The following is a 115,681-nucleotide window of genomic DNA, read 5'->3' as shown; positions in this document are numbered from 1 at the left end:
CTGAAAGAGGTAATGTTGCTGAAAACACAGAAGATTGGAAGATAACATCCTGCCTGACAGAAAAACAAAGGGACAGAAAAACTTCAAAAAGAACAAAGCAAAGCAATAAAGATCCTTGATAAACAGTGATAACTAGCATCAAACAAGTCTGATAATTATCAATCAAAGTAAGTCACCTTGTTTGATTAAAACAGCATCTGAAAGCTGCCTCATTGGGAAAAGGTGGAGGGAACTGGGTGCACCCCTAACCTGGGCTCCTTCCCAGTGCACCCACTCCTAGCTCAGACTGTGTGCAGAAAGTTGGGATTCTCTGGCTCTGCTGCTTTCTCCAGGGCCTATCCTGGGACAAACTTCCAATCTCTGCAGAATCTGAGCCAGTCAGCCTTGCCCAGGATTACCAGCAGTTTCCATGAGGCACAGAGCTGTGGTTTGTGGCTCTGTACAGTTGTTTCACAGGAAACAGTTGACATGTGCTGTGGGGTTCCCTCTTCTCTTAGATATTTCTCAAATTCATGAAGTTCAGCCCACGAGTGGGGCCAGTTTGGCATTCATCAAAGTCCTTTCCACAAGTGCTTTGTCCCCAGCCTGGCAGACTTGCAGGAAGGCAGCCAGGCACACTGCATTGGTGCCTGGATTTCTTTCAGACACAGAGTGAGAAAAAGAATAAGAATTGTATCTCATCTTATTTAGAACAGTAGCACATTATCACTAAGGACAGGAATGAACAAAGCCTGGGAGGGAAAAAGGATTTTCTTTGCTGCAATGTACATTTCTCACATCATAGAGGCCCTATGCCACATGAAAGCTCAACCCTGCACATCTGTAATGTGTGAATGACCTTACATCTCCAAAGAGGCTTTTTAGGCGACTTGAATCAATTAAGATATGGAATTGCACAATAACTAATGAAATTCCTCCCGCTCTACTGAAGGCAAACTTCGCCGCTAGGGAGCACCAATAGACAAAGGTTTTTAGAGCTTTTCTGTGTTGAAATCAAACCATGACTATAAACTACAAAATGCATTTAACAACGTTACAATAAATATTTTAAATTGCAATTTTTTATAACTACCCACTGAGAAACTAGATGAATCAGAATTAATGGGGCAAGAGATTTTAGTTTATTTGATCACTAGGCAAGTCCTGTAAATGGACACCTACTAAGAGCTCTGCTGATTCATTTCTGCAATTCATGGATAATTTTTTTGAAGTTTCAGTATGATTGGTAACTTTATCATCATAAAAACCCCACAAATACCAGGCAATGAAAGAATCTTTCTCTACCAGAGATGAACTTTCTAGGTCAAATCCAAAGTACATTACAGAGCCAAGAGAACAAACAGCTTGTTTTTTTCTGTGGCAAATCAAGATCAGAGGTGCCTGTCAGTGTTTGGCAGTGACTCAGAGACGGATAAAGAAAATTCAGAGCTGTAGCTCAAATCCCAGTTCACACAGCAGAACTGCCTGACCAGAGATATTTGCTAACAGCTCACCCTGTACACCTTCAGTTCCTCTTCCTCTTCCTGGCACCACAAGCCCTCCTTATCCTCTCCGTCTCTGAGTTGGACACAAAACATCAGCGTTGCTGTAAGCACCTGTGCAGAGTGGGGAGGCATTAAGGCTGTGTCAGACTGTGCTCTGGCTGCTCTGCCTTTATCTGTATGCTCCATCAGCCAGGTGGCACCAGGGTGTTCAGGGGCCTCATGACAATGAAATGAAGACAAGGGCTCAAGTCAACAGAACTTTTTCTACTAAATGGCTTTGTGGATAGAGATCAAAGCATAAAATAAATCAATCATTAAGGTAATATTTCAAATCTTATCTTCTGTTTCTGACACTAGAAGATGGGACTAGGCTTGATCATTCAGGGATTCAGGAACCACTCAAGTTGCCAGTCTTCCTAGTCTTCATTCTCCCAACAACCAGGATGTGTGCCATTTGAGACACAGCCTTGGCATACCTCAGACCAATTCCCACAAAACAGAGGAGGTTCAAATGGAGGCTATTCTATGGCCACTGCTCAAAGGGGAACCCCTCTGTGTTTGAAGGCACGGCTGCAAGGACATCCTCCAAACAAACATGCTTGTGCCACAGCTGTCAAAAGATGGGTGATGCAAAGCTCTACAGGCCTGATGCAGTGATGATGGCACTCTGAGCACTCTTGTGTAAGCTGTAGTGGTTATTTCATGGAAACTAGCCTGCATTCATCAAGCCTGCCAGGATAGCCCATCTTCAGTTGGATTAAGGCTCTCACCTTCATCAGTGGCATGTTATTTCTTACCTTGTCCTTCCCAACAGTCACATCACTGTAGTAAATGTGCTCTAAATATCACAAGAAGGCATAATTGAATTCAGTAGAAAAGCTCCTGCTCACTTATATATTGCAATGACCCTTAAGGTGACATTCATGATCACATATAGAGGGACAGCTTCTATGCTGTGGTGCTGCTGGGCTGGCCAGGGGTGCCTACTTGTCGGGTCCCTTAGTCCACCCGAGCACTGTGGGTTTGAGGCAAATGGGACTGGAAGAAGTGGGGCAGCTGAGGGAAAATTAAACTGAGAACAGTAGTTGCATACCTGAATTATGCTTGATACACTCTCCAAAGCTGGATAGGAGAAACCATACAGAGGGTGAAAGTCTTGAGGGTTTCTGGGCATTGTATGGACTACAGAAAGCAGAAATGAAACAATGCCCTATGTTGGAAGATGATGCTTCCCTTTTAATGCAAGAACTACTAATTCCTGTTTTAGGATCCTGATTTCTCACCTACCTTTATAGCCATAGCACCCATGTAAAGGTCTGCTCCCCAAAGCTCTTGTGAGCCATACTCTCAGTGGAACAAACAGACAAAATCTGGCATCAGGCAAGAGTGCATGAAAGGAGCCCTGAGCTGTGAGGGGTCCCAAGGTCTCTGTTGCAACTCTGCTGTGATTTGACCAGTGGTATGTCTGAGCAGACCTAAAAATCAAACCATGGCTCTTGTCAGCTGAGGTGCAAATGCTTATCAGGCCTCATGAACACTCTTCTGGGAAGATGCTCCTCTGGCTGGTACATATATGACCCAGTCTATAGATTGCAGGGCACTGCCAACTGCTAGAGAGCTGAGGATCAGCCTCAGCTTTGCACAGAGCCTGTGTCTGACAGGACTGCCTGCCCTGCAAGGTCCCAGAGACAGCAAACAAACAGAGGGTGAACTGCCAGGTGCACATGCAGGCTGCTGACCTCTGCTCATTTGCACTCATGTGCTGAAATCGCCCTGCATGCACCAACACACCCTGTGTGCAGGGCTGCTGCCCATCAGCTACAGCATCTGCTCACAGTTAGCCTTCTTCAAACAAAGCATTGTACGGATCCTACTGCATTTTTCCAAGGACATGGACTCCCCTTTACTGCAACCACCCCCAGGGGAAGAAAGGAAATGGACTAAACTCTCTGCCAAAGCTTTCAGTTCTCCTGGACAACTCCAAGCCCCCATCCCAGCAGCAGGATCTGGTCCTGGAGACAGGCTGTGTTTCCAGACATCAGCTGCTGCAGGACAGTGCTGTTTGCCCAAGCTCCAGCCCTGCTGAACCTGCATTTTGAGAAAGGCCCAGCTGAACAGGAGGCAGCCCTGACCTGGTGCTAATGAACCCAGTCACAACTGCTTCACTATAAAACTGTTTCAACACCATTCAGCTCAGATGAGATATTTTCATTTCATGCTGGTGCAAGTGGGAAATGTTGAACTCTAATGTGCCTGCAGTGATTGACAGGCTCACAAGGGGATCCAAAGATATCTCACTATCTGTCTGAGACAGCTTTTAAAATCAAGCTTACAGTAGTCAATCCCTCTTTAGAGACTTAATGAGTTTAACAATCATCCCAATAAACCAACACTCACTTTACAAAAATAAACCCAGAGGGCAGGGAGTGAATTCAGGTAGGTTTCAGCCCCCTAAGCAAGCCCCACTGAAGATGAAAGATGGTTTATGGTACCTGTTCTGCAGATAAGCAGATGACTTGAGATAATTCTATAATTACATGTGTGCCCTTCTCTGGAAGCTGTGGCTATTTTCATACCTCAGCCCAATAAAGGAAATGTGAGAGGCATCTGTGCTGTGTTTATAGCTCCATTAGCCTTTCTTGAACTGTAAATTACTTGGCAGTGGCTGAGACAAAAGGGAAAGGCAGGACTGGATTGCAAAGGAAAAGTTTGAAGTTCAGAGCTAATTAAAGTCTTTCATATTTTACTGCCTAAAGTTATAGTTCCTTTGAAAATTTACTCCATAATTACAAAGCTCATTAGAAGAAATCAGCACATTTAGTATATGTTTTGTTGTAAAACAGACTACTGTAAAACACACTTTTGCATATATTTTCTTTATAACCTTTCAACTATGATCATTTTCCATGGCAATCTTAACTCTTCTCTCTTTCTCACTCTTCATCAGTCAGTGAATAAACGAATGAGTTCAGGCTCTGCCTGGCACAGTTGAAATTTTCAGAGAGAAGGGAGTTAGGAGCAATAAATTGTACTCCCATTTTCAGCCCCCTGGTTTAACCACAATGACAACACTAGGAGAGCATAAAGGCACAGGCTGTGAGGACCAGTAGCAGGAGGCACAGTGCTGTAATGGCATCTGGAGCATTATCAGTAGCACAGTTGTGAGTAATTGCATTAATTGCCTTTAATTACACTCTGTGACCTGAAGCAGGCTGCTTCCAAGAAACATGACACACGATGGGTTTAGAAAGTAACTTGAATAAGGATGTGGTTAGCTCTTTGTAATGGAAACTGCAGCTGGAGCGACAGGCATCTGCATGCTGTACTTGTGTGCCTGTTCTACAGGTCACCATGAGAGAAGTAGAGGATGAAGCAGAAGATTTTTCTCCATAAAGTGAAACCTATACAAAGGGCAAATCTGGAAATGATGTTTGCTTTCCTTTTCTTAAATGTGACCTCTTTCTTCTGCCATTAGTGTCCCTACCCCTATGGAAAATCTTTAGAGGTGATGGGTTTTCTGCAGTTCCTGCTGGATAGTAACATCTTTGCCATGGGCACAATACAAGTGGCAAATGACCACAGCTTTCCACAAATCCTGAAAGGATTCTTTTTCTCAAATAAAGGATTCTTCTTCTTCAAGGATTCTTTATTTCCTCAAAGGATTCTTTTTCTCAGCTGTGTCCCCTTTTCAGTTGCAGTTTTGCAAAAGATGAATAAATGTTTACATGTATGAATTTTGGCATTGAGGCAAATCTGTTCAATGCTGAACAAAACTTCCTGATGAAAGACAAATGTCAGTGGAGGAATTGCATTAGAAAGGCATTCTCTAAGCTCTCCAGCCAAGTCTTGGGATGGCCCTAAACTGCCAGTCTGACACCCCAGCAGAGCTGGGATGTTTGCAGGTGCACACATGTGCCTCAGCAGGCTGTCGAGGTGTCTGCTGGTGGAGACAGCATCACTGTTTCTCTGTCACTCTCGTGTTCTACAGCAGGATGAAGGTGCTGATGTTGCCATGCCACCTTTATATCACTCACCTGCAATTACGGGAGCTGCACTCTTCTCCATGACTCAGAATGTTTTATTCATGATCCATTTATGGTAAGACAAAGCACAGGTAACTCTGATGATACTGGAACTCCTTTGCATGCTAATGGCAAGGGTTTCAGTTGTGAGTCCCTAATTCTCATGCCTTACACTGACATTGCATGTTTGAAGGAGAGTTGCTTTCTGAACTTTCTGCATGTGCATTTATCTGCTCATGACCTGCATGCAGAATGCAGCTGGCAGTGTGAATTTGGTGTGCATGCCTCAGTGTGCAAGGATAACTGAATGCATGACTGCTTGAACACATGTATGAAGATGGAGGAAAATATTATTCACTGTGTCTTATGGTTCAGGCAGTCACTTTCCCACTCTTCCCATCAAGCTCCTTCAGAGTGGTGGGACCCCCAGGCTGAGCCCCAGCTTGGCTCCCTTCTGAGCTCTGTCGTACAGCCTTCCATACCCAGGAAAACAAAGGAGGATCTAAATTATGCCTGCTCATGCTGCTTTTTCCTCTGCAGCAGGCATAGGTGGAAACCCATACAGTTATACTGATGAAGAGAGAAAACCAGCTTCTGCCTTGCCCCTCATTGTGAATATTCCTGCAGTCACAGGCTGTCCTTTCCCCTGCCCAAGGTGTAAGTAGATCCTTGGTGAGTCCTTTCTGAGTTTCTGATATTCAGCCTTACCTGTATTTTGAGGTGTTCATTTTGAGGTGCACATTTTGTTTTGAGGTGTACATTTTGAGGTACTCAAGACATGGATCCAGTAGGACACACTGTGATTTTGTTTAAGTCTACCCATCACATGATTCATAGTTTTACATTTATTTTTAGTTGTCTTAAAAATGTACTGCAGGTGGCATATGTATATATTTAGAAAGGAACTCGGTGGTTATATGCAAGTGCTAACAAACACAACAATCAACTGACAGCTTGACCAAGGTCCACATAATTCTTCTTAACTCCTACTTTGGAAGCAGGAGGCAAATAAAGGAACTTCAAATACCCAAAACCATCATTTACAAGTAACTGAAATCTTGACCTTTCTAATTGGTTTCAAAACCAAAAAAATCATTCCAGAAACCAGCAGCAAGTCTCTGACTCCCTCAACTGTCCCTGAAAACCCTAATCTAAGGCCTTACTCCTATTGTCATTGAAGTAATTAAATTAATGAAATTCAAGATAGGGCAGCAGAGGGAAGTGTAGTCCAGACAACCAAACACTGGGTTAGGAACTAGAAATTACAACACCCAGTCCCATACCTCCTTTTCTATGTATTATGCCAAGTCACTCACTTTTCTTGCCCTTTTCTTCATCTATTTTTAGACTTGGGGGTTTATTCACCTACTTTAAAAAAGATCTGTTCATCTCTGTGTCCCCTACATGATCTTCAAGTTATTAATTTTCTTGGATAAAGACATCACTGACAGCCGGGTCTGCCTCTCATCACGCATTTTGGAACAGCCTTGACTTCCCTTTTCACTGCCTGCACCTGCATGAACTCACACAAGAGACAAGAGAAGACAGTGCTGTGCAGGAAAGGGGAGTATACCATGAAGGCTTTTGTTCTGTGCTTTTAAACCTCAGGGACACAGGGTGCGAGAAATCTGCTGATGGAGGTAGCTGGTGAAGATTCAAGCCCACAGTGCCCTCCGGGATTTAACCCCACAGGAAGGAGGTTTCATGACTAACACGGCACACTCAGGCCCCTGGTGCACCATCATTGCTAACTGCAGGCATTTTGAGGCTTGCTTTCCCACCCACACCTCCTCCACTAAATCCACCTATTCCCAGTGTTTGGGCATGGACAGCCCTGCTCCCAGATCCTTTATACATTCGCAGTGCATAACCAGCACAGCTGTAGCACTCATCTTTCCTTGCCCAGAGGGTAACGCAGCAATGGCTGCTGCCACTGTCCTCCATGGGTCCCTTTCTCCCCAGCCCTCCATGCAGGCACTCAGTCCTCTCTGCACAGAGCCTTGGCACCACTCTGGGCTGCCCTGGCCATGGGTTCTCCTTCACAGGCTGCTCCACACTGCCATCGTGGCACCACAACTGCACGTGGGCCTCGTGGGGATGCCTGGAGAGGCTACCTAGAACAGAGGCTAGGCAGAGTTGCAAAATAAAGTAGGTATTTCTTGAAAGGCCTTCAAAGGATACACCTTGGGCAGTGAAGGAGCCTCGTAGAGGCTACAAGGACAACAGTCATCAGTTTTCTCAGACAGATAAAAGTTTGGTCTTCTTGCATATTGGGGGTTAATTGTCCAATTACAGCTTCAGGTAATTAGGTCATATTTCCCCAGTTTGCTCCCCACAATTCACTTTTGTTTGTACTTTTTGGGCCTGAGGCTGAGATGATGACCTTGATTCCCATCTGAGAGAGGATTGTTTTGTCTGACCAAACTGTGAAGAGAACTTACTAACACTGTATATGAAGTTCAGAGTTATACACTAATGCATTATAGGATCTGAAAAATATAAATGCCAAAACTTAAGGCATCAATGGTGCCTATGAGAGGGTATTCCAAGATGGTGGGTTTGGCTATACAGGTTTCCATTTCAACATTTGAAGTCAGTCTTGGTGAAAAACCTGGAAAAAGCTGAACACTTAATGCAGCATCAGCATATTGCAATTGCCAGCCACACAGAACATTACATGAACACTTGCTCAGCACCACCTTTGCCCCTTAAAGATAGTCATAATGAGAGGGTTCTCAGCACTGCTAATGATGGTGAAGAAAGCTGACTGCATCACTGCAGTAATTTAGCCCAAGGGAACCTGTAGAAACAAATGAGGCAACACAAATCACAGATTTGCTTCTTTTTTCTGCTATTCACCCTGGCCAACAAGGTCATGGAAAATATCTTTCATTTCATTACAGGCAATTTGAGTCATTAACATCAAGCTGACACTGTAGTGTTAATTCTGTTCTGCAGAGGTAAGAAAATGGCCAGTGACCTGAATTTTGCATAAACACAGTGAAATTGCAAGGCTGCAGTCAAGGTCAGTTCCATCTCTGGGTATAAACAGGCTGTTCTTTCCGACAAGGATTAGAAAGGTCATGCTGTATTGGGTCTGACTGAAGTAAAGTTCACAGCCCTTACAGTGCTGTGCTTTGTATTGGTAGCTGGGTGGGTGTTGACAAGAGATCAGGGTTTTGGGTACTGCTGAGCAGAGCTGTCCCTCTGACATCCCTTTCCCCACCAGAGGGGATGGGAGTGGGCAAGGTCCTGGGAGAGGACACAACCAGGCCAGCTGATCCAAACTAGCCAAAAGGATAGTCCTTACCATATGACATCAGCTCAGATGTTTAAGCTAAGGGAGAGAGGAGGACGGGGGGCATTAGTGAGTTTCCAGTGTTTGCCTTCTGGAGGAACTGTTACACGTGCTGAAGCCCTGATCAACGGGAAGTGTCCAAACATTGCTGCTGATGGGAAGTAGGGACTGATCTTCTTCCTCTTTAGCTCCTGCACATGCACATCATCTCCGCTTGTTTCTTTCTTTTTGCTGTAATAAAAATGCCTTACCTCACCCTGCTGGTTGTGCTCCATCTTACTCTCTCCCCTGTCCCAGTGAGAAAGGGAGAGACAGAGCAACTGAGTGGGCACCTGGCACCCAGCCAGGGTCAACCCGCTGCACAGGCTTACAAGAAAGGTCATAAAATGACATTGGGAAGAACAGTAAAGGAACTTTCCATTTTAAAATTATTTTGGAATTTTGTGAGAGTGCTGGCTGGATATTTTTAATTATTATGAAGAAAATAAGAGCAAATCAAATGAGAAGATTCTCTGTTTCTGTCAGACAGACTCAATGCGTGTAACAAAACACAACTATGAAGAGGAAAGATTAGTAAGAGCAAGTAGGAACTGGAAGTTTGGAGAAGCTTATGACAGCAAAGAGGACCACATTCTGTGTGACCAAGCTCATGAAGGAATTTTATTTATTTTTGAACAAGATACATAAATAAAAAGGTTTTGTATCACCACATTAATTCAGCTTCATTTTTCCTTGTGAATGAACTGGCTGACATTCAGCTTTCCTGAAAGGAATTTGGTTTTCCTGTTCTGACGACTGGTGGGAGAATTAGAACAGTTGAGGAAAGGAAGGAGCTATGGCCTACAAAAAAAAAAAAAAAATTACCCAAAATACAAGCTATCTATTTAAACATGAACCAGTTGATGTCTCATAGTAGCTGTGCATATAGACTGCCCTTTCTAGAACCCTCACAGTCTGACTAAAATGAAAGATGATGTAATACAGAAGGAGTTTTAGGACTACTAGATTAAATAAAGCAAGATATCACCAAAACTGTATATGTTGCATTTGTAAGACACATTCAGCACAGTGCTGTACAAGAGGGGTCTTGTGCTGGATATCCTCCCAAGAGGAATCACAACTTACTTGATACAAATATACCCTTGAGCATGCATGCATGTTTATTATAGCCAGGTTCACTGTTTTCTGCTTAACACAAGACAAGAATGCTGAACATGTGCTACTACAATATTGATTTAATTTCTCAAATGTCACTTGAAGTCTCACTGCACTATTCACTTAAGAATTTATAAATATGAGCAATAACCAATCTTTTTCAAGTTGTCCGGGATAGCCATGAAAGACAGGTCTGTAAGAAGTCACAGCAGAACCTTGTTATCTGCACTCAGGAGTGTGATTTGCAGACCCACCACCACTCCCTGATTCCCTAAGGGGAAGCAAACAATGCTATTTAGTGCCTTAGTGCTCAGTGCTAAGTCCAGGGCTAACATATGGTCAGACTGTATGGATCAGTGTAAGCATTCTTATGTTTTGTAGGACATGGCAATATCACTTTTAGGTCACAACACTCCTGAATCAAGCAGCAGCTTACAAAATAACTCATGCCACCCTTAACAGTGGGTGGCACTGGAAATAATGCAGTGAGAACTTGTAGAGCAAATTATGGACTACAGGACAAGACAAGCCTGTCTTGTGTTTGGGTCCTTAATGTAGGATTTTGAGCGTTGCTGACTGCTGTAAAGCAGAAACTCATCTTGATTTAAGTCTTGATTTGTTCAAAGTACCACACAAACAGGTTTCAATGTCTGGCTGGTGGCACTAAGGTAAATTGTGCCCACAGCCTCACAGCTGCTCACATCACACATTCTTTGTTTGTCAAAAGCCCCTTTTCACCTGATTTGATCCTTGAGCAACCCTGTGAAAGGAATTATCACAGACTGATGCAACCAAGATCCTCTAAATGCTATCAGAATTGAGTGTATTTTGGTTTCACAAGCACAGTTTTGGGTAGGGAGAGGACAGAGAAGGAGGGGACACTGTCCTGAAAGTAGATGTTTTCTTGTCCCTTCCTATGAAGAAAAAAGTCCATGCTAGTCTTTAGCAAAATAGGAGAAAATAGAAGAACCAGTAGAGATGTCTGAGGATGGCTCAGTTGACAATTAGTCACTGCAAAATTCCTGTAAAACTATCAATACCAGTGAAACAATCTTTTCATGGGAAATGCAGGTCAGTCTGACATGAAGTATTTTGAACAACTGATGATTCCCAAGGGGATGGATTCAGTTTGATTAAACATAAGTGAGACATAAACACAGATGAGACCCAGACAATAAGCTAATACATGTGCTGCTTCAGTAACAGCAGCAGGACCTCATGGATTTTATAATTACTATGAAGTGGGTCCTTAAAGGATGAGATTTGCACAAGCCCCAGCTTAGTCGGAAGAATGAGCTCATTACAGAGTCAGACATCTCTCCCGAATTTCCTGAAAATTCTTTCAGCGACACACAAATATGCCCAGAGTTGCACACTTCATCACCTTCAAAGCAACAGGATCAGTGTAGCATGGAGACAGTGTTTCAAAGGAAGTATTCTTTCTGCCATCTGAACACACAGCAGCAGCAGCACAGGGGCACCTGGATGTGCTGTGGAGCCACACTGATATCCTGACATGACTGGGAGCTATCAGGAAGGTGTTACCCAGACAGGAGAGCCAGCTGCTCCTTTGAAGACAAACTTTGAGGTACAGTGAAAAAATGCAAGAGCCATCTCCATCAAATATAAGCAATTAACAGGATCTCAGATAACACAGCTTAGAGACAACAGCAAATCAAGGAAAATGCTGCTTTTGAAAACAGCTCAAAGGCATAGAAACTGACAGTCATTTTGTACTTTAAAATGTACGTAGTATCCTTTGCAAAATGATGCAAAGCCTCTCCCAGCAGATGGGGAGGCTTCTTCTTTTCACTCTTGGGCAGCTGGGCATGTGAGGGACCACAAGCCTCCACCACTGCTGTCCCCAGCTGTTTGAAAATCCACAGAGAAGCTCCCACCCCCAGGCTTTATGCTTTTTCCAAGTGAATACAAAGTGTTTGCAAATTAAAACACCCATTATTATCTATGCACTTTGCAGAGGTATAAATGCCTATGAGGCAAGCTCCAAGACAAAAGAGGATAGCCAGGGCACAACCCTACACCAGAAATGCTGTAAGAGGCAAGCACAAGACAACTACCCACTAAAAAATTGCACATGACCCCAGACAGGGTATGCAAATACATATTAGAATCAGCATCTGCTTGCAGATGCTGTTTGGAAGGTCAGTGTGCTCTGAACCATCTGCCCCAGAGGTTTTTTACAGCAATTCAAGGAAAGATGTATGAGAAAAAAACAGTAGACCAACATGTTTTGTCCTCTCTAACTCTTTACTCATCTGAAGCTACCCATCCCCTTTGTAATCACAAAATAACAACATGAAAGTCCCCAAACCATTTTCTGCCATTGCAACTCGTCCAATTTTTAAGAGAGTATGGACTAGAATCTAGATATTCTATTTTCCACATCTATCAGTATTTAAGTGTTCCACACAACATAAAAGAGCCCCAGGAGGAGAGAATGGAAGAGCTTCAGACCAGCCGGCACACAGATCTGCTCATGGGGAGTTGCCTGGGGCTAAAGCCCAGTGATCTTGCATCACAAAAATATTTCTCTAACGTGAGACATGTTAGCAACTTTGTGTTGAAATAGCGTGTGCTTCTGGAAACAAACTTCAAAACAGAAAAAAAACCCCAAACCAACCCCAAATTAATACATAATCTTGTAAATTATAAAAACACAGGACAATTCCTTTTTGAATTAGGTCTTCTCTATCCTTTAAGTGTTCACACTTATGGATGCATGATACTTAATGGGGCACAATCACTGTTTCTTATTTTCTGAGACAATAAAATGCATTAAAAAATACATAGACTTGCTGAGAAATCTTTGTAAATATAATTTGGTTCAGCTCCTTAACATAGCTTTTCAAAAAAAATGAACCAAGTTCTTGCAACTCAGTAGGATAAATTCCAAATGCACCAAAATGGCATTCAGATCATTAATGATACAGTATTTATGACTTGCCTTTAGGTGAGAGAGAACTTCTATAAACCTGTGAATAAATGCCATTTCTATTTATTAATAAACAATTTCTGGACATGCACTGGGTCCCACCAGATAAAACAGAGTGAAAGTTAATGCTGATATTTTACCCCCATGGAATTCCATTGAAACACTTTCTTCCACTCATCTGATCTAAGCAATGCTAAAATGCCATAATAGGAGCTGCCACACATTGCCATGACACACCACTGGTTAACAGCATAAGGTTTTTGTCCTGTTTTTGTCCTGGTTTTGTCCATCAGGCCCAAGAAAGAAAAGAAAAGAGTGCCTTGCAGCAGTAGCAGGTCCATGCATTTTGTTTGATATGAAAAGTGAGACATTCCAATCCAATTCTCTATTATTCTACTCAGAGCTATGGAACTAAGAGTTATTACAAAAATTGTGAGCGTGATTCTCCAAGGTATTTATTTTATTTTTCTTGAAGGTCAAGAGATTTCTTCTGAACATCTGTAAAAAGGACCAATTAAAAAAAAAAGTAGCAGGGGGTACACTGAATAATTTAGTAAAGTGTATGCAAGTTCTCAATATCAATAACTTGGTTTTTCAAATTAAGCTTCTTTTTTTACTCTAAGAGTTGTATTTATTTAATCCAAAATCTTATCTTCATTGCACAAAGAGAACATCAGAGGAAAAGCTCCTCAGAGCTCTCCTTTGATAAACATTATGATTACAGGCAAATTAAAGTACTTTACACATACATATTTGCTAACTGCAGCCTTTGCACAACTGATGTTTTAAACGTACAGAAAGAACAGCCCTGAAAGCTGAAAAGCATCACAAATTGTTGATTTACATTTCTCTTTGTCACGTCCTTTTAGCCCTAATTGAGGACTCAAGGTTTAATTAAAACTAAAGCAGACAGAAAATGACAGGCATTTGAGAGCAGCAGCAGCAGCAGCCATGTTTCCCTCCTCACAAGCAAACAGCCCAGAAATGCAAATGCATTTGCATCCGCTTTATCTGCTTCTATTTCTGGTTTAAAATCACCAATTCCTCCTAATCAGGCTAAACTGCAGCCAAATTTTATAAAGTCAGAACCATTTAGCTGTACTCTTAGAAACTTGAGGTCCTACCTGCTGTGTGTTTGTTCCACTGGACAGAGTGGATGGGTAGCCCAGGGCACCAGCTCTTAGTAAATTATTGCAAATAAAAGCCAAAAGCCAAAATTCTTGTATCTTAAGTACTCTGTAATGGCTGGCTGGCATTTTCATGCTCCTCTTCTGCAGTGAATGTAACTAGCTTTAGTCCTTGCTGAAACATCAAGTGTACTTCAGCACTTGCTAGCAACATGTGGTATAACAGCCCCCATTAGCTTTCAGCAGCCCTGACATCCACAAGCTTGGCCTTGCTGCCTGCCAAAGAGGGGCAGTTAATGGCCCTACCCTGTACCTCCCACTCAGCTTTGAGCTTGCAGGCTCAAAATCACAATGTTCAAAATTATAATGTTCAAAATCACAATGTTCAGACTACGTGGTCAGTTCTTACGGTGGTACTGTCAGATTTTGCAAGAAGATTTTTGAAAAAGCTTCCTCCTGCCTTCCCCACTACACACAGACCAATTATGCAGATGTACAAAGAGTTCCAGCCAGGTTCAGCTTGCTCATTTAACTGTTGTAGTAAGGAGAATATAGATTATGTGATTTTCTTGCAGGCTGTGTTGTCTGCACAAACAGATGTACAGAGTAATAATCCTCATATTACCAAAAAAGCACCTGATCTGACCATATTAGAGCTTTAGTAGTGATGCAGGCAATAAAACTCATCTCCAAAATGTTTGATTAATTGCAGCAGTGCTATTTTGTGCAAGTCCATGAATTGTGGATATAATTACCTGTTTGCATAACTACATAGTTAATCACCCCAAAGCATTCCATGTGGAACCTTGCTTTTGATCCGGAAGAGGCTTTCATAGTCCTTGTTTCCTTGAACATGGAGCAGGAAGACACAATAGCTTGTTAGATTGGACTGTGGGACAAGGCATGGGGATGGGTTTGATACCAGGCCCTGTGACAAGCTGCAACTCCAGCTAATGAAGTGCTCCTGGCTCTCCACTCTGCTCTACATCATATGCACAAAATATTTATCCCACAAAACTATTGTCACTCAAATGTGGACTGGGGAAATATCCAGGCAGTCTTATGAAAATCAGCACATCAAATAGATGAATGAAGACACAACAAAATTTTTTCCTCCCAGGAAGTCTTTTTAGCACCTGATAATTCCATCTAGCCAAGGGTATTAGGAAGGATTAAATATGGAAATAAGTGAAGCTGAAGTATTCTGTGACCCTATGATAACAAATCAGAAGGGTGCTCAAGGGGGCACTATCCAAGCAGAGTTTATCTTCATATGCAAATAATATGAATTAACGTTTTTTCTATTCATCACTAAACAAGTGCTATCAGATTTTGATTTGTGTGAAAGATTACCTCATTTAGTATCAAAAGTAGTATTTGTTTCTTTCTGTTAGGAAAAAACTGCTTCTAAGCACCCCCCCCAGCACCAAACTATTCACAGCATAGGAATTTTGTGAGATTAATCCACTCTCTGTATTAGCAACCTTCAACAAATTTATTGTTCATGAATCTGCCTAATCTTTCTTTGGGCTGATGAAAACACTCAACACCCATCCCAGCATCCCATGGTAAGAAATGTTGTGGTGTAACTACCCAGTAGGTGAAATCTTCTCCTTATGTCACTCTGGACATGCCTCTGGAAAGATTCAGGCAATGTCTCACCCTATTGCTTATGGGACTGTGCCACTCATGGTTTGATAGCCAGCTATGATTCCTCCCCCTGCCAACCTCATCTCCAGTCCAAAGAGTCCTGACTTCATCTTTCCTGAGCTGGATCTTTGCTGTAACTTTGCTCATCCCTGTTGCCGTAACTGAATCTTTTTAGGCTGCCACGTGCTCCTTAATACTGGCTAACCAAACTGCACTGGTATTGCTGGTGCCTGGATGAACACATAATGATGTGCTCTACTTTGTTCCTATCTCTTTCCCCATGATCCCTATTGTGATTTGCTTTTTTGACTGCCAAAGCAAATGAATTTTATTGCTTCATTATTTAAATTTTGTTTCAGTGCTGATGGTAATAGTCAATAGAGGATTGAAAGGTAGACAGAGGGATGACAATTCCACATTTTTCAATAGCCTGGAATATAGACTGCAGATATTTACTGTTTGTATTCACTGTTAATTGCATATTTCATTTCAGTTAAAATATGAAGCCAGACACTTACTCTTGAAGCAATCCCAATGGGATTATTAAAATGTATTGGCCACTATGGGAGCATGCAGTGACTCTGTATGACCAACAAGGTCTAAAGAAGGTAAAAGTACACTCAGAATGTTTTTTTTCCAACAGCTTTCGCTCTTTCTATTTCTCAGTGCTTTAATTGGAGGAAAAGCAGAGATATATTTTATAGGGTTGTAGATGCACGACACAATGGAAAAGAAGTTTGTTCAGATTTTTGGGTCAAGTGTTTAATGAACATGGGCAAATCTTCCCATTACTGCAGGAAAATAATGTGGTGATTTTTTAAGAAACCAACCCTCTAAAACCTTTTACAAGACCTCTGATGACTTGTGTCAGATGACTGCCAGGTTAAAGACAGAGCACTAGAGAAAGGTGAAAGTGGCAAACCCTGACTGCTTGGCCACAGCAGGTCACATCTTCACTGGGGCAGGCGGGGCTTGGAAATTTGGGAACAAGGAATTCATTCAGGTATCACGCAGTAACATGACTCTCCCTCCTCCTGGATTTGAGTGCAAACTGAGAGACAGGTCCCACATTTCTGAGTTTCTAGAAAAGCAAAGCCAGAGGACTTAGACTTTTTTTTTTTATTATTTTTTGGTATTCCAAGTTAGGATCTATCCCGGCTGTTTCACCACTGTGGCACCTGACATATCCAAAACACACCACAGCTCACGCCCTCAAATTCTTCCTTGAAAACTTTACGAGCTTCAGAAATGGGATGGCTACTCAGGGAACAGAAGTGGCTTGTTCAGACAATAGTTTTGCTAATGAGGGTGGTGTTTGCAACCCTGGAAACCGTACAGGAACAAGGAAACAAAATGTATCTGCATAGATGTCATGACATTAATGAGAAAGGAGCATGTGTATCCTGTAAATCAAACAGGAGATTTTTAAAACTCACTTCCTTTTAATCAGAATTAATACCTCATTGCTGTGAGGGAACAATGGCTAGCAAGAAGCACTGCAAACTCCTACCTGCCTGAACATTACTGTTCAGTCTTTAAATTTCTTTATTTCCTTGGCTTCATCTGGCTCAAATATTTTTGTTTGAAGATGAAGGTGCTCAGGTAGGTCATTCAGGCCATACTTTCAGGTTGGGATGAATCTGTGTGATTGTGATAGAGACAAAAGAGGATTGGGTCTTCAAGTGCATCCTCCCCCTCTCCAATTAACCCCCTCTCCCTTTCCAAGGCCTCTGATGTTCAGTGTAGTTTGTCTAAGGTGGGAACACCAGGGTGGGTATTGCAGGAGGAATTGTCTGTGACTGCACAAGCAATATATTCCAGAGATGGGGGAGCTGAGATGCTTGCATTGACTTCAGTGCACATTGGCCTGCTGAAGGGCGATGCCTATGTAACTTAGATCAAATTTACAAGGTGCTTATATAGCTTGAGTTATAAGATATCAATATAACCTGATATACCTATATAACCTGATATCAGTACAACCTAAATAATGACTTTTTATATATCTATATAACCTGATACTTATATAACCTAAATCATAACTTTTTATACCTATATAAACTGAATCATAACTTTTATACCTACCTAACCTGATATAAATAACTTTTTACACAATGTAATGGCTAGTATAAGGTTAACTAGTTGCTTAATGCTGAATAGACAAAAAAAAAGAAAAAACTCACCAGATGGGTAGCTTTAGAGATAGAAAAGTGTGGTACTAATGAGAAATTGGCAAGTGCAAAGCCAATTAGCCACAAAACAAAGAATTTGGTTAGGACCAGACAGACCAAGGAACAATGTAACTGCACATGCTCTGAAGACAAAGTTGAAAAATTCAGATGTGAAGATGACCTTGGAAGCCTTCATCAAAGACCCCCCAACAACCTCCTAAGTGGGGAAGCACAAGTGCAGTGCAAAAGAACCATTTATAACCATGAGATCATACTATGTAAATTAGTTCTGGCACGTATGTGATGATGTTGTAGTGACATAGTGACACTGAGCAACACTTACTGTATAAACAAACCACAGCACTAGACAAAGGTGGTGAGTCAGGAGGAGAAATCACCCTCACCACCAGGGCTGCAATAAATGAATACCTGCTCTGTAGACATCGGTCTGTGAGGATTTATTTCCAGCCTCTTGGGCATCAAGGGTATGAAATGATGCTGGAGACTGGAACAACTGGGTCTTCCAAGATTGCAGGCAGCTTCTGTGAGCATATTCCTCTGCCAACCCCACCCCCACATCTCCCTGTCCCTTTCCAGCAGGGACGTCTGTAGAGTTGATCCAGACTGAATGCTTGCCATTGGATGTGTGAGAAAAGGCACTAAGAGCCATCATGCTAAAATCAACCCCATGCTTGATTCCCCTTCCAGGTGACCAGCTCCTGCTGCAATGTGTGCCATCCCACACATGCTCTAGTCCAGTAGCACTACACTGTCAAGTGCTGCAGATTTTTATCCCTCTGTGTGCACTTTGGCTACTTTTAAAAACCATATGAAAATTTGGTGTCACTTCCAACATTTTAAAGAAAACATAGAAGTTTTGTTGATTGATACTGATCCAAAGTAAAGGCTGTTTAGTGACCACTTTAGCAATGGTGAAAATTTAGTCTGTGTATTGACCAATTAATATGCACCCGTTGGTAAGACAGTACCTGTAGGGTAGAAAGAAGTAGGGAGACATTTTAAGCAGCAGGCAAATTTAATTCCTGGGTTTCTGCAGGGAGACACTGAGAGACTTGCTCATCTTTCATGGCCTCTTCTACTGCAACCCTGCAGCCTTCACCTGGGCCAAGTGAGAGGTCCCAAAGAGAAGGAGGGCACTGTACTGGGGCTGGATTTGCCTGCGACATGGTAGGAGAACTGAGCAATAGAAGTCTATCCTGAAAAACAAAATTTCTGGCCTTGTTAGGAAGAAAAAGTAACCCAAACCTTAAATTTCAAGCTTGCGCCATGCAGAAGGGCTTTAAGTTTAACATGCCACACCCAGGCTTGGCTGGAAGCTGAGCTGCTTGCTGCTCCTGTGTACAGAGCACTCTTGCTGGGAAGTTTTCTGTGCCCAGTTCTGAGGGGAGTCCCTGCATCCCGCAGGAGACACCAGGGAGAAGTTGGAGGGACTCCCCTCCTCACTGCTGTGTCCTGGAGCCAGACTTGGGACAGCAGTCAGTCTGCTCCACTGCTCCTGCAGGCAAGCTTTGGCTTGCTCGATGGTGGGCTGTGCTGGGCGGGGGCAGCGATGTGGGATGGCCCAGGGGACAGCGAGACAGGCTGGCAGTCCACAAGGGCGGTTCCCACGTTCCAGGCACCCCCAGGGGCATGAGCCTGCAGGCTGCACCGCCAGCTCTTGTGCTTTGCTGCCTGGGCACACTGGGGCTGGAGAGCCCCACTGGGGAAAATAGTAGCCAAGAGCCTGCTATGACCTTGGCAGCATGGACACAGCATGGACAGCATGGACACTCACAGCATGGACACTCACAGCATGGACACTCACAGCATGGACACAGCATGGACACTCACAGCATGGACACAGCATGGACAGCATGGACACTCACAGCATGGACACTCACAGCATGGACACTTACAGCATGGACACAGCATGGACACACCATGGACAGCATGGACACTTACAGCATGGACACACCATGGACAGCAAGGACACTCACAGCATGGATACAGCATGGACAGCATGGACAGCATGGACACACATGGACAGCACAGACACTCACAGCATGGACACACCATGGACAGCATGGACACACCGTGGACACAGCATGGACAGCAAGGACACTCACAGCATGGACACAGCATGGACAGCATGGACACTCACAGCATGGACACAGCATGGACACACCATGGACAGCATGGACACAGCATGGACAGCATGGACACACATGGACAGCACAGACACTCACAGCATGGACACACCATGGACAGCATGGACACTCATGGCATGGACACAGCATGGACAGCATGGACACTCATGGCATGGACACACCGTGGACACAGCATGGACAGCATGGACACTCACAGCATGGACACAGCATGGACAGCATGGACACAGCATGGACAGCATGGACACAGCATGGACAGCACAGACACTCACAGCATGGACACACCATGGACAGCATGGACACTCATGGCATGGACACAGCATGGACAGCATGGACACTCATGGCATGGACACACCGTGGACACAGCATGGACAGCATGGACACTCACATCATGGACACAGCATGGACAGCATGGACACTCACAGCATGGACACAGCATGGACAGCATGGACACAGCATGGACAGCATGGACAGCATGGACACACCATGGACACACCATGGACACTCACAGCATGGACACACCATGGACACTCATACCATCCTGTGGTATTGCAGGGTCCCTACAATAACCAAGTCAAAAGAACACTCCCAGTGCAATGGCCCCACGGGACAGTCCATGTACACCCCTAACATAACAGCACAGCCTGTGTCTAATATATGGCTCCACCCCAGAACCCCAAACTGTGCTTAAAAAGCCTCCCACATGAAAAGCCTTAAATGAAGCAATGAAGCCATAAAACAAGAATACAGGTACCAGAGCTTTATTAGATGTTTCACTGGATACAAAGAAACTGAATTTTATATTACTTTTTTTACTCTAAATACACATTCTTGTCATAAAAATTCACATTTGCTATACAGAACTGTAGGCATTTTTAACACAACATTTATTAAAGTACCATTAAACAGATCCTAAAACGAGAAGGTGCAGCTCTGTGAACCTTTGTGGGCACAACACACAGGGAGCTCCATGTTCTCAGTGTTACACAATCATCCTTCCCACCAAAAAGGAGACAAGTCATTCAAATGCATTAACGCTCACTGGGAATAATAAGGCTTCTGTACAGAGACCCTGAACAGTGTCAGGAGGCAGTGTGGCAATAACATGCTAAAAATCATCACCTAGATGATACTAAACTACTGATGACTGAGGCAGTCAAAAACTTAACTGTCCTGGCAAGCCCATATAATTTTTCTTTTTCTTTTTAAAATTGTGTTTTCAACCACGTATTTTTATTTTCAGTAATAGTAATTACAAATAACTCCAGGATTCTGCTTTAAGGATCCCCGCTTCACAGCAAAACTAATTGCAGCTACTTGAGGAATTTCTTCCAATCAAACTGACCTCTGTAGGACCAAAGACCGAAGGAGAGATTATTATATGCAATCTTGCTGCAGAAACCCCTAAGTGCACGTCCCTCTGAGGAGATACTCATTGGCAAAGGTGATGCCTCTTCAAGAGGATGTGTGTGCATAACTTGGAGTGTGGATAAACCATCCTGGGACATCAGATGAGGCCCACTTCCAGCTTTTAGCCCCACATACTTAACACCTTTTACAACCATGTGGACTGCTATGATGCACTGAGGCTGACAAATATCTAATATTCACAGCTGGCAGGTAAAGGGATGTTATGCACAAGTCCAGATAAGCAGCACTGAGCAGAGGCAAAGGAGAGAAGTGGGAAGATGCTGCATTTTAACTGGACAACTGAAGAGGCTCTGAAATCAGACTTGTGCCTTCCCTCAGTCACTGTTCAGGTGGATCTGACTGAAGCTGACCTCATACCAAAGGTGCTGCTGGAGGGCAGGCACCCTACTCCAACCAGCCAGGCACAAGGTGGGCGCTCCCGGTGCTTAGTTAGTACCTCTATTCTAATTACTCTTGGAATCAGGCATCTTAAATATAAACCATGAAGGGAAAAAGCCAGGTCTAGCTGTGGGAATAGTATAGGAGTCATAGCTGTAGGCAATGTAGAAATTCCTAAGTAGGTCCTGCAGGGACAGAGACTTATTAGAGGTTTTTAATTTAAAGCTGCCACAATTCCTGAAAGCAGAATGCTGTACATGGGCAGGCCAGGCCATGCTGATCAGCCTATGGCATTCACAATTTTTACATAAGGATTTTTTTGTTTTGTTTTGATAGGTCCCCTACACTGGAGCAAAGTTCAAAGCTCTTCCTGCAAATTTAAAGCTATGTTCCAACACAGGACATGAGCAATATTGCATAGCATCCAGGCACTTCCTTAAAGCCAGGATATCCCCATCCTCCTATCATGACTATGTTCCAGAAGATGAATTTGAGGCCACTCAATTACATGATCACAATTCCTGCTGGCATCAGCAGGGGCTGTGTGTGCGCAGAAGTGATTTGATCTGTAACACACTGGAAACCATGTCTTTGCCACCTTATACAGTCAAGGCAGTTGATCAGGCAAACACCTATTCTGTATTTACAAATCTGTAAGTGAGCTCCAAGTAACTTCAACTTTAACTCTTTCATGCCAGAAAGTGAGGGAGTCAGCTCTAGGGACAACCCTTGGTAACATCTGAAACAGAACCGATAATTATGAGATTTAACAATATTATCCTAATGCATTAAGGCAGGTCACATAACTGCCCTTTTCCTTTAGGATTAATTATTATTTCCTTGTACACTGTAGACAATCCATAATCCCATTTACACACATATCTACGAAACAGCAGCACAGTAAAAACTAAATAGACCACTGAACTCCAAATACTTGTAATCAATACATTACACATACTATACAGCATATTTTAACCTCATCATTGGGTAAACATATACAATTCAGAACAACATTGACTGTATGTAACACAGAAGCTACCACTGAGATATGGCAAATACATCATACACTATTAGCTTTTACTTCACTGGAAAGGAATTTAGAACTTTGAAATGGTGTTACCTGAACTCTTGAAATCACCAAATGGCCTAATCAGTTGCTAATAACTAGTGCTTCATATACTAAATTGAAGATAAACAGCACTGGAACTGTGTTTTCAGGGCACTCTGCTTTCTTTTTTTTTTGTGGAATTAAGCTCCACAATTTTAAATTTGATTTGCAACACAGCCTATAATTACTACACAGTGACTCTCTGCTCACTCTCATCTCAGGGTAAAGGCTTAGTAACTACTTTGAAGTTAGTAGAAACTGTCTAGATTTGTATCAGTATGACAGAAAGATTGAGCCCAGCATACAGGATCATACATTCCCTCTCAGCCATGCATGCATATATATTTTTATATATATATACATGCTTACATTTAAAATCATGTTTTGAAATAGCAGGACCTACAAAACCAGTAATGTATTCAACAGCAAAAGAATTCAAATAACCCATTAATTCTAAAACTACGCTCCTGTGGTCTGATTCCGATTCACCCCTCACCACACAAGGCAGGAAACACTCTCCAGGAACCACCTCCTGTTTGGACTGGATTTCTGCAGGTTAGATCAGTATGGAACAAAGATGTCTCAGCATGTGTAAACTGAAAAATGGAGCCAGGTGGGTTTACACAGCTGAGACATTCCATTTGTGCAGCACAGTTGCCATTTTCCAAGTATGGGTAAAAAGAAAGGATTAAGTAATCACATGAAACTGCCAGAAAACAACAGCACTTGATGTATACATGATGAACATAGGGAGGGGGAAAATAAGCAGAAGAAGGAAAAAATGTTTTGGCAGTGAATGACATGACAGTTTGAGTAAGTAGATGCTTATACAGAATAATGTAGACAGGTATTTTTCCTTGATGGGCTGATTACAGTCAACTAATTTCCCATGCAAGATTCCTCATAATACATATGAAGAAACCTTCCAAATTCATGGGATCAGAAAAACACATCTGACCCAACCCTGCAAGCACATTTCTGGTTGAAATCAAAGACAATTTTAGCTGCATATGGGTGGCAAAACTGGGCTCTTGAATGGTCCAGTTGTGCTGCATAGTACTTTCTGGCTTGTTCTTTTTTGGCAAGATCCCCAAACAACATCAACAGGGAGTCTATCAGGACTTACAGTTTTAGGCCCTCTCAGATGAAATCTTCAGAAGAGCATGGATAGTATATCCCCACATGCACTTTTTTCTTTTAGTGATTAAGGCAAGTTTGTTTACCTGTTCCTACCATAAAGTGCTGTGCTTCTCCAATAGAAAGATCGACAGCTAAATGAAAATATATTTTTTCTGACCAGAATTTAAGATTTTGCTAGCATTCTTCCCCATTAATGGACAAATGATAGAATTTGTCTATTATTGTTTCTTGTCAGAGGATTCTTTTTTGCTTTGCTTTTACTTTTTATTTATTTCCAAATGAGAATTAGAATAAAATTGACACTAAGCGAACATTTCATAACAATACTAACAAACTCTAGATAGCTCTATACTTATTCATATATACAGGCACACACACATACACTTTTTAAAATACAGCAAAGCATTTGCCTTGAGTACATCTCTGAGCAAGCGAAAAGCCTGGTGTGTCTGGTGTGTGTTTGAGCAGGGGTACCAGCAGAAACCTGGTGCTGATGCTCTCAGATGCAACAGGTTTTCAGCCAGAATCAAAAAAAAAAAAAAAAAAAGAAAAGAAAAAAAATGAAGAAAAAAAAAAAGGAATCTAATTTTCACACCACCCAATGATTTGGACCACTTCACTGTATTAAAATTATAGATCAACTCTTTTGGCTATATTTGAGCAGCTGAAGAGTCACAGGAGGAATCTGGAAACAACCAACTCCAGCCAAATGGAAAATAGAGCATTTTACACTATACTGCCAGTAAATAAGCAAACATTTTCATATTTTTATGTAGGACATCCACATAGGACTGGGTTCAAAATTTATTTTCACGTTTTATTTTATATATCTGTTACATAAATTTTACTGGGAGAGCCTGTGGAAACCAGAAACAAAGACTATCAAGCCACTCAACAGCTTGCTTAGTTGTGGATGAAAGCATTAAAGTCATACCCCTTGTTCAACAAAACCATGACTTATGACTCTAGTAAATTTTTGACATGGTCTGGATGAAGTTTAAATTCCATAAAAAGCCTAACTAGCTTAGATCACAGATTTCATTTGGGATGACTTGTACAGCCCTAACCTATACAGAAGAGAATGCTACTGAAAGAGCCATCATGACTTCACAACAGCTGCATGCATTTTTTTCAAACAAATTTATAGTAGTCCTGTCCATAACCCCAAAGACATTATGCAAGTGTACAAGGATGCATGTGTTATACATACACATTTAAATGTGTCATTATACTACACATACATAAAGAAATTATTCTACACTCACATGTGCATACACTTTTTCCAAGTACAAAACAGCAGGAAGTGTTCTTTTTATTTCACTCCCTAAACTAAAGCCAAGAAACCCCCTATAATGCTTGTTACCTATCTGTTCAATATGGCCATTTCTGAATTTCTAAACTCTGATGGGAGACAGTAGTCATCATCATCTGACAGAAAAGAGCAATGGACTGTATGATGCAATTCTCTTCTCACTCAACCAAAAGTTCTAGTAATATAAAGTGAAATGTGACCTTAATTCTATCCCATAAATCCTTGCAATATTTCAAACATTTCCTTGTGAGATGTTATAGCATCTATTGTTTTGTACAGATGAGATGTTTTATTTTCCAAAGTCGTGTACGTGTCTATTGATGTGTCCAGGAGATGAGACTACCTGTAGTTTATCCAGTTAGGTGTCATACAGTTGCAATGCTCTCATTTTATAAATTACTAAATTTTCCATTTACCTGTTATATATGTTTTTTTAAAGCTAGAATGATCAGTAATTTAGTTTCTGGAACAGTGCCATTCAGTAGATTTTCAATCTTGTGTTATGCAGTATTGTATCCCACAAACAATTTAAGGATTATAGAGTACTGCTATTAGCTAAAATTGAACTACTGAATTCTTTAGTACAGGAACTTTTCACTGATGAAACTGGCACTGATTTTTTGTAATCAGTGGAAAAGTGTTCTGCTCATAGCTGCCTTAAAGAGAAGCTTAGACCGCATCTATTTTTAAGTGCAGTTTCAGTCTTGCAGAAATCAGGTTTCCACCACGGGACAAAATACTGTACATGTTAGGAGTATGCACAACTCACCTTATGCTCAATCCATGCTAAACAAAGTCATTTCCATATTCAGGGCACTGGATCAGGCTCTTACATAAGATTAATCCTGGGAAGAAGTGGCACTCAAAGCTGGCCTGTGTTCCTGATGGAACCAGGGAAAATATGGACAAGCAGCTGTCCCTTGGAGGCTCATATTGTGACCAGTGTTTTTTAATATCTTCATTAATGATGTAGATGAGGAATCAAGTGCACCCTCAGCATATTTACAGGTAACACCAAGCTGAGTGGTGCTGTTGACACACCTTCAGGATGGGATACCATCCAGATGAATGTGGGCAAGCTCAAGAAGTGTGTCCATGGGAATTTCACATGGTTTAACAAAACTGAGTGCATGGGCAGCCCCTGGTACCAGCACAGGCTGGGCATGAACAGCCCCAGAGCAGCCCTGCCCAGAAGGGCTTGGGGGTGCTGTGGGTGAGAGGCTGCACATGGCCCAGCCATGGCACTCACAGCCCAGAGAGCCAAACGTGTCCTGGGCTGCATCCAGAGCCCCGTGGGCAGCAGGGCAGGGAGGGGATTCTGCCCCTCTGCTCTGCTCTGCTGAGACCCACCTGGAGCACTGCATCCAGAGCTGGGCTCCCAGCACAGGAGGGAGAGGGACCTGCTGGAGCCAGCCCAGAGGAGGCCATGAAGTTGATTAGAGGGATGGAACAACTCTCCTATGAGGAAAGGCTGAGAGAATTGGGATTGTTCCATCTGGAGAAGAGAAGGCTTTGGAGTGACCTAATTTTGGCCATCCAGTACCTGATGGGAGTCTACAAGAAAGGTGGAGAGAGACTTTTTACAAGAGCATGTAGTGACAGACAAGGGGGAGCGGCTACTGAGAGTGGGTTTAGATTAGATATTAGGAAAAATTCTTTGCTGTGAGGGTGATGAGGCACTAGAACATGTAGCCAAGAGAAGCTGTGGATGCCCCATGCCTGAAAATGTGTAAAGCAAGGCTTTGGATGGAGCACGGAGCAACCTGGTCTAGTGAAAAGTGTCCTGCCAATGGCCAGAGTGTCAGAACGAAATTATCTTTAAGGTTCCAACCCAGGCCTTTCTGTGATTACAGAGTTAGGCCAGTATCACATACTTGCTGGCTTGACCTGAGGCAGAGACATTGGAAAATCCCATTTTGAGAATGAAAAGCAAGCAGGATTCCATCTGTGCTTTGTGCAAGCTACACAGTACATGATGTTTACTGTCCACTGATTATGGTACATAGCACGTCACGTTTACTGTCCACTGATTATGCATGTGTTAGAAGCATGACTTTGGATTTACATTACAAAGGCATTTAAACCTGCAGCTCATTGATAAATATGATCAGTTAAACCACCTAACAGATGAAATGTAGCAGCTTAAAATTTTTGTACCAGATATACTGTCCTCAGTCTGCTGGTGCAATGCTCACACCGTTGGGAATCCTGCTGCAAGCAGGAAGAGGACAATATATACATCCCCTTGCTCTGAAAACAACAAATTTCTTGGCACTGTTCATAACCACAGAAGACACATGAATCACATTTGGTACCTCATGGAGAACCTGTAAATGGCCTTCTTTTATCAAACACTGTAAACATGTTTAGTTTTGCTCTTCACACTAAACACAAATATGAAAAATGATCATAAATGATGAAAACATTTCCCTTATGCCCACCCACTAAAGCCCTAAACATCTCAGTGTGTTACAAGAAGATGAGTGTTTTACAATAGAATCCTTCTAGAATACAATCTTTCTTTTTTTTCAAATTCTGAATAACGCAACAACACACATATCACAGTACTATCAAGTAGTGTCATCTTCACCTTCATCCAGAGAATAGTTGAGCTTTATGACTGTGCTGATAAAGTCACCAAGTTCTACAAAATCTGCAGTGATAATATTCACACCACTCTCTCCTGCCTTCTGACTTCGGACCCACTCCATCATTGCAGGAAGAGCCCTGAGGAGAAAAGAGGAACAATAATTACTCATAAATCAGTGAGACAAATGCATCAAGGCAGGATCTACTGACAGTGTCTCCCATTAATCTTACTTGGTTCCTAAGGGAAAGAAACCAAGTGAGACAGGACACAGGTGACTGCTCAAGCTTTTTAAAAATTCTTTTTAATCTTCATTCTCTGGGGAAATAGTATGTTGACTGCACTTCAACTTCTCAGTGGAAAAGAATGGAAGGAAGATAATGCAGGCTTAGAGTAATTATTGATTTTGCCTAGGCACAAGGCAAAATTGGACCATGGACCAGATACTTTTTGATATCATCAAAATATGACTCCAAGGGATTTGCTTATGGAAAAAACAGTAACAGAGAACTCAAGCCATCTGCAAAGCATGCTTGACACACACAAGGAAATGCTGAAAATAGTATTTTGAGGAACACAGAAACAACCATGATTCCTACAGTATAAGTACAGCATAAAAAAATCCTTTCTTCACCAGTGCTGATACCCAAGCCATGAATTAATTAGACTTAATCATAAACCAGTGGTTGGTAACTGAAACAGAAAGCACCACAGTCATATCAACTCTTTTCTAAGATGGCAGATTTTAATTATGTCAGATCCTTAGCACAGGAATACCAGGGTCTAAAGGATATCTGCCTAACTGTGCTTCTGAATATAAAGAAATTTTTCTGACATTTTTCCGTGCGAATACAAACTAACAATCACAAGAAACATCTGTGAGAAAAATAAAAGGCTCCTTAGTCCTGCTGAGGCTGTCAAGCAGCAAAATCCAGGATTTAGGAGAAAGAAGTTAACAGAGTTCCAAAAAAATAAGGTACACATTTTTCAGAGAAAGTGTATTTTTCAGAGAAAGGGCATTTTTCAGAGAAAGGGTAATTGACCATTGGTATAAAATCCCAATGACTGTGACAAACTCTGCAGCAGTCTTTAAATCAAGCCTGGATATCGTTCCAAAATTATACTTTTGGTCAACCTCAAGCTGCTGAGTTAAATAAAAGAACCTAAAGTCTGGGCAGGACTGCAGTCAGTTTAGATGAACATTTTGTTCTCCCTTTGCCTTAAGATCTATAAATCTGTGGTTTCCCCTAAACCAGCATGTTGTGCAGCCTTTTTCACAGACACAAGGTACATGGAAAATTTTGGTCTGAGAGTAATTTAAATGAAGGTGAACATGTTGAACCTACATCTTTTCTCACAAGCGTTAGGAAAACTGGTCTAAAGAAAAGAGAACTATTTGCAGAAAGAGATTGTACTTGTCAGTGGCTACTAGAATCAGTCAGTTTTAAAAATAATTTAATACGGAATAAAACCTAAGCAGCTAAAATTATTCCTCTATGTGATTTCACAGAAGAATACCAAGGTTTTATTTCACCAAAATGTACTTGAATCTACTGTAAGATCCACATATCAGCAATACATTTTATTTCAGTCATTGATTCAGTATGACTGAAGCACTTGTATGTATGCACACAGCTCATAAAACCAGACTCAGGCATTCTGCTGTTTATGAACCCAGCCAGCCCTTCAGATATAAGTTTATGTAATGCTGAAAAGCTGCACTCTGTACAGCTGTAACGGGACACAGGTCAGGCATTAAATACCTGGCAATGCCTGTACTGCTTGAAAAGATCTGCAATCAACCAGAACCAGAACAGATCTCAGCAGAACAGCACAGACCACCAAGGTGACAAAAGGCAGCTCACAGCAGCTGTAAACTCCACTGCATCTTCATATGTGAAAAGTACTGCTGAACTCTGCTCAAAGATACAAAGTCAAACCTACGAGATGGCAGTATGTTCTTTTGTATTTAATACCTGCCTATTTAAGCCCAAAGAGTTAGAGGTTTAAAGGTCAACTGATTCATTGTAGGCAGGCACAAATCCTTCCTTCCTTCCTTCCTTCCTTCCTTCCTTCCTTCCTTCCTTCCTTCCTTCCTTCCTTCCTTCCGCCACTTCCGCCACTTCCGCCACTTCCGCCACTTCCGCCACTTCCGCCACTTCCGCCACTTCCTTCCGCCACTTCCTTCCTTCCGCCACTTCCTTCCTTCCTTCCTTCCTTCCGCCACTTCCGCCACTTCCTTCCTTCCGCCACTTCCTTCCTTCCTTCCGCCACTTCCGCCCCTTCCTTCCTTCCTTCCTTCCTTCCTTCCTTCCTTCCTTCCGCCACTTCCGCCACTTCCGCCACTTCCGCCACTTCCGCCACTTCCGCCACTTCCGCCACTTCCGCCACTTCCTTCCGCCACTTCCTTCCTTCCTTCCTTCCGCCACTTCCTTCCGCCACTTCCTTCCTTCCTGCCTTCCTTCCTGCCTTCCTTCCTTCCTTCCTCCCTCCCTCCCTCCCTGCCTCCTTTCCTTCCTTGTAACCTTGGTATTTTACTCCCCATCCTCCCTTCCTTATAACCTCGGTATTTTACTCCCCATTGAGGCATAATTAACTCCTTTTGGTGTCTTTTACATCTGAAACTGGTTGTGATGTCATTCTTTCTTCACACCTTACAGTTTGCTGTCCATACACTTACCCATATGGACCAAAATACTGTTTTCCTTTTCCTGATGTGTTCTTAGTAAGTCAGACCCTGTCAAAAAGTCATGCCTCCTTTTGATCAGTGCTTTATCCTACAGTAAGCCTGCCTTGCCATTTCATCCACAGCTGGCTTTGTTAGTTGAATGGGTTATTTTTGTTTTACTGATATTTCATACAGGACACAGTTGCATGACCCTCTGCTCATATGTAAATTGCTAGATAAAGTCACGGAAATCTTTTGTTCATGAGACTAGAAAGCATTTAAAGATAAGTCAGAAATGAATCACATTATCAAACAAAAAGCTTATTTGCATAGCAATGCCAAATAACACAATCCTATTTAAAAAAAAGATAGCTGAAGAAAACATTCCACTGACCTTAAAGATTTGATGTCAGGTCTATAGTTCTCTTTATGACAAAAGTTAATGCAAAAACCACACAGATGATCTCTTCCCCATGTGCCATCCTGAGAGTGGATTACACCAATGACTCTAAAAACCTCATGTTGTTCAGTTTCAGTGTTTATCTGAAATGCTCACAATAATTATTAGAATAAGCCTGCTTTAATATTCCTTGGGGTGCCTTTGTGGTAGCAGTACAAACCTTGCTCACCCTGCCTTGTAATTTCAAAATTGTGCCTCAAACTAGTGATTGTTCTCACCAAGGGTTTTACTCAGGTGAACAAACCACCTATATGACTGAGCTCACAAAAGACCAGTACCTACCATAGCCCTCATAAATATTCTTATGTGGTTCTCTGTCAGACATGAGGGAAGCTTCTAGAAGCTTCTCACAGAAGCCATCCCTGTAGCATCCCCCTCTACCAAAACCATGCTACTCAAACTCAACCCATCTTGCTGGGAAGGTAAGAAATTATTTTATGCATAAGCATATAGGCAGAAGCCTCTCAGCCTGCAAACCCTAGGAGCATCACTGCCTCTGTGTTAGGCAGGTCCTGGCTCTCCTGTGGAGGATTTCTTTAGGGTGCCTCCCACAGCTGGTACAGTCCAGCCCTTATGGCCATTCCCAGTTCTCACAAGGAATCATTTCTAACCCCTCTGGGTTCCAAAGCCACCGTGTCACCCAGAGCCACATGCACAGAAGGTGCTGCTTGTCTTTGCACAGAGCCAGGGAGGAGAGCAGGCGTGCTCCTCCACAAGAGCTGTGCCAGGAGAAAGAGAGGAGTCCTCTCCTCTTACCTCTCTTCCTGTTTTCATTCTGCTGCAGTTCCTCTGACCTGGGCTGGAGTTGGCCAGATCTGATCCTGCCAAGCCAGTGCAGCACTGCCCCACAAACCAGCATTTGAAGTCAATTACTTTTTCCACATCCCTGGTGGAAGAAGAGGGGTTAATGGAAACAGTAGTCCAGGGAGGGCAAAGACACAAGGCTGGGGGGCTTGAGTACTGGCAGGGAAGAAGGTGAATGGCATGTTACCTCAATTTGACTATGGATTGAGATCAGGAATCCTCGTGATAAATTTTCTGGCCTGAAGGAATGTGTAGAGTATCTCATTTCCTTTCACAAACTGGAAATGAGGAGGTGCCAGACAGCTGCCCCTCACTGCCAGGATGGTGGGTGTGAAGCCATGTGACTGACTGATGTGGAAGGACCTCATGGGAAGGGCTGTGGGCCAACCCCAGCCACCACCACTGCACCTCCACAGAAGCAGACAGATCCACCACCCGTGATGCCCAGCAGCCTTCTGGAGAAGCATTTCCACCTGCCAAAGTCTGCATGAGAAGGGGGGGAGTAGAGGAGATCTGGGTGGTAGGGACCTACCTATGCTGGACAATGCAAAGTCACACAGAGGTGCTTTATGTGGCTGTATTTCTTCTGAGATCTAAGTTTATATCTCAGGTGGCACCTCACTAGGTTAGTCAGAGGTACTCATAACTTGGGCATGACCTGGGTATCAAGATGGTTTACACCATGACTGCAAGCATGCCTTATTTCACCACTCTCAGCTGTTTTGTTATTTTTGAGGGGCCATATACTTTCTTATACAGCATTGCTACAGCAATTTTCACTTACAACCCAGTAAAATCTAGGCTCAGCTTTGACACTTATTTTATTACGTCTATTTTCCCCGTTCTGCTTGCTTGCTTATATAAACACAAATGTGCACATATTTAAGTTTTTCTCCTCTTTCAGGAACCATTTTCTGATGCATTAGAGATCTGCTGAGAAATACTGACCTCAACTACAAAACAGGCATAGCCCTTTTAAACATTACTGAATATTCAAGACTTCTTTTTTCTTTTTTTTAATCTATCAAAGCTCTCAAGTGACTTCAATGGCATTGAATTTTGTTCAAAAATAATAATTAAGCATTCAAGTTGCTTCAGTTCAAGCAGTAAAATCATGACTCCCATTAAAAGCTTTCAGAAAGAAAATATGACCTAATTATTTGTATTAAGATTTGCTTTTAAAAAACTGTTCTTAGGCTATTTTAGTTCAGAAAGAGGGTTGGTTATTTGGTATTTTTAATGCCTGAGTCATGAAAACCCAACAATGTGACAGAAGACTAATGACAGCAGTGCTGTAAGAAAGACCTCCCGTGGCAGAACAGCCGCTCCTCTCTGCAGAGCTTTCATGGGAGAGGAGAAGGATAAGCAACTTCACAAACACAAAACAGAATGGCTATTCACTATTTAATGAGAGTTTGATCACTAAAGGCAGAGAACACGTTTTCTTCTGGAGTGCAGGGAGTCAGTGCAACCTAATCCACAGTGAGAAATTGGTCCCATTCACAGGGTTTGATGCTGCCGAGCATTAAGTGCCCATTCCCAGTAACACCAGTAAGAACTGCAGCAGGTCTCCATGCCCAGGGCAAAGTGACATGTGGCATTTCTTCCCTCTCCAGTGGAGCACACACCCTGCTCCCTGCAGCCTTTTGCAAATAGGTGTTATGGCTGAACAAAACCAGCACCCCTTTGCAGGAGGCTGTGCTTACACAAGCCTGACTGAGAGTTCCTATATTCCTTAATTTCCCTGCTCTCCATTCAATTTTACCACTGTCTGCAACAACACTGAATTCTAGAGCCATAATTCAGCATATGCTCACCTTGGCTTTTCAAGGATACTGAGAATTCATCGCTCCAGTGGGAGCAGTGGATTTCCTGTGTGTCAGTGAAGCATGAAATCACGACTGGAAAGAACTTTCAAAAGTCATCCAAGTTCATCCAGCCCACCTTGAACAGGATCAGCTGCACTAAGATCAGTGATACAAACCACTTCCCGTTCAGTTTAATCTATTTAAAAGCCCCCAGTGAGGGAGAATACCTTTCCGTGTATTCAGAGCACCCCCATACAGAAATCCTTATACACTCTCATTTGTTTCACCTGGAGCACCCAGAAATAATGGCATTGTGGCACGCTGCTCAGGAGTGTTCACCATGCCCTCATTCTGCTCCTGCTGAGTTTTACTCGGCATCTGTAAATAAGTTTCCCTGCAAAGGATGAGCCTGAGGTACCATTCCACAGTACAACATTCTACCATAATTTTCACTGTGGCAAAACTACTTTAAAAGGTTATCCTCTTTTATATGCTAGCCGTTTGTTTCCACTCCCTGATCAAAATTTACAATTCTCTCAGTTGTGCTAATAGACCTGTAGAGACAAAATTAACACAGCACATAGAAATAGTCTGAATTAACAGAAACAGAACAAGTGGTTTTGCTCTCCCTCTGTTCCTGATCATTGACAAGTTTTGGTTTGTAACATGTCCTCACTAATTGTTGAAATGTGACAAACAAGGAGCAAATGAACTGAAGCACAGAGATTTACATGAGCTCAGTACAAAAAGGCTGGAAAGGAACTCCTCAGATGCACTTCCACAACTCTTGGATCCTCTTTAGGCAGCAGTCGCATTGCCATAAAATTGGCACCACCAAGGTCAGATTGACCCAAACCAGAAAATTTGGGCAACATTGAGTGGGAATTGCTTTCCCTGGACCTTGAGTGGTCGTTACATAATGTAGGTTGTTCTTGCAACATGAGCTGCCATGTTGCAAGAACAACATACATTAATATCTAACAACCTTGAATTTATTCTTCTGAAAAACTTGTCTTAATTTAGTCATCCTCAATTGCTTTATACAATTTGGAAATGCATCCATTCAAATGACACAGACAAGCATGCTGGGGTCACATGCATCTTTTAACGTAATTATTTTAGCAGCATACTCCTTAGAGTTGCCATGGGCCAGATGTCTTCCTTCTCAGATTGGTGTTGGCTTTCTGGGTTTCATTTATAAAATCAATTTGTTAAACCTACATCTTGTACAAAAATGTAATGGGATATTTAATAGCAGCAAATGGTGGTTTCTGGAGATAATTAATGTTCAACATCCCATTTTTCCCTTTTTCCCTGTTTTTACCCATTGCATCTGGAGCACTAACTAATAGCATTAGGAATACAGGCAGGAGGAAAAAGACTCATTGGACACTGTAATATAAGAGCTGTCTTTAAGGAGACAACTCTAGTATTTTGGCTACTCTCTTGGTTAATGCAGTAGGGAACTGAAGTGGCAAAGACAGAGCTAAAAGTTTGAGCTGCTGCCATACAAACCATGGTGTTTAACTTTTACATTATGACTGAAAAAGGCTTGTAAAACCTGTAGTTACCCTTGAATGGAAAATACACAATAGCCAAAGGTTTTAAAGGAAAAGTACTACTTGCTATGAGGATGTCTCTGTTCAAAGGCTGGTTTTTCTCAGTGATTCAGCAGATCAAATTAGACAATCTCATCAACTGCTTCTCTAACCTGGAGCTGTGCAAAGCATTTGACATGGTCATGATATCCTTGCGTCTAAATTGAAGAGACATAGATTTGGTCATAGATCACTTGGTGGACAAGGAATTGGCTGGACAGCCACACTTAAAGAGCTGTAGTTAGTGGCTTAATGTCCAGGTGGAAAGCTGTGTCAAGTGGTGCTCCCCAAGGGGTGGTATTGGGACTGGTGCTGTTTAACATCTTTGCTGGTTACATGGACAGTGGGACTGAGGATTCCCTCAGCAAGTTTGCTGATGAAACTGAGCTGTGTGGGGCAATCAACAGCAATCAACACACGGGAGGGAAGGGATGGCATCCAGGGGGACCTTGACAGGCTTGAGAGGCAGGTCTGTGCAAACCTCATGAAGCTTAAAGTCCCTGCACATGGAAGGGGCTGGCATAGGATGACCTTTAAAAGGTTTCTTACAATACAACCATTATGTGATTCTATGTTAATCAGTTATCTCTTGGAGATCACAGAGCGGTGATCAGGGAGGTCAGAGCAGTGTTCAGCCATTAGCCCTTTTAACCTCTTGTAGCCCAAACACAAAGCTTGAACACTCATTACCACAGGTGCCTGGATGAGGCATATTTTATCTGTGTGAGACAGCTGGTCTTGCTCCCAGTTCCACATAGAAATCTGAGTGTTCAAGAAACATTAAAAAATTCACATAAATTACAATATGCCTGGAATATGGAAACTGGAATTGGAACTTATTCCACTCTCTGTGAAACAGAAAATCTCTGCTTTACAGAAGAAAATATCTGTCACCAATCAAAAGAACAGCTACAGGTTTGGGTTTTTTTTCCTCCCCCATTTTTTAGTTCTTTAAAAAAAGAGATATGATTTATTCATACACCTATTACACTTGAATCACTGCATTAAAGCATCCAAGTCAGGTGTTAGAATCTGACAGCAGAGCTGGAACTCCTTTGACAACAGATGTGTGTTGTAGCCATTCACAGCCAAAGCTTCCTCCACCAGACTCTGCCAAGGGTTTTGTTTTCTCCAGGAGCTGCCACTGTGTGTTATCTGGGATCTCTCAATGAGCTGTCCTGCTGAGTAACTTATTTGGGTATTCGAGGCATAGAACTGTTCAGCTACCCCCCATTCTGGAGTTTCACTTGCTACTGCTGGCTCATCTCCTTTTTACAAAACTCACATTCTTGAAAATGTGAAATTTGAATGATCAAGAAAGAAGACAGAGATTTAGAGATGAAAAAAAAAAAGTAGAAGGTAGTGCATGGAGGAAATACTTTGAAATTTAATGTGGAGAACAATGAAAGAAAATCTACCACATCAATGTAGAAGAAGTGATTTTTACAAGCATTTAGCCCTGCCCGGAACCTGAAACACAGATGAATTAGCAGAGTGATTATGAAAATCCCACCCTTTTGAGTAACAGGAAAAGTTAGTAAAAAGGTATGTAACATTAGCAGAGAAAGCAGAGCTGTTAGGTGGAGGGCAAGGTTTAGTAAGAAACTGGCTGCCAGCACTATTTCTCTGCTGTACGACTTGTAACAGAATTTCACACATCATTTCAGTTTCCACTGACATTGTTGCTACAACAAATCTAAATTACTTAAGTAAATAGATAAAACATGCCCTTTTTTCAGACTAATGGTGTAGCCTGAAAAACTGTTTCTTCCTGCAGATACCTTAAATGAAAGTGAATCTCACCAATATTTTAATTCTTTGCTATTGAATACAGAGACAACCAAAAATGAAAAATCTGCAGCTGTTTGCCATAGTATCTTATTCAGTATATTCCACAATATGTTATTCAGAAAGACATATGGAGAATAATTCATTTGGAAGGCAAAGTTGAAAAATGCAAGGAAAATAACTATATTCAAATAAGAGAAAGTTACAGTAAAAAGATGCATCTTATGGTTCCCAGGAGTTTAATACTTTCTTACTGTTTAGAATAAAGGTGAAAATGTGCTTTGTTCATGAAACATTCAGTAAACAGATTATGATGAAGCAATACACCTAATAAAGTTGAAAGGGCAAATTATAAGAGAAAGAATTGCCTCCAAAGAAGGGAAATAGTAGTTTTTCATCCCTAGTGCTTTGGACAGCAAGAAGCAAAGAATATAGTAAGGGTTTCAGGCAGCACATCCAAGTAACGGAAATTGGCATAATTACAGCTCTGATTTGAATGATGTTGTGATTAAAACAAGTCAGAAAATTAGATGGTGGAAACAAAATGACATAGGAACACACAGTTTTTCAGTTAATTAAAAATATATTAAATGTGTAGCTCATGTTCAGCACAGCCAATTAAACATTCTTTTCTCACTCTTTGGTCTCTTAAAATTGTCAAAACATTTCAATATTTCTAAAACACTAGGGTTGAAAACATCACATGTAAATGTTTTCTTACATATTTTTCTCATATACAACTAGTCTTCAAGTTTGTTCCCATTTCACAAATAGAATTAACAACATTCACAATTCTTTTTTCCCAGTACATTTAATTTAGCCCACAAACTCCTCTCTGCTGTACTTCTCTACACCTGAGGCATCACTTCTTCTGCCAGCCTGGTGCCTGGACCACAGGCACACACCTATTAACTCCTCCACAAAACCTGCTTCACCTCACCACAGAAAGGATCAAGCTGCTTATTATAATTTACACATCTTCTGGCTTCTAGCTCTGGACTCCCACAGCTAAACCATCTTTGTTAATCAGCTGGATCCCAGAGGCACTATCCTCCTAAACAGCATCCTGGGCATTGCTGTGAATCATTTACCAGGAGCAGCCTTCCCAGAGCTATTCCTCATTCTTTCTACTTAACTTTCCTCACAACCTAGAATTAACAAGCCCAAAGCATTCATATCATAAACCCTTTACTATGCCAATTATAATTATCTAAAATATAGTACCCAGGAGATATTACAAAATAGTCACTTCTCTTTTACAGTGAGAAATGTTTGTCCTGGATACAGCTGGTGGAGACAGGCTCACCAGGTTATCTTTCTGCTGAGGTGGGAACTGTGCCCCTAACACAGACTTTCCTGACTTCTCAATAATCAGTGGGGTCATGAATGAATACTGCAAGAGCACCTCTTTCCCCACCCCCACGTGGGAGTCCCCATCCCATGTCTCAAGACCAGCGTTCCCCCAGGGCTCCCACAAGCAGGCCAGTGGGGAGCAGAGCACAGTGAGTGATGTTCTCCCATCTCCAGTAAGTACCATGGTAAGGCAGGTTAGCAGCCACAACATTCTCTTGTAGAATGGTGTCTGGGAGGAACTTGCTAACTAGTGATTTCTGTTCCTTTTTCAAAAGTTGATGAAGCTCATCTTAAAAGCAGTCAGTTTTCTCACTCCCACTTTTCCAGCTGGAAAACTTCACTGTAGGGAGCCCTTCTCTCACTTCCAGCTTAAATTTATTTAGTCAGTGTTGCTCTTCTAAGAATGCTGGCCCTTAGCCTAAACTGTTTTCCCTCACTAGTATTTATTCCTGTGATATTTACAGCGAGTAGGTAATCACAGAATCTCTCAGGATTCACTGTGCCAGGATAAACAAGACAAGCTTTCTTGATGTCTTCAGCAATTCACTCCCTGTTCATCCTAGTTGGTAGTCCCTCTCTGCAGCTGTGCCAGTACTATCTACTCAGAACAAGGATGACCAAAGTTGCATTGAACATTCAAAAAGATATCCCATCATACCTCAGATGGTAGTGTCAGCATCTTTCTGTGCATGCTGTAAATGTCTAGGTGCATAACATGAGGGTACCACCCTTTCTTCTACACAGTTTCCATCAAGGGCTAAGATTTAGCCAACCACGGGTGACACTACAGCAGCTACCTTGCCTGGCAATCCCAGCTGATGAGATCCTGCTTTTACAGAGCATGCTCCCATCATCATGACATTACATTTTATACCACTGAATTTCATCTCACTTCTCCTGCAGGCATCCAGGTCTTGCTATATGTTACCCCTCAGCTTTCCTCAGTTACAATGACAGACTCTTGCTTTGCGTTAGCAGCAAACTCCCTTATTTACTGCAGAATTCAAGGTCCTTACTGGCAAAATTAAAGACAACCAGGGTTTTTGAGGAAAGCTACCATTTCTACAGTGTGGTACTTCTAACAAGTCCAACTTAATTTCTGATTTCCAAACTCCATTTCAGTTGACAATACACTACTTTACACTTTACCAGCTGCATTGTGTATTATTTTCCAGCTGCACCAGGCCATCCCAGGGATGACAAACAGGTCAAGGGAGGTAATTATGGCCCTCTGCCCCCATGAGACCTCACCTGGAGCACTGTGTCCAGCTCTCAGGTCCTCAGCACAGGAAAGACATGTACTTGTTGGAGTGGATCCAGAGGAGGCCACAAAGATGATTAGTATGATCAGTATGAGAGAGGTGGGGCTATTCTGCCTAGAGAAGAGAAGGCTTTGGGGAGGCACTGGAGGAAATAATATCTGCTTCTTTCATTCTCTTAGATAGTTCTGCTGACCTCTGAGCAACCCTTTCTAACATTCATTACTGGCATATTTTGTAATCAAACAATAATACTCATCTTTTCTTTTAACTCAAACTTATAGCAACCAGTCTTGAAAAGTCGAGATGTTACCATCAATGGCATCATAACATGACAGACTGCAGTCAGTCAAAAAGCTAAGTCAGACTCTTCCACATTGCATAGTCCTGAATCACTACCTCTAGACTACATCTGCCAATATGCTGTCTGCCTTGAGTTCAAATAATCTTAGATTTTAGAGAAGGCAGTTGGGTCATTTAACGTCTATCCAAAATAAAGCAGTTGGATAATTTAACTTCCATCCAAAATAAAGCAGTTGAACTTTCTCAGAGAAAAATTAAGGACAGATTCTGATTTATTTCTCCCACAAAACAGTAAAGCATCCTGTACTGTGCCATAGTATTACTTAAACAATAGAGTCTCCCTGAAGAATTACATCCTTCTACACTTTATGATTGTGCACACCATGTTAATTAATATTGTGAATAGTACTGCTGCTTTGCTGGGCTCATGGTATTCACCTTCTAGACAGCAGATAAAACTGTAAGTTCTAATAGTCATGAGCAAAATTTAAATGGATATGGAGGAGAATGGGACATAAAGACTGTCACTTGATCAACTGTGATACCAAGGGGCAGGCAAAGGCTGGATGCTTTAGGGCTAGACATCCACTGTGGTACTAAAGAGATGTGAAACCAAGATTCTGAAACCAAGAACTGCTGTTCCGTGAAACTCCAGCATTTCAAAATGTGATTTTGTTTCATATTAGAAAGCAAAACAAAAATTTTGGCCTTTCTACAAAATAACGTCCAAGACCTATTTCTGAATAAAAAAATGAAAAGCTGTAAATATAGAAACAGCATTAAATATTGCAATTAAGAGTGTAACATAAATCTAAATACAAGAAAGAACTAATAGGAGTGAAAATCGAAATATTTTGACGTATTTTTCTAAAATAGGCTTTTCCCTGGGGAAAAACACTGAAAGGAACATTCTTGGGGGAAAAAAAAGAAAAAAGAGTAGACTTTAAAATATCAGTAGTTGTCAATAAAAAGTGGCATGGATGGGAAAAAGAAAAAATGGCTTTGTAATCTTTGGGTTGAAAAAAGTCACAGAAACATGCACTTGATGTCACATCTAAAAAACTAACAACTGTAGACCAAACTCTTAACAAAGGAAATGAAATATTAAACAATATACCACTGATGCGATCTCAAATTAGCTTTAAAAACAAAAATTATTTGTTGACTTGGAGCAGTCTTACTGGTTCTGATCAGCACTAAAAATAGGCAGACATTGTGAGAAGTCTCATGTTTCCAGTAATACTGATAACTTTTGAATTGATCTCATATTTTATTTAACGAGAACTCCACAGCAATGAACCATGGTTACCAACCACAGGGAAAGGTAGACTTAAAAATACATTATGTATCTTGTAAAAATTTACCAAGGGACTACAGAGGATGCATCAGCAATAAAGTAAAATCCCCATGGAGAGAAGAAAAGAGAGGTACTTGGTTGAGAAACACTTCAGTAAAGAGGTCATGGAATAACTGAACTGTTTGGGTTAAAATGGATGCTTAAAAGTCATCTGAGGGACACAGCTTGCCACTGATGTCCATCAGGAGGACACTGAGCTGTTAACAACTATACTCTGGATATCTATCCAAGCCATTCCTCATTCACCAAAGTCTACTCATCAAATCCATCTCTGATTTAGAGAGAAAGATGTTGTGGGGAACCATGTCAAAGGTTTTACACAAGCCCACACAGATGACATCCCCTGCCCACTGTTTTGGTCATTCCATCATAGAAGCCTAGCAGGCTGGCCAGGCAATACTTGCCCTCAGTGAAGCTGTGATAGCTGTCTTGAATCACCTCCCTGTCCTCCCAGTGACTTACTGTAACTTCCATGAGGAACTCTTTCATCATATTCCCTGGCACAGACAGGAGGCTGACAGGTCAGAGTTCCCAGGGTTCTCCCTTCTACCCTTCTTAAAAATGGGCACAACATTTTCCTTTTTCCAATTACTTGGGACTTCCCCTGACAGCCATGAATTTTCAAACACCATGGACAGCAGCTTGGCAGCTCCAACAGCCAACTCCCTCAGGACTGAAAAGAACACAGATCTATCTCCCTCTTATAGTGGTTTTTCTCCCTGCTTTAATGCCAATTCACTCGAGATATCTGGGAAGAAAGGCTACCAAGAGAAGTCATTCCCTTCTCCATTATCATAGCATTGAGCCATGATGCTTCATCAGCACTAGAAAAAGCAGACCTGCCACCTCAGCCATACATGGTGCCTGAGAGTCCTGCAGCAGCTCACGCTCGTCTCATGGAATGCAGACCAGGCTGCACATTCATCACAGAGATGCTGCACTCCTCTTCCTCCAGTAAATCTCTCACACCAGAGGCTAACAGTGGTCAGTCTTGCCTAAGCAATTGCCTTGCATCAAAGACCAGCAGACAGACCTTGCACAGCTCTGCCTCAGCACAGAGTGGGGTAGATCTGCACAACCTCTGTCACTGTCACCCAGTGCACTGGCGTAACCTGTGTCAACAGAGACATTACTTATGAGACAATACGAGTTCACAAAGCATGGTCTGGAGAAAAACACACACCACTTCAACAAGCAGATGTGAATGTATCTCCAGAGATGCACCCTCTCTTCTCAGAAGAGCTGGGCAGCAGGTACGGTCAGTGCTGGCTGTCAGCAGCAGAGGAATACAGAAAGTTACTGAGAAGAAATTACAGTAACTGACCCTGGGTGTCAGTCCATCCAATGCATTATTTCATAGAATCATAGAATATCTTGACTTGGAAGGAGCCCACAAGAATCATCAAAATCCAACTGGCCTGCACAAGACAACCCCAAGAGTCACACCATGTGCCTGAGAGTATTGCCCAAACTTTTTCTGGACTCTGTCACATTTGGTGCTGTGACCAATGCCCTAAGGAGCTGTTCCAGTGCCTGACCACCCTCCAGGTAAAGAACCTTGTCCTGATATCTAACCTAAACCTTCCCTGACACAGCCTCATGCCATTCACATGGTCCTGTCACTGGTGAACAGAGAGAAGAGACTGGGGCCTGCTTCTCCATTTCCACTTGTGATGAAGCTCCAGTATGCTATGAGGTCTCTTCTGAGACTCCTTCAGGCTGAACAAGCCAAGTGAACTCAGCCTCTCTTCATACAGTATCTCCTCTGGACTCTTCAGCATCTTTGTAGCTCTCTTTTGGATACTTATACTTGCAGTTACTGAAGGAAAAACAATGTCCTTCCAGAGCTGAAAAGTATTTTTCAAAACAGTCCACTTTTATTTCTTATGAGAAATAGCTTAGAAGAAAAAACAAAACAAACAAAAACAAAACCAGGTGTTCATCATATGGATTAATACTTCCACAAATGTTCCTCAGACTACTGAGCTTAAATGAGGGTGCTTTCCACCAAGAGAAAACCATTCATCTGGATTTACGTCTCTCCTGTTCCAGCACAGCCAGACACTAACAGCAGTGAAACGCCGTCTGATGGAGAGAGGAAGCCAGCAGCAAATACCACTAGGCAAGAAAGATCATTATCAGCCAAATGTTCTGAGCTGCAATTAGCAACAGGCTCAGAACTCATTGTGCCTGGTGTGAAAACAGGGCAAGAGGCAAGGCACTGCTCTTGTTTGCAGTGCCACTGCAGGGACCTTGCTGACATCTCTCAGCTGAGTCCTATCCTTTACCTCTAGCAGAAGGACACTTAACAAACTGGGCACAGACACTCCCCGTGCCATGTGCTCTTACTATTCATGGAAACAGCACCAGTCTTGCACAACACACAAGCACCTTGATGGCATTCCAGCAATGAGATTCAGGACCACCTGCCCGGCACCTGACAACAGTCTGAAACAGCATCTCTGGGTATGAAACATCCTTTCCTAAATCTTTACCATCTTTAAAAGCCGGCAACATTCTGGCTTCAGGCTTATATTTTCACCCTAATTACCCAAACCCTAACCAGCATCTCACATGTGGCTGAAGTAGAAATTAAGCTTGCTGGGGTGACTGCTTGCAATAGTTTAGAGGAAAAAAGCAAATCTAATTAAAAAGAGCAGAAGAGAGGTGAAGAAAGAGGCTAAGGAAAGGATGTGACAACAGTGCTCCTTTAACAGAGGAGGCCAATGGAGTGAGGTTCAACAAGGCCCAGTGCTGGGTCCTGAGTGCTGCCCTTGAGTCACAACAGCCCCAGGCAGTGCCACAGGCTGGGGCAGAGTGGCTGGGAAGGACCTGGGGGTGCTGGTGAGAGCAGCTGAACATGAGCCAGGCTGTGCCCAGGTGGCCAAGAAGGCCAATGGCATCCTGGCCTGGATCAGCAATGCTGTGGCCAGCAGGGCCAGGGCAGGGATTGTCCCCCTGTGCTGGGCACTGCTGAGGCTGCATCTCAAATCCTGTGCCTAGCTTTGGGCCCCTCACTCGAAAAAATACATGGAGATGCTGGACTGAGTCAGAGCTGAGAAAGGGTCTAGAGACTAAGTCAAGTGAGGAGTGGCTGAGTGAGTGGGGTTGTTTTGCCTGCAGAAAAAGAGGCTCAGCAGGCAACTTTTTTGCTCTCTACAAAGCTGTACAGGTTGCAACATGGTGGAGTTGACCTGCTCTACCAGGCAACCAGTGACAGGACATGAGGAAATGGCCCCAAGGTGCACCAGAGGCGGTTCGGGTTGGACATCAGGAGGTTCAGGAAGAACATCTTCACTGATAGGGTGCTTAGGGATTGGAACTGGCTGCCCAAAGGGGTGCTGGAATCACCATCCCTGGAAGTGTCCAGGAAACTACTGGACATGGCACTTTATGGTACAGTTTACTTGGCACGATGGTATTCGGTCAAAGGCTGGACTCGATGTTTGAGATCTCTTCCAAGCTTTTTGAGTCTTTGATTCTAAATCCAAGTAAGAAGAGAATAAATATCCATGGCAGTCCCTCTTTGCTGTTCAGCAGCAAAATTAATGTGTCCATTACTCAAGATCACATTTCATACTTGATTTACTACACGTCAGCGTCTGCTCACAGAACTGAGAGTGCAGGGTGCAGGTTTTAATACCCCACCATGGAACAAATCATGGTAAGGTTCATCCTTTGTGCTGTACCTCTGGAAACAAGAATGTTCAATAGGAAGGTGCCTGCATCTCACCATGGCTCCTATTTCACTCTAACTACTTAGTCTCCTTCATATCTTAATACTCTTTTATGATATAATACATTCTGGATGACAGTTGCTTAGCTACAAAAACCCTCAGATCAACAGCTACAGTATTAAAATATTGCCAAAGGTCAAATCTCACTGTATGATCATTCAGCATCTTATAGATATGTCTTTTATTATTTTTCTTAGTGTCTGAAATAAATACTGGAAGACATTTTAATATAACAGGCTGAGCTCTCTAGGGCAACTGTACAACCCAGGACAATACATGCAATTATATCATTACAATTACAGTTAAATTCTTATTATAAACTTTATAAACTTTGACTACATCAATTTTGTGTATTAGACCTAGCTCACTCCTCCCCTCCAAAAAAAAAAAAAAAATCATTCCTGGAGAAAAATATTATTACTAAAAATTTGCCTAAAAGTAAATTGGTAAAGAAAAGATCAATAAAAGAAGGCTGGATATTTGAAGGATTTGTATTCATGAAACCAGCATCTTTCACAGTGACAGTGGCTCCTTAAGAAAAAATTGCATTGCAATCCACAGACATTACCAAATTCCTAGGGAAAAGACCGTATCATCTCTGCTTTAACAGAAGAAAAGCATGGGCATTTTCACAGCTTATGCAAATTCTGCATTATACAGAAGGTGGTACATCAACAAGACATTTGGCCTGCCTGATTTCACTATTTCCAGCCCCCCTGTTGCAGTGATCTCTTTGTACAATTGTGGCAGCAGTGTGCCAGAATCCCTACTGCTTCCTCTGCAGGCTTTATCCAACACATCTCTGGCCGTAGCCTGCATGGCCAACTGCTCACTCAGCCCACAAAGGTTGTTTGTAAGCACAGGGAAACGTGTAACTAAATTAATTGCAGGCTTGGTGTATCTCCTGAAAATGGATTTAGGGGGTTTCTGTCTCTAACACTCCTTTAACACCCCTTCCTGTCTTAAATCTTTCCTACCAGCCAAGTGGAGATACCCACTGCAGAAGCTGGGCATATGCAGGTGACTTCTCCAGGGACAGTGTGGATGCATTCTCTCCAGATTGCATTTGAAAGCCCTCTAAGGTTTTAGAGGCTGTTGAGAATTGCTCAAACCAATCAAAAATGATACAGTGTGTTCAACATGGTTTTACAGGCTGACAGGATTTTGTTTTGACATTTCTATTCACATCCGACCCCTCTAGGACCGTGGAGCAGCAACAAAAGGTTAAAAATGGAAAGGTTTTTTTTGGAAGTTTGATACAAACATACAATGAGCATGTTAGGTCATGCAGAACTGTCCAGTTCTCTGCTTAAACTGTGACAAGGATGTGCATATAGATCTACTCATAAAGCCCTATAAGTAGACTAGCATGGTTTGCAGCAGTGGTTTGCAGCATGCAAGAGCTAACACAACACAGAGACATGGACATTGCCATATCTACTGAGTTTGTTTTTGCTTGTGTTTGTGTGAAACATCTTTGCTTTACACAAAATTATTACCAACTTGAACACCAGCTTCTGAATATATCTGGAAAAGGTTGTTTGTGTAAACCTCTGTGCTCATTTTGTCCCTTATAAATGAAGAGCAGAAGGATCAACCCATCAAGGAACCATTTCCTTCACAATGAGGAAGATGCAGCTACACAGACCCAGGCCCAACATTAGCAAATGCATTTTCCCTGGGGTCAGCACTTGTTAGCATCTATTAGCTTTTGAGTTTCCTTAGTGATCTGAGTAATGCAGAAAGATCAAAGAAAACCCAAGCGACTTAATGAGACATTTGCAATTTCACTACAGCAGCCATAAAGAGTGAAGTGTGAAATCTTTGAGACAAGTAGATGTTAGAGACAGCTTACAGCAGTAGAGCTGAGAGAATTAACATTCCCTTTTTTGTGATGAAAAGTACTTGCTGCTGTCTGTATGTGCAGGGCCACACTGTGCCCAGAGTGCAATGACAGGAAAACATAAAGTATATTTACAAGTAGTCACATAGCACACACAGTAACTGTAAGCAGGTGTTTTGACGCCCAACATTATAAAACTCACAAGCACACCAAGCAGAGGGAAAAACTGTGAGACGCCGATACCTGCCTCAAGAAAACATCAGAACAACTACCCCAAACACACACCCAGAAGCCAAGCCACTGATTGTAGATGTCACTGTGGTGATCACCACGCCAATCTTCTTCCTCCACCAAATCCCACAGGTTCCTACTGGGTATAGTAGCCTGTGGGATTTGGCTGCTATATCCAGTAGTAGCCTGTGGGCACTACAGGATACTTTTAGCAAAGCCATTAAAAACCTGTGCTCCTGTATTTTGTGACAGTTTAATACTGTTCCAAGTTCAGGACCAGAGCCATCAGACACAACTACAGAGCCCTTCCTGTGGGAATGCTATACTGAAATTCTTATGCAGACAGATGGTCCGTGATGAAATGCCACTATACATACACGGCCCATTGGGGGTTTCATTGTGCAGGCCTGTAGACGTGGTGGATAGGTTCTTCCAAAGAAATCTCCCTGTGCTGTTCTGTGTGCAAAACACAGTGACTGCCTGTTGTGTAGAAAGACTGGAAAAGTAATTAAGCATAGTTTGAGGAAGAACAGGAATACTAAGGATTTGTCTGGTTCTTTTGAATAGCTTGCTAATATACCAGAATGCCATTGTGTGCCTTCTGTGGTCAGGAAATAATAACAAAAAAAAAAAAAAAAAAAGAAAAAGAAAAAAAGGAAAAGACAGCTGCGTCCCAAGGCAAATGTGTGGTCAAGCATGCTTGTACCACACACATTAGTGAGGGACTGAGGCTCCCCTCACCTCTCAGCAGCTAAAGAGCTGACACATTAGCTTCAAGTCCTAAAATTGGAACCAGCTCACTGGAGCCTGCTGCTCTCCTCCAAAACTATAACAGAGAGAGACATCAAGGTTACAATCAGGAAGGACGCAGAAAATTAGGAAAAAATAGTTGCCATTTCTGTTGTTTTTCTTTTTCATATAAAATAGTTTAAGAATGACATCAGTCAATATGGAATGCAGATTAAAATATGATCAATTCCCACTCTTCCTGTCACACAGAAACTCAAAAATTCAGCTGACGGAGGTGTGGCACCATCAGTAACTGACTCAAAAAATCCTACTTCTTGCAACTTCAGGAATCATTTTCCACACAATATCCACCTAATCATCTAATATCCATACCCTAGCTAAATCTGACTCTCCTTAGTTCATGACTGTACCCAGAGACGGATTTTCTCCTGACAGTTACTGTGGCCTACTTACCACCCCTTCTGTTAATAGTGTGAATTGGATGCTTTGCCTCCATTTCAAAAGGCTTTATTCTCATATGCAGGACATTTTTTTTTTTAATTTGGTTTGGTTGCTAAGGAGGAAGCTTTAGCAGGGTAGGCAAGGATTTAGTCATATGTGAGCCACAGGGAACATTATCCTTAGAGATTAATTTGGAAATCAAGTGACAATTGGCAGGGTATGTGTTTACTTTCTATTTTTTGAAAGCTTTACAAGAACCACAGGATTTCTGCATCCTCTGAAGGAGATCTATTCTTCTGCGACATTAATAAACGACAGAGACAACAAAGAGAGTATCACACTTGTCTCAAGTGTCATAGATAAAATTAGCAATTTCACTGCAAATCAGAAAGCAAACTAGATTATTAGGAACAGCTCTACACTAATCAAAAGGGTGTCTCACAACCACCTTTCAGATATACTGAAGGCAGCTGCCTCACTGTGAAGTTAATTCAATGAGCACAGCAAATGTAATTCATTTGGCATATATTGTTTGCTAATCAAAGAGCATTTCTTGGCATCTAAACTGCATGTGTGACAGAATGTTAAGCCTGGAAACACATTGATAGTCCTCAAAGTTTTTAATCAAATCCAAGAAACATAATGTGCACACATGCAAGCAATTCTCCTCATTCAAGTAGTGAAGGTGAAAGCTGTATTACCAAGTGTTGTTACACTGAACTGTGATCCTAGGAAGATCTTACAAGAAATAGCTTTGCCCTCACGTATTTGTGGAGGACAGAAAGCTTCAAAACTTTTAATTTCTCCTTCTTTCTAATTACCATACCACAAAATACTACCTGTTATGACAGCAAACCCTGTGAGCAAACATTATCAGTAGAAAACTCCTAATATATCTTCACTGAATTGAGTCTTAGGAGCATGAAAATGTTTTGGTTTTTGGGTTTTTTTTTTTTATTTGAGGTTATTTTGGGCCTCATAGCTTGCATACCTGAGCTCTAGGGAACAGGCTAAGGAATAACATCTCTACCCATTCTGAAATATATTACCTTGGAAGGCTGCTCTACTGCAGGGTGAGTATGGACCTCCACCACCACAGGCAATCATGATGAAAAGCCATTAAACCAACCATCTTGGCTAAGAAGAATATTTCACTGTGTTCTTTCCCAAAGAAAGCTGCAACACAGCAGAATGGAGTCCGGATGGGATTGCTGTATGGAGTCTGCTCACACATTCCCTATCCAATGGATGCTGTGACTGAGGGAAACCATGCTCTCCCGCTAAGGCAGCCACTGCTCTTCAAATCATAAACAATTTCATTATTAAAAAACAACTTCAGAGATCACAACCTGGCATGTTTCATTGCATCTGAGACGATCTACACTTTGCCCTATTTTCAAAAGGAAGTCAATATGTAAAAGGCCTCTGTGCAGGTAGAGAAACAAAACAAAAGAAATTACTATATGTTTTATTCAAAATGCAAAAGGAACATTTCTTAAATGTAATACTTAATTTAGGAAAAAAACCCAAACCAAACCAGACAACAAACCCCACACCAGAATTATTTGAAAAATTCAACCTTATTCATTTGAATTCAGAACTTTTAAAATTCAATGAGAGGGAAGAACCCCATCCAAGTATGGTTACAAAACTGCTTCCAAAAGCAAGATAACTACATTCTTAATGTAAGGCTCTTCACCAGCATTTCTCAAAAAGGAGAAAACAGTATAATGTATAAGCCTATGCAGTAACTGACAACAAAAGCACATATGTTATCTACCTGGACACAAAGATGGGATTTGGTCTGGCTATTTGTTTTGAAAAGAACAAAATAATATTTTTATTGAGTGATGGTTCACAGTGACAAATACAGCACAGCTGGAACGTATGCCTTGTTACCTTTGGTGTGGATTACATATTTTTAAGCTACTGAAACATTAAGGCAGGGTAGACTGAAGACAACTGTGCAAATTCTACTGTGTAAATTGTACTTCATCTTTTAATTGCTTGCCTATTTATTTTTAACAGAATCTTCATAAAATGAGGAGCACTTCTGAATATATTTGATGTTTACTTTTAGAGCAGTTAACTCAAAATACAGGCTCAGTTTCTATCAACATTATCATAAATTTCAAACCTGTTTCTTCCTACAGTCTATTTTTGTATTAAAATAAACATTAAAAATGAGATGCCATACTTGGAAGACTAAATATTGGCTTTGGAGATTATTTTGAAGGTCTATTTCTCTCATAAGGACTAAAAGAATTATACAAAAAAAGAAAACAACTTTTCATGTAGAAAAGTACACATTTGGGGATCATGTGAAAAATCTCAGTTAAAATCTGGCAAAACAACACTTCCAGGTTTTTCAGCCCAATTACTTATTGGCTTTTGAAGGTACTTACAATTTCAAGATTTGCTGTTGGGAAAGGCACACAAAGAGTTCAATGGCTCTGGATATTCAAAACTCCGTCAAACATTTTCAGCATCTATTTCAAGTCTTTGCTTTACAAACAGCTTCTAAAAAGCACATTATAAGCCAAAGATGAAGAAAATGAGGTTTGATGGCTATTTTATTGATGAACAAGCTTTAAGAACAACCTGTTAGCTTCCTGATTGTCCTACTTCATGTTCTAAAGAACACTCAGGAAGATGTTTACCAGAGGGAAAAGTTCCCTAACAACATGGTTTTATGAGTAAAATCCATCAACAAAGCAGTGTTTTAGTACAGAGAACTGCTCTTCAGACTCAGGAAAGAGGGAGACTCCCCAGCCTGATGGAGCCCCTAAAGCACAGATGAAGGATATACCAACAGCTGCAACTTCCTGTCATAGGCACATCCCTGAAGAGAGCAAAACATTAGCAGGCCACTGACCCTCATTGTAATTTTTTTTACACTCTGCAACCCTTCTTTATTTTTAAGGAGAAAAAGAAAATAGCTCTTGCATCTTGGCATTAAATTTCAGTTTTCCTACCAAGTTGTCAAGAACATAGTCACATATATATGCCTTTAAGCTCAAAACTGGCTGTGATTTATCAAAGTCAGAATGGTATAAATAATGCATGTCTTGCACAGGTGGCTTTTTTGTAATATAACAACTAATGGCCTGACAACAAACTATTCCATATACAGAAGCTATATGATGGTCTGCCATCTCTTTCCTATGTGGTAAATGAAGAAAGACTTTAAAGAGTCAAATTCTCTCTAATGGTGTCCTGCTGTCTTTGATACAATGTGTGATGGTACAGAGACAGAGAAACCGTGCATCTTTGTGTAATGGCAAATCCCGCAGCATCAGGCTTTACTGATGAGCCAGGACAAATTTTTTTCTAATCCAATATCTGAAGCCTGATGCACAAACAAAAAATTATCTAGATCATACAGATAGATTTGTCTAGATCATATAGATAAGATTTTCCAGTACACATGATATTCAGTGCTTATGGTAAGAAACCACTTGGAAAACAAAGCAAATAAGCAAAACCTGCATTCAGAAAAAAGAGAAGGTTAAGCCAATCCTCCAATATCTCATTATGCTTCAGTGGCAGATTTTCTTTCAAGATGCAAAAGCTTGTCCTTCAATGTGTTTCTCTTTAAATATTTTAGCATTATGCCAAGTTCTGACTAGCCCACAGTAGCATGGAAGAAATGCATCTGCTAGAGTGCCTTTAAAAGGAATTGGAAGAAGAGCACTACCAACACACATTCAGCACAGTCAGCACACCTTACCAGCCACAAACTCACCTTTCTGTGATCGTTTCTCTGAGACCACTTGCAACCCCTTTCACCACCGTACTAGCCTTTGGTGTCAGCACTACTTGAGATACGAAAAAGGAGCCTTTCTTTCTTCTTTCAGTGATTGATGCCTGCAGGAACTGAATCAACTTTTCCGTATCTGTTGTGTTTGCCCAGGGAGCTGGCATCATCTGGCCTGGCCACAGAAAGGCCACTTCGACAGCCACTGGACTGTGGTAGAACACTAGCACTTGGTGCTCCTTTTCCCACAGGTACTGGAGGCTGACTTCATGGGCAAATATAGCAGGACACATTTTGTTTCCGTATGTGTCCTTGAGCATCTGGACAAGCTTTTCATGATGGCATTTCTGCATCCCGTAGAAATGATTGAAGTCCAAGAAGACCACTTCTTTTGGGTGCTCAGTGAGAAATGCGTTGATCTCCTCCAGACCTTCCTTGACTTTGGCACTGAATAAACCATGGGCAAAGTAGAGTTCATTGTCTGGGTCTCTGGGCTTGGTGGAAATTCTGAGATCAAAATACCGTATACCTGCCCCCAGCTGGCTGGTGAAGTTCATGGTCTGTGTAGCTAGCCACTTCCTCATCAGCTTTTTAGCCACAGTCCCAAAAACTGACACAAAATTCTGGACCGTCTCCGGCTGTTCAGGCCCAACTGGAGAGGCTTCATCAATGTAGAAGCTAAAAGAGTCATGAGACCCTAAAATACAAGAGAGAAAAATTATAAAAAAATATATTAAGAGCCTTTAGTGGGTTTTTCTCAATGAAAATAATTTTCTGACCTGTACCAACACCCACCAACCAACCCAACACCCTTTCCCTCAACATCAGTACATTTGTCTGGCAGCATTTGCCCCAACAACACTTTGTAGGAGCTTGAAAGAAAGTCTGTTTCACTGCTTGTCTGGATGCTCAGTCACTCTCTTCCAGCTCTTACTCATGCCTTTAGGCTCAATGAACCCAGTGGTCTCTGAAGATCTCAAAGCAATTCTGGTAGCAAAGCAAAACAAATCCCTTGAGCTAAGGAGGAGAGTTTGGCCCTGCACACTGAATTGTGCACTGTTTAGTCTGTAGAACCAAAGGAAAAAACCAAAACAAACCAATATCCTTCCACACATACCTTTATAGCCAGATAAAATAGGAGTGGGAAAAATGTCAAGGAACATAAATATTTTATGTTCTATCTTAAATCAAGTCTCATCTGGTCATACACAAAGTTACTAAATGGTTTTCCTTCTTAAATTTACTTCTAAAATTCATTACTTTCTTTTGCTAAATAAGTACAAGACGTAGAGCCAAGAATAGCATTGCATTCCACTAATTAAATTCAGAAACTCAGACAAAAGCCAAATGAACAATGCTCAGCATTCAGACATCGACATGAAAGCAGTTATATGGAGTTATAAGCTGACCCTAGGAGATGCTTATCATCTTTGTCAACCATTACCCTGATGAACACCTGGTGTTTGCACCTGGCAGTTTACACAGAAACACTGTCCAGCTGCGAGCAGAGCCACACTCCTGGCATTCCAGCCATAGATTCTGGTCAGACTCACAGCAGCAAGCAGGTCTGCTGCTCAGCCTGAGACACACTGCTTGCAAAACTCCTTCAAAGTCAGCAGGACTTGTATTCTGGAAATGGACTGTGGTACTAGGTGCTCAGAGATCCAAATCCTACATCAAAATGAGTTCATAGCACTGGTCTTGTCTGTCACCAATGCTTTTGCAGGTGCTTTTCAAAATTGCTTTCCAAAGCACGCATGCTGTAGCAAGTAAATATCACATTAATGAAATTCTGCCAGTCATTTCTGAGAGTGATGCTACTTTACCTGAACTGGGATAAACCCTATAAACCAAAACAGCAGCTATAACATTATCTTCTTTAACAACAAATGGAGTCATGACAAATCATCCTAGACTCTGGCTTGGATTTGGCTTTGTTTAATCTGAGAAATGTCTTTAAATTTTGTACACACCTGCTTCTCCTGGTTGTCTCTTTGAACTGCATTTTGCTTTAAATATTAAATAACTTTTCCATTTTGATGAAGCTTTCTACTGCTAGGTGTTGAAGTGATAATGTATTTCTTGCAGTACCTGATTAGATCACGCAGTATCTGGTTACACATTGATATCCTTGGGGACTAGATCTGCATACAGAATTCTAATGGTAAAACAAATTATTAGAGCAATGACCTGTGTACCAACAGTATTACAGGGAAAATCAATGAGATGCATTAAATGTTCTGCTCAGTGTAACCTGCGATAATCTAGAAATCAAAGTAAATCCAGTCTTGTTTAAAACAAGGCACAGCTACTGGTATTAGGAAGGGATGGATTTTGCAAACCCCCCTTTGTCCATTGAAGCCCATTTTATTTTTGTAGAGTTTTATGCCAGATTAAGTACCTGTGTAAACCTGATCAACTGCTTAGAGCAGTAGGCTCAAAATGGTATTAAGACTAATTAAACCATTTGTCTTTTATCTTCTGATCTGCAGACATGGGCAACCTGAAGTTGCAGAAAACGCAGTAGCTAAAGTTGACCCCGGCACTGCCAGTAGGCACATATTGGTTTAAAATGCTTCTTAAAACTACTTTAGTCAAGAAAGGCAGCACAATTTTCACAGCAGGAAACTAAGGTGAACAACCTGTCTACAGGTACCTTTTAGGTACTGGTGATGAAAAACACAGAGAAGTGTGTGTGTGTGTGTGTGTGTGAACATCACAGTTAGAAATACCTGAACACTGCAAGTAGGACAAGTCAGAAAAATATTTTTTCCTCGCTAAAGTCTTTGTGCACATATTTGAGCCTAAAAATAGATATTTCCATGTGGATGGTAATGAGAAAACCGCATAGTGCTAGGTGAATTTTCACGTTTTGTAACCCAAACAAGGAAGCCCTACAGCATAATACAAAAAGGAAATAAGGCTTAACTTGGTTGACACAAAATGAAGCAGAGGTCAGCTGTTCAAAAGTATGTAAACATTCCTCCTGAACAAAAAATACAAATATTTTGTCTTTCCATATATATAACTACTTGAAACAGGTCAATTAAATATTAATTTTCATCATGCACTCATCTACATTTCCTTTTGCCTTAATCATGCCTTGTTGTCTCAGATAGCTTACTTGTGAAACTCACAGAAATTCAAAATCCTTACACTTAGCAGAGCAAATTAGGGTATGATCTTTTCCACTGTCATGCCCAAAATCACTATATTCCTGGTAATGAGGGAATCCTGTAAAAACATGCTTTTGGCAACCATGTTTCCTTCCAACTCTTTCTTTTGTGCACAGGGACATTCCCCTCCTACATTTTCACTGGAAACTGTTTTTGCAGGTTCTCTCTATCACCAAACTTCACCCTCCATGAAGAGAGGACACAAGTTACATTTAGGAACACAAATGCAATGATGCCTGCAATCTTTGGAGGTGGCAGACCTTGCACATCATCTATCTCTGTTATGGCAGGTCTGTACCACAGAGACTTCACAGTCTGAGACCTGGAGAAGCAAAGAGGGCAAATTACTCATCCCAAGTTATTCAGGGAGCAAAAGATGATTTTCCTCTTGTGTGCAAACATATTTTCTCACCAGTTTACTTAGTGTCTAAAATTTTCTTAAAATATTGCACACTGTTTTCCCACTATTTCAACAACCCAACATATCCAAGAAGTCAAGGATGAAGGCTCATGGATTAGCATGATGGGGACAGCAAACGAGGGGTTAATGTGTGCACATACTATAGACTGGCCAAGAAAAGAAAGTGGATGAAGCCTTTAAACAACTGGAAGAAACTTCATAATTACATGTTTTCATGGAGGAATTTTGAGACATTTGCTGGCAGAGCAGAACAGCAGAGTGAAGGAAATTCGGAGAGCATCAGAGACTTATTTTTTCTGCAGATACTTTTAGTAGTGAAGTTGCACTGCTGGATGTTGTATGAATTAAGGAAGAAATTGATAGGGACATAAAGGCTGATGACAACCTTAGACTGAGTGACTACGAGGAGAAATAAGAATTTGAAATACTCAGGAAAGCAATGAAGGCAAAAAGCAGAGTAAAGATCCTGGATTTCAGAACAACTGTCTTGGCTTATTCAGGAAATTGGTAAGTGGTAGCCTGGAAGAACTCAATTATCTTAAATGCCAAGAGACTCAGCAGAAAGGGCTGAACTTGAAAAGCAACTTCTCTAAAGCATATGAATAGAGTGTGAAGAAACAAGGAGGTAAGGCAGGAGGCAAGTTTGTCTGAAGAAGTAACTTCTGAGTGGCATCAAACTTAAGAAGCCACTACAGAAGGTTTTAGCAAGGACAGATTGCCAGGGAGGAACAGAGGACAAAGGCATAGAGGGAGTTAGGAAGAGCACAGCTGGGAAGGGAAACCTGCAAGGGATGGGAAAGGCAACAGACAGCTTCTGCTGATTTATCAACAACAAAAAAACGCACAGAGAAAACTGGTCCACTACAGAACAGGGCAGGAGACCTGAAGGATGGGATGCCATCCAGAGGGACCTGGACAAGTTTGAGAAGTAACCCATGAGAATATAATGAGGTTTAACAAGGCCAAGTGCTGGTGCTGCTCCTGGGCTGGGACAAGCCCTGATACCAGCACAGGCTGGGCATGAACAGCCCCAGAGCAGCCCTGCCCAGAAGGGCTTGGGGGTGCTGTGGGTGAGAGGCTGCACATGGCCCAGCCATGGCACTCACAGCCCAGAGAGCCAAACGTGTCCTGGGCTGCATCCAGAGCCCCGTGGGCAGCAGGGCAGGGAGGGGATTCTGCCCCTCTGCTCTGCTCTGCTCTGCTCTGCTGAGACCCACCTGGAGCACTGCATCCAGCCCTGGGCTCCCAGCACAGGAGGGACTGGGACCTGCTGGAGTGAGTCCAGAGCAGCGCCTTTGATCATAAAGATGATGAAAGGGCTTCTCCTCTGAGGACAGGTTGAGAAAGCTGGGGTTGTTAAGCTTGGAAAACAAGAAGCTGCTGAATAGCAGCTTTCCAGTACCTAAAGGGGTCTTATTTAGAAGAGAGGAAGTTTTCAACTGGACAGCCATAGGACTAGGAAGAACAGTTTTAAATTAAAGAGGAGAAATTTAGATTAGATGTCAAGAAGAGAGCAGTGTTACTCAGAGGGCAGTGGGGCACTGCATCAGGTTGCCCAAGGAAGTTGTGGATACCCCATCCCTGGAAGTGTTCAAGGCCAAGTGCTGGATAGCATTTGTAATCTGGTCTAGTGAAACATGTACCTGACCTCAGCAAAGAGGTTGGAACAAATGATCTTTAAGATTCTTTCCAACTCAAACCATTCCATTATTCCATAAGAAATTATCAAGAGACACTTAAAGTGTCTACGCCGGCCATGACTCAAAGAACAGAAGTGGTCTGTTTCAACCACTGAGACACTAAATTTTCATAACTGGATATTAAAGAATAAATTGTGCAGTATCACTTAGATTGCTAGAAATTCCCTGCTAGTATTTTTACTAGGGAGAACTGTCTACTGTTTTCTTTCCTGGATTCCTATAATAGGGCAATTGGGAATATTTAACCCACTACCACTCACTATGGACATATTTATGGTTTCCCTGGAGGGCTAACCCCCTCATTCAAAAAGTAATTGGGCTTCGTGCTGAAAGAAATCCCTAAGGGAGAGTACATTTTAGTTCAGAATTGTTTCTTCAGTCCCTTGGAGATTTACACAGAGGCATGGCAAATGTCCTGCAGACAAAAGGGACAATCACTGGTTTTGGTGGCTAAGCTTAAATATATCATTCACAAAGCCAACAAGGGTATGTGAACTTTGCCATGCCTTTCCTTGCTTCCCTGTCATCTCTGGCCATCCCTTGGCAAATACAGCCTTGTAAACAGCACCTAGAATTGAACAGCAGTGACCAATATGCTTCCAACAGCAGCTATCACACCCTGATGATCCACAAGTACCAGAAAAAAACCACAAACAAATAGAAGAAACAGTTCACAGGTTTTAGCATGTTTTGCTCTTCCTCTTCTTCCATGGATCTCTAGTCTCTATGCTAGGAGTTATCCAACAGCTTTTGGAAGTGGGATTTTTACTAGTGCTTTGAGTGTCATTAAAAGCTCTACCTGTCATTAAAAGCTGTACCTTTCTGTATTTAAGAGACGTCATCCCTTTGTGACTACTGCTGAAATGTCACATGCAGTGCCACATAATTCCTTCAAAGACATCCTTATCAAAGAAGGCTCTATAGTGACTGACAGCAGGTAACGTGTTTCTTGGATGGTGTAGAGAATAGCTAGGACAAAGCCCATGACCTCTGGTACACGGGAGTTCCATGGAAATGTTCTTGCAATCTCATTTGGTCTGTTCTCCCTGTCTTTTTTGACCTTAAAAATCAATCAGCCAAGGGAGAAGCCCTATGAATTGTCAGCTAGTTGCACTGCCACTTCAAGGAACAGCAAAGCCTAGTCATGAACCCTAGAGTTAATGCACCTCAATACTGTTCTGCCTTCTTTTTGAGATGGCTGAGTGCTGTTCTCTTCATCAAAGCCACAGCTCATCTCAGGAAGTCAAAAGGTGCTGCCAAGAGCAGTCCAGCTCCCTTTAGCATGCAAACTGCTTGGATGATAATATCAGCTTTGTTTGATAAAAACACTAAACAGGCAAACAAAACCAAAACTGGGAGAAACAGAGACATTATAGATTGCCCAGTGTCCAAGTGTCCACATAGGTAACTGCCTCACTTTCCAGTTGTTCTTCCAGTGTTCATCACCAGCTGTGTCCCTGACCCCAATTGAAGGTCACAGGCTTGGTCACATATTCACACTCAGGAGTCCACAATCTAAAGGCATGGGAAAAAAGGTACACATTACCTCTGATAAAGCAAAAATCCAGATACTGAACGAGTCCCGAGAACAGGAATACTTGCATGACATTAAAAACTGGCATACATGTATATGTATACAGCATATATAAATACATATACTCATGTCCTCCAAGAAATTGCACTCTTCTTGTACTTGTATCTCATTCTGCCTTGAAAACATTGGTTACAATTCATGAAACAGTGAGAAAAGGAAATGTTTGCTTCCTTCTTGCTCCATAACTTCCCAGAAGTGACAGCTGCCCCTGCCTCCCCCTGCATATTCTCTCCACCACCAGGTGAGTTCTGGACTAGCCACTGGAATTGCATATAAAGGTAACTTGGACCCTGGTCCTATGCATGGGAATACATCCCTGGGAGTCTGGACTGTGCTGCTTCATTGAGACTGTCCTGCAGACAAAAGGGACAATCTGAGAAACCAGGCAGGAGCACAGGCACCGCCACGCAAATTTTAACGTGGTTTGCTTGCAAGGCTGAGCTGAACCACTTTGTATTGTATTTGCAACCTCTGTCTGGGTTTCTAATGCTACTTCTGCCATGCATGGAACTCAGCATTACCCAGCTAAATCACCTCAGCTGGAGCCCCTCAGTCCATATCAAATGTCCAAGCACAACTTTAACAGACTCATCAGCTACTGGACCGATCAAGGACACAGCCTAGAACTGCATGTACAAAACATTCAAAATCCAGCACAAAGCATCTGCTTCTTGTTCAGTGTAATACAGAACAGAGAATTTATTTTCAGGGATTCACAGAACAGCTCAGTTTGGAAGATAACTCTGGAGGTCATCTGGTCCAATCCTCCCTTCTCCTGAGTGAAATAAAGAAAAATATGCAGACTTGACAACAGATCATGGAAGACTTCTCCAAAACACCTTGCCAAAGCAGCTCCTTAGCCAGGAAGAAAGGAGAACTTGTAGGCCATCACTCAAGAAATGTCATTCCACATCTAATGACCAACTTTCAGACCTGGAATGACTTTGTTTTGTCCTCCTTATAAAAAAAGAAAATTTTCATGCAACAAGAGAGGATTTTAAACAATTACTTGCTCTTGTTCCTCTTACATGTCCTATCACCTGTGAAATACTCTTGTTCAAAAGTACAAACCAAATTTTGGCTATAATTGCTTCCATGGGGAGACTACTACTGTTGATACTGCCAGTACTCCATGACCATGATGAACTAATCCTCACTCAGGCCAAGGTTGTTACCATTTGAAGCTATTAAGAAACAGCTTATGAAATATGGCAGTGCCTGCACTGGGAAGTGTTTCTGGTCACTGGACTGAGCCAAGATCAGTGCCTTGCCTAAGCCCTGCTTCTTTCCTATAAAGAACTCACTTCTAAAAAATAAAACAGGTTGGGAGGTGGGGAGGGATCTGCTTGGTATTAAGGCCCTGGGTAGCTAGTAATTATCACAGTACGACAGACAAGCTTGGCTACAAATCTGATTAGATTACTCATTATTCAATTCATACTAATATGTTTGGTGTATAGAAAAGTACCCACATGCAATTTCTCAAACTTCCCTCCTGCCAACACAAAGACCAGCTCCCATTCCTTTTAGAACATTGTATCAGATAGTCAATTCCACTTTTCAAATTCTCAATACTGTGTTGAAAAGTAGAGAAACAAAAAAAACCCAAGCTGTAATTATATTTCTAGCTCTCCAAACTGTGTGAGCACATTCACAATCACAGCCACCACAAGCTTAGTTTTGCTAAAGAAACTGTTCTTTAACAGAAGTTTAGCACATGCTGCCTTCCTGAGAGTTTTCCCTCTTACTTACTAACTTCTTTACTGTCCTGTAATTGTTTGTGTAGGATGAGGTGAAGTAACTTTTTCTGAGACACTGCCAAGAGCAGATAGCCTCCCACTTCTTCCTAGGCAAACCACCTCCTGACAGATTTCCTTGGAGGCTTCATGCAGCCAGCACTCAGAAGGCAGCATGGTGTAGCAGCACATGGACAGCAGGGACTTTCTAGGAGTCCCAGATTATGTATTCTAAAAGCTCACCTTTAATTGAATAATTAGTTAATCAAATGCAGATCTAAACAAGGCAGATATTACACAGGCAAATGTAAGATTAACACAGCTGAGAACCAGAAAAAGGGCAGTGAGGCCAGGACACAGCACAGGGTGGAGAAGGCTCCTTCTCCTGTTTGCCCAGTGCAGCAGAGCCCTTGCCCAGGGCTGCAGGAGCAGCAGGACAGGCATGGGGCAGCAGGGCAGGAGTGGGGCAGCAGGGCAGGAGTGGGGCAGCAGGACAGGCTCAGGGCAGCAGGACAGGAGTGGGGCAGCAGGACAGGAGTGGGGCAGCAGGGCAGGAGTGGGGCAGCAGGACAGGAGTGAGGCAGCAGGGCAGGAGTGGGGCAGCAGGGCAGGCTCAGGGCAGCAGGACAGGAGTGGGGCAGCAGGGCAGGCTCAGGGCAGCAGGGCAGGAGTGGGGCAGCAGGACAGGAGTGGGGCAGCAGGACAGGCTCAGGGCAGCAGGACAGGAGTGGGGCAGCAGGGCAGGAGTGGGGCAGCAGGGCAGGCTCAGGGCAGGCATGGGGCAGCAGGGCAGGCTCAGGGCAGCAGGGCAGGAGTGGGGCAGCAGGACAGGAGTGGGGCAGCAGGACAGGAGTGGGGCAGCAGGACAGGAGTGAGGCAGCAGGACAGGAGTGGGGCAGCAGGACAGGAGTGAGGCAGCAGGACAGGAGTGAGGCAGCAGGACAGGAGTGAGGCAGCAGGACAGGAGTGGGGCAGCAGGACAGGAGTGGGGCAGCAGGACAGGAGTGAGGCAGCAGGACAGGCTCAGGGCAGCAGGACAGGAGTGAGGCAGCAGGACAGGCTCAGGGCAGCAGGACAGGAGTGGGGCAGCAGGACAGGAGTGGGGCAGCAGGACAGGAGTGGGGCAGCAGGACAGGAGTGAGGCAGCAGGACAGGAGTGGGGCAGCAGGACAGGAGTGAGGCAGCAGGACAGGAGTGAGGCAGCAGGACAGGAGTGAGGCAGCAGGACAGGAGTGGGGCAGCAGGACAGGAGTGGGGCAGCAGGACAGGAGTGAGGCAGCAGGACAGGCTCAGGGCAGCAGGACAGGAGTGAGGCAGCAGGACAGGCTCAGGGCAGCAGGACAGGAGTGGGGCAGCAGGACAGGAGTGAGGCAGCAGGACAGGAGTGGGGCAGCAGGACAGGCTCAGGGCAGCAGGACAGGAGTGGGGCAGCAGGACAGGAGTGGGGCAGCAGGACAGGAGTGGGGCAGCAGGACAGGCTCAGGGCAGCAGGACAGGAGTGGGGCAGCAGGGCAGGCTCAGGGCAGCAGGACAGGAGTGGGGCAGCAGGACAGGCTCAGGGCAGCAGGGCAGGCATGGGGCAGCAGGACAGGCTGAGGGCAGCAGCACTGCTCTCCATGCTCAGAGCACTCCCCACTGCTCATCCAGAACAAGTCAGGCCACCAGAACTCCTGCAGGCACTCAAAAGCAAACAGAAGTGTGGGGAACATTTTTGCATTATAGATGTAAAAGTGGAAAGGCTCATGCTGCGGACTGAGAGATTCAGCTGGTGTGTCTTCTCCACTGTTTTTTTCCAAATGTGGTCTAAACCTCTCATCTGTACACAGAAGGAAAGGTGAAAGAGGAAGACTTGTGGCATATACTACATTCAAAAAAACACCCTGTTGAACATTTGGGCACTGCACTGAAAATTTTAAAAGGTGCAAAAGGCTTTAAACTTTAAAAACCTGCCCACAACAAGCCACTAAAAAAGTTACTTTTGTTTGTTTAGTCAAGCAAAACTGTAAACATGATTTCACAGTGTTTTGTGAGCAGACACAAAGCATAAATTCTGTAATAGAAGAAGGTTCCCTTCACCTATCAGGCTAAAACACAGCAGAATTTGTGGAAAAACTTCAACCCAAATTTACAAAAATTAGTAAATCAGGTCCTCATTTTTGGCAGAGCAAGAGTGAAAAAAAATATATAACAGTTTTTAAAAATAATCTTTACATTAGAATTGACCAAGCACCTAAAACATATGGTTTAAGATCATCAGAATTTATAACTTCAGCAGCAGACTAGACACATCACCACAGCTTGCATGGGGCAGGTCAAGTGCTGTAGTATGCAGAGTGGCATGGTCTTCTTATTTATGTGTTTGCATACATGAAGATTGTATAGAATATTCTAGATCACATAAATTAGCATCACATATAACCTTGTATTTTATGCCCAACTATAATTTGAAGATAAATTAACTACCTAATCACTGGGAAATAAAATTCATTGGGGCAGATCTGTAGCTACTATCTATTACTCAAACTCCACAAATGAAAATTCTTTTAAGTCTTTGCTTTTCTGTGAACTGTACAAACAAATCTAGTATTACACCTTTTCACTCTGCAAGCTCACTGCTGCGTGTTCAGATGCATCAGAGATCTCTATCAGATCTCACATTTTAGTTAAAGACTAGTCTCAGAAGTACCATTATAGCTATTTTTCATCTTAATTTAGGGACCAGCAGACAAGAATGTGAAGGAAGGAAAGAAAAAGGAAGGAAAAAATAGCAAGAGGTATATCTGATTCTAAGCATAAAATTAATGTGCCAGGAATAGTTTGGGGCGTATTTTGTTCCAGCACCAGCTCAGTCTGTCTGAGTATGTCATCAGCATCCTAGTCATACCTCCTGGGGCCATCAGAAGCACTAGAATTGTGAGCCAATAGCTTTGGGACTAGTGAGAGACTGTGATGATCCCAGGCAGCTTCGCTGAGCCTGCAAAATGGCATCTGTCAACAGTGAGCACCTTCTGACCATAATTCTGGTTCATGATCCAAATGTATTGACAGAAAAGGCTTGAAGGACAGCATACACCTGAGAAAGCTCCTAAAAGAGAGAGTGCTCATATTTCTTCCTCTCCATGCACACAAAGAGCACAGGTAATTCAATGTTCACACTCTAAAATAGCATCAAATCAGACAACTTCGGCTTCTTGCGCTTTTATTTGATTTACTTTCATGAAAAACATTCTTTAGTACTTTGAAACATGAGAAATTTCCCTTAAAATAATTGCCTCTGATTACACTGATATATCTCTTGCCACCTATTGTATCTTTTTGGCAACACAGAAGGTTTTGGATACTTGATTTTGCCTTTCCCTCACCTCTTGCATATGCCCTCTTCTTTGATATTTTTGTCTCTGAAATACACAGCGCAGCCTTTTCCAAACTCACAACTGCAGTGACACATCTACTAGCCTCAGTATAGTTCTTATTTCATTAATCTCTTCTTTCTATTTAAAAATCAGTAACAGTAATTTTAAAAACCCAACAAAATTAAAAAGGTGCAGCATTTTCTACTCAATCTAAGCATCCCTTCTAAACAGTTCTAGTGATCTTGTAGGTGACAGAAACTACTTGCACAGCATATATGGTTTCTGCATATCTTTACCCATAATTTTAAGCCAAGAAAAGGACAAGAGCTCTGTCTGGACAAAATGAAACCACATTGCAAAGCCAGTGGAAAGAATGATCACTTCAATTAGGTTGCCTGTTTATTTTAAGATCCCTACAAGACAAGCACTGTGATCTGAGATGGATCACCACAAGAAATTTAAAAGGTAAGATTTTTCAATTTTATAAATATCAAACTGTGCTGCAAGAACCTCTGCAATGCAGAGAAAAAGGATTCTTCCTGCACTGTAATGAGTGCACTGGCAGTCAGTTTACCAGAACTCTAGAATGGGACAGCCTAAAAACAATAGGGATAAAGTTTTCTTTTACCACACAAGAAATCCAGGCTAGCTTTCTTTGCTTTTTCTCAGTCACTGAGTTTGAAAAACTGAGGCAAATCTGAGCAGCTCACCTGATGCTTAGGGAGAAAAGCTGCCAAATATTATACCTTGTGATAGGAGAAATATCATACCCTTTTCTGAGTCAGTTTGCAAAGGCTTTCACAAAGAAACACTCTTAAAGCATCATTTTAAAAACCTGTACATAAAGACTTAGCTGACTGACCACACCATGCCTGAGAGATAACAAAAGGATGTAAAACACTGCAAAGTAAGAAGAGTTAAGATTGAAGCTTGTCAGGTGTTTTATATTTTGACCACTGCCCCTGTTACGCACCCGTCCTTATCATTTGGTTGCCTCAAATGTTCACATTAGACATTGCTCTACTTTTGTGCACTGCTTGGCAGATTTGAGGAAGAGCTATAAACAAAGTAACTCCCCTAAGCCAATCTGTGGAATGCAAGACTCGTTCTCTGAGACCAGGTGCTCTAAAAGAAGTCTCTCATCCAAGGTCTCCTCAACTATAAGCAAAGACATTGTAATGTTCAACTTCATGTACCCTAGAGAAAAATACTGAAGCAATTTCCCTAGGACCCTGAGATACAGATGGAAAACACTATGTCCTTTCTGCCAAAACATTTTTTTCCTGCCAAACTCTAGAAAAACATCCTTAAGCACTTGAAGCCCGAACTTTAGGAATTCACCAGCTACACATGCTCAAATGGAGCACCCCTCCAGCCCAGGGATCCCCACACAGTCAGGAACTGTAATTCAAGAGACTGGGTAAAGGAATGGGCAAGTGGAGCAGTATCACCACAAGGAAGTACATGGGCTCCTTCAGCTGGCCATAAATATAACCTCTCTGCCAAGTCACCAGACATGGTGTCACTGGCCTTCTCAAGCCCAGAGGTCTGCAAATAACAGCACAGCTTCTGCTTTGTTACATACACTACTGCTTGTCTGCCTCAGAAAGTAACTACAGAGAAAAAAACCTTTCTAGGAGGCCTCACTGTCTCCTCCACATAATCAGTATTTGTCTTTTACATCCAACTGCATAACAAGGAAAACAGTCTCATCCAAAAATTTTTGTACGTGAGTGTTCAAGTCATGGCTTTCCTAATTCGCCAGCTGCAAGGCCTCATGAGCCATCAGGCAGGGACACATTCTGAGCTTGCTGGCACCCAGAGCCCACGGCAGGTGTCAGAGCACATCCTCCTCACACACTGCTGCCCTGACACCTTTCAGTCCCGTCCCCACATCGTGCTTTGCTGCTCAGATTCTCACAGAAGTTCTCCAGTCATGTTTAGTCACTGTAGACTATCCTTTCTAGGAGCACATGCAGAAGATAAAAATGTGACTTGCTACACACTGAATGAAGAAAACCAACTACAACACCTGTAAAACACAGGATCAATGCCAGAAAACAGCCTCCTGCTGTGTAGTGGCACCAAAACTGGAAGACAATGAGCCAAGAGGCTTTATAAAGGGAAGCAGCAAAGACATGTACCTATTTGGAAAAGAAGGACCCCAAGAACACCTTTCAATAAAACTATTTATTTGGTTGTTGCTAAATGGAAATATAAGCAAAGGTGAGCTGTTTTTTAGCCATGAAAATATATCAAAAAGAACAGAAAACACAGGAAAACACCAGAGGTATCAATCTCAATCAACAGACAGGAAACGGGACAGACCTGCATGCTATATTAGCCTGTAGATGAAATAAAAAACAAGCAATCAAAACAAACCACGACACTATGATACACTAAAGAATTAGAAGTGCCACTCTTGGAAGAGTCTTAGCTAGGATTGTAAAATGTACGTATCTGCCTCATCCCTGGTGTATATCCTTGCCAGCTCAGTAGCATAAAAATGCTTTTAATTTCATTTTGCAAAGAGAATGAAGGCAAGTAAAGACACATAGAATAGAGAGAACTTGAACTGTCAATACCTGTCTTCTACACACCTCTTCTAAAATCACTAAAGGGCCAATTTAAAGGTCTGCATGATCAATGAACCTAGGCTCCTGTCAAACACCTTGTAACGCCTAGCAATCCAATTTCAATCAGTTCTTCTTGCATTATTTGCTGCTAACATTATCCCTGCTCAATTCAACACAGCAATCAAATAAGCCACTAAACAACACAGAGGGCTACAAGAAATGAATGAAACCAGTTATAAAACAGTATTGATGTTATTTCATTTCCTAAGTTTCCAGCCTACAGTGAACACCAGATCCCCAGTTGGCATTTATCAGTATAGCTCTAATGACCCATTAGGCCAATTTAGACTGCTGCAGATCTGGCTGTTAGTGTTAGACTTTAGCATTAAGAAGTCAATGAAAAAGGACAGGTGGTACTATTGATTAACTGAAAAAAGAGAGAGATGATCTATCCTTTTTCCAGACTCAGGATACAACAATTTACACTGGATATGCTTGTGTCTTCAAAAGCAATTATTAGGTTAGCTGTTTCATACTAACACTAAGTAAAATACCATAATTTCATAGTATTTTCCTAACATGTAATTGCATACTTTTGTCATCCTCTAACTAATTTCAGCTGTTTTTAAGGATTCAAAAGCTAACTTTAATTCAGTAAAATTTAAAATTAGTTAACACATTGTAAGGACACTTCAAGACTGAAAATGGAATGTTTTCAGTCTTGCATACAGGCAAAAAAGAAGCCATGTCTTCTCTGAACTTAATGGCAATGACTACAGTCCACCCAGACTGACTTTGTTTTGGCTTCAGTGTGACACACAGCTTAGAAATCAAAATATTGTTATCTGCATTAATTCCACAGCTGGTGATACTGGTAAAGTTGAGGGTATTAATAGAGCTGACATTTACAGTGTGGTGATGATGCCAGTACATATTCTTCCATGCTTCCTTTAAATTCTCAAACAACCTATGTGTCATCCTTTTCTTCTGGATAGAGATTGCCTTTATTCCTTGGTCAGGAATATCAATGATCAAACTGCCTTAACATCCTCTTTCTCTCCACTTTTTACCTCTATGTCATCCTGAATATCTTCAAGGTACTTGCAAGGACTTGCTAATTTCTGACCCAGTTGCATGAGAATGTGAGTGGCTGCATGGAAGGAGACCCTTTCCTTTTCCTTAAATCATTAAGTAATTCTTCAATAAAATTACACTGGCAGAGAGATCTCTGTTCAACAGTTGTACCTCATAGCCAAACACAATGGCACCTGTTTCACAATGCTGCTAATTGCTGGTTTTCAAGGAGACTGTCAAAGTTCCACCACGATCAGTGGCTTTTTTTTAATCTCTCTACCTTTTCTCCAGTTATATCTCTCTATCTTTCCTCCAGACATATACATTAATTCAGCAATTTGAAAAATTTTAAGTAACTGAGATATTTTGAAAAATAAAGTCCTGTTTACTTATTTTAGGATCAGCTCTACTGGGTAAAAAAATAATACAGCAAGCAACTTGCAGTTACCTTAAAGAAGACCAACTGGCAAGAGACCCAGATCTTACATGTAACTGTGTAAAAAGCTTTTCCACAACTTTAACCTCTCTTTTGGATATAGAACTGCCCTCCTGCTGGGACATCACTGAAGCTGTTAGGCATGTGAAACCAAAGTTCCCAGGACCTTTCATTCCTCCAACCCACAGCTGTGATCCAGAGGGAGGTGTGAAAGACAAACTCAGGACATAGCTTTGGTGGAAATCTCTTAATTGCTTAATAGTAATTTCTGCAATACTGAGCTAATAATACACTCTTCCCCATTAGAGTAATGTCCTAGTAACAAGTGCCACATAGGAACGGGGTATTGCTGGATTTTCAGTTGGGGCAGTGTTTGGTGCAGACAGACAGTCAATGTCTTCACAACACTCTCACTGATGCCAATCACGGACCACAAGAACATCCGCGTTGCCCACAAGAGTGCAGCTGCACTGCCACCCTTCAGCCTGCAAACCTGCACACCACAGGCAGCCAGGAGCCCTCAGCACTGCTGCCAGTTCATCCAGCCAAAACCAGCCACCACGGCAGCTGCAGAGCCTGTACTCTGCCCTTACAGGCATATGGTGCTCCAGATGGTGCTGCAAGGACATTGTCCACCCCTCCTGCCCTGGAAGTGTCACGAGCCATCAGACAGATCCCACACACAACAGAGAAGGCCTTTTTGCTGAAGTTCAGTTTTGTCCTGGGCTCACGACAGTAAACACTGTGTATGGTTAAAATGTTTCATGTTTTACAAAGCACATATAAAAATAATTGCACGGCAAATTGTTTATCACCTACGAAAGCACCTAGTCTGTAAATTTTCTGTTATTAACAATATCACTGACATATAAACAAAAAATACACGCCTCTTATCAGAGTGCATGTTTTTAGATCTAAATATATTCGTCAAAATCAAAATTTGTGGGAAGCTCTAAAATCTTTCCTACAACTGGCAACCAGCCATTTTTTACATTAGGTTACTGCCATACTTTAATTAGCTCTAATTCACAAATTATAATCACTGTCTAGAAAAACTGTGACACATTTTTTATGAAGCAGTTTTGCATCTTTATCAACATGCAGTCACCTTATTCTTACAGAATTCACTAATGCAAAAAAAGGTTTCTTTTCCCATCATGAATTATGACATACCTGTCTTCTACTTAAGTACTCTGGTTTTCTGAACTACTAGCTAAAAGCATGAAAATCTTTGTTCATTGGAAAAATCAGCAAAAAGGAAAAAAATCATTCCTTTACTACAGGGACTAGTACGTTTTTCAAATACATTTCAGGAGGATACAGAAACTAATCATCAGTTCTTTACAAAAAAAACTCTTGGGTGTTTCATTCTTTCTATTCCCAAGGACCTTTGAGACCCTGACTTGTGGAATTCTGTCTATTGTTGTGAGTCAATGACATCTAGGTTCTTCCAAATGTGACAGTTTTAAGCCTGCTGGTGTATAACTAAATATGCAGCAATACTCCTATTGAGGAAACACAATTTTAAAATTGAAATTAAAGATTTCAACCCTTTATAATAGTGATATAGCTCTTGGTATTACTGAAGTTCAGGTCTCATACAGTTCTTCAACATTCAGAGTTGATTTCCAAGCATTATTCCAGGCAGTTTTATTTGAGTTCAGTTTTCAAGTGCAGAATTTTATTCATTTGCTGGATCTGCTAGGTGAAATGCAATCTTCCTGAAGCACTAATAAGAAAAACCAAACATGGTGCAGGTAAGTGCAAGCTAAAGGATTAATCAGCACAAAATCTTGAGAAGAAAGGCTTTCAGATTGCAAACTGTATTGTCTGAGAAGAGACGGGCAATACAATGCCTTCTATATTTGTTGAAGTGCACTTGAAGCACAGGAACTTCTTGCTCCATGAGCTTAGCTACCCAGGAAAGCAGAAGATACATTCCACCTTTTGCCTTATTTCATCTTCCATACCCATCTTTGACAAGGTACAAATATACATTAAACTAATTGTTTCCTTTCACAAGTCAGCATCCTTTGAAGAACTCCAGAAACAAGACAGTTCAATTATTTGCATACAAAGAGCCAGATTTCATGGCACTTACTGATTTTCACCAGACAAGAAGAAGAGAGGCACAAAAGGGCACTATGCTCTGTACAGGTAATGGGTAATGACATAGTCAAGGATGACAAGCCAAGTGTGAATGTAAATGCTAGACATGGGTTTGTGTATGATGCCACACACCAACAGCCATAAGGAGGGATAGGAGGCAATCTGTGCTGAAATCCACCCCTGCTGCATGCTCCTTTTAGTGGCTGCACACAGGCACATCACCCAAAAGGCTCCCCCATCCTGTGCAGCAAGAGCAGCTGCAATGGAAGCAGAATCTGGTCCTCAGTGTAGGAGGAAAAGGAACAGTGAGCAGAACAGCAGTTCCCACCCTCATGGCACCATTTAACAGTTTTGCTGGTATGTGACCTTTTGTTTGCCATCAAATCATCTCCCTAGCATTCAGATCATATGTTTGTCTATTCATCAAATCCTCTGAACATTCAAACCACATACACAAAGGCTGTTTGGATCCTTCTTGCCTCTATTGTGGCAGCTCAATAACTAAGACAGGGAGCTCCCAGCTGGGTATCAGCAGTAGAGAAATACAGCACAGCCAGAGGGGAAAGACATGTCAGCAGAGCACACTTATATAGGGAGAAAATTAGAGTCTGGAAACTCACCAAAAAGTCATCCCTTTTCTTCTGAGTGTCATAAAAAAGATGCTCAAAATAATTACTACACTAGCAGTGTTTAAATGTTAATTTGTACAGTACTCTGTGGAGCATACAGTTCTGATTGACATTTTGGCTAGAAAAGGAACCTTACTTAGCAATCTCTGCTGAATTAAAGCATTAATAGAGGCAGTTTGATAAAAACTATGTCACCCTGTTTGAAACTAAGCCAAAGGAAAGATATGCTTTTATGACTTTGCCCCTGCAATTGTACAGTGATATTTAGACCTAGAGACTTTTAGGATGGATTTGAATCCTCACCATTAAGAATTAGAGACTCAGAAATCACTACAAAATTATAGCACTAAAACTGCCCTCAGCTGAAGTTCTGTGTGCAGAAGCAGCAATTTATTGGGTATTTAATTTCATCACACAGTAGCACATTCACTTAGCTGGCCCATGCTTATCACATCAACTATTTCATCAAGTTGCAAACACTTAAAAATGAAGCCTCTTGTCTAAACTGATACAGGCTATCTAAATTCCTTCTGAGGTGAAAGAGAAAGACCTCTGGTGTCTATTTACCTTGTTCACATATCTGTGACTAATATAAGTTAGGATACTTCATTAGTGAAGGTTCTTTTTCTCCCTCTTCAAATGAGGAAACAGCTCACTTCAGTCAGCTAAAATTAGGTGAGATGTATCCCAGCATATATATCTCTGCTACTAATTAATGAGTCTTTAAGGGGAGGGAAATATTATCCCTTTGTTACTAATGGGCAAATTAGGGCCTGAGAGGCTCTAACTTGTATTTTCAAAGAATTTAAAATCCATCTACACGGAATGTGGAAGTTTAAAGTCTAAAAGTGCAACCCTGAAAATCCCTCTGTGGCAGGTAATGAATAGAAAGTCTTACCTCTTTTTTGTCTCACTGAGGTCTAATTATAGCAGTTACACCTGTGTAGGGCAGCTTGAAGAAGTGTTCAACAAGAAGCATGTCTGTTTTGCTGTAGGTAGGAGCTAGAGAAACTTCCACAGAGACATAACAGAGGGATGCTTTTGTTATTGCTGGGCAGGACTTATGCAGAGCCAAGGGCTTTTCTGCTTTCCTGTTTTTCATAGCGCCATGCTAGCATGGGAGGCTGGGGGGAGGCACAGACGGGACACATGACCCCAGCTGACCAAAGGGATATTCCAGACCATAGGACATCATGCTTAGGATAGAAGGTAGGGGGAAAGAAGAAGAAAGTGGGGGAGATATTTGGAGTGATGGCATTTGTCTTCCAAAGTAAACATTCCATGTGATAGAGCCCTGCTTTCCTGGAGTTGGCAGAACACCTGACTGTCCATGGGAAGCGGTGGGTGAGTTCTTTGTGTTGCTTTGTTTGTACATGTGGGTTTTTTCTTTCTCTGACAAACTGTCTTTATCTCTGAGTTTTCAGCTTTTAGTCTTCCAATTCTCTCCCTGATTCTGCTAGAGGGGCAATGAGCATGCAGCTGTGTGATACTTAGTGGATGCCTGGGGTTAAACCATGACAGACTGGAATAAGACTCCCAGTACAAAACAGTGTTTCTCCACCACAGTAATACACAGAAGCATAAATGATAGAAGATGACCATGTTCTGTGGGAAATGCTGACTCAGGTTCAAGAGCAGAGGCCATTACTAAAGGGATGCAGGCAAGCACCAACTCTCCACAGCTACCTGGACTCACCAGATGGACAGAGGCAAGCTGGGCTCTGAAACCAGGTGTGAGCACCCTGTGTTTGGTGTTGTGGGCAGGAAGGTGTGCAAAGGACAAAAGGAGGGAGAGCCTGCAAGACCAGAGTTGCTGCTACAGGTCCTGCAGAGACACCTGTAGGGAAACACACACTTCTTCTGCATATTTGCTGTACATGAGTGGTGTTGGGACAAATGTACACAGCTTCACACAGCCCAGAGAAATCCACCACAACCCTCAAGTGTTCTCTGTAAGCTACAAGAGAGACAGAAATCCTACTGGGAGAAAGAGTACACTATAACACTTTCTGTTTGACAAACTAAAATTACACAAGCAAATTTGGTATTTCTCCCAACATGACACAAGAACAATGCCCAGACGGTCAGTCCTTGCTGTACTGAGGGAAAGCATTTTTGGGAACACAGTCACCACAACCCAGGCTGGAATACACTCAATATCCAGACAGTAACACTTTCAGGTTTCAGAGACAGAGCTATTCAGACTGCGTATATTCTTAGACAGCACTAGTATTAGTGTCAGGTTGTATTTTTGTATATAGCTTGAAGTCTGCTGCCTCTATTTCAGGCCTCAAGAAAGCTTTCTATATCTAAAAGTTTATCCAATTTTTTCCAATTATAGCTGCTGGTCGTCAAAAGTTATTACCTTTCCTACGTGCCTGGGACCATCACCATCATAAGGAAACTACTGCAATATGGGAAGACACTGAATTTGGTGTCTGAATGGAGATTGCCCAAAATGAAGAAAAATGAAGTCACATTACCACTTAATTCTCAAATTTGCACACCATGCCCAGAAGACCTATACACCTAAACCTCTAAGTATTATTCATTTTTAACTGCTACATACAACCAAGTAGAGAACTTCAAACAGTGTGAAATCATCTGTTTCACTCAGTGAACTCAACTCCTCAGGAAATAACAGAAACAAGAAAAGTGCTCCCAAACACTTAAACATTCATGCAACAAAACTAAATACTACACAGCAAAGCCTATTACACTGCCAAAATAATCTGGTAACAGACAAAACAGAGAAAAAAAGTCTCATTAAGAGGAAAACACATCACTGCCAGCAACAAATTAACCTGGAAGCCCTACAAATGCATCAAGAAGCAACAATGTCATAATCAACACCCTTGGACACAAACCTAAAGTCCTTAAAAAATTTCTTCAATAGAAGGAGACTAATAAAACCCCAAACCTCTTAAACCTTTAATATTTTTTGTTAACTCTAAATTATTCATTAAACTAATCCCTGTAATGCCTGGTCAATAAACCCAACTGCCAGATCTTAACAATACAGGTAACAACACCCAGCAGTCAGTGCTAGAAGTTTACATTTTCCCTCTGCCAAGTAAATAACCTCTGAACTAAGACTGATCTGGTATCAAAGGCTCCATTTTTCAGATGAGAAAGAAATAAAAGAAGATGTGTGAAGTGTCAGGGTGCAGAGGCTGCACTTTTTGGGAGGTAGAGCCCTTTTCCCCCAGTCATCTCCACCAGCCCTCCCTACTAACAATTCAGACTTTTTGCTTTGATATGTTACTGACATCTGAGGGGAGACACAGCCTAACAGGCAGCTCACGGTCCAACAGAAAAGAAACACATCTATAAATAAAAAGCATTACACATTGGCAAATGTGCTGATATTTCGTCTGTGTGCATCTTCCCACCTGCACAGCACTGGAAATTAACATTTTCTCAATTTGCTTGAAGAAACACACAGAAGGTCGGCTCGATCTTGTGATTTCTATGGATTATATTACCTGACTTGAATGCCAAACAGTTTGGTATTTCCAAATATAGACCTTGCATGTATTTTTCTGAACAGTCTCAGCAAAGGGCTGGACAAAATTTGATTTTCCTTCTTCCCAAAACTGATTATGCTCAGTGGCATATCCACTCCTATACACTCCCTCCCCATCCCTGTCAATTCCCTCAACCTTCTGTTTCCAGCAAAGAAACAAGAGGAAATTATAACCAACATCAGATTCATTTCAAGTGAAGCCTGTAACAGCATTTTTCCACAAATCTATTGGTTATTTCCCATTAATTATTTATTTATGCATTTGTATCCAAATAGACAATGGTTTATATCACAAAGGGTGCACAAAATGGACAGATAACTATACAGTGTCTTAATCGGGCTGCATTCCTCCTGCAAAAGGTGGCTGTAGCTTTGCAGAAAACACAATGCAAAGGTACTATGGTGAATTGAAAGGTCAATCTGACCTTCACTTTGACAGGTTTTAGACATTGAAGGTTAATACACCCAGAAGATGCTAACTCTGTCTCAAAGCCCCTTTTCCAAGCACTCTTTTGTGTACAGAAACAACGTTTCTATATAGAATAATAGAATCATTTGTGTTGGAAAATACTTTGAAGACCATCGAATCCAACCACATACATTGTTGGGCACCAAGCCCATCAAAGAGAGGCACAAGCACAAGCAAGACTCAAAATGCAATTTTAAGTGGCTTTAGATAAATGAAGGCAAGCCTGTCAGAGGACACCGACACTGACAGACGCAGTTCAGACTGTGGGATTGCTGCAGGACACTGTGGCCACACACTGTGCTCTCCTCCACCCACCCTGCAAGGGACCTGCATCCCACAGCACCTGCAGGGGATGCACCCAGGGGCCTCCCAACCCCTGCGTGTTCCCTCTGTGCCACAGAAATGGTTTCATTAATGGTACATCCTAACCTCATTTCTCCTGACTAGGTTTATCTTCTTTCCATTACAGATGCAATAATTAGTCAGCAAGGAGGATCTGCCATAGCTGAAAGACTAAGTTGTAACACAAGAACCCCATTGGTATGAACTACATTTCAAAATCTGAGTGGAGCCATATCATCTATTGTTTAATGGAAGACTTTGCAGATCTGTCACACTGAAGTTTCTGAAGTTACTACAGATACACTTTCCACCCTGCACCTCCTCCCCAGAAATGTATACCTCTGAAGGAAAAGAGGGCATCAATTCAAAGACAGATGGAAATTTAATTCCACCAAAACTGGAAAATTTTAATAGAATATTTTTATCTAGGTAGTATTTGTGAGCCAGAATTCTGACAAGGACATATTGTAAACTCAAAAAGATCCCCCATTCATGTTCTAAAATAAAAGCAGTGCTATTTAATTACTTCACCATTTTCTCCTCTGGCAAAAGCATCAGCTAAGCAAATAAAATATTTTAGTATAGAGCTGTGATTCCATATGGCTTTAGCCAGGTTGACAAACAAAACTCGCATAAACCTCAAAACCTGGGAGGGAAACAGTTATCTCATTAAAGTGCAGCACATTAACTTGCCATCAGCTCTGCTGCGTGCTGTGCTGTGAATAAATTAAATGTGAATTCAGAAGAATTCTGACTGTCTGTGTCTGACAAGCTTTATTACTGTGCATATACCAGCAATCATCTCCCCAGTTTTGCAGGGAAAAAAAAAAACACAAAAAAACATTGAGGAGACAAGAGCGAAAAAGTCCAAGTTTGTCTCTTGTGGCAGTGAAGGTTTATCAGCTAAGCTTACAATGCCAGAGATGGCCTCACATAAATGCTTTGATGGCAAATGGGTAAATGGAGCCGATCTTCCGGACAGCCATCAGTGAAGCAGATATTTTGGTGACCTACCCTTAGCAGCTTCTCCTTGTGGCCAAACCTACTGAGAGTCCATGATTCATGCAAATGCAATCGAAGTTCTCTCAAACAGAAATGCAACCTGAGCACTGACTCTGATGGATTTTGGCTCAGTCAGGCACAGGGGAGGTCTCTGAATAATATATTTTCCTGGGGCAGTAGGAAACATTTCCTTACCTTCTGAAGTTCTTTGTCCTTTTTTCTTGAACTGTTGCTTAATCTTGGAGCATGAAGAGGCTCCAATATGTTAACTGTGTTTCATGTATTTCAATGAGACAACATTTGACCATGAAAAGCAGGTAGAAGCATTTTTTTCCATTATATTTTCTTAAGTTATATCTCACAAATAAAAATCAGGATTTGTGACCATCTTCATATACTTCAAAATACAAACATAATAAAAACTAATGCATTTTAATCAGGCAAAACCATCAAACAACCAAAACACAAATGAGGACAGAAGTGAGACAACTATCACTCTAGTTGGCTCAGGTCTCCCAAGACACTACCAGAAATGCAAGTATTCAAGACTGGAAGCCATTGATCCGGCACAAAGAAGGAATGTGCAACTATGTATGTTTTGCATCTGTGCCTACATTACATTATTCTTCAGATATGCTCAATAATAATGTATTAATATATGATATCTGGCATGAGCTTTTGAAGACCTTATGGCTGGTTTAGCTCAATGAGTGCAGCATTACGTGACAACCATCAAAGGGTATGCAAGAGCACAATTTGGGGCATGGGCACAACTACGCATAGTAGCATATGGTAAGAAGGAGTTTGATGGCCTGGAGCATGTCCAGAGAGGGGCAACAAAGTGACGGGTGTGGAACATAGGTCTTGTTAGAAGTGACTGAGGGAGTGGAGTGGTTTATCTTGGAGAAGAGGAGGCTCAGGGGGGACTTCATTGCTCGCTACTACTCCCTGAAAGGAAGGTGTAGCCAGGTGGGGGTCCACCTCTTCCTCCAAGTAAAAAATTAAATGAATAGGAGAAATGGCCTCAAATTGTGCCAGGGAAGGTTTACATTGCGTACTGGAAAGAATTTCTCCACTGAAAGGATTGCAAGCGTTGGAACCAGCTACCCAGGGAAGCAGCAGAGTCTCCATCACTGGAGGTATTTAAAAGATGGGCAGATGTGGAATTAAGGGACTTTGTGGTAAATCTGGTAGTTTTAAGTTAATAGTTGACTTGACAATTATAGAGGTCTTTTCCAACTGAAATGATTTGATGATTTTCTTCTATTGCACAAAGCACCTTGGTCTTTGGCAAAATAAAATCCTGTATCTCCATGCTCATTTAACTTGCAGATGCATTAAACCATATAATGTCAGCAAGTCTCTTGGACAGAAGCACACTGAATTTCTAGCAGTTCAGACTGATGGGGAATTAAAAATTAACCTTTTACTCATCAATATTTCAATGCCCTATTAGGTTCCATTCAGTAGTGAGTGTTCTTAGCACATGTCCTTACAAAACAATCACAGCAAAGCTAGAGAGGATGACAAGCATTTAACTGAAGAAATTAGGGCACAGAATTATGGTCCATTTCATTGCTAAAAGTTACGTGGCTTCAGATGACACAAGTTAGTCTGCAGATAAAATCTGTGTGTTCCATAGAAGGTTCCCTCTGATGTTGGTCAGAAGTCCTGAAGGAGCTCACCTTGCTCTGCAGACCAGACAGAGACCGTACTTTCTCAGGGACATTTTAGCTACTAAGGAGGCTTGGAAGCACAGAAATGGCATTTGATCTGTGGCCCTAAATCCTACAGTTTTGTCACAAGAGACAAAGCATCAACTCCAAGTTACTCACAGGGAACATGTCTCTGACAGCATTACTGAGCTGAATGCAATCTCTCAAAAATGTAAATTCAAAGTATGGGGATGCTGAAAGTGCCTGGTACCCACCTGCAGCAAGAAAGTGGGTTGTACCTCTCAGGCAAAGGACTTCTGGGAAATTAAAGCTCACCCACAGCAAAACACAATTCCCATATCTAGTTTTTTTCCTCCTATCAGATTTCTCCAGCCAAATCAAACAGGTCATGTACAGGTGTTGAGAGAAAGGAAACATCTATAATGTATCTTTTAAATGAGAGTGGTCCAGACACTATGTGATCTGGTGATTTAAATTAACTTCTCTGGCATTTACAAGTGGTAAAGAGGTCAAAATATTAAATGCCTAGTAAATAATTTGCCTCAACAAATATGCTGTTTTTCTCTGGCAAACAGTACAGGAATCACTATAATGTACCTGAGCAGACACAACTTATCCATGTTCTCTGAGAGGTTCTACATGGGTTCTTGCTGCTCAACCGCTTCTGCACTACACTTGGGGCAGGGCACCCACGTGTGCAACTGCCACACACACAGAAAACAGAGGAATAGAGAACTGTGAAAACAGTGGCAATATTCACTCTGGAAAAGGACTGTTGAGATTGTCAGGGTTTCCTACAAAGACATAAAACTTTCTAAACAGGTCCTCCTTTTATAACTTGTTCACCTATCACTTGATTTGTCCCATATTCTTGTGCAGCTTGCAAAATAGAGTTTAATTTCATCCCTTATAAACTTTCAACAGGGAGTTGTCACCTGAAGGAAAAAAACACAGAAAAATATATGTGCACATATGCAAACACCCATACACACATACACATTGGAGTCAATGCAATGATTAAAACACACCCAAATTATTGTACCTGCTAACCAAGTGACTACTGTACATCATGTGAAACCGTACTCTTTACAAGTTGATGGGGAAATCTCCGTTCTTGGGGAGGAAAAGTTTTCTCTTGTCTTCAAAAACACAGATTTTGAAACAACCAGGATTTGGCCCAGGAATAGTTTTTCAGTTCCTCAGATCTCTGCTCTCTCTCACTCAATCCAAAAAAGCCCAGCAGTCAGTCCAACACAAAGTGTGGCTTGTTATCCTGTTTGGTTTTGGAGTGGGGTTTTTCTGTTTCTTTGTTTGTGTTGTGAAGTTTTTGTGGTTTTGATTTGTTTTGTTGTTTAGAGGAGTTTTTATAAATAATTTTAAAATTTACTAAAATTACCCTTGTGTAGAACTTAGGTTTGCTAAGCCACATGCAGTGTCTGCTCTGGATATCTCACAGTCTACAAGGAGAAGAAATGGACAGACAAAAAAGTGCAGAGGAAGAGAAAGAAAACTATTGGTGGCAGTCAAAATGAAGAGAAATTTCAAATCCCTGTTCATGTTAATGTTGGCTTGGCCTCCTATATCCCACACAGGAAGAGGAACCCTCTTCAGCTGTCCTACACGGAAGGATGGTTTAATGAGGACCTGACTCAAAGTAAGACCATGCTCATCTCTGGCAAGTGTTTGCTTAGGAAGATGCCCCTGCTTATTGCAGGCGGTTTGGACGAGATCAACTTCCAAGGTCCCTTCCACATGAAACTATTCTGTGACTCTACGATTCTAAGCAGCTGCACAAATTCAACAAGACTTAAAATAGCACATAACTACTCCTTTCAGCACACAAGGCCTGTGCTCAAGTCCAGTGCAGATCATTGATCTTCAAGCCCTCAAGTAGAACACCCAAGTGAGAACACCCAGGTTTGCACAGGGGGCAGAGGGGCAGGTTGGTTCTGTGAGTTCATTTTTAACAATGTCTTTTAAAGAGCTGACTTCTATAATCAAAAAAAGAAACCCCAGGGACTGAAGCATCTCTGTAGTAAAAGTGAGTGAGTTGTCTTGAAGCCCAGGCTTGACTGATATTAGTCCTTTCACTCAGATTCAAGGAGATAAGTTAGCTACAAAGCTCTGTGTACAGCTGGTTACAGTACTTAAGGAAGAGGAGGTTAATCTTTCAGGTACTTTTAATAACCACCTCTCAAATCAGTGGCACAGATTGGTGCCTGACAAAAGTGTAGACACCAAATACTGCCAGCTCCAATGCATCAATTAAGTAGTGATTAACTCTGTGAAGAAAAGCCATACTGTCTTTTAACCTCTGTACCCTAAAGAGCTATATGCAGAGGATAATTAATTGTGCAGATCACTATAGGTGAAAGCCTAGCTCAGCTGCTGGAAAAAGCCATGAATGAATGAATTACATACAAATATATATAGATAGATATATACACATACACACATAAATATATATATACACATACACACATAAATATATATATATACACATACATACATACACACATTTTTAAAAAATTCTTCCTACATACATATGTGTGTATATATATATATATATATATATATATATATATATATATATGAATTTAAAAGTTTGCAAGACTCCTTTGAATGTGAGCCTAAAGAGTACACCTGCACGCAATATGTACAGAGACCTTCAAAAGGCTGGGATGGATCCTTGCAATCATTTGTTACATTCTAATCCCACTCACTGTCCTTTCCAGGAATTAGAAAATGCATGGTGAAAGTAGCAAGACATACAGACTGAGACAGCCTGTAGTTCACCCTGCATTAGGAAGAGGGAAACACCCTGAACATGGTCACAGAATGGGGTCACTTTTAAAATGTCTTGAAAACATAAAAAATTCTGTCCACAGGGGAGCCCACATGTATTTGCTTAAGGTTCAAGTGGGTCAGCTTCGGGCAACATGTACATGGATCTCAGCAGTGGCCTAACTGACTTCTTGAGAGCATGGTTTCATGAATTCCAGACGCATTTAGAAATTCAAATTTGAACTTTTACCAGTTCCATGAAAGTGAAATCAGATATCCATGTTACCTGAGCAAGTCAGCCAAAATCCCAAAGAGCACTTGTTAAATACGTCAAGTATCACAGAAAAATATTTGCATTTTGTTAATCTTCACTTGATACAAAACATGTGGAAGCCTGAAAATACCTAGAGATATTTGTTTCTTCTGACGCCAGTACTAGTCATAAACAAGGAATTAAAAATGTTTTCATTAACTTTACTCTTCTGCTGATCACCTACTTAAAAGGTTCTCTGTCTTTATATGGCTTTATGTTTTTATTCATTATGTTAAAGCTCAGCTGTTCACACTCCAGGCACAGGATTCACTGTTCATATTATGTATCTTAGTCCACAGTTTGCTTTCAAACAGTGAATTTGGCTGGGACTAATAGTACTGTCTGAACTTTGCAGCCTATTAATCAGTCAGATTCATCAATTTATTCTCCTATAAGCAGTGGTAAGTAAACACGCATTAATTGTTGTCCCACACAATTGCTTTGTGTAAGAAATGTTAGGCAAGTGCTCAGGGAAGTTCACTTGGTCAGTGCATTCAAGAAGGACCTTTTTGTAATTTTAATTTAGTACCTCCCAAATGTTTGTAAGCTACTGAACCAAGGTCACAGTCACACTGCACCCTATTCACGTTCTGACATTTCCTGTTTTGAGCACATGGGTAACCACTTAGAATTAAGCTTCTATAAAACATTTTGAGAACAAAGCTCAACCTAAGCAATTCTGATGACGAAAGGATCATACTTTAGACAGAAAAACTGAATAGAAAGTATTGCTGAGAACAACGTGTTTCCTTATTGCTATACCTTGCTCTGTCTAACCCCATCTACCCCACTGCAGTCTATGTTTACAAATTCATTCTAAACAGTCCATATTTGACATCTTACTCTGGTGCAGGGAATGTAAAAATCCAAAGAAAAACCCTTAACAAACATTACTTTTTTCTTCCAAAAAAGGATTAGAAGATAAAGCACCACATTCCAATGCTATAAAAAATAAAAGCTTGATTTTTAAAATATTGAAGAGGAAAAAATATCACAACTAAGGTGAAAAGACAGCAAGAGTACAGAAAACAAAAATTCTGCAAGTCAATGTGATTACACTATCTGTTATGCAAAGCAAATAACTAAGTCTTATAACTATGAAGGGAAGAAATAAAGTAAAAAAAAATAGTTATAAGAAATTGTTGAAGCCATGATTAAATGTCCTTGATTAACTGTGCCACAACTTCTGTTCCTTGTTCAGTCTGGAAAGCAATATTGTCCCAGCCTACATACTCTCTATATAATGTCTAATTGAATATTTTCAGGTATCACTGCCTGCTTCTGGCTCCTAAAATCCCAATTTCTGCTCCTAAAGGCCAAAACATGATTCAATGCTTCAGGGCATGTACAGGTGAAGCAATTATTTACTCATCTAGGTGATACTCTTCCTGAAGCAGACAGCAAAATTGGCATTGCAGTGAAATATCGTTTCATAACCTTGCCAGAAGTAGCCTCTGTCTCTTGAAGAATTTTTAAAAATTTTACTTATTTAATAAAAAGTAGTGATAATGGTTTGGTTTCCAACAGAAATCTCTGCAAAGTGGTGAGACTACAACACTTTCCAGGACGTGTAGGTAACAGAAAAAGGTTTACTTTTGTTACTTTTGTAAGACCTAAATTAACATGACATGTCCATTTCATAAAATATTTCCTGTATTATTTAAGTCACTAAGAAGTAACATTAATTTTTTATGTGTGTTCAACTATCAATCTACACTTACACATTCTATTGTTCAAGAGTGCCTGAAAGGTAGTATTTTAGAGGAAAGTAATTTTACATGGTTGGTTTACAGAACAGAAAAACCCAAGGGGAATAACAGACAAAATCAATAGATTCACACCAAAATCATATTAGAATAGGCTGTTCAACAAACATAGATTGCAACAGCTAGCTCCACAAGAGAAGTAGCTTTAAAACACTGGAGGCTGAAATATACTTTAATTCTTGAGTATTTCCAGCTCATCTTGGCTCTTTGCCAGGAATTTCCATCCCACAACTCCTGTTTCTGATCTAAGTCCATACTAATAAAAAACTGAAATATGAAACATAAGCAGTTAAAAACAAAATTTAAAAAATAATCTGTGTTTCAGACATCACAGAAAGGGAAGCTTTCAACAAGAAATTTTTCATTTTTGAATGAGAGGATGCCTACAATCTGTCCCAAATGGAGTATTCCTTTTTTGCGGTTTTTTGTCAACTGTGGATGAAGAAACGCATTCGTTACTTTCCAAGTTCTTTTCCTCACCATACAGCATTTACTGGAAAATGGACAACAACAGTAAGGGCATTTCAGATCAAGGTTGCCTTACCTCTAAGGCCACAATAGGTAATGGTTATTGATGCTGGACTGTTGCCTTGCATGGAAGAAATCAATTCAAGCCATGGAATAATTCAATTCAATAGACTCTACAGCAACTCTGAAACCTCATACTAAGATGGAGTGCTTTTTCTGGAAAGAACTCTGATCTCACTTTTAACAGATTTCTCTTCTCAATCTATCAGTTGTTCCAGCAGTCTCATCGGTAAAAACATTCAGTTTAATTTCAAGCTGAATATATATGGAGGAAAATGACATACATATTTCACTTCTTGACTACCCCCAGAGTATGCTGTGATAGTTATAATCCTACCAGAAAGCCATTCTGAAAAATCATTGCTCATATTCTTTAATCAGACTCAGAAACATTTTCATACCCTGTAGGAAGAGACAGCTCCTTCAAAAATATGACTCTCACAGGATCTCTAACAGCAACTTTCTTCATGGTCTTGATGTAGCAAATGGTCTCTTCAGGATTTCATAATTTCTAGTATTGGAATAAAATGTGTCATTACAAGCTTTAAAAGGACAGCTCATGGAACAACTTATGGGACATCATCTTCAACTGACACCCAAGGATACAGACTGAAATGCACAGGCAGGGCAAAGATCTCAAATCTTCTCCTGGTATCCCCAATTCCTCATCATTTGCTCTTCCTGAGGCTTTCAAATTCAGGTTTGACATACTAAACAGCAATACCCTCTTTCCAGGCAACCAGAGAACCATGATTAGGGAGCACAGCATAGGCAGAAAACATACATTTATACAGAATTACACTGTCACATACCTGGACCTCAAACACACTTTGAAAGCCATAATGCCTTTATGAGAGTAAAAAGAGGATTGCATTGAAGGTGAAAGGGCTGTTCAGGCAGAATGTACAGAGTAACAAATACTATGGTGATTGTGGGGTTTTGGCTTGGTTCTTTCTTTCATTTGCAGATACAGGGACAGCTCAGAAAGTCAGCATCACTGCCTAAAAAAGAAGATGATAATTTGGTATCAAGTGGACTCCCCAGTATGTACCCCAGCATTTTAACACACATATTCAGAAACTGTGCAAATTTAAAGTAAAGGGAATTCCTTTTTCAGTGCATATTACAAGAAAAGCTTCAGAGATGGAGATACTAGCCATTTTTTCCACATCACCAGACCTTTCGTTTATCTTCATCTTATGGAAGTATTTCTACAACACAAGATTTGACTAGCACTCCCGAACAATTCATGGAGAGATCAAATTTTCTGTCTGGATCTTGCAGGGGTTAAGGATGCTGCCAGAGAACAACAACAGTGTAGGTAGTACCCAAAAATAATGGTTGAGCCAGCCTAGCTGAGATCTGATGGGAAGTGAGCTACAGACAATAGCTAGGGAACTGCCTGATACAGTATGTAGTCAGGTGTGCCCCATGGGTCAGGGACAGCTAACCTCAAAGTACATCTGCATATTGAAAAGTAGCATTACTTTTAATTGTTAATATATTTTCTTGCGTCTTCCCTACTTCACATTTTCTTCTAGGATAGAATGTGCTTTGACTCCAGCAAATAACTAAAATATAAATTTACTTTTCACTGAGTTACAGCAATGACTAATTAAGGCCCAACTGGAGGTTGTCATCCTCCAGTTATAGTATAAACAGTCCTATCAGGAGGCTGGTTCATGTAAGACACCTCACTGGTAAGAGAAAAAGAATCCAAAATTTGCTGCTTGTTAAGTAGTGACTTCTGCATAATCGTCAGGCTGTAATTCAATTGGTTCAGATTCTGCCACACACACAACAACAACCCAGACACAGGCTCCAAGGTCACAGATGCTGGCTCTTTAGCAGACAGAGATACTCATCACAAAACTTCACTATAAAAGAGTACTGCATTTTGACAGAGCTTAAGATGCCCCCTGCAAAGAAGAGCTCAGGGAACAATTCAAGTCATGTACAAAAATTCAGTCTTCCAATGCCTGCCCAGACTTCTCATATGGTATGGGAAAACCATTTACCAAGGCATTCACAGCATCAAGTTTTATACAGCAACAGTTGTGGCAAGTCACCCATAGTCTGGATTAGCAGCAAAGTTTCTAAATTTACAATATACTTCCAAACTTGTCCCTGATGAAGAAATATAAATGTATCTTAATTGCTGCTCTCTAAACTACCTCTAAATGCTTTCTGCTAGAAAGTAATCCCAATTCAAGAGAAATCAACAAAGCATGGATGAACATTTTTCATCTCTTAAAAAGTTTCTGGAAGTGTTTTGTGGAGAGTTCCCTCATGAGTAAACTTCACCAACAGGCTGCCAACCTGCAGCAGACATGTGCATCAGCTGCAACAGACAATAGCCAGCGCTCCTGGGATCCATCTGACATTATCCACATGCAGCATAACCTGTGATTCTTAGGGATGGTCCTGTGCAGGGCCTTGCCACTCCCTCCCAACTCAGCTTATTTTGTGAATGCTGCATCTCATTTGCAACCACACCAGACCCACCTCCTCTTCATTAACCATCACAGTTCTGAGCACGTGGCTGTCTTAGGTTGCAAATGCAAGATATACCTAGGGGTGTGCATTCTATTGCCATCTGTTAGAGGTGGGGCAGTCATCTTCTGTTAATTGGGTCACCTGATAAAACCAGGTGGGGCAGTTTTCTTTATCTCTTCCACAACCAATCCTCCTTCCAGAGATATATCTTCTCTTCTTGGGCCATTGAGTCTCACTGCATGACTGATAAAATTACATCATCTCACTGGGAGATGCTCCACCCAGGGGGAGGAGCCAAGCATTCCCACCTGGATATAATCTGAGCCTTGGAACACCACAGGCAACCTTTTCCCAGTGGATTCCCAGAGGAAGACCAGGCCCATCTACACCACCACTGGACCTTCAGAGGAAAACTGCACCCTTTTCAGGATCACTGCTTCAACAGAACCCCACCTGTCACTGCAGAAGGGCTGCAGCCACCATTTAATTGGGCTATTACCACAGGGTGTCAGGTTGTATTCTGACTCTGTCAATGCTGTTTCATATTACTGCATTTTTATTTTTCCTAATAAAGAACTGTTATTCCTACTCCCATATCTTTGCCTGAGAGCACCTTCATTTCAAAACTGTAATAATTCAGATTGAGGGGGTTTACATTTTCCATTTCAAGAGAGGCTCCTGCCTTCCTTAGCAGACACCTGTCTTTTCAAACCCCAACAGAGGATAACAACAGCAGTGGTGATTTCTTCCCAGCTGCCTCATCTGCCATAATACCAGCTTCTGCCACCCTCCAAGTCTCTTCCTGAATTTAACATGTTTAAAATCTCCCTTAAAAAAGGAACCCTGACTTTCTGTTTATTTTTATCCAACTCAAGTCCATTTCCCTGTGATGCAATACAGGCTTTTTTCATGTGCTTCTTTACATTGGTATTCCTTGTATGCTTCAATAATGAGCTTGTTATCAGCTAGGTTGTTAGTGAAAAAAAATTAAATTAAAACAGGACCCAAACATTGCAGCAATGAAGAAGTGCCATGTTCAGTACTCAGTTTTAGCAGTTCAGTGCTGCCTTCACCAGCAAGCCAGTCAGGTTGACTGCAAACACTGCTATGAAGATTTATTTTGGATATTTTAGGAAGTATCACGCACAACAGGACAACTGTAAAGAAATTTTAACCTGTTGCTTTGACAAAGTCATTAATCAGCCTCGCTCTTCATCCCCAAAGAAATTCCTTGAAGCTTATTTTTCTGAAATCATGAATTCATTGCCAAGAAGAGCAGCAGGAAGCATCTAACAGTAGGCAAAGGCCTACTGGCAAACATCCTTTTAGGGCTTCAGCAATTTGATATTCTGATTGAAATTAAAGTTATAAAAAATTAAAAGCTATAAAAAGAATTTGTCAACAGTTTTCACTTTAAACATCAAAGCTTGGCATTCATAAAGTATTTCAATACTGCAACATTGCTTGATCGCAGCACCAAAGTATCAGAACACAGCCCCGTTCTGCTGTGAGCTTGCAGAAATATTTACCTGCATGGTTTATCACTCACTTCATGCAAGCTTCACAGCAAATTCTCTCACACTCACATTTTTTTAAAGTAAGGCCTGGGCTGCAATGGTATATAGATGGTTTTCTCCAAACAGGGGTCCTGAGTACAAAATTTATTAGACAGGGCTATTGCAGCAATGTGTATTTTCAGAACACACATAAGAACAGCAGAAGTAAAAGAGTCTTTTCAGAGCCCACAAAAAACTTAGCAGCTGGTGAAATGCCTGGGTGTATCCTGTTATTTAGCAGTAAAATGTGGGCCTTGTTATTGTAAATCTCACTTATGTTCCCCAACAGTACCTGTGTCCCTCTTTCTGACCACACATTTTCCTTAACTTTTGCTGAAGTCTTCAAAGCAAAATCAACCAACAAAAGACTACTGGGCTATGCTCTAGATGCTTTCTGAAGCAATGCTTTGCAAAGAGATGGAGCTAAATCTGGCAGTGCTCACCCCCTAATCTCCAGGCAAAGATTTAGGGTAGTAACCTAAATGGCTCATCTACATCCCTCCAGCCTTCAGAATATTTATTTCTTTTTTTTTCACTTTATTCTCTCTCTTGCATCATTTTGGAGCATGGATGAAAATCCTGGTGCCTTCATGCTTTCAGGCAATGCTTATGAGTCTTCCAAGTGCTCACACCTTGCCTCTCTCCCCACTAGAATACACTAAAGAATACAGCAATATGCAACTTGCTTATCCACCGTCACATCAGGAAACAATTCCACATGATGCAGATAAAACCACCTGTCTGTGGTTCCCAGACTGAAAGGGGAAGAAGTGCTGCCAGATGCCACTAGGGAACATCCAGTGCAGGGTTGAGGCTGTGCTTGCATATAACTCCAAGACAGCACATGCAACCTCTAATGTAACTCAGAATGTGCTGCTAACTGGCCTCCCTTGCTCTGCAGAGCTTGCAAACCTCCAGTTTAGCTGGAGCTGCTGTAACCCTTCATTTGATTCTCAGGTGAGGCCAGAAACCTTATCTCCTGCAGCTCACCCTCCAATCTGTGGAGATCTGCCAAACCACTTACAGCCTGGTTTCACCTCTGAGTGGTCCTTCTTTTCAGAGACCACTTGAGAGGTGGGTGATGCAATGCAGTGCTCTGCATGCCATCAGACTTGATGCACGTGCTGCTTTCCTGTGAAAAATGTTTCCCTTCCTTGCTGGTATGACATAGTGCAAAGCACAGAAATCTCAGGTACAAAACATAAAAAACCTGATGCATCTGCTGTCAAAAGAAGCTTTTCTCCTCTATGCTTGGGAAAATGCATGGCTTAAAGGTCAAGTCACTAAATTAAGATCTATAAAACACAGGTTCATTTTCTATTCCTGCCTCAGCATCCCTGATTTTAATCAAGTAATTTAGTTTTCCTGTCAACAAAACATGGAAAACATCCTGTCATGATAGAGAAAATGAATCCTTTACAATTTGTGTTTAATACGAAGGCTATGGAGATGGATAAAACATGCACATACTTTCCATGTTCTGACCATTTTTTTCTGACAAGCTTTAAGCCTATGTCTTTGGCTCAAGCATCAGCAAAAGGCAGAAGTCAGAAGCCCTGTCCCAGACCAGCCCCACCACCAGTCACCAGTGTTTTCACATGCTGGTATAGAGCTGTATCTACTTGGCATGACTAATGTCAAAGTCACCATGTCTGATCACTTGCACTGTGATGTCTCAAGGATCTCCAGCTCTACTACTCTTCTCAGTGCCCAGTTCAGGTATCAAAAACTCCATAAATCCTTACCTTCAATGCAATACAGAAATCCACGTAGTGTTTTTGACAGCTACTCTACTATTCTCCCTACCATAATTTAAACTATGTATTTTCAAGCCATCACATGGCAATGCAACATGAAAATCCAGCCTAGATCAGAGACCAAAGGAAGAGGATTGGTCTTTTGGAAGAAGCTGTTCAAAAGAGGTATGAATAGCCTTGGTGTTCCAGGGCTTCAGAAAACAGAGCAAGACTGCTGGTATGAAAGAACCGTATGCAGCCTCAAATAACCCAAATTTTAAAGCCCTTTCTTGACGAGTATTTTCTGTTTCAATGCCTATCTCAATTCCATAGTAATTCCAGTAAAAAAAATCACTACATCTTTGGGAGACAAAACCCAGAAATTTCAACCTTTACTTACTCTTCTTCCAAGAGTTCTCCAGACTTCAATTACATCAGCATCTTAAAAGATATGTTGAGACTTTGAAAATAAGCTAGCTTGTCTTTGAAATACTTTGGTCTAAATATTAAAGCATATCATTACAAATAAATGTTAATACACCATATTTTCTACAGTAAAAAGGAGCAAGTCTGTGAAAGGCCTGCTACCTCAAACACCGTTACAATACAGATAAAACACAAAATATTACTTAGTGGTATTTCAGCTTCAAAATAATCAATTAGACCATATGCTATTTCCTCCTTTTCTGTACATTAGGGTTTGATCTAGCATCATTAGTCATCACAGTGTATGTGTCAGCTGATTTTGCCATGCGATAGGTAAAATCCCCAAACTTGCCTATCTCTTCTTGTTCCCTGATTTATATTTAGGTCATAAGCAAAGACAATGGAATTTTTGGATAAAGCTGAACTGTAAATCTTGTGATTTTTTAACTCTGAAGATAGATTATTTTTTCTTTAATGTAGCTATTTAATAATGGTTCACTTAAAGACTATAAGCAACACAAGCTAGTACTTTTCTTTCTGACACATGCATTACAGTGGGTATTTTAGAGGGCCATATTTAAGTTCATCATCTAGTCAGCATTGCTTTCTTCAGCTGTTCAGAGCAATTTATTCATCAAGAGCTAACTGAGGCAGACCCAGTTCCACCCTACATAGTGCACAAAGTAAAAATACAGTTACTGCTCTAATTTAGTGACATTTCATACAGATCTGCATTTACACATGGTATAAGGCAGTGGAAAACCAGACTCAGTTAGATTCATGTTAAAATTTCTCCTCTTGTGAGTGAATCCTGTTATCCAATAAACTGCTGAAAATTAATCTGAAGGAAATAAAGGCACCTGAACCATGAACTGAGTAAAACTTATGAAAAAAAGTTCACTTTAAACACACTTTTATCCTGGATCTTTCCTTTGTCTGTAAGTTGGTGCAAATTTTAAAAACACATTCTTTTGTCTTACAGTGTCTTTTAAGCACTGTTTTAATCTAGCAGGCAGAAAAACAGGCATGTTATCCTATCCTCACTTCCTTTCAAGTGTCATTTCCAATTAGAATACTTCTCCATATCTCTATTGGTTTTACATATTGTCTAAGTATTTCTGCCCTGCATCCCACTCTTAAGACAGAGCAGAAGTAACACCTGATGGAAAGTGAGATGTAAAAGGAATTGCATTTTGCTTCTTGGCTTCTGCACTGCAAGAACAGCATGCTCTTGTAGACAATAGCAATTCCAAAATGAAAAGGCATTATCTCTCACTTGACTTGGAGAAGCTGCTTTCAAGGAATTTAATTTATTTATCAGCACTTCTGAATACCTTTTGAAATACAAAACCAATTAATAAACCCTAAAAATTACAACAAAACACCATCAGTTTCTTTCTCCATGGGAAAATTCAAGGTAATTCACAGCCTAAGATAGGTGGCTTGAAGATTAAGAAACCTTATCTCTCTTAGCATATATGGGAGAGCCATGCTGAAAAAAGGTAAAATCCAGTTCTGAAAAGTACACGGGCCAGAAGAGTAAAAGGATATGTATAGAGGGGAATATCTCTTTTTTCTCACCTGTTTCTTGAGTCTTTTCTGTGACATAGATCAGAGATGATACCAGAGCCAAAGCACTGAACTTACTGCACCTTTGATCTACCTTCAACACAGCACTTCTCCCTGGTCCTAGACCTCCACCTTCACCCACTTTAACTCTTTTTCAATCCAGATATAAACAAGGCTCTCCTGCAAAACTGAAGTCACTTTCCAATAGCAGAGATTACTCTTGGTTTCGTGAAGGATGTGGCCTCAAAGGAAACAGTAAGAATTCTGTGGTGTACAAAGAATATTAATAAGCAGCTAGGAACTGAAATCCCAACATGGACCAGATCACTCAGCCTTACAGTGGCTTGTTCTGACCCCCGTAGAGCAGGAGGATGTGACAGGGCCAAATACATAATGGCACAAAAGCAACCATTTCTCTGCGGCACCAGAAAAACAGCACCATCTTAAGCTCTCAAAGAAGTCAGTGTTAGTTTTATTGGTTTGTACACTGTTTTCAACGAGAGTCTGAAGCATTGCTGGCCAGTTCATTAAAATTCGTCTTAGAAATCCCAGTTTTCTCCATATTCCACACTGTGATTTCTAAAGGAAATCCTGCCTCATGCACACCAGAAGCAACAGCTTTCATGTGCAGTTCATGTCCTTCACAGTGTCCCTTGGCTTGTTTCCCCTATTATAGATCCAAAAATTACTGAAGCTGGCTTGTTTTCTCCTTATGTATTGTCAACTTATAAAGTGTTTCTCAAAACACTCACTCGGCACACACACTAAATAACACTTGGCTAACGGCAGGAGTCCAGCTCCTGCTCACAGCAAGAGCCTGCACTCCTAGATAAGCCTTGAGCATGTCTAGACATGTGTTCCCCATTCCCATCATGGACAGCACCTGTTTTGAGGTGATCTCTCCTATTTGAAAGAAGAACAGCTGCCAATTTTGCACCAGAAGCAGAGGAAGGCAGAACTCAAACTGAGCAACGCTTTGCAGATTACAGTTCATCAAAACTGAGTATTTCCATACCACTGGCAAAGATTCACTTCAATCATGGAAATGGTGAGATAACTGTACAAGGTAGAGGAAAAGTTAAAGCATTAAAAACAAAACAAACCAAACAAACTAACACACATACATGGTCCAAAATAGACAATTCCAGGTTTGGATTCACATGGTCTAAGTGTCCTGAATTTAAACATACCAAAATATATACCAGATATATATCAATCTATATGAAAAAAAAAAAAATACTGATGCAACCCCTTAAAAGTGATTTTTTTTTTTTTTTTTTGTGCAATGAGGATGCAGATGAATACAGACAAAGACAGCATCTGCTACTCAGTGCCCAAGCTAGATCTTTACCTCTTCCAATTAATATCCTTCCCTTTTCGTGGCTTAGGTTAACTGGGAATTTCTGTCCAAAACCAGCTTCATCCAGCCTCTTTGCCCCAGTGAATGAATTACTCCTACCGTTGTGCCATGCAGAGTGCCAACACAATCTTCACTGCTTTCCAGCAATGGAAAAAGTAACTGGCAACTGCCTCCTGCAGCAGCTTCAAAGTGATCTCCTGATCTGCCCACCACACACAGATGAGCCCCTTTGGAGATGCAGGCACTTCAAGTCTCAGGGAACCCATCCAAGTGTCTCCCATTTTTTGATCACATGATAGGACTACATGAAAATCATCCTCACACATGAAATACAAGACACCACTACCCCAGCTTGCATGGCTCCTGACACAGTACTCGTGAACATGATCTACACAATTAGAACAGTCTCGCAAAATCTGAGAGTTTCAACAGAAAGAAAGAAGACTAAACCTAAAACAGCAAATCTCTTGGGATTCCTGCGCTAGCACCTAGAATGAGCACCTGCTCAAACTTCCCCATTGACAAAGCAACTTTTGGGTAGCACGCACAATGGATGGAAAGCAGCACTCCACCAAAAGCTTTTGTGAGCTTTGCAGTATAAAACAAAACACCTTTACTTCCAAAGTGCAGCCTAGGGGTCAGTGAAATTTTCCATAACCCACTGAGCAGACTTCCAAACCCAGCTCTCCTCCTAAGAGCAAGGCCAGCCTCAGTATCACTGGGCTCCTTGAGATTAGAGCAGGATTTAGCAAAGCTAAGAAACTAATAACCTTTGAGGCTCTAAAGCATCAATTTGATTGCACAGCACTACATGTAACTCACCTTTTCTACATTTTTCTTACTCTCACTTAAATCCGAGTTTAGAAACCTTTCATAATTATAAAACCAAGCTGCGAATGTATAAAGAAAAGCCAAGTGTTTAATCGGATTTAAAAAAAAATTCTATTCAAACACAAAACTACTATGGACGACAGCATGACAACAATGTAAAGCATGAAGTATACTATTCATCTCACTGGAGTTTGTTCTGTTTAAAAAACGGCTATTTATTAAAGACTAGATTAGTTCACTGGCCTTTATCCTGGCTTTTTTAAATTACAAGCAAAATTCATAATGCAGTAGACTTCATAGATAGGTGTTTGCCTTGATGGCAGCAGCACATGCCATGTATCTCCAATCATCTGAAACACCCTAAGGAAAAAACACAGAAGGGGGCAAAGCCTGGAACCAAAACAAAGGAAATCTGTTTCTTCTTTACATCCTCTATCTTTTAAAAGTATTCTACATTTTATTTTCATAGTTGAAACACTAAATATTTAAGCATAGGTATGTGAGCTGACCAGGTAAGAGATTGGATGAGCCAAAGATTAACTTTTTTTAATACTGAGACACCATTTCAAAAAATTGCAAAGCATCTGAAAACTGGTTTAGCAATTTGTTTTAAATTAGATTATGGTGAAAACTGGGATGGTGTTAAAATAGACAGAAAAATAGAAACCTGGACTTTCTAAAATGAAATTATATATTTCAGCCTTTATGTATCATTATTAGCTGACACTATATAGCTGTTCAAAGTAATGGAAAAGATTAAACCAAGGTTTGCTACAGTAGGTCAAATGAAAAACCATTCAACTTTGCAAAAATTTAGATTAAAATCCAAACCTTCAGATTTTGAACCACATTTCTTCCCATTTATATTTTTTGCAGTGTCCCAAGGGCTATACTGTAGGGATTGCACAAGGAGATCTGTTCACAAATTAAGCACCTATAATTTCAAACTACTTTGAAGAAAGGATAAGATGGGAATGAAAGTTATTCTCCCTGGAACTGGCTGCTCTTTGAAGAGCAGAACAGTTAAAGAGAAATCTGTCTACTAAATCTGAATGCTATTTAAATTATATACATTATATTTGAATGCTATATAAATAAATTATATAATTATATTTGAATGCTATATAAATTGTATACAATTAATTTCTAAAAAGTAGTGTGCATTTTAATTATTATTTCTATACAGAACAGTAGAAGAGATTGCACAGCACTCTTAGGGAGTTTAAAGTTACAGTCTGCAAAACTCTGTCTACCTAGGATCTGCATTTTAAAATACTTACACAGTTGAGAATGTGTCACAGTTGAGCATCTTCAAAGGAAAATCCATTTTGCATGAAAGACAAGAGTTCAAGTTGCAGTATAGTAAGAACCATAGGAAATTACCAAACATAAAACACACACCAAACACAAAGTTAAAGACTGTCAGAAGGTAAGGGCAGTTTGGATACACAGAACAGTCAAGAAATTTTCAGACAAGAGATTAAAAACCCCAGCAGTTCATTGAGTTGGAAAGACAGAAATAATTCCAGATGGCAACAAAGCTGTTCCCTCTGCCACACCTGCCACGAAGGCAGGATGCAAGGCAGGTTGGAGAAGGCAGTTCTGCTGGAACTGAGCTGCAGGAGACACGGTGGACAGAGATGGCTGGATTAATAAACAGCCCCTGTTGGGAAACCAAGCAAAGGCAGTTTCGAATTACCTCTGGTAGCAGATGGGCAAGTAACCGAAGGGTTCGAACTGTTTGATTTTTACGGCAGTGTGAGTAAACAAACAGCTTTATTTTGTGTGTGCTAGAAACATGTCACAGCAGGAGAAATTAATGGCGAATGCCACAGGAAACTGTATCACACAGAAATATTTCTGAAACAGTTGGAAATGACACATTAGCATGTGCAAGGCCAGTGAGAAACTGTTTTGTGGATAAAAGTGATTGATTTAAAAAGATCATCAACAAATTAAAAAAGAGCTATCCTAAAGAATAGTTGTAGGGATATTTGCTCATTTTCTGATCAGAAAAAAAGAAAGCATAAGGTACTTACTTCTGGTACCAGAAAACCACTGAAAATTGACTGCAAGGCACAGCAGAAAAGAAAGAAATCTTCGAGGTACATATACATGTCAAAAGCTAATGGGCAACTTGCATTATAGTTTTATTTATAAGTTGACCTGCATCATCAGTTTAGAGCTCTAGGCAAAGCTAATTTTGTACAGAATTGGACCCAGGCAAGTGAAGCAGAGGTATTCTATTGACCGGGAGCAGACAGAAAAGGCTGAAACAGATCCCACATGTCAAAGACAATCACCCTTCACTCTTAAGTCAAATCCAAATCATTGGCTATTCAAGATCACAATTAAAGAGTTTCCTAATAACATTTAAACAGTGAAAATGCTGCGTGTCTACATAACTAAAAGGAAGAAGTTCTAGACTTTTTTAAGGTGAAAGAATTTCCCCAAGGGGATGAGAATGGGGAATGTCCATCCAAGAAACAAAATATCACTTGAACATTTACAAGCTATTGCAATGGAAGTTAAAATATTTGAAACAGAACCTGTTAACACAGCAGTGCTATTGTTCACAAAAAAGGCCAAAATATTCCAGTTGCACTTTCTTCTCCCAAGTCTCCCCCAACCATCTTCAATATCCTAATACATCTTTGCCATTTGACACTACCACACATCCTCTTCTTTGTGAAATAACTCCCTGCGAGGTCTTGCTCTTTCTTTGCAAAGTATGATGATAGTGGGAAATAGAAATTTCAAGTCTCTGAGCCTTTTTCTAAAGATGGGTAGTACTAAAAAATTCCACCTGACAACTTGCTTCTTATTTGAGGTGAGCCAAGCTAGCTCTGCTGTGTCTAGCAATTGCTTTCCAATTGATGGACAAAGAAAGTTATATGTCAAAATAAAAAAAATTTAAAATCCCATCTGAAAAACAACAGAAGCCAAAGAGGTCCTGGGAAAATACTTTTCACGAGAATTGTATTGTTCACGTTGCATTTTCGAGCAACAAGAATATATGCTGAGGTCAGAGGTTTCATCTGCACGAGGAAATCAGAAACAAAAGCCTGAATAATCACAACTCCAAAAAGTTATGCACTCAAGGGAAATTCTGGGTCTTAAATTTATTCAGAAGATTTTACACTTTACAGACATGGCCCTAGCATGCATCATGACTGCTCATATGGGAGAATCTTGGGTTAGTAAAAGTTTTGGTGGACGGATGAGTTACTATGGAAGAAAATACTCTTTTCAGTCATAAATTATTCTTGTGGACTTCTCAGAGTCTTGGAATATTAGCACCAGGGGAAAACGCAACAATGATTGCACAAATTATTCATACAAAGACTCTGATATTAAACTAGACACATATTTAAAGACTGTCAGTGAGAAAGTTTATTGATCAGTAAGTGGAACAATTCATAAGGAAATGCTGCCTACTGATGTCTATTTACTGCACTGCATGTAACTGATATGATCAGCTCAGATTAAGGAAGGTGCATTGACACAGCAGAATACACAGGCTCTCCATACCTCACTTTTCAGCCTCACCTTGGGAGCATGAAGATTTCAGTCCTATAAACATGCAATGCCTCCAAAAACCTATTTCTTATCCTGGTCAAAGAAGAACAGGCACTGACAAAACCACATTTTATCAGCTACTGAAAGACACCCTTCCCCCAAAGACCAGAATCCACAGTCCTCCACCTTTTTCTTAGACAAACTGTTGAGAGTTCAGCCAGGCAGATCCTTTAACACAAGAGGCAGGCTGCAAGCAATAGAAGATGTACACCTTGACCCAAAGTCCTAAGAATATATCCTTTCATTATTCTAATTGTCATAGCAATAGAAGATTAAATTTGTGTGGCATTTTCTGGAAACTAACAGATCATTTTATTTCCAAAGATTGTATACTGTTATTTGCTACCATTATCACTTGAGGAAAATCTGCCACTTGCAGCATAAGAGAACACAGACATAGTCAACTCAAACAAAGACAAAAACCTCATAGAAAATGCATCATCCTCATATGTGGAAGAAATTAAAATAGAAAAGTTTTTGATGGACAAAGCTGGCACAAGCTATATTTGAGATTTCTGTCTCATCTAGAGGGTTCCTGCAGTTGGGAAAACAAAAGGACCCAGCTTGAACTGTGGAGAATGGAATGAGTAGAAGAACTTACTGAAATATGAGAAAAATCCAGCACAGATTTGTTATTTACAAATGTATAAGGGGTGGTAAATAGTATAAATTTGTACCTGCATAAGCTTAGCAACTGAACAAGAAAAGAGTATGAGCACAATTTTTAAACATATTATGAACAGAAAATTCCTTCAACAATATAGTTTAAATACAATCATGACAGAGTATCATGGGACTTGTGCTTCTCTTTGCAACAGCTAAAATAATACAAGCATGTCTGTGCAAAGACAACTGAGTGTATCACCTCAGTTCCAAGCACTCCTTCTAGACAATGAGAAATGTACTGATGATTTGTAAAACAACACTTCCCCCGTAATACAGAGGAACACCCTTTGTAATGGAAAAATCATTCTAACATTTTCAAGCTAATAGTTTGTTTTCTTCAACATTAGCATTGTTGGACTCTGGCTCCAGAACTGAATTTCATCCAGCTGAAATAAGGTCAAAATCAGTATTCCTACTGCACAAGGGAAGTTTAAATCCTGCTGGAAAAAACAGAAAAAAAATGTACTGTTAACTTCTTTTGCTATGGGGAAAAAAAACAGACAACGTAAATAAAATGCTATGAATACGACACTAACTTCAAAAACAGTGAAAAATTCACAAGTTAATGCTACCTTGACACATGAAGTTTTGGATTACACACATTCCTTGCATTAACTACTTGAATACTAGTTACATGCTAACAGCTACTATGCACATGTTATTAATGCTCAGTTGTAGACATATGGGAGAAAACTTTCATATAAATATTAAGAATGTCCAAAAGGTTATCTCTTCTTAAAGGATGAAACCAATCCCATGTTAGCCCTTTTCCTCACTATTGTGCATGTCCACACTGTATGTTGAATATAATAATAAATCTCCTGTTAAAAGATAATGCTTAAACTACACTGATACCTACAGTCTGCGTGCCATACGCCCTAGTTGACAAATTCACATGAACTATATTGCTAACCTCCACATAAGACTCTATTTGCCAAACCTGGCGTTTTAAAAGTGAGACAGGCAGATAAAAAGTCTATGTCAATTTACACTAACAGAAGGACAAATTTCAAAGGTCTTAATGCTACGCCACTCAAATCATGTAAGTTTTTCTGCTAATTTCACAAAAAGCAAGTCTGTGTGCATTGCTGTTGCATGAACAAAATAGTTCTGCCAATGTAAGGGCTCAGTCTCTGCACTTACAGCCTGCAGAACTTGCTCACTGTTAAATGCTATATTGGGATTAACCAGCACAGCCCACCGTAAATTGGTTGGTTGTTTGTTTTTAATTTAAACAAGGTGTGAAAGCTTGTATTATTACTGAGAAAGCTCTGAGAAACGTCCACTTCAAAAAATTGTGGACAGTAAGAAAGTAACAGAGAGATGTTGGTGAGATAGATGTACCAGTAACAGCCTCATGATGCTTCCTTCGGTAAAGGAAGTCACTTAATGGTGATGCATAACAAAGGCAATTTTTTGCATCTGGAAGCAAGTTAAGTTTCATAATTTCTCTTCAAAACAGGAAAAAGTCTCTAAAACAATACATCTAACTGGAAAAACCACCATGCATCCCAAAGAGAATAATTTCTCATCATGCCAATATTCCATAAGAGCATTCCACAGTTTGTGGGTTAATGAAAAGTTATTACACTGGAAGATTTTTACAGCTCCAACAGAATTTGGTGGAACAATTGCAGATGCTGGGTTCCTATGCCTTGGAGGGACACAATTTTATATAGGATATATTCAACCAACAGCAACACTCAGTGTAGCAAGTAAAATACTAGATATAGCTTGTGTAAACCATAAGAAACTAAGAGACATTTAATTCTAGAAGGGCACACCTGCGTCTAAATGACACTATAGAAAACACATTATCACAAATATCAGCTCCTATTACATTGTACTAAAGTATCTTTAGTAGTATAACAACTGGAGTAACACAAGCACCTACTACACGAAACTTGCAAGAAGTGAACATTTCTCACAAGAAGCTTAAAAGACATTAGAGCTTCAACATCTCTGAAACCTCATTCCGGTTAGACACCTTAGAGAGGAAGGATGCTGGTAAAGAGGTCTTGCAAAACCTTGAGGTGCTCCTTCAAACCAGAGATCATCTGAAACAATTACTGGTTTGCATTCTAATATGTATTTTGCCTAAGTCTACAACCATACTTAAAACCTTACAAAAAAAAAAAAAAAAAACAAAAAAAAAAAACCACAAAACTGAGGAAGGACAGGAAAGAGTTCGTAGTCTAAATACCATCACCTGCCATCCCTCATCTTATTTAGAATTGTGTTGAGATCGAGCGTTTTCTGACAGCGACATGACACGAAGCCGCACAGTGCCGCAGCCTGCCTCCCCTCCCGCAGCCGCAGCCCTGCGTCCGTCCCCGCTCCGACCGACCTCGCCGCACAAGTTTACGGGGAAAGGGGCAGTATGTGGCATTTAGGTCCTAGGCGAGGTTTACTGCTTGGGCTGCTACGCCAGTCCGGCGGTACAGGAACAGGCTCCCTTCCCTCCCCGACACCAGGTACAGCCGCGCACTCCGCACCCGCCGCCCCACAGCCGCTCACAGCGCGGGGCCGCCGGAGCCGCGTCCCGCCGGCGCCTCTGCCCGCACCTGCCCCGCTGGCTCCCACCCACTCCCACAGGCAGTGCAAGGCAGCGCGGCGAGGGACGGGCACGGAGCCCCGCGGCAGCGCGGTAAGGGATCTCCGCGGAGCCCCGCGGCAGCACGGCCGGGGCGCGCCGCCTCCCCAGAGCGTGGAGCGCTGAACCGCGCCGAGAGCTTCACGTTCCCGGCGCAGGGCAGCCGCGGGGCGGGCAGCCGGGAGCACCCACCGGGGATGGCCAGGTTGGTGAGCGGGGTGCTGTGGAGGCTGCCCGGCAGCGCTGCCATCCAGTCGGCGAAGAGCAGCTCGTTCTTCCCCAGCGACGAAGCCATGCTGCCGCCGCAGCTGTACCGCCGCCGCCGCTGGCTCCAACTCGCCCAGTCCCGGCCACGGCCACCGCTACTGCCAACAGCCCCGCCGAGCCCGGGCCCCGCCCGCCTGGCACCGCCTCCCCCCGCCCCGCCGAGCCCCCGCCACCTCCCCGCGGCACGGCGTGAGAGCCCTCGGGGCCGGCACCGAGCGTGGCGCGACCGGACGGCACCGCCGGGCTCGGCCCGGACACTCGGTGGGCGATCCCGCCCCAAGTACCGCGGGAGTCCGGGGAGCGAGCGGCGTCACGGCCCGGTCGTGGCGGGTCCGCACCGCCCCGGGCCCCAGCGCCCCGGCCGCGGGGGAGCCGGCAGCAGAGCCCGCCCCGGGAGCGTGGTCTGTGCCTGGGATGGCGGTCGGAGCCCCGGCTTGCGGCTGGTGGCCCTGGGCCTCAGCAGAACCTCCCTGACCTTGGCGATGGCACGGCTGAATGCCCCGCGCTTGCAGGCGGCTCCCGGGCAGTTTGATCTCCCCCTGATACGAGTGTCTCTTTTTGCAATGGGTTGTTCACACGAAAAAAAATCGGTGCACCTTAGTTGAACATGCCCTGCAGACCTAATTTTTTGGCAATAATTTTTTAATGATCCAAAGTAGTATCTTCTATTATCATCTCCAGCCTGTCTTTGGAGAAACATCTTAGCGTTGGCAGTAAGGAAGCATTTGCGTGGTTGCCTCAGGATGGATGAATGAGTGAACCTTATAAAGCTCTGTGAGGCATTTTGAACTGTTATAACCAACGTGGCCTTTTCACCTTCGGTGTTACCCATTTTTGTGAAAGTTGTTTATACAGGTGTAGAAGTTCATATGGTAGAACTATCAAAAACAGTGCCTAGAGAGAGCCATGACTGAGGCAGGTTCACTTTATCAGTTCACCTTGAATTCTTATGAGGGTCGGCTCTGGTTCTGTAGCTTGTGTTCTTACTCAAACCCTTCTATAACAGCTGAGTTTGAAAATAAAATTTCAGGGAACAACTAATAATAGCCCTCCTTTCACTTTCTGTCTAAAGTTTCCAGAGCAAGTATGATGAGAAACTCATCCTTTGGCCACAATTTCATGAAAAGTGAGTGACTGTTTCTGAGGTATTTAAATAAAGGAAATTTTGCTGACTCACTTTTTGCAATAGAAATAGCTCTTGAGGAGGGATTTGACTGGAGAAATGTGATTATATGGTTGACCTTGGGGGAGATGTTGAGTCTGATTTGAACAATACATGAAAAAGGGAGAGGAGAAAGCAAACAGCCACCAAGGCCTGACAAGTTTTTGCAGTCCTGCTTCCTGTGTATGAAGCTGCTAATCTGCCCCTTCCAAAATGACTGGTATTAGCAAGCGTGAAAAAAAAGACAGAACCACATTCTGGATATGAAGACATGAACCTCACTAAAAACATGGAAGATATTACTTATAAAGGTGGAAGGTTTTACATTACATCATCTTCAGAGAATGGAAGAAATTTTAGTAAAAATTTCAAGATTTTTAAAGAGCATTCCAGTAAGGGGCAATTAATGTTTCTAACAACATGATTAAATCAAGTAATATTTTTTTATTTAAGGGGCAAAATTGTTTATGAATTGCACTGGTCACCTGGAAAATTGTTGATGAACTTTCATCCATTTCACTATGTGGCCTACCTTTTCTGAGACAAAACTGAAATATACATATTTTTGAAAGATTAAACATGTTGTTAATCTCTTATGGTCTCTGAAGCTTTGGGGATAGCTCAGAGCAAAATGAAACAAATACCAGCAAACTCATCACTTTAAAATGTATTAATATGTAGAATAATGTCTAAAACTACCTTTCACTAGTGCTTTCTACTCCAATGAAGACCTGTAAATATCCCTTTCTGTACTGACTAGAAACCTGTTGGCATTTGCTTCTGCAACTAATTTGGGCTTTTATATCTTCTTTTTTTTTTAAACACCCAAGGTATTATTCTTCATAGTCTGGATTTTAAAACCATGGATACTCTGCTTCATGAAAACTGGTCCACTCTAACGTGTCTCACACAAATCATGCTTGAAGAGGTCTGCCTCTGTTTCTAGTGCCATGTAACTGCTACAAAAGCAGGCTTAAAATCTGTCATTGAGTCTCTATGGACTTGGGAATCACAGGCTTAAATCACAGGCTGAATTTTAAGGGAGGTGGGATAGGAAAGGAGACTTTTATGGGACAGAATGTGAGAAACATTTATAGAGCAAACTAAGAAACACTGACTTGGAAGCTTTGCCATCAAATAAAAAGGTATTTTTTTTAGCTTTTCAGTGGTATGAAAAACATTTTTTTATCTGCTTGGGAGGTGTTTAATTAAAAAAAGGCAAACCATTTATCTTGATTAAAGAGCATTTGACTCATTTTCACTGATTTATAAACAATGATAGCCTGTAAATCAAAGGCAGAACATCCATACAAGCTTTTGTTCCTATTTAAAAACAGTAAGAAACAAACAAAAAAAAATCACATTTTTGGCTATATTATTGAAATCCTTACATATAGCAAGTCTGAACTGTTAAAGAAAGTAGATTCCAGGAATGAAATAATTTAAAACCTTGAAAATACCAGGTAAAATGAAAATTAAAAGCAAGAAACAAGAAAATACCATCTTTGCTCTTTTATTCACAGCTATGCTCAGCTCACTGAAGATGCCATGAAGAGACAGAAAATTGAAATTGTGCTATCTGTTCATCATGTACTGTGTTTTCTCCAGTCTGCAGTGTGTATGAATAGAGACACCTCTGCTTCCATGGAATGGCAAAATAGAGTAATTTAGCCAATAGGAATGTTGCTTCAGCATTCAAAACTAACTACACTATTTAAAAAGACTTCCTGTTGTTTTTATTCTCCCAAAAAATAGCATTTTAACAGTATACATTCACTGTTACACTTTGTCATTTTAGCAATCACACAGTTTGCTTTTTCATATGTCCTTGGCATCTGTTTTAATCATGTGAATAACAAAGGACTAACAGGATCTTTTTCTGTAAGTTACATAAAGTACATTCCACTCTGAAAGGTAAAAGAAGAAATTACTTAATGGGACATTGTATTTCTGTGACTATCTTATTATATAGAAAAATTATTTATTTACTTTAAATATATTGTTAATGAATTCAAAATGAGTCTTGGAACTGAAGAATTAGTATTGTTTAAATAGTTGAACTTTTTCAGTGGATTCTGCTTCCGAGGTTGGTTTCTTCCTCCTTCTTACTACCCATTTCTATTATTAGAAGTTTTTCAGAACAAATCCTGGCTGCCATCCCATGTTTGCATCTCTCATGGCTTTCAGTGACTCTATCAGTAACATTTGGGCAGTAAAGCCTTTCCAGTTGTTTGCAGCTGAGTTGCTAATTATATTTTTGTTACTTGGAAAGGCAGTGGATCCACGATTTTCTCAATTTTGCTACTTCTCATGGCTAACAGGTATAACAAGTGGGACAAGTACTTAAAATCTCAGAGTCAAAGTAGATTGAATGAGATAGTTTATTCAATAGCCATATGGGTGAATAGAAGTTGTTACAGGCATTTGTGGTCATTTTTTACTTTGTGTGGCTACTTTGAGAATCTCATCCTGCATTCATTATGCAATCTCTGTTTAGCACTATTTGTCCTGTCAAAACAGATTACAAAATTCCTCAGTAGTCAGAAACCTTGTAGAAACAGGAAAATAGTATTTTTTTCATTTTATCTGAAAGAATAAATCTGTTTCTGATTTTCAATCAGAAGAAAATGTGGTTTATTTTGTACTCTGATTCGTTATTCTCTACTGAGAAAACTGAAGCATCCTTGCTTGTGCCAGTAAGGAATCTGAGAAGAAACAATATTTGTTCCAAGCAGCTGACAAACGTCAGGATGATGCTAATGTTATCTCTACTCTCTTGTGGTAAATTACACTGACTGGGACAATGGTGGGTTAATATAAATGTACAACACATGTTTTTACTTGCATACTTTATAACCAAAGCAAAGACATTAAAAAAATATACAGAAAATCAAATAAGGTGTCTAACAAGACAGTTTGTTATAGTTAACCAAATTCTGGAAGCTTGAAATAAAGAGGATAAAAGGCAAATTAGAGTCTTTGTATCCAATCCTCAGGTGGAAATCAGTTTCACCTTAGATACGTCTTTCTGAATAGTGTTTATCAGGTTTCTGGAAGAAGGTTTGTTTTGTCTTTTTTAACTTTTTCAAGCAGAATCCTGCTATGTCTCACCTAGCATCAAAGCACACCACTGGCTACTTTTTTACCTGGTTAAACACAAGGAGGTTTGGTTTTGTTGGCATTACTGAAAAGACTCTAATGGCATTATCAAGAACAGCAGTGGCAGAACATGAAAAACCCTATTTTCTCAGAGCCAGTGTATCAGATCACAGCAAAGTATGCAAATTTGGTGCAGGGAAGGGTGAGATAGAGATTGCTTTTTATTTCTAGACAAACTTGACCATGTTTAAAAGCTTCTGTAGAAGCTCATGAACATTTTGTCATGAATAAGTGTTTCTGAGATTTGAAGGCCCCATGTTTGGCATGGTTAGGAATTTGCAGAGAAAGCTTGATTCAAGAATTTGAATGTGAGCTCATTCTCTAGGTAGAAAATTGTTGTTTTATTGAAAACAAAAGCAAAATGAGATAGTTTAGTGGTGGGCTTACCACAGGCAATGCAGAAGGAAGCATCAGTGCTGATCATAATCCTTGTAGCCTCCTAAATGCAGTGTTGGCATGGTCACAAAAGACCTTATCAACAGGAAAATATCTAACTTTAGTTTAAAAAAAAGCTTGAAAGACCCAAAACAACCTCCCCTCTGCTATGTTTCCCAACCCTGTCAAAAAGGAATGAGAAGTTTTTGAGGCAGTTAGATACTCCGTGACTCTACTTAGTTTTGTCAGAAAACACAGCCCTTTGCATGAATACAAAATTTTGAACAGTCTAACTAAAATCTTCACTAAAAGGTTATAATAAACAAAACATTCCAGGAGATTGTTTGGATGATGTTATGTCTGCTTTGGCATTGTAACCAACACAGGCAAATTAGAAATGTTCAAGGCAGGGTAAAGACTGTTAAAAATGTAAGACCAAACCAAGTGAAATAAAAAATTTATTTCCATGGACTATATATTGTGTTATCACATAGTGGTAAATAAAAACAAGTCCATACAGAGAAAAATCAGTGAAAATTGCAGGAATTAAATGGATGTGATAATCAGAAGTAGATAATGCTTGCAGGATTTTACAGTGGACCACCAGAAACAGAAGATGCAATCTGCTTGTATGTGTAAACTATTTAGGATGTAGTTCAAAAGTACCATGCACGGTATTTGGAAAGGAGAGGAAAATAGTATTTCTGAATAGATATTAAAGTACTTTTTGATTTGTCAAGGTATGGAAATTAGTTGCTATAAAAAGAAACACTTGTTTTACAACTGTTTCTTAACCATCAAGATATTTAGAGTGGCATTTTGTAATTTATTCTGGATTTGACTAGCAGAAGATATGTACTATTACATAGTTCCCATCTCATTGCTGTATGATTACTTTTAAAAGAGCAGACATCTGTCAAACAGTTCATGATCTGCAGTAAGTGTTTTTAAAAACATTTTGAAAGAAATGGAAACTTCATTAAATGAGAAAATAGCAAAAGCAAACAAATGTATAATGACTGCTTAAGCAATGAGTATTAGGCAATAATAAGGATTTTTATTTCTGTGCCTGTTGGAGAACAGTCCAAAATCAGTGAGAAGATGAAAATACTCCACTGAATTTGGATCTCCTGCATGTAAAACTAATATCAGTTGGTTAATAGATGATGCACCTACTGCACTTATGTCCGAAGCCACTGGAGATGAAAAGTCTTTTCTGTTTTTAAGTAGAAAAGATGATGGATTACACAGAAGACTTTTCAACAGGAGCTGCAGTGTGTTAACAGTGGTCACTTCTACTCTTGGCAACTGGAGTCATGTTACATGAAAGATGCATGTCTGCATCCCAGATGAGGCTTTCCAAACAAGCTCTTGCTGTTTGCATGGTAATGAAGCATTCCCAAAAGGTGTTGAAAACAGTCAGCAGGACTGATAAGATTTTTAGCACATGACTCAAATCAGTACACCAGCCACATTTCACGGGCTGGAGTTGGTGCCTGCTGAATGAATGAGAGGTCATGTTCCTTTGTATTTACACATATCCCATGATCGGTGAGCAGTGCTGTTGTTTCAGCCTGACATTTGTAGGTTGGGTAGTAAAGGTTGCCGGGCAGTGTCTCAACCCCAAACAAAAGGGTTCTGAAGTCATCAGACTTCTCTAGGGGAACAGGTTGGTGCAAATGCTAGAGAAAGAGAGGTGACAATTACATGTAAGAAAAAAGCTTTTGCATGGTCTGCTCTTCCCTACTCCACTTTGTGATGTGATGGAACACAACGTGGTCATTACTCAAAGTGCAACAACATAAAACTTCTTACCTGAAGCCACAGAGTCTTATTTTTGTAGCGCAAGAAAATAGGGTGAGAGAGAATAGAAGATAGAACAGCAGAATGGAAAATATGTGTGATAGTAAAGAAAGGAAAGGAATCCCCCATAAGCATGGAGAAAGCTGATATCCAAAGGTGGCCGTATCACCAAGAGCTTAGAAATCAAGTTCTGGGATTTAGGTCTGCCCCTGGCCATTCATTCTCAGGGACAATGGAGTGGAGGAGCTGGTCTTGCTTTTCCTCTAGAGGGTGTCTGCTCCACTGCCATCTAACTCCCGGTTTTTCTGGATTCATCTCCATGTCTCAATGCTTTGAATTGCTGCCTCACCCTTGGACTTCATGGCAAATTAAATTACATACCTAACACTTTAATTTCATGATTGCACTGTACCTAGTGAACCATTCCAAAAATCTGTAAATATTTCTAGCTAGAGACTGGAAATCAGACATCAGTTTTTGAAAGAATTCTCTGCCTTCAGGACTGGGCTCTAATTGCTGTTCATCGCAACTTGCTACTTGTTAAAAACAGTTTCATTAAATGCAGCGCAGCTCAGGATTATCAAGATAATTAAGTTTGCAATGATCCATATGACACTGAGTGAATAAAAGCTATCAGGAATTCCTAATATGAGTACAATCCCCTTAAGACTAAAATTCATTATTCTTTGCAATATAAACTCAAACATTTTAGTGTCTAGGACACAAAGTATTTTCCCAATTTTCTTGGGGGAAAAATTGAGATTGCATAGGCCAAAGGATTAAATAGGATCAGAGGCTTTTCCCCAGGTAACCGACAGGCATCATAAACCAATGCAAAGGACAGAAGGTGCAGTCTTGCTCTGGCTGGCCTCCTTCATCTGCTCATCAGCAGGAAGGAGAGCTTGCAATTCACCCTCCAATATGCTGCATGTGCTGCACGATTCCAGCAGCTCATAAAGGTTGCAGCTTTAATACATTGCCTCTGACAACCTGACAGTATTTTAGCAGTGTTCTCCCGTTTAACCATTTTTACCCTTTTTCATTTCATGCGGCAGCTTAGTAATCAGAATAATGCCTTCATCCACTGAAGCACCTACTATGGTAATAGCCTAACAAAGAGAGTTTCAGGACCTGCTTTTTGGGATTCAAGATGATAAAGTCTGGTTGTATTTTATTGACATCCTGAGTCCTGTTGAAATATACACATTGGTCAAATTAAAAATCTTTGGACGTGACTAAGTCAAATAGGGCCCAGTGAAGATGGATCACAGCAGCACAGCAGAGGGAGGAATGAGGCCATTTGATATGAGCAGCTGGAGGAAACAAGTGCTTGCACCCTTGCCAGCAGGACTGGTATGGAGCTGGGAGTGTGGCTGTTTCTGCCTTATCCCAACAAGAACCATGACAAGCATTGTGGGTCACCCACTGTATTTATTTAAGGGACAAGGATTACTCATCAAAAGTGGAGTCTAAATTCCAAGGCTCACTTGCAAATCCAGAGCATCACCCCAATGATCAAACAAAGCCCCACTGCTTCCCACAATAGTACTGGGTAGCTCCTTTCCTTGATGCATAGGCTGAACTCAGCATACCATCACTTTGCCTTAATATATGTCTGGGGAGTTGTGAGGGTTTTTTTTCAGATATTCAGCTTTCTATTTACAAGTTTTAAGGGCAATAGAGAAAAGCAATTCTTCATAGAAATAGATATTCCCTGTCGTATCCATAAACCAGCCACTTTAACAGGTGCTTTGCAAGGGCTGGACAGGTCAGAGCATGACTCTGCTATAATGTGCAGTGTCTGCTCTTCTTCACGTTGGCTCCAGGCCCTGTGGAGATTAGTGAGGGCTCAGCCAGACAAGACAATGAAAAGCAAAAAAATTCTGCGCAAATCTGCACACAGACATACAGACCTCACCGAAATATTCTTTCTTGTGTGTGTGAAGCAACAGATTTCCAATTTCTGCTGCTATGGAAAACAGAAACTTAATTCAACCAGTGAACATGCTGTTTTCATTCACCTGGGGGAGATCCAAGGTATTTTCCTCATGGTGATTAACAGCTTTGCAACCCACCAGTGCCTGCAAATGCACTGTGAAACAAAGAAGGCTTAGATGGACTTGGAGGAGTGGAAGAAGCTTGAGATGAAAGCCCAGTGTTCAGTTTCATTACCCTGCAGACTAAAGAAAAAATCTCTCTGAGCAGAGCACAGTGGCAGAACATAACAAAGTATTTATTATTGCATTTAATTAGTGCTAGGTTCAATTTGAAGGTTGTTAAGTAGCCTTTTGTTTTCATAGGATTCTTTTTTTGTTGAAGGGTGGTGCAGTTCTGTGTAAATCAACAGATTTTTGCAAGTGTACGTATGTAATCATGTCAAAATCAGAAAACACATATTTATGAGTTGAAGAAAATGTACATTGATTCTAGGCATAAGTATTCTGTTGGAAATCTCTGTGTGGAAATGATTCAGCGGCAGCTGAATTGTAAAGGTAGAATGCTGAAGTCTCCTCACTGTTGTGTTAAGCTTATACTATCTGAGAAACATGAGCATTGATGTGCTATTCCACAAGCCATATGAAGGGAGAGAAATACCAAAACTGTGTCCTGTTTTTAGAATTCAGTTTTTGGAAGAATTTTCCACTGCTGAAAGGGAAGTAGCAGTGGGAGTTTTGTGAATGGTCTAGATGATAAATAACTTGAATCACACACAGACTGAGGAGTCACAGTGGTTCAAATCCTCCCCCCTCTGAAGTTGATGGGAGACAGCCAACCTGCACAAGTGCTGTTTTGGGTTTCCCTACAATGTTGCAAGAGTTTTGTACATAATTTTGTTTGCTAAACAGACCAAGTGTTGTGGAAGGAGAAGGAAAAGCAGGAGCCACTTTTCCTATTGCAAATGACAGTCAGAAATACTCACTGATCTGCATCAGTTTTATTCCCTGGTACCAGACTTTGGATCTCAGGTTGAAAATTATCCTGCGTGAGGGGAGACAGATGTCTTTAAGACATGAAACTAAAGAAAAGCTTCGAAACCAAGCTGCCCCCAGGAATAGCATTTTGAGAAACACAGCTCAAGCACACACACATGCAGTTGGAAGCCCATCTGAAAGTAATTCACCACTCACACTAAAGGGGTTTCAACACTCTGAGAGAATAGCACATATTAGTCACCACCAGAACTCTCTTTTCCAATACTTCTTTCTATAAAATATTCTAGAAATTCTCCTTATAGGGAGAAGCTGTTTGAGCAACTTTCAATAAATTACAGAGGTTTAGTTGAGATTGGTTTGAAGTGCCACGTTCTTTCTGCTGCACGTTGAGGAACTGTAGGACAAAGAAGGAGGATAATTAGGAAAAATATGAGAGCAAAGGATTTCAGAAGTTGTGAGTGTGCCAGCAGCGGGTAAATGGTTTTCTGATTGAAGTATAATGCCTTTGGGGAAAAAAAATCCTCACAAAAGTACATTGGTATAATCTGAATGCCCTTTTACTGTGCACCCAATACCTGAAAAAAAGGAAGTCTTACTAAATGCAGAAGGAAATTCTGGCATTTCATTTACACACATAAAAAAATGTTTGAAAACATTAGTATGAAAAAGCAATGAATCTCTCTGCTAAAACTGTCTGTGTCTGTAAGAGATAAGAGGGCAGGAGGAACGAGAAAGAACAGTAATTTCTTTTAAATTATTATTGTAATCCATTTACTTACAGCACAGCACCTACAAAACACCTTGCAATGACTGGGCAGATGCTCTGGCAGAAATAAGTACTCTCACTGTTCCCTCACTTTTCCATTTCCTTGCAATTCACTTTTTTTTTCTAAAGTAGTGAATTCTTCAGCTCAGGTATTGTTCATAGTGACATGCTAATAGGAACCTCTACTCATCAATGCAATAGAAATTATTAACATGAAGGAATTATTAGCATACCACTATTCATGTGGTTAAACATGCATGTGAAGTCTTTGGTGGGTTTTTGCTTTGCAATCTCTACTTGGTGGCTCCCACAGCTTCAAAGTCCTCTGCAAGGGGGAAACCTGCAGAACTTCTGCCAGGACTGACCACTCAAGACCTTGCCCTGCAGTAGAGGGGAGGAGTTACTGGGGAAGATTTGTCTTGTTTAACATTATTGTTTTGCCCAAAGAAAGATATTCTGGTCAAGCCTATGAAGCCCAGCTCTATTCTGGAATTTTGAAAGAAAAACTTCTCAGAAGGATGAACAATGTGCATTTAAGTGCCCACTTAGTGTCTTTAAAAGAATTTGTAAAAGGGAATAAGTGTTGCTTGTGCTACATCTGATAAAGCTTGAGAAGTGTTAAATATATCTCAAAAGTTATGAGGAAGGCTTAGAGACAGTCAGTGAGGCACAAACAGCAGCAGGGACAGTGGTGGCAGCTACAGTAAGTTCTGGGTCTGAGCATGAGAATGAGCAGGGCAGGGGGTTCCTGGAGTCAGGGACATCCAAGCAAGGGCCCAAAGAAGTCATACAAGGAGCTGCTTTCACTTGGCTTGTTCAGCCTGGCCAAGAGGAGACCTCATAGCTGCCTGCAGATTCCTCACAAGGAGAAGCAGAGGGGCAGGCAGTGACAGAACCCAAGGGAACAGCAGGAAGCTGTGTCAGGGAAGGTTCAGGTTGGGTGTCAGGAAGTGGTTCTTCACCTGGAGGGTGGTTGGGCACTGGAACAGGTTCCCATGGGAGGTGGTCACAGCACCAAGCCTGACAGAGTTCCAGAAAAAACATTCTCAGGCCCAGTTCTTGGGATGCGGCTTGTGTGATACACACAATGATCCTGATAAGTCCCTTTGAACTCAGGAGATTCTGTGGTTCACTGAAGAGATGAGAGACCTGGAGGCAGCTCTCTCAAGCAGGGTGATGTGTCAAGGGTGTTGCCCCAGGCAACCATGACAAATTTCAGTGACACGGGAATCTTCCTTTGGTGAGGGGAGCAGTAACAGTGGTGGGTAACACTGGGCTGAATAGGAGAAGCAGTTGGGCAGGGAGACCAAGAAAGGACCCCTGGTGGTCAAGGTCACATACAGGCCGCTGATCCAGAGAAGCCGGTTGATGAGGCCTTCTTGGTTTGGCTGCAGGGCACATCATCCTCACCACCTCTCATCCTGATGGGAGGGTCCAACCACCCAGACATCTGCTGGGAGAGCAATACAGCTGGCTGGAAGCAATCCAGCACACTCCTGGAGTGTGCAGAGGACAACTTTGGGTCCAGGTATTGGCCAGACCAGCCGAGGAGAAGCATGGCCAGGCCTGGTGCTCACTGATGTGGATGAGCTCATTTGAGGGTTCAAGTCTGGACACAGCCTGGGCTGTGGTGACCATGCCCTGGTGAAATGTGTGATCTCATGGAGCGTGGGCCTGGAAAGGAGAATGGTCAGGACCCTGAAGGTTAGAAGAGAAAACTTTTACTGTTTAAGGAGTTGGTGAATGAGATGCCTTGGGAAACTGTCCTTAAGGACATGGGGACTGAGCCGAGCTGGCAGCATTCTCAGGCCATTTTTCTTAGAGCGCAAGAGCTCACCATCATGATGTGTAGAAAATCTTGCCAGGCAGGCAAGAAAATGGCATGGCTGAGCAAGGATCTGCTCCTCAAATTGAGAAGAAAGAAGAAAATGCACAGCCAGTGGAGGAGGGACAGGTGACTTCGGAAGAGTACTGGGATATGATTCAGGTGTATAGGGACAGCATGAGGAAAGCCAAAGCACAGATGGAACTGGGCTTGGCAAGGCATGTGAAGAATAACAAGAAGGAATTCCATTAAGGATATAGGTAAGAAGGGAAAGGCCAAGGAAGTAATGGTCCCTTATAAGTGAGTGAGAATGGAGAACTGGTAACAACAGATACAGAGAAAGCTGAATTACTCAATGAGTTCCTCCCCTCAGTATTCACTGGCTTCTAGTCAGCTTACCACATCTCTCAAGTTCTTGAACTTTAGATGGGAGCTGGGGAACTGAATCCGTGAGCAGAGAGCAGGTTCTGTACCACTTGATGAAACTAAACCACCACAAGTCTATGGAATCTGACAACATGCATCCCAGGGAAATCCCATTCCTGAGGGGAACTGAGTGCTGCTGTTGGCAAACATTTACCATTGTATTTGAAAAGTGATGGCAGCGACACCAAGTACCTGGTGACTAGAAAAAGGGAAACATTGCTCCATTTTTAAGAAGGGAAGTAAGGAAGGTGTGGGGAATTACAAACCTCTTAGCCTGACCTCTGTGCCTGGTAATTTAATGTTGCAGATCCTCCTGAAAGCACTGTTAAATCACATACAAGACAGGTGATCAAGGAGGTGATCTGAGACAAAACAGCATGGCCTTATAAAGGGCAGATCATGCCTGACCAATCTGCTGACCTTCTATGATGGAGTGACTGCAAGAGACAGCAGCTCCCAACCAGTACAATTTGATGCACATCAGTGCTGTGAGTGAGCCAGTAGACAGCTTGGTTCTGATCTGAATTCCTAACTCTTCTGCACTGTGGCAGTCCTAGTCACGGAGTGTACAGAGTAGAAGAAAACTGTGGTTCAATACAAAAATTGAATACAGTTTGTCTTGGCCCAGTAATTAATTTTTGGATCACCTCTGTCTTACTTGAAAGTAATGGTATTCTAGGTCCACCATTGTTTTTCAGTGATTTTGGTAGTCTTTGGATGTCAGCTGGAGTCTATAGCCTGTACTGCCATTAGGGGTATTAAAGGTGAGGCTCTACACAGAGCATACCATGCGTTACTCTGCTGTGACACAGAAGAGTTGTTGTAAATCAACTTCCGTTTTCACTGCCATCTTGTGAGAAAACTGGTAAGAAGAGAAGATATTCTGGGTGATATCTGAGGTAAAGTGTAAAAAATGGGTGATACGAAAGGACAAGATGCTTTCCAGTAAGGCATTGGTGTTGTTGGCACCAGACACCAGAGCAGAAAGGATTTCTCTCCTTTTATTTTCAGCTGGTCATGATATGGAAATACAATATAATGAGAAATAGCATGGCCATAGGAAATATTCAGTATAAGCTCTTATAGGTAAGTGTAAGATAGAAGAGGATGAGAAAAGCAGCAGGCAAACTTCCAGCCTGTTACCCTCATAACCTTCAGCATCATTGCAAAGTTCTCTTTAGATTTTCTAGTGCATTTTGTAACAGACATTAGATTCCTGAGCCGAAATTTGATGGCTGGAATTAACTTTATTTTTGGAATTGTTAGTAGGACCAACTTTGGCATAAAGTAGTATAATTTGTGATACTAGTACCAGGACATACAGTAGTACCCTTCCTGGTAGGGTGTACTATCTTTCCCTGTGTTGCTCAGAGGTGTGAGATGTCCGCCGGAATCTATGAGATCGTCTGCTTGTTGCCTGGGAATCCCTGGAGGGATCCCATTGTGCCTGCTGACGGTGCTCACTCCTCCCCAAGCGCACTGGGACATCCCGTTCATGCCTTGCAGCTCGGTGCCAGCCATGAGGAGTTTCAGAAGCCGCGTGCCGAGCCCTGCTATGCTGCCATCTCCTGCTGCTTGAGGGGTCAAAACTCTGGGTCTGCTGACCCCTGCTGTGGCCATCAGGGTTCCACCTCCGGGACCTGCTTCGGTCTCTTTCCCAGTCTGTGGCACGGCTATTGCTGCGCTCTCTGCTGGGAGATCTGCGGTGCCCATGACCTGCAGAATGATGCCTCCTCCTGTCTGCAGAGTGGCGACGATATCTCCTTCCTCGATTATATCTGCTGGAGCTGGGGTAGTGCCCTATTGAGTACACCTCATAACTATTGTCTCCCACTTTGCGTAGGAGGTATCTGAAAGGCTCCCGGCAGATTGGACAAACAGGTCTATTGCGGGACCATTCCAGTATGCAAGGAAAGCAGAAAGCATGGCTGCACCAGCTCACTGAGACTGGGTTGTTAATGATGTCCAGGCAGATTGGGCACATTTGGTTCTCTGAGTTATGTGGAGACTCAGCCTGGAGCACCTGGTTGTTGCTGGCAAGAGAGGAAGAGGTGCCATCTTCTGCCAAGCCCTTCTCCATCGCCATCTGGTAATGCAAACCAAAGAGACACAAGGCTCCTGGCCTGCCCTGGAGACACAGTCCAGAGATGCAGTCTGCAGACAGCAGCTAAGCTGTCCACATGAAGCACTGAAGAGCTGCCCCTTCTACCTCAAGGCTGTGCTTGAGCTGCCACAAGGACCAGGGACTATCCTGGGGCAGACAAGTGACACCAGAGGTGTCTCTGCATGTGGCAGCTCTCAGGGCAGGGCAGTGACTGACCTCTCTGACATGTGCAAGCAGGAATTGTGAAGGTGTAAAAGCAGTTTCTGGCCTCTCAGCAACAGCAGCTGAAGCCTGGGAATGTGGCAGGTTGGGACCAGCTCCCCAGGTCCTGCTGCTGTTACTGCACAGGAAATCCTCTCTATGCCCTCAGAAGGCAATAGAGATGGGATGGGGGTCCATCCTTCCCCCACCTGCCAATGTCTGTCCTCTTTGGAAGAGGGCAGGCATTCTGGCCCTTCAGGGCTGCCACACACTACAAAAGGGATTGATGTCACACATGTCACAATGACTCTGATGACTCATAAGGCTTTCAGGAACTACACACAGAAGACACAAGCTCTGACCTCAGGGAACAAAAGCTTCCAAGGAGCTTGTCTCACTAGGCTGCCTTGCTATCAAGGAGTTTCCTCTTTCTGTATTTTTTATAAAGTCATAAATTTTACCATTCATACCCAGCACTATGTTCTGGTTTAGGAACAAAC

At 41.5% G+C, this 115,681-nt stretch overlaps 1 protein-coding gene across 1 annotated transcript; it reads right to left on the bottom strand.

The window, feature by feature from the left end:
• Window positions 1-20,770: 20,770 nt before the first annotated feature.
• Window positions 20,771-100,581, bottom strand: PLCXD3 (phosphatidylinositol specific phospholipase C X domain containing 3). Its single transcript, XM_071425487.1, has 3 exons — window positions 100,353-100,581; window positions 52,127-52,835; window positions 20,771-28,121 (listed from the first exon to the last, which is right to left on the bottom strand). Exons 1-3 carry the CDS (start codon window positions 100,453-100,455, stop codon window positions 27,965-27,967), a joined length of 969 nt encoding a protein of 322 aa, XP_071281588.1. The 5' UTR covers window positions 100,456-100,581; the 3' UTR covers window positions 20,771-27,964.
• Between the last annotated feature and the right edge of the window lie 15,100 nt (window positions 100,582-115,681).

This window comes from Agelaius tricolor, unplaced genomic scaffold (assembly GCF_023055355.1).
Source record: "Agelaius tricolor isolate 1412-34295 unplaced genomic scaffold, bAgeTri1.0.p SCAF_4, whole genome shotgun sequence".
Taxonomy (NCBI): Eukaryota; Metazoa; Chordata; class Aves; order Passeriformes; family Icteridae; genus Agelaius; species Agelaius tricolor.
Note: the sequence above shows the minus strand (reverse complement) of the source record. Positions and strands in the feature narration are given on the sequence as shown.

Coding starts and splice junctions, on each gene's coding strand:
- PLCXD3 (XM_071425487.1), bottom strand. CDS start 100,455: ATGGCTTCGTCGCTGGGGAAGAACGAGCTGCTCTTCGCCGACTGGATG. Junction 52,836..100,352: donor CACCAACCTGGCCATCCCCG/GTGGGTGCTCCC, acceptor CTTGTATTTTAG/GGTCTCATGACTCTTTTAGC. Junction 28,122..52,126: donor AGAGAAACGATCACAGAAAG/GTGAGTTTGTGG, acceptor TTTTCTCCTCAG/GGCTCTTCCTGCAATGATGG.